The sequence below is a fragment of the Rhipicephalus microplus genome, chromosome 9 (assembly GCF_043290135.1).
Source record: "Rhipicephalus microplus isolate Deutch F79 chromosome 9, USDA_Rmic, whole genome shotgun sequence".
NCBI lineage: Eukaryota > Metazoa > Arthropoda > Arachnida > Ixodida > Ixodidae > Rhipicephalus > Rhipicephalus microplus.
In genome coordinates this window covers 107,573,626-107,717,804 of record NC_134708.1, presented here as the reverse complement: position 1 = coordinate 107,717,804, position 144,179 = coordinate 107,573,626, and the positions used below count along the sequence as shown (strand labels likewise).

The following is a 144,179-nucleotide window of genomic DNA, read 5'->3' as shown; positions in this document are numbered from 1 at the left end:
GTGACTAAAAAGGACGTATACCCGCTGCCCCGTATAGAGGACGCAGTATACTGCTTACATTCGGCCTCTTATTTTCCCTCCGTAGACTTACGATCCGGTTATTGGCAAATTCCGATGCACCCAGAGGACAAGGAAAAGACTGCCCTTGTAACCCCTGATAGGCTCTTTGAATTCAACGTGATACCATTTGGACTGTGCAATGCACCAGCAACGTTCGAGAGGTTTATGAACACTATTCTGCGTGGCTTGAAGTGGAACATCTGCATGTGGTACCTCGACGACGTCGTCAACTTTGGCCGCACGTTCAGTGAACACAACTCTCGTCTGGATACTGTTTTGAACTGCATCCGAAATGCTGGCCTAATTTTAAACTCGAAGAAATGCCACTTCGGAGACCGCCAGACGCTTGTGCTCGGGCATCTCATTAACAAGGATGGCATCCGCTTGACCCCCAGAAAACAGCAGCAGTTGAGGTGTTCAATGCGCCGCGTTCCGTCAAGGAGCTTCGTAGTTTCCGGGTGCTTTGTTCGTACTTCTACCGCTTTATTCCGAAGTTTGCCGACGTTGCGTATCCTCTCACATGCCTCTTACGAAAGGACAATTCCTTTGAGTGGACTCCGGAGTGCGATTCTTCATTCCGTCAATTGAAGTTTTTGCTGACGTCACGACCCGTCCTTCAGCACTTCAGTCCTTCTGCTCCGACAGAGCTTTATACGGATGCTAGCGGTATAGGTATTGGAATCGTCCTAGTACAACGTTACGGCGACCGCGAACACGTCATCGCATACGCAAGTCGCTCCCTAAGCAGGCTGGAACAAAACTACACTGTTACGGAACAAGAATGCCTGGCGGTATTATTTGCAATTCAGTGGTTTAGGTCTTACCTCTACGGACGCCCATGCACAGTCGTAACCGACCACCACTCGTTGTGTTGGCTCGTCATCCTTCGTGACCTTTGTGGCCGCCTTGCGCGTTGGGCACTCCGGCTACAAGAATACAGTTTTACCGTCGCTTACAAGAGTGGTCGTCGACATGCTGACGCGGACTGTCTTTCACGTATGCCACTTAGCACCACTTAGACTGTGAATCCAATGACCTTGACCAGCTTGTAGCGTCTGTGTCGCCTACGTTCCCGGACTATCCCAGTTTCAGAGCAGAACAGCGGAAGGATGCTAAACTAGCACCACTATTCGCCGCTGCATCCGCTTCCGCTAGTGCACGCCGTTTCTGTAAGCGTGATGGACTGTTGTTCAAGAGAAACCTCTCCAGCAGTGGCGCGCGTTTCCTTCTAGTGGTCCCGGAGAGCCTTCGGACAGTTATTATGAGTGTCATGCACGACGACCCTACATCTGGACATTTAGGTTTGGAGCGGATGCTTCACCAGACTAAAGAGCGCTTTTATTGGCCTGGTATGCAGAAGTCTGTTGAAAGTTATGTGGCAAGCTGCATGCAATGTCAGCGTCACAAACGTCCATCAACTGGTCCAGCTAGTGTTCTACAGCCGATGCCTACTCCAAGCGCACCTTTCGAACAAGTGGGCATTGACTTTCTGGGCCCCTTCCCAAAATCGGCTAAGGGCAACCGATAGATAATTGTTTGCGTCGACTACCACACACGCTACTGCGAGATGGCGGCCGTCCCCTCCGCAACTGCCAGTGAAGTCTCGTCGTTTTTGTTACAGTACGTCATCCTCCGATATTGGCCCACCTGGCCTGATTATCAGTGATCGTGGACGACAATTCACAGCGGATGTCGTGGAGGAGCTACTCCGTTTATGTGAATCCCGCCTGCGTCACTCGACACCATACCACCCCCAAACTAATGGGCTGACGGAGCGTACCAACCGCACGATTATCAACATGTTATCTATGTATGTCTCATGCGACCACAAGAACTGGGATGACGTACTCCCGTTCATTACTTACGCGTTCAACACCGCGAAGCATGAGATTACAGGCTATAGCCCTTTCTTTTTGCTTTATGCTCGTTCGCCCCGGCACACAATCGACACAATATTGCCTTTCCGTGACCACGACAACGTCACTGTCGCCGAGACTCTCTGCCTCGCCGAAGAGGCGCGTCGCATAGCTCGACTATGCACATTGGCGTCGCAAGACTAAGCGAAGGCACGCTATGACATTCACCATCGACCAGTGATTTATCGCCGTGGTGATCTCGTGTGGTTGTGGACTCCGATGCGCAAGCGCGGGTTATGCCAAAAGTTTTTGGCCACTTACGATGGACCTTTTGTCATTGTTGACAGACTTACAGAGGTCAACTATGTAATAGTCCGTCTCACGGCGAGTGGTCGACGAGCTGCCAAAACTCAAGTGGTTCATGTTGCCCGCCTGAAACTGTGCACGCCACGACAACTCTACTGACTCGTCCGGTGGCCTTCGTCTGCGCGGAGAGGAATGTTGCACACATGCACGAAGACAAAGAAGCGTACACGGTGAACGCACTTGTCGCCCAGAGCGAGAGAGGAAGAAGAGGATCAGGAGGATCTTTAACCAGTCGGCCGCTTCTGAGCTGCCCCTCATGACCTAATAAACGGCCCCTTTCAACGTCTACCAGTCTCCTTTAAACGTAACTATATGTAGGCACTAGAATTCTGTCAAGCACGTCTTTACTTGGATTTCGCTTGACTTGACGCCTTGCTTGACTCAAGTGGATGCGATGGAAGATAGAGTACCTTCAACCAGCATTAGAGCACAACCCAACATCAGCGTCCCACCACTCTTTGAAAGCAGTGCTTCCTCTTCATTCAATAAATAGGAATAGTAAAGACGAAAAAAAATGGCAGCATATCCACGGAGTGAATAATGGAGAGTGAGGCAAAGCATTCGTTCGTCCATTTGATCTTGCTTCCGTCCGTCCATGCGTCCGTCTGTGTGACCGTCCATGTGACCGTCCATGCGTCCATCTGAGCGTCCGTGCGTGCGTCTGTTCGTGCATCCGTCCCTGCGTTCTTCCAGGCATCCGCCCCTTCGTCCGTTCATGCGTCCATCCATGCATCTGTCTGTGTTTCAGTTCGTCCATCTATTCAACACTCCGAGTACCACCATCTCGAGTCTTTTCATCATGTATTCCCCATATAGAAGCACTGCCATCCAGCGCACATTCCAAGGACTAAACGAGAGGTGGCACACGCACACTTTCTTACGGCTTGCGCTGCGAGTCTACTTCCCACCTTTAACCGCCTCGAGTTCATGGTATATACTAGTTCACTGTATTCATGGCACTGCGGCCCAACGCTCGCTATACCTTTCTAAAACCAAGGAGGTTACACCCAGCGAGTATAACGTAGCAACCTTTTTTTGTCAGAAAGTGCTCAATGTACATGCCAAAGGCTGCTAATGGGAAATGAGAGGCAGGAGAATTTGGCTTTTCCTTTCTTGTGGCTTGCGCTTCGTATCTACTTCCCATCTTTAACCACCTCGAGTTCATGGTATATGCTAGTTCATGGTATTCATGGCACTGCGGCTCAACGCTCGCTAAACCTTTCTAAAACTAATGAGGTTACACCCAGCGAGTATAACGTAGCAACCCTTTCTTGTCAGATAGTGCTCAATGTACGAGCCAATGGCTGCTAAAGGGGATCGCAGCGTGCGCGTTAACTAAAATACAAATACTCCTGTCTCTCATTCCTCCTTAGAAGTCGTTGGCATGTACATTGAGTGTTATATTTTATTGTTCAACAACGCACAGAAGAAATCTCTCACCGGCACCTTCTTGGAGGTCAAAATGTTATACTTGTTACACACTACAACGGGCACGAGGGACGAACGGGTGCCACTATAAGGAGCTTTGCCCCTAAATACTGGTTGAGCCCATGTACAGTAGGATTCGATGATATGCGAACCATGAATGAGGAACGTTGTAGTGTCGCAATACAATCTGCGCAACGTCACGAGAGGCACGTAAATTGGGTCGTACATGACTTTCATGTGACTATTATTGTGCTAATGCCTGGCAGTTGTGCTCGTCGTCCACTCACCTCACGTAATATGAAATTTGGCATATTTGAAGCGAGCAAAATGACCACGAGCACGCTATAAGCATAGCATATAGTCATGTTTACGTGACTAGCATGTCATGATTATTATGTTTGGACATAAAGTTTCGTTGTCTATTCACGTCATGTTATATCAAATTTGGTATATGTGAAGCTAGCAATAGGGCCGTGCGCGCACTATGAGCGTAGAGTTTAGTCATGTTTTACATGACACGCATATCATGATTATCATGCTTCCACCAGTAATATACCTTTGTCATCCATCCACGTCACGTAGACCCAAATTTGGTGTACGTAAAGCTAGCAAAACGACCGTAAGCTCATCATGATGGTGGCATGTAGTCATGTTCTTACATGACACGCATGTCATGATGAACAAGTTTGCACCAGTCACATACCTTCATCATCCATTCACGTCACCTAATAACAAATTGGGTACATATAAAGCTAGCGAAATGACCGCAAGCGCATCGTGATCTTGGCATGTAGTCAAGTTTTAGATGAAACGCACGTCACGATTTCCGTGTGAAGGCCTGTCACCTATGTTCACCATGCAGTCATGTCTTACCATACCAGTTTTGCGCTATGCCATGTGAACGAAACCACGACAGGAGCAGCAAGACCATGACATGCATATCAAGACATTCATAACATTCAAGTCATGATGTTTATGTTATGACTAGTCACTTGTTATCGTCATATATTCATGTTATGCAATGCCGATTTTGGTATAAATCTCACTATCCAAACGGCCAGGAGAGCTAAAAGTCGTAGGCGGCTAAACAGATAGACAGATAGATCTGGTCACACTCGCCGAAGTTCGCTAAGAAATGCTTCGCACTCAATAACAGTGAAACCATTCAAAACAATACCCAATTACACAATATTCGCGTGGTGCCTTGAATACTCTGCGATGCATTTTCTCGAGTTCCTTTTGGGAAGATGCACGTGGCCTTTTTAGGGGCGAGGCCCCTTACGCCATGAGTAGTATGTCCCTTGTCGTCGTAGTCGTCGTAGTCGTAGTAGCCAGACGCAGTGCATTACAAATCAATGAAAATGGTGTCACCACATATTCATGCGGAATGAATGACGATGAGCGGGCTGAAGCGTCCGTTAGTTGGTCAGTGCGTCCATCCGTCCGTGAGTACTTACGTCCATGCGTTCGCACGTGTAACCATCCGCGCGTCCGACCATTGGTGCGTCCGTCTGTCTGTCTGTTCGTGCGTGCATGTGTTCGTCCATGCGTCCGTCTGTTTGTGCGTCCATCAGTTCTTGTATCCGTCTGTCCGTCAGTAGGTCCGTCCGTATGTTCGTCCATCTGTCCATCCGTCCATGTGTCCATTCATGTGCCCATCCATCCGTCTGTCCATGCTTCACCCCAATCGTCGTCATTCACCTCGTGGATATGCTGTGATCTTTTGCTTACACTGTACTTGTGTTGTACACATCTATCTGTTTATCTGAAAATGGCAGATCGCACTTACATTGGGAATCGACGACATACGAAGCACGAATCAGGTAGGTTGATACGCCCCATTAAAATCAGCACTACGCTAAGAGACGGAGGTAAATATACCGTACATGACTTCTATGGCATGGTCGTCATCCTTTCACGTCACGTAATATGAAATTTGATGTTTGTGAAGCTAGCGAAACAGTCGAAGCACGCTATGAACGTACCATGTAGTCATGCTTTACATGAAAGGCCTGTATAGAATATCATGCTTGGACGTGCTATTTACCTTTGTAGTCTATACATGTCACGTAATACCAACATTATTAAATGTGAAGCTAGCAGAACGGCTGCGAGCGCCCTATGAGCATAGCATGTAGTCGTGTTTTAGGTGACGCGCATATAATGAGTATCATGTTCGGACGTGTCGTTTACCTCCGTCGTCAATTCACGTGGCGAAATACCAAATATGGTATATCTGAAGCTAGCGAAACGGCCACAAGCGTCCCATGAACTTGGTGTGTATGTTTTTACATGACACGCACGTCATGATAACTATGGGTGCACCAGTCATACACCTTTGTAATTCATTCACAGAGCAAATTTGGTATATGTTAAGCTAGCCAAACAGCCGCGACAGCAACATGAGCGTAGCGTGTTGCCATGTTTTACATGACACGCAAGTCGTGATTATCTCATTAGGACGTGTCATTTACCCTCGTTGTCAATTCACGTCACGCAAAAGCAAAGTTGGTATATGTGAAGCTAGCGATACGGCCGTAAGTGCACCATGAGCGGGGCATGTAGTCATGTTTTTACATGACACGCATATAATGATTATCGTGTTTGCACCAGGGATATACCTTTATCATCCCTTCGCGTCAGGTAATACCAAATATGGTACATATGAAGCCAGCGCAACGGCCGCAAGCGCTTAATGAGCGCGGCATGTAGTCATGTTTTTTATGACACGCATATTCTGATTACCCTGTTTGTGTCAGTCGTATACCTTCGTCCATTGACGTCACGTAATACGACATTCGATATCTGTGAAGCTAACGAAACGACCAGAAGCGCACCATGAGCGTGGCCTGTAGTCATGACTTTCAAGACATGAATGTCATTATTTCCTCGTGAGGGCCTGTCATTTTTGTTCGCCATTCCGTCATGCCATACAATACCAGTTTTGCAATATGTCATGTGAAAGAAGCCACTGTAAGAGCAGGAGAGCCTTTACATCTAAATCATTACATTCATGGTATACATGTCATGACTTTCATAATATGACTAGCATTTGTGCTCCTCAAGCAGTCATGTTATGCCGTACCAATTTCGATATGGGTCCCATTGCCCAAACGGCCACGAGAGCTCAAATTCGTAGGCGGCTAGATAGATAGACAGGAATACGGTCAAACTTGCCGAAGTTCGCTAAGAAATGCTTCGCATTTAGAAAATGATTGATGATTTAGAGCACAATGTACTATACTATGGGAGAGCGGTAAGCTCTCCTTATAAGAAGAACCAGTTTATAAAAGTTTATTGTCACCAACGTTAATAACATTAATCAGAACATTTTCTTTTTAAACATAAAATAACAATGTTGACAAAACAGCAAAATAACTGCCAGCACATTGAGCTACGTAATTGTGACATTTAGTCTTGGCCATCGTAACCTCAGTGCCATTCCAGTGAAACCACATGTAGGTCGCAGTTTTCGCCAGTAAAAGTTTTAAACAGTTTTCTTGGACACGTACCAAATTGGTTTCGATGAGCGCGATGAAAATGATTTTATACAAGGCAGATGTGTTTTGTTCAAAACTTCTTCAATACCAACTGAAAATATACTTAGCAGCATAACATCGCGAAAAAGTGCCAAGCGAAGCTCGGTATCAGCATGTCACAGCATCCCACTTCATGTCTTTCTTTCTTTCAGGCTTTAAAATTGCGAAATGATTCATGCTGTTCGAAACGTTAATTAGAAGATGAAGTGGCCAGGCTAGTTTCAGGTTCTTGAGAGGGTTTGTACCACTAGAATGGCCCAGTGAAACTTGAACACGCGTGATCTTTAAACGAACTTCAGGAATTCAATTTCTGGATGAGAACCATCTTTTGCTCACAGTGTTGGCGTCCGAGTGCACCCTACTCATGCGCAACTCTCTTCCTTCACACTCTCCTTACCTAGGCTCCCTCCTATCACCTAGTAATGCCAAAACAGGGAACGTCTGTTAACCTATGCACGCCCCCCCCCCTTTTTATGGGCGTTGCTCCCCACAGCGTTTACAGCACCATTGCGCATGCGCCTTCCTTCGGCATCTATCTCCTCGTAACGCTAATGCAGACAGCGTCTGCTCGCGAGTTTGTGTGTTAAGAAAAAAGTCACAGCTTTGCCACAAAGGTGAAGCAATGAACGCGATAGCAGCAAATTGGAAGGTCATGCGCAGAATGGCCAGCAGATCAAAACATGCCTCAAGTTTCTCATGCGCAAATGACGCACAAAACGTACTCTCATGTAGAGGTAAACGTGAATAAGCAACCCAGTCGTTACTTCGCTGTGTCTGACACCTACAGGGCGGAACCTGCTCCGAACCCTGGGGTTTGAATCAAGCGACACGATGCGATATGAAGAAGCATGGTCGCCTATTCTAATAAGGCTCGCGGCACACATGCAACTCAAACCATTGCCGCACAACATGAATCCACAACGCCATCCAGGCCGACGCAAGGAACGCGCTGATTAATACATACGAAGGTACAAAAATTGTGAAGACGTCCTCTATGTCGACGCCGCGGTAGGCCCACTTCAAGGAACGGCCATGGCTGCTGCCATGACAGAAGACAGGCGCATTAGCATTTCCGCGTCCGTTAAAACGGCACACCCCGACGTGGCTGAGGGGGTTGCACTAGCCCTAGCAGTGGTGCATGCGGCCGCAGATTCTACCATTACAGAAATTTGCACTGATTCCCAGAGCGCTTATCGATACTTCCGTCAAGGCATAGCACCAAAGATAGTCTCACGCATACTGAGCAACATTCCTTCACTTCTCCATCCGGTGACTATCACGTGGGTGCCTGGCCATGAGTGTATCCCCGAGAATGAGCACGTTCATGCGCACGTCCGAGGTCTTTCCATCCGGATCCTGGGGGATTGCTCACCCGAACCCGTGAGAAAACCACAAGAGGGAATCGGCACCTACCATGAAATTACCAGGTATTACCGGAACAGCAGACGAGATTTCCCTGCCCCACACTTCTCCCTCACCCCTAATCAGAGTTCAGTTTGGCGCCAGCTGCAGACAAAAGCATTGATTTCTCCCTATTTGGCAGACCTATTTTACCCCACTCTTCACCAACCATATTGTACCACCTGCGGGGCACCCCGGGCTGATCTTTTCCACTGCTTGTGGAACTGCCCAAAGCTCATGGCGGTAGACCCTATCCCTAACCCTTCCCTTTCCTCGTGGGAGGCCGCTCTTCGGGTCACTGGCTCGGACGACCAGTTGTGGCTGGTGCACCGGGCCTGCCATGAGATGTCGACAAGGGGGCTCCCGGACGTCTAGGGGCCCAACTACACTTACATTGATTATTTTTGAAATAATGTTGTATCCTCCTCCTCCTCGCTGTGTCTGAAAAGCGCGCTCTCTTCGCAAACGTAGACTGTGCAACAATTGCACTGACCTTTGTGCATCCGTTAACTAAAACAGAAGCGTTCCGGTAAAAGCCGGATGCCAGCCAAGACGTATGATCCTCCCTACGGCGAGATAAAGTGCGTGAGACGTGTCGACCCCCTGCTCCTTGCGGTGAAAAGTGCGTGCGGGAGATAAGAGCGAAGCAGCCACATCGTGACGATGTTGGTACGCGTGCTCATTGCACCATGTTGCTGGTAATGATCAAAACAGGATAGTTCCCTCTCAAGATGCCCGTCAGCAGCAGTAAGTGGTAGATATAGATAGCTTGCATTTGAACGTTCGAGGACGTGCTCCTCTGTAGCTCAGTCTCAGTGGTGAACGCCTCGCACTCACGGTTCGGAGGAGGCGATGTCAATTCCGCGCGCAGGAGTATTTTTGTGGATTGTTTCTTTCTTGAATTCTCATACTTATTTATTTATTTACACTATTTACCAGGGCCCTCGAGGAACATTGTGTAAGGGGGTGGTACACATAATGCGTTAAAGGTATATATATATATATACATATATATACCTACACACACACACACACATATATATATATATATATATAAATATATATATATATATATATATATATATATATATATATATATATATATATATATATATATATATATATATATATATATATATATATATATATATATATATATATATATATATATATATATATATATATATATATATATACGGTGCTGCAGAATGGGCACGTCCTTTGCTATCGGGGCTTGGCAGACAGAAGAGAACTGGGAGTGGGGTTCCTAATTCACAGAAACATAGCTGGCAACATAGAGGAATACTATAGCATTAATGAAAGGGTGGTAGGTATCGTAATTAAACTGAATATAAGATATAAGATGAAGGTAGTACAGGCTTACGCGCCTACATCCAGCCATGATGACGCTTCAGTTGGAAGCTTCTATGAAGACGTGGAATCGGCAATGAGTAAGGTAAAAACACAGTATACTATAGTGGTGGGCGACTTTAATGCAAAGGTAGGGAAGAAGCAGGCTGGAGACCAGGCAGTCGGAGATTATGGCATTGGTACTAGAAACGCCAGAGGAGAGCTACTAGTAGAATTCGCAGAACGCAATAAATTACGGATTTTGAATACCTTCTACCGAAAACGAGAAAACCGCAAGTGGACATGGAGGAGCCCTAATGGCGAAAATAAGAACGAAATAGACTTTATAATGAGTGCACACCCTGGAATCGTGCAGGATGTGGAAGTGATTGGCAAGGTACGATGCAGTGACCATAGAATGGTACGGTCTCGAATGCGCCTAGAATTGAAGAAGGAACGACAGAAACTGATACGCAAGAAGCCAATCAATCAGCTAGCATTGAGAGGGAAAGTACAGGAATTCAGAGTGTCGCTGCAGAACAGGTACTCGGCTCTTAGTGAGGAAACCAACCTTAGCGTAGATACAATGAATGATAATCTGACGAGTATCATTACGGAGTGTGCAGTGGAAGTTGGAGGCAGGGTAGTTAGACAGGACACTGGCAAGCTTTCCCAGGAATTGAAGAACTTAATTAAGGAGCGTCAAATCATAAAAGTGTCAAGTACAACAGACAAAATAGAACTGGCAGAGCTTTCGTAGTTGAATAATAGACGTAAGGTATGCGATGTAAGAAGGTATAACATGGAGAGAATTGAACACGCTCTGAAAAACGGGGGAAGTGTCAAAGCATTGAAGAGGAAACTTGGGATAGGCAAAAGTAGGATGTATGCACTAAGGGACAGAGAAGGCAAAATAACTACCAATATGGATAGGATAGTTAAAATAGCGGAGGAGCTTTACAGAGATCTGTACAGTAGCCGAGACAACCGCGACCTTAATACTACAAGAACTAGCAGTAACCCAGATTACACCCCACCAGTAATGATAGAAGAAGTCAGAAAAGCTTTGGAGAGCATGCAAAGGGGCAAAGCTGCTGGTGAGGATCAGGTAACATCACATCTGCTGAAAGATAGAGGACAGATTGTGTTAGACAAACTAGCCACCCTGTTTACGAGGTGTCTCCTGACGGGAAGTGTACCAGAGTCTTGGAAGAGCGCTAACATCATCTCAATACATAAGAAAGGAGATGACAAGGACTTGAAGAATTACAGGCCGATCAGCTTGCTCTCTGTAGTATACAAGCTATTTACAAAGGTAATTGCTAACAGAGTAAAGAAAACATTAGAATTCAATCAACCAAAGGAACAAGCAGGATTTCATTTCGAACAGGCTACTCAACAATCGACCACATTCATACTATCAATCAGGTAATAGAGAAATGCTCAGAGTATAAGAAACCACTATACATAGCCTTCATAGATTACGAGAAGGCGTTTGATTCAGTAGAAATATCAGCCATCATGCAAACACTGCGGAATCAGGGCGTAGATGAAGTATATATAAACATTCTGGAAGAAATCTACAGGGGATCAACTGCTACCATAGTGCTTCATAAAGAAAGCAACAGAATACCAATCAAGAAGGGTGTAAGGCAGGGGGATACAATCTCCCCAATGCTATTTTCCGCGTGCTCACAGGAGGTTTTCAGAAGCCTAGAATGGGAACAGTTAGGGATAAGAGTCAATGGAGAATACCTTAGTAACCTGCGCTTCGCCGATGACATTGCATTGCTGAGTAACTCGGGGGACGAATTGCAACTCATGATTACGGAGTTAGACAAGGAGAGCAGAACGGTGGGTCTTAAAATTAATCTGCAGAAAACGAAAGTAATGTACAACAACCTCGGCAAGGAGCAGCGCTTCGAGATAGGTAATAGTGCACTTGAAGTTGTAAAAGACTATGTCTACTTAGGGCAGGTAATAACCGCAGAGCCGAACCACGAGATTGAAGTAACTAGAAGAATAAGAATGGGGTGGAGCACATTCGGCAAGCACTCTCAAATTATGACAGGTAGATTGCCACTATCCCTCAAGAGGAAGGTATATAACAGCTGTATCTTGCCGGTACTTAGCTACGGAGCAGACACCTGGAGACTTACAAAGAGATTTTAGCTTAAATTGAGGACGACGCAGCGAGCCATGGAAAGAAAAATGGTAGGTGTAACCTTAAGAGATAAGAGAGCAGAGTGGATTAGGGAACAAACGGGGGTTAAGGATATCATAGCTGAAGTCAAGAAGAAGAAATGGACATGGGCAGGGCATGTAGCGCGTAGACAGGATAACCGCTGGTCATTAAGGGTAACTGACTGGATTCCCAGAGAAGGGAAGCGGGTTAGGGGGAGACAGAAGGTTAGGTGGGCAGATGAGATTAAGAAGTTTGCGGGTATAAATTGGCAGCAGCAAGCACAGGACCGGGTTAACTGGCGGAACATGGGAGAGGCCTTTGTCCTGCAGTGGACGTACTCAGGCTGATGATATATATATATATATATATATATATATATATATATATATATATATATATATTGTTACGAGACAATGCCCCACTTAAACAGTGAGATAGGCGCTGAGGAAGACGAGGTGACTTGTGGGTGCGCGCGCTCTCTCTTGTTCGCCATCTTGGCTTGCGCGTTGGCGCTGTGTAAATATATTTTAAAACGCCTAGTTTCCCTTGTGCCTTCACGCAACATTTTGGTGGAAGGTGCTGGGTTACAACGCACGACGGAGTTACGCAGCGGACGCCTAGTCTCTGCTCCCAACATGTCCACCGGCAGCGACGCTTCCTCAACTGCTACGCCCACTGCATCAATGGCGCCGACCTCTCCTGTTTATCTCGTGGCCGCTCCACCCCGCGATCCCGGCAACTTTTCGGGAACGGACGGCGAGGACGTGGATGAGTGGCTTAAACTCTACGAACTCTTCAGCACAAATCACAGGTGGGACCCAACCTTAATGCTGGCAAACATCATCTTTTATTTACAAGGAACGGCCAAGGCGTGGTTTAATAACAATGTGGACGGTATCACAAGCTGGGACGTATGCAAGACCAAATTACGCGAGTTGTTTGGTCAATCTGCCGGCTGCAAGCAGGCCGCTAGGAAAGAACTTGGCACACGTGTTCAGACGTCCACGGAGTCCTACCTGGCGTATATTCAAGATGTGCTGACCCTTTGCCGTAAAGTTGACCGAACCATGGCTGAAGCCGACAAGGTAGCGCACGTGCTCAAGGGCATCGCAGACGATGCATTTAACCTCATTGTGTGCAAAGGCTGTTCCACCGTGCAAGATGTTATCTTGGAGTGCCAACAGTTTCAAGAGGCTAAAAGCCGTCGCATTGCTTACCACTTTACGCGCCTTCCCAACACTGCTGCGACGTCAACATGTGCGGATCTCCATGTACCGACCCTGCCCAATTCACACTCCAGTGACATCACGAGAATTGTACGCCGTGAAATCGAAGCCATCTCACCCGCCCCCTTGAGAGCACTGGCACCGAGTGATCCTCAGCCGACCATATCGCTAATACAGACCGTTGTTCGCCAGGAACTAGCCAACGCGGGTGTTCACACAGTCTGTTCTGTGCACCGTCCCGGCGCTGTCAGTTCGTCTACCCCGAGCCACCCACAGCAGTATCGACGCCCTGCTCCACGTAATCGTGACCCAAATGCGTGGAGAACGCCTGATGACAGGCCGATTTGCTTCCGATGTGAACGAGTGGGACACATTTCCCGTCATTGCCGAAGCACGTGGACCTCACCGTATCGGGCAAACCCAAACTTCTCCAACCCCCATTCACCGGCCCACCTCTATGACCAGGAACCACCACGGCGTGAGGGCTCAGCTAATTACGACCCGACCACTACGACCACTGCCCAGTACAGTCGCTCACCTTCACCTCGACGTAGATTTTCCCGATCTCCACCACCACCTCGTTCCCCGTCCCCGTCCTCTGCCCGGCGGTTTTCTTCGGAAAACTAACGGCTGCAGCTCCTGGAGGTGACGCTGCTGATACGACTTGCTCTCCAATTCCTCTGTTGACGCTCCCGACCAATCAGAACTTGATCGACGTTGAAGTGGACGGTTTATCTGTTAAAGCCTTAGTAGACACTGGCGCCCATATTTCTGTGATGAGCCTGCACATTCGAGACCGCTTAAAGAAAGTACTTACTCCAGCCCCTTCACGCAGCGTTCGCGTTGCTGATGGTAGTACGGCTGCTGTTATTGGCGTCTGTACTGCACGCGTTACTATTGCCGGCCGTCAAACTTCAGTTCTCTTCACTGTTCTTTCTCACTGCACCAATGATGTGATCCTCGGTCTTGACTTTTTGTCCACTCATTCCGCTCTCATCGACTGTTCAGCCGGTACTGTGCAACTTGACCTACCGTGTCCGATTGATCCGCCCAGTCGACCGCAAGCCCGTATGTGCTCTGCTGAACATGTCCGTTTGTTACCGCAAACCGTGACCTGCATCACCGTTACGCCCTCGCCACCTGTATCCGATGGTGACTATGTGCTCGCGCCCATCACATCCCTTCTCTTGACCCACAGTGTTACCTTACCACACACTGTTATTCAGTTACGTGCAAACCACGCCTGCATTCCTGTGCTCAACTTTGCTCTGTGTCCGCAAGTGCTTCCGCGCGGAATCGCCCTCGCCATGCTGACTCCTTCTGAAGAATGCGTCATATCAGCTCTGTCTTCGAACGAGGCTCGACACTCCAGCTTCACACATGCTCGATCTTCGCAAGGAAGCCCGTCTCCTGATGTTAAAAAAATGATCGCGTCAGACCTTTTGCCGCATCAAGCTGACGAACTCCTTCGCGTTCTTGAGTCATACTGGGACGTATTTGACTTTTGTGATCGTCCACTAGGTCAAACCAGTGCGGTAAAGCACCGCATTGACACCGGCGATGCCTCCCCTGTCCATCGACGGCCATACCGCGTATCTTCGACCGAGCGTCACATAATTCAAGCAGAAGTCGACAACATGCTCGCCAAAGACATAATTGAACCATCATGTAGTCCATGGGCTTCCCCTGTTGTTCTTGTCAAAAAGAAGGACAACACTTGGCGATTCTGTGTTGACTACCGACATCTGAACAAGATCACTAAAAAAGACGTCTACCCGCTACCGCGCATAGACGACGCCCTAGATTGTCTTCACGGCGCTAAGTATTTTTCTTCTATTGATCTAAGAGCAGGTTACTGGCAAATTGCTGTCGATGACATGGACCGCGAGAAGACCGCTTTTGTCACCCCCGATGGTCTTTACCAATTTAAGGTCATGCCCTTCGGATTATGCAACGCTCCAGCCACCTTCGAGCGGATGATGGACTCTCTTTTGCGTGGGTTCAAATGGTCAATTTGTCTATGCTACCTTGACGACGTTATCGTCTTTTCCCCGACCTTTGAAACCCACCTCGACCGCGTTTCCTCAATACTGGCCGTATTTCGCAATGCCGGTCTCCAACTGAACTCGTCAAAGTGTCACTTCGGACGCCAGCAACTAACAATGTTGGGCCACCTTGTCGACTCCTCTGGTGTACGTCCTGATCCCGATAAAGTGCGAGCCGTGCGTAACTTCCCTGTTCCGACCTGCACTAAAGAAGTACGCAGCTTTCTCGGTCTGTGCTCGTACTTTCGACGTTTTGTGAACAACTTTGCGGAAGTCGCCCGTCCTCTCACAGACTTATTGAGAAAAGATGTCTCATTCACATGGGGCGCTGCGCAGGCTACGGCGTTCTCTACACTTATTGAATCGCTAACAAAACCACCTGTTCTGGCCCATTTCGACGTTTCTGCCCCTACCGAAGTACACACAGATGCCAGCGGTTACGGAATCGGTGCTGTTTTGGTTCAGCATCAAAGCGGCTGCGCCCGCGTTATCGCCTATGCCAGCCGTCTCCTCTCGCAGGCGGAAAGGAACTACTCCATCACCGAAAGGGAATGCCTTGCTCTCGTTTGGGCAGTAGCAAAATTTCGGCCTTATTTACATGGTCGACATTTCACTGTCATAACCGATCACCACGCACTTTGCTGGCTCTCGTCCTTGAAGGACCCCACTGGGCGCCTTGGTCGATGGGCACTACGGCTTCAAGAGTATAACTACTCGGTGTCCTACAAATCTGGCCGTTTACACCATGACGCTGACTGCTTATCTCGGAATCCAGTGGACCCACCTGAAGCGTTCGATGAATCGCCATGTGTGCTGTCTCTCTCCGCTTTAAGCAACATCCGTGAGGAACAGCGCCGAGATCCTGCCTTGCGTAACATCATCGAGAAGCTTCATTCTGCGGCACCCGATCCTTCTACTCGATTGTTCGTGCTTAAGGATGACACATTGTACCGTTGCAACGTCCGCCCTGATGGACACGAACTGCTCCTTGTGGTACCTTCCCACCTACGTGCGAGCGTGATCGGCCAGCTTCATGACGCTCCCACTGCCGGTCACCTCGGACTGTCTCGGACGTATGACCGCGTACAGCGTCGATTTTACTGGCCCAGTCTTTATCGCTCGGTCCGCAGCTACGTCGCCTCATGCGATCAGTGTCAACGCCGCAAAAAACCTTCTATGAGTCCTGCCGGGTTCCTCCAACCACTTGACGTTCCCTTTGATCCCTTCTTCCGACTTGGTCTTGACCTCCTAGGCCCTTTCCCTGCATCCACTTTGGGGAACAAGTGGATAGCTGTCGCGACGGATCATACAACCCGGTACGCTATCACGCGGGCTTTGCCAACCAGCTGCGCCACAGACGTTGCCGATTTTCTCCTGCACGACGTCATACTTCACCATGGCGCCCCACGCCAACTCCTAACAGATCGTGGGCGCTATTTCCTTTCCCGAGTTATCGACGACCTGCTTCGCTCCTGCGAGACGAAACATAAATTTACGACAGCTTACCACCCGCAAACTAACGGACTCACTGAACGATTCAACCGGACTTTAACTGATATGCTCGCTATGTACGTATCGTCCGACCACCAGGACTGGGACGTTGCATTGCCCTTCGTTACGTTTGCCTATAATTCTTCACGCCATGATGCAGCTGGTTTTTCACCTTTCTACCTGGTGTTTGGCCGTCATCCAACTTTACCTTTCGACACCATCTTTCCGACAGCCGTCGACTTTACGACTGAATACACCCGTGATGCTATCACCAGGGCTCGCAAAGCACGAGAAGTTGCTCGTCAGCGCCTTTTAGCATCGCAAGATCACCAGCGGCATCGTTACGACTCACATCACCGCCAAATTTCCTTTACACCAGGTTCTCTTGTGCTATTGTGGACTCCGACTAGACGCGTCGGACTTTCTGAAAAACTGCTTTCCCGGTACTCGGGACCCTACCGCGTATTGCGCCAGGTGACAGATGTGACATACGAGATAGCCCCGCTCGAGTCTTCCTCCGCCTCCGCTTCGCTGTCTACAGACATTGTCCACGTATCCCGCCTTAAGCTTTACCACTCGGCAACACAATAGAAAGCACCGAGACGGTGCTTCAGCACCCGGGGGTTATGTTACGAGACAATGCCCCACTTAAACAGTGAGATAGGCGCTGAGGAAGACGAGGTGACTTGTGGGTGCGCGCGCTCTCTCTTGTTCGCCATCTTGGCTTGCGCGTTGGCGCTGTGTAAATATATTTTAAAACGCCTAGTTTCCCTTGTGCCTTCACGCAACAATATATATAAACATATATATTTATACACATCAGTTTATTACCAGCAAACCTGAAAAACTTTCACTTGCTATGAATACCTGGTGTGAGGATTCGAAAAAAAGGACAACGACGAAGGTGCGGGACAAGGCACGTGCAATTACGAGGCAACTGTGCGCCAATCACCTGATGACTAGCGGCAGCCCATAGAAGTGGCGTGCCACGATTGGGCCACGTGTGATCATTACGTGGCGGTAAGCTTTGTGGCTGGGGACGAGCCGGAGCAGCGGCAGACGGAAGACAGCGGGCCGAAGCGTCGGACGCAGGCGATCCAGGTTCTGGCCAGGGAACGCGGCCGTCCACGCTGCTGCCGTCCAACCCCCAGCTGGGGCGGCATTGCCGGCACGAGTACTGCATCTCGGGGCGCGGCCTGGCCTGCTGTTCTCTTCCTTGCCGAGGGCATCGCGGATCTCGGTGAGGTGTCTCCACGGTCAGCCGTTCGGCACAGCGATGAACGTGGCCTGGCTAATGGTCACAGTTGCGCCGAACATCGCATCTCGACGCAAGCTGTTCGCTGGACGGGCTGGCCATTCCCCGCATGGAGCATCGCGTCTCCGATGCGGGTTGACTGCTCCGTAGCCGCACCCATGCCATCAAGCGCCGGTGTCACCAGAGCGTCGCCCATCGGCAAGGGACGAGTGAGACGTTCTGCCGGGCGAGACGCGGGCGTGTGTTCAGAGGACCACGGAGCCGGGCGAGGTTCAAGGCGGCCGAAGATCCAGGTGCCAGGGGAGTTCTGGCTGAATCGAGGATCGCCGAGCGGTGCCGAGCCGTACCGAGTGACGCGCCAGACTCAGACCTGGGCCGCGAGCTCATGAGCTGCAGTGTGCACCCGAGGGTACTTGGCGGTGCCCTGGCCAAGAAGGAACGTGGGAAAAAGAGCTCGAGGGTTGCGGCCACGAAGGCAGATGAAGCGGTGCGCCGCTCGAGAGGACGAGTTCCTGGCAGCGTTCCTGAGCCGGACGTGGGACCCGTACGTGTCGGCCAGGTCGAACCCCGGTATGTCTGTTCGAGGTCGTGTCCGTCGGCCTGTACAAGGTCCAAGGACGGGGCCTGCTGAACGGCTCCTGTCTGGGTGCAGTGGCCCGGAGCAGGTTCGTGGGTGGTACCTACCGGGTGTGGTCCTCGTGAGCCATGGCCTGATCCTGGACCTCCGGAGTTGCGACCCTGACTGCTCGGTTGGCCGCGACGTCCGACTCAACAGCGCTGCACATGGTAGCGTATCCGTGCGCCGTTAGTCGTTCCACCCGTGCCATCAAATATATTGTTCATGTTAATCCTTTCTCGTCTGCTATAAGCAAACATAGTGACGAACGTCCTTAGCCATCACACCTGGCCACTGCGGGATTTATCCAAATGAGATGGCAGACTCGTTATATATATATATATATATATATATATATATATATATATATATATATATATATATATATATATATATATTTATATGGTAAATGTTGATGAATATAGAAAATGCTATTCCTCTTATCAATATTGATACATAACAGCCGCTAAACACGGCTGCGTGAAAGAGGAAGACGATGTGAGTTTTCGTTTGTTTCTGGGCTAGTGCCATCTTGCTCGAAACAACTGCCCCTTCAATATTTAAATATTTGGTTAAAAGATTACTTGACTCATCTGTCCATAAACAACATTATTGCGACGGATGCATCCGTATTGAACGAAAAGGCTGAAGTAGGCATCTTCTGTACTTCTCTCGACTGGTATTTCTCAGTTCGATTACCAGATTACACGCCTATATTCATCGCTGAATTATTTGCTATAATTCTAGCGCTTCGTAAACTTCCTGCAAGCGAATCAGAAGCGGTCATACTTACCGATTCTCTCTCAGTATGTACTGCACTATCTAGAGCAAAAAAGTTGACATTATTGAGTATGATTTGCAGTTTATTACCAGCAAACCTGAAACAATTTCACTTGCTATGGATACCTGGCCACTGCGAGATTTATCCAAGTGAGATGACAGACTCGTTAACCAAAGCATCTTTAAGCAGACCACTCTTACCTATTTTACCTGATTTCGCCTACGTAACAGCACTCAGATATAGAAATGCTTGTTTGCACAAAGAAATAGAAAAATTATCATTAGATAAAGTCAGAGACTTCGTACATCTAAGATTTTGCTTGAACAAACAGTGGTGTGTATCTCGGCAGTTAAAAATTACAATCACCAGATTACGATACGGAATTCCGCATCTGAATTACTACCTACATAAAGCTGGACTAACAGCATTTTCGTTGTGTCTATTTTGCAAGGAATCGGAATCAATAGATAATTTCTTTTTATCCTGTCAACGATATGCTTATCAAAGGAAAAGATACCGGGTCGAACCAATTGAGAAGCTAGGTTTAAAAATAAACGTGGAACTAATTTTATCCTTCGGAGGAATGACATTAGGTTATAGCCACAGGGAGGTTTTCTCTGCTGTGTGCGAGTACATAATGGCAACAAAAAGATTACCCTGTTAGTCTATTGTTATTATTTAGGGCTACGAGACTACCTGAATGCCTGACTTAGCACACTTGATAATCCTGCCGTCCGGTTCTTGGCCGATCCCCCTTTTTGGGCGAGTGCCAGCAAAGCTGAACGTTCGTCATCATCATCATCACCGTCGAGTTCTGTGCGCTGTAAATAGATTATTAAACAAGTTACTCGTGACATTATTGGTGGAGGTGGATGACCCCCATACCTCGATGGAGACGCGCAGCGGTCGCACCATCGGCGACCTTTCGACTGCTTTGACTGCTGGTGTTTCCTCCACGCCACCCTCATCAGTCCCAGCCACCACCTACGTCATACTCCCGCACCTCCGGGATCCCGGCACTTTCTCCGGTGATGGTACGATCGATCTTGAGACTTGGCTGAACCGGTACGAGCGCGACAGTGCTACTTACCGCTGGGATCCTACGCTCATGCTCGCCAACGTGCTTTTCTACCTGGACGGCACTCCCCGAACATCGTTTGAAGGCCACGAAGCGGACATAACGAGCTGGGATCTCTTCAAAGAAAAGATACGCGATCTGCTTGGCGATTTATCTGGTCGTCAGCTTGCTGCGAAGAAGACACTTGCCACACGGGCCCAGCCTTCTACCGAATCCTACGTCTCCTACATTCTTGACGTCTTGGTCCTTTGTTGCAAGGCCGACCAGTGCATGTCGGAAGACGAAAAGGTTAACCACGTCTTGAAAGGCATTGCTGACGATGCTTTGAACCTCCTGGTTTTTAACAATGTCTCGAGCATCGACACCATCCGTAAAGAATACCGACGTCTCGAACAAGCTAAAGCCTGCCGCGTAGCCCAAAGCACCGTGCGCCTTCCGAACACAGCGGCCACTTCTTCGTGTGACGACGCCTTCCACCAGGACCCTCGATATGACAACCTTACAAGCATCATTCGTCGAGAGGTCGAGGCAGCACAACCGGTAGCCACGCCATTACTGGCGCCTGCGCCTTCCCCGACCACGATCTCTTTTATACAAGCCGTCGTTCGTCAAGAGCTATCGAATGTCGGCCTACATCCTGTTCCTGCCGTGTACTCTGCTGAGCCTTCTTCTCGTCGCCCTTCTGCTCTTCGCATACAACGCAATCCGTCCCAATGGTGTACTCTTGATGACCGGCCCATATGTTTTAACTGTCGACGCGTTGGTCATATCGCCCGTCACGGCCACAGCCGCTGGGCTCCACCGTCCCATAATGCACCTCAGTATCACGCCACTTTTGTTCGCCAGTTGTCTCCATCACTTTATCCATCAACTCCGACCACATTTTCTGCTCTCGCAGCACCTCTGAGCAGACCTCACTACGACCGGTCACCGTCCCACGCTCGTCGTTAGTCCCGGTCGCCCCCACAACGACATGCTGCCTCCCCGAATTATTCGCAGCACCTCCGACCAGAAAACCAGGCCGTGCAGCTTCTGGAGGTGGAGCTGCGTTGACGACCTTCGTAAGAAATCTTCGCTTAACGTTAACGATGAACCGGAACCTTTTGGACGTTACTGTCGACAATGTTCGTGTCAGTGCATTGATAGATACTGGCGCGCATGTGTCCATTATGAGTGCTAACCTTCGCCGCCGACTTAAAAAAGATGTCTTGCCCGCCCTCAACCGAGCTGTACGAGTTGCCGATGGAGGAACTGCCACAATTCTTGGCATGTGCTCTGCGCGAGTGTATATTGGGGAGAGAAGCACTGCCGTTCTTTTCACCATTATCGAACATTGCCCTCATGAACTCATTCTCGGTAAGGATTTTCTAGCCACGCACTCTGCCCTCATAGACTGTTCAGCTGGCTCTCTCCATCTCGATTCACCTCTCTTTTCCGACCCGGCCAGCTCACCGCAAACCAGCCTCTGCTGGATTGATTTCACGCGCCTCCCGCCTAACTCTGTCACACATGTCGACTTATCCTCCACGCCGCCAGTACCTGATGGTGACTACATGGTGACCCCGATTCCTGCCGTGATGCTCACGCATGGAGTTGCTGTGCCACATATGATTCTGACAATTACAGGAAACCTCACCTTCTTTCCACTGGTCAACTTTTCACTCACCACTAAAGGTATACCACAGGGTATCTCCCTGGCCAAAATTACCGCCAAATTACAATGTCGAGCCCTTCAGAGTTGACGATTGCTGCAGCTCAGTCAGTGGTTGCACTCCATCACGTTCTTGGGGCGCCGACATCGAGGGAAAGGTGTCATCGGACCTCACGTCTGAGCAAGCTGCAGCGCTTTGCTACGTTCTTGGGGGCTATCGTAGCATTTTCGACTTCGCCACCAACTCTTTAAGCCAAACGACCATTGTCACCCTTCGCATAAATATATTGGCCATGCAACTCCCATTCACCGACGCCCCTACCGTGTTTCTGCGTCGGAGCGTGCAATATTAGAACATAAAGTCGGAAAAATGCTTGCGAAAACATTATCGAGCCTTCATGCAGCCCCTGGTCTTCTCTAGTCGTTCTTATTAAAAAGAAGGACGGAACATGGCGCTTTTGAGTCGATTACCATCAACTCAACAAAATTACAAAAAAAGACGTTTATCCTCTACCTCGCATCGACGACGCCCTCGACTGCGTGTACGGTGCTACTTATTTTTCAACTATTGACATTCGGTCAGGGTACTGGCAGATAGCCGTCGACGAGATGGACCGCGAAAAGACCGCATTCATCACACCTGATGGCCTTTATCAGTTTAAGGTGATGCTCTTTGGTCTCTTCAATGCACCAGCCTCATTTGGAAGAATGATGGACTCATTGCTCCAAGGGCTAAAATGGTCCACCTGCTTGTGTTACATTGACGATGTTATTGTCTTTTCGCCCACATTCGACTCACATCTCGATCGTTTGTCAGCTATTCTGGACGTTGTTGTCGAGCCGGACTCCAGCTTAACGCCTCCAAGTGCCAAATCTCTCGTCGTCAAATTTCCATGCTTGGTCACCTTGTCGATGCCCAAGGCATGCGTCCTTACCCAAAGAAAATTCGCACAGTCACGAACTTTCTCGTTCCGAGGACCACAAAGGATGTCCGCAGTTTTGTGGGGTTGTGTTCATATTTCAGACGCTTTGTTAAGGACTTTGCGACCATTGCACACCCCCTCGCAGAACTCTTGAAGAAAGACGCCTCGCTTATCTGGGGCCATGACCAAGCGTCATCGTTTTCGCCACTTACGACGCTGCTTACAACGCCACCAATCTTGGCTCACTTTGATTCATTAGCCCCAACCGAGGTTCACACGGACGCCAGTGGATACGGCATAGGAGCTGTGCTTTTGTAGCAACAACGGTGACATGACCGTGTTATAGCCTACGCACTGCTATCTCCAGCCGAGCGGAGATACGACTGCTATCTGCTATCTACGACTGCTATCTACGACTGCTATCTCCAGCCGAGCGCAACTATTCCATCACGGAGCGCGACTGCCTCGCCTTTGTATGAGCAGTCGCCAAGTTTCGTCCATACCTGTACGGGCGCTCATTCCGTGTTGTCACGGATCACGCGCTCGGCTGGCTAGCCTCCCTGAGGGCCCCACGGGACGTCTCACTCGTTGGGCCCTACGCCTTCAAGAATACACGTTCTCTGTAATGTACAATACAGGGCGATTACATCAGCATGCGGATTGTTTATCCCGCTATTCTGTTGACGAAGCAACCAATACTGACGCTATCACGGACGTTTTCTCCATGTCACAGCTGTTGAACATTGGCGAAGAGCAACGTCGGGAAGCTTCTTTACGAGCTATCATTGACAAACTGGAGTCAATGCCTCGCGATCCATCCGTACGAATTTTTTTGGTGAAAGACGGCATCCTATATCGCCGTAACCTTGATTCCTTTGGATCAGACTTACTTCCTGTCATACCAGCGCACCTGCGTTCCACTGTCCTGCATCAACTCCATGACGCTCCCATGACGGGACATTTACACGTTTCTCGCACATACGATCGGGTATGACGTCATTTTTTTTGCCTGGGCTTGCCCGCTCAGTTCAACGCTGTGTCGCCGCTTGTGCGCCTTGTCAGCATCGCAAAACGCCGTCTGCCCTCCCAGCCGGCTACCTTTAGCCGATCAACATTCTCCTCAACCTTTCTTTCGAGTTGGTCTCGACCTGTAGGGCCCTTTTCCACTCTCTATAGCCGAAAATAAATGGATTGCTGTTGCCACAGACTACGCGACGCGGTACGCAATCACACAAGCACTCCCGACCAGTTGCACTACCGACGTTGCAGACTTTCTGCTGTACGACATTATATTAGTGCACGATGCTCCCTGCCAACTTTTCACCGACCGTGGCCGCGCGTTCTTATCAGCTGTTGTTTATGAAATCCTGAGGTCTTGCCATACCAAGCACAAATTTACTACTTCGTACCATTCCCAGTCAAATGGCCTCACGGAGCTCCTTAACAGGACCCTAACCGATATGCTTGCCAAATACGTTGCGCCAGACCACCAGGATTGGGACATTCATTTGCCATAGGTGATGTTCACCTACAATTCATCTCGTCACAACACTGCCGGCTATTGGCCCTTCTATCTCCTATATGGCCGAGACCCGACTCTACCCTTAGACCCTTTACTACCTGCGACCACTAAAATATCCGGGAAGCCATTGCCCGCGCCGACCACGCGCGCCAAGTCGCCCGTAACCATCTACAGGCTTCACAGGCGCACCAACAGCAGCTCTACAATTCTCACCATAGGGACGTGCACTTTTCCCCGGGTTCTCTTGTGCTCCTACGGTCACCTACTCGGCGTGTGGGGCTCTCTGAAAAACTGTTGTCGCCCTGCACTGGACCATTCCTTATCGTTCGCCAAGTGACAGACGTCACGTACGAGATTGTTCCAACCGATACAGCAAAGTCATCGTCAGCTCCGAGCGACACCGTTCACGTGGCTCGGCTAAGGCCCTATTACCCCCCTTCGACATCATCTGCATAGATTTAGCACCGGGACGGAGCTTTTACCGCCGAGGGTTATGATACATAACAGCTGCTAAACACGGCTGCATGAAAGAGGAGGACGAAGTGAGTTTTCGTTTGGCAGGACTGGCGCCATCTTGCTTGTCGAGTTTGGTGCGCTGTAAATAGATTAATAAACGAGTTAGTCGTAACAATATATAAGCACAATACACACTAGCGAAGTACGTTACAATATGTCAAGGTGTGAAGATGAAATACGAAAAATATTTCGACAGTAACTACAATCTAGCTATAGTGCAAAAGAAAGAACACTGACAAAAAGTTCGCTGTAATTAAATGTACAGAGTGCAAAAAAGCTGGAGAAAGGTGAATAAAAACTCCATCAGCAACAGTCCTTTAGGCACAGATTATTATGAAGATGTGATAAACCCATTTTTGGTGCATAAGTGCTTTTTAAAAGTATGACAGAACTTTGTATGGTGTAGCTCTGACGCAAGATGATCTGGCAAATCAGTCCAGAAACGAGTAGCTGGTGAAAGAGCCGACTGGCTGAAAGCGTTAGTATTGCTGTATATGCGTGATAAGGTAAAGCTTTTATGTAGTCTGTTCTAAGTTCGATGTGCTAGATGAAAGTGAACAGATGGCATCATGCTTGTGTGGATGAGCTTGTGGAATAATGATAAAAGTGAAATGTCGTGGCAAATTTTCAGCGGCTCGAGTGCAAGATTACGCAGGACGGGTAGCCGTTATTATGCACCATGAATTGACTAGCTCTTTTCTGTATACATTATAACTTATCTATAAGGTATTGTTGATATGGTGACCGAATGGAGAATGCGAACTCAAGTTGAGGACGGATTATAGCAAGATAAGCCAGTTTACATACATCGGAGGGAACACTGTATAGATTTCGGTGCAGCAAATCTAACGATCTTGATGTGTTTGCACACATTTAAGTGATATGAGTGGACCACGAAAGCGTAGAAGTCAAGTTTATGCCTAAGTATTTGTAATGGTCAGTATGTTCCACAATAACATTATCAACTATTTATTTATTATAAATTGATCATGTTTGCGACTAAAAGTGATTGGTTGGCATTTGGAAAGATTAGGTGCCATCTACCATGTTTTGCGCCCCTCACTAACACGCTCGAGGTCTTTTTGAAGGATCAGCTGATTGCTACTGTTGCGGAACAAATATACGCATACACTTGGATCAGTTGTCAGGTAGTTCATTATATGTAGATGAGGAAAAGTAAATGACCGAGAACACTGCCTTGTGGAACACCAGAGGAAACGTAACAAAGTGATGAAGAGTGATTCTTGGCGATAGGGAATTGTTGGTGGTTAGTTAAGAAGTTTCTGAGCCACGTCAAAGTGTCACAAACGACTCCAATTTTCGGATCGTCCGCGGGCCCCATCTTCCACGGAAGGGCGCTTTTGTGTTGGGAGGACGACATCCGGCCACTAACGACCCAGCGTGGCGCCGGCTCGTCTTCCCTGCACCTGTACCGAAAGGGGCACGGGCGGTCTAAAAAAAGGAAATTACCCCCAGATGGGACGGGAGCACGCGTACGCCCCTGAAAAAAATTTCGACTGCATAGGAATGGGCAGTTGACTTGCAGCCAGCAAGAAGTACGGTTGATTGATTGATTGATTGATTTGTGGGGTTTAACATCCCAAAACCACTATATGGTTATGAGAGACGCCATAGTGGAGGGCTCCGGAAATTTTGACCACCTGGGGTGTTTAACGTGCACCCAAATCTGAGTACACAGGCCTACAACATTTCCGCCTCCATCGGAAATGCAGAGCAAGAAGTACGGTCGTCGATGTTGCGAGTCTCGCGTAGGCGGCGAGCATGGACTGACCCGCGCAACGTATTGAGACGGCTGCAATTCCGGGCACCCACGTCGTCTACCAAGCCGGCGAGAGCTCCAGCAGCACCCGTCAACTCCACTACGTGCACCAAGAGCTGGCCTGGTCCGCATGGAACTTTTTGTTGTGACTTAAAAAAAACTGTTAATTTATTATAACCAACTTTTTTTAATATTTGTCGTTGTCTGCGCTGCGACGCACGTAGAAATTGAAAAGCGCGACCATGATCTTTTTCATGTAATTTTTCTTGTATCTCCTTTGATTCATGTCATTAGTTTGTTAACATTCCGCGTATTTGTCTTTTGTCTGTACCTCTTCTAATGTTCTTTTAGAGCTTTTCTTGTTTTGTAGCTGTTCTTTACCATCACGTATCAGTTTCCTTTCTCTGTTATTTTTGTTAACTCCTGACTTTGCCCTTGTTTTAATTAATGCTTGTTCGTTTTGTGTAAAATGTCTGTGTCTGCTTATGAGTACGTCAATGAGGCTCATACATCACCACATGTGCAACCCCGCACGGGTCAACCGACCTGCAAATAGATTTTAAATGTGCCACTTCGAGGCCTATCAGGCGTCGCAGGCCGAAGCGTAAAGTGGAAGCCTGCGAGTCTACCGCATGTCGATGTTGGATCGGCGGGGCCTCACCCGAAGTGTGTGACAGTGATTTAATCTAGTTTTAGTGATGAAAGTTTTAAAATCAAGCGATAATGAGCAACTCGAACGAATGAATTTGCGGAGCCAAAAAATAAACAATCTCTCTGTAGATTATTGTTCACGTTAGAATGTAGGTCGGTGGGGAAATCAAAGAGTTCAGTCTCACAAGAACGACCCTTTCGGAACCCGGGATGGTTAAATAAAAAGAAATTGTTAGATTCTAGATGTGCATAAATGTTAGAAGTTATGATATGCTCAAGCATCTTGCAACATATGCACGTCAAGGAAATGGGGCGATAATTTCCAGGTGAACATTTACTACCACTTTTATGGAGTGGCACTACATTCGCTGTCTTCCAGTCAGAAGGCAACATTCCTATAGTGAGCTACTGCTGAAAATGTGAAACAGGATAGTGCTAGAGACAAAAACAATGTTCTTTAAAGGGGACCTGCAACACGTTTTGAGCAGGGTCAGAAAACGCCGCAAATCAGTAGTGGAGGCTTGGGACAACACGCGAGCCAAATATTCCTGGATTTCACAACAAATTATCAAAGTCAGCTAAAAATTGCTTTCTATTCTCTCGGTAAATGACGGAATAAGCCTAAAAATCACTCTTAGTAAGCCCATCTATCAGCCATTGGCTGATTTGAACATGGCACGCTCGGATTTTACAGAGATTGCCGCGGGAGGCCGTCACTTGTCCACTGAAAAAAGCCACGAATTCGAATAGTAAAAAGAAAGAAAGTGCTCAAATTCAAGAGGCGTGCGTGAAGTTTTTCTTTGCCCCTCCCCTCCCTCTCTGCTTAGCTTCGAGCGCTTTCATCAGGACGAGAGAAGAGAGAATGCGAATGCAGTGTGTGACAACTCTTAGTAACTCTGCTCGTACTGGACCGATTCTTGAAAGTTTTGTGGCTTTGAATTGGTGAACAATATGTTTTTTCGACATTTATTCTATGGTTTTTCAAAAAATGTTTCAGAGCTCCTTTAATATTTTAGAATTGATATCATCACTACCAGAAAATAATGACATCCTTAGGTTTTCGATCATTTTAGATATATCTTCAAATGTGATATCGATAGGTGACATGAATGAGTAATCACGTTCGACAATTTCTGGAAGATGGTCATGTTCGTCAGTGAACACGGATATAAAGAATGAATTAAAGACATGAGGACAATCAATGTCTGCGAAAAAATGTTATTTTTATTGTGCAATCAAATTAAGTTATCATGGCGATCAGGACGTGTACGTAATATAGGTACGTACACATACGGCGAGTAACGGTGACACCCACGTCGACGCCCGACGTAGATGCTTACGCTGGTGGCAAAATCCAGCCAAGAATATACATATAATTGCTGTCGCAATAGAAGTGATCAACAATTGAGGGCACATTGTGCTCTATTATGGAAGAGCGGACAGCCATCCCATAAAGACTGTGTTCAGAGAAATTGGTGTACAGTACACGGTACTCTATTATGCAAGAGCTGAAAGCCTTTCCTAGGACCTCACACGTGATGAGGCTGCAACGCTAAAAATGCCCCCATCTTTGCGAAGGGAATCGGGAGGAAATTCAAATCCATTGCCTAGCGTTCATAAGGGTGTTTCACACGTGAGAACCCAGCATTGGTTTTCTTTTTTTTCTTACACCGTGCAGCCAATAGCCCCTTTCACTGCACGTGGCGTTTTTTTTGTGGCGAGTAGGGTGGTATGGGTTTCCACCTCGAGTAGTTAGCGTGCCTGGTTAAAAATAGTATGCAGTGTACAAAACAAACAGCGTTTTTGGCTCGGCGTTGGCGTTTCACTGCAATGTCTGGAGCACACACTTCTGGATGTTCTTGAGAGGCTCCCTGCCAGCGAATGGTGGTAGTGGCAGTAGTGGTTAGAAAGGAAAAAAATGCACCTAATTTCTGCAGCCTGGCAGGGAGCACAGCGCAGTGCCTGTGGGGAAACGAAATGGGAGAAAAGTGGAAAGAAAAGAAAAAAGATTAAGTAAGCAGTGACACAGTCGTCTTCAGCACGAAAAGCAGTCCAGCAGCAAGGGCATAGGTGGCAAGGGTCCCTTTCTCGGCGGTAGGCTGTGATCCCCGTCTCGTCCAGGAACTCCACCAGGCTCTGGAGTGCTGCTACATGGGGACGAGGTGAGAAGAGCAGGTGAGCCAGTGTGGTGCCAGGAAGGCCATGTCTCCGGCAGGCTACGGTGACCCTCTAGCGTTCCTGTGCCAAGGCACGGCAGGCACAGAGGAGGTGCTCGAGGGTTTCGGGGTCGCTGCAGTGGCTGTAGACTGAGGAGGCGCAGTGTCCCTTGAGGTAGCGAAGGCCATGGTGCACACGCATCCGGTCCGCAGCTACAGCAGGTCGGCTCGTTCTCTCCTGGTAAGGCCTGCCTCGGAAAGACGCCTGGATCCCCGCCCGTTGGCCACCATCTGGTCTGTGTGGACCGAGCCGAGGAGCTTCTTGATACGAGCCTGCGTGTAGTCCCTGGCAGCCACAGCCTGTGTGATGGGGGTTCTTGGTTGGTGTGCTGCCTTGGCCAGCGTCTCCGCCTCTTCGTTGCCAGCTGCGGCCACATGGGAGGGCAGCCAGTGGAAGGTGACGGACGTCCCGGCCACCGCAAGGGCCCGGTACTTGGATGCCAGGAGACTCCCTGTGAGCCCGGAATGGTGATGGTTGGCCAGCGTCTGCAGGGCTGCCTTGCTGTCGCACAGGACTGCGACCGGCTCAGCTGGAACGTCCTCGGCTAGCAGGTCCGCCACCAGGTGCAGTCCTGCCAGCTCCACAGCTGTCGAGCTTGCCGGGAAGGGCAGTCGGCACAGCGCTGATAGCCCGGGATGGGTTGACGCAGGCATCTGTCGCTGTACCGTCTAGCATGACGGAACCGTCTGTGAAGACTTGGAGCCGCCCTGCCATTTGCTGCTGGAGCTTGGAGACGGCGGCCTATAGCAGTGCTGCAACAGGCGTTCGGAGCTTGGTTGTCCCATTTAGGAATAGGTGGACCTCAGGCGGCGGTTAGTGGCGCAGTGAAGGAGCCACTGGGACTGGCGGATCCGGGACCATCTGGTGGTAGAGTGCACAGAGACCACCCATCAGTGACCTCGGGTGGCTGCGAAGTCACTCCCGGGGGGTGCTGCCATCGGCGGCATGGTGAAGGTGGTCGAAAAGCCCTAGTGAACGCTGGAGCATGCGCAGAGATAGGGGCCACTCTCTAGCCTCGGCCAGGGTCACTGCCACGGGGGAGTACCAGGGGAGCCCTAGGATGGCACTCACTGCTCTCCTGTGATGCCCTCTAGGTCCAGTCTTTTGGCAGGCATCAAGGCCACCAGTGGGAAGGCGTATAGCAGGACTGAGGACGCTGAAGCCCGGTTGAGTCGTAGCGCCAGCTTGATGGAGCACCCCATCCCCGCATCTGCAGCTTGCTGATTGCTCCCTGGACACGTCAGACCAGTTTGCAGGCGCCCTTGGGAGCTGGGATCCAGGTGAGACGGTGATCGATGGTGAACCCCAGGTACTTCGCCGCCAGCTTCCAAGGCAGGTTGTGTTTGCCAACCCTCAGCTGCTTCACGTAGCGTGGTGCTGCCACCAGCGGGTGGATCAGTAGGGCCTCGGTCTTGGTTGCGGAGACTCTTCCGATGCCGCTCAAGTAGGCGGTCACCGCATTCAGGGCCGCCCGCAGTGACCTCCTCACGGCTGGATAGGACCACCTTGGTCCCCGGGCCCAGAGTGCCACGTCGTCGGCGCAGACGGAGCAGCGGGCCGGGAACCTGGTGCCTGTCAGAAGAGAGACGGGGAGCCCTGCCATCGCCAGGTTGAACAGGAAGGGGCTCAGCACGGAACCCTGAGAAACACCTGCGGTGATATACCTGGGTTGGCTGGTCTCCTTTCCGACTCGAACCCGGAAGGTCTTACCGGTCAGGAAGGTATTCAAGAAGCTGCGGAGGCTCCCGTCTACGCTAAGTTGGTCCAGGGCCGCATCGACGACCTCATGTGGGATACCGTCAAAGGCACTCTCCTCGTCTAGCAGGAACAGCAAGGCCACGTAACTAAAGCTCCTCGAGGGTGGCGACGACATCGGAGATAGAGTCGGCTGTGTACCGGTGGCGTCCGAAGCCTGTCAGCTGTTCCGGAAAGAACTCGAGTTGGCCAGCAATCCACTCGAGTTGCTCTAAGACCACCTTCTCCAGCACCTTGCAGGGTACCGAGGTGAGAAAGACTGGCCAACATGAGGAGAGGGCCATGGTTTTCTTCCGAGGCTTCAGGATTGGTGAAGACCGCAGTGCGCCATGACTCCGGTAAGACACCGCTGCTCCAGACGTCATTGAAGTACTCAAGCAAGTGCTGGTGGCCAGCTTCGTCCAGGTTACGGAGCATCTGGAAGGTGACGCCATCGGCCCCGGGGCACTGCAGCCCGGGGCCTGTTTGGCCCCGGGGCACTGTTTGGATCCTGCAGGGGCAGCCTCCAACTCGTGCTCCCTGCTGGGTTCGCAGCACAGTTCTTGCGCATGTGCGGCTGTCCACCCAGGATGGTGGCAAGTGGCAGGGTACTGCAGGGCAGCTATAGGTGGTGCAGCAGGCAGCTGTGCAATGTCCCTCGCAGCAAGCTGGTAGGACAGCTGTTCCGCCAAGCCCACAACCCGGATGGAAAGGCGGACGGCCAGGGAAATCACTTGGTTTAAGGGCCGTGGCACCATCAGCAGGTACTTGAGCAGGTGCCAGGCTTGGTGCCGTCCCGTGATTGGTCGATAAAGGCGCAGACGCCCACCCAGTACTGGTTCCTGCGTTGTCGGGGGTGGCGTTTGCAGACAGCGTCAACCTCCCCGAACACTCTTCAGAGCTCCAGTTGAGCCTTCTTTAGAGCCTGGTGTTCTGCCCACCTCCGCGCTACTCTCGAAGCTAGGTGTTTCAGAAGGACCAGAGAGACCGCACAACTGATTCGTCTTTGGTTTATTGTTGACAGAATGAGATTAAAAATATATAAAGTGCGTGCCCCTGGCTGCTACTTCTTCCTCGCCTCCATCTTCAGTCTGTTTTCTCTATCTTCTCGCTGACCAGAATCAACCGAAGCAACCTTCGAGTTGATGTCGAAAAACCTATAGGGTCATAGAGCCTTGCCATATCTTGCAAAACTTGTCTCTTTGAGAGCTGTTTCATGTCCTTGTCATTTCGCCATGTAGTACAGGGAAACCTCAACACGTCGTGCACGAAATTCCATTTTAGTCTCAAATTGTGGATTTGTCCCTCTTATCCATCGATCCAGATTCTCTCCTTCTTCATCAAATATTTTTCTTAGTTCAGCGTCATTTGATGTCTATTTTGTTAAATTCATTCCCTCATTACGAAAAATGTCTCTTCCTTGTATATCTTTGCCGATGTCGAGTATTCATCGGCTCCTAGGTAAAACGGCATCGACGTAGATTCTTTTCCGGAGTTGCGCCACAACTGCACGATATTTTTTTTCAAATTTATCCAATTGTCGATTAATTGTGCATGCTAGAAGAAAGCTGCTTGGTGTAGTTCCGAAAGTAACCCCCGTCCTCCTTCACGTTTTTATCTTCGCGCTTGGCTTATTTTTGCTGGGTATTCTTTGCCACCGCATAAATCGCAGTGCGTCTCGGTCATTTTTGTGTATTTTGATCTGTAAAAATGCTTTTTCCACGTCCGCTGACATGGCGGTCTTGTAATTTCGAAACTTTATTAGCAAGCTCATGATGTCGGGGTTCATGTTTGGCCTATTTTCCAAGTTGTCATTCGAAGATTTTTCTGAATTCTGGCTTGACGAGGCGTCAAAGACGATCCGTATCTTTGCCCTTGTTCGGTCCTTTCTAGTTACCACTTGATTTGGCATGTAGTATACAAATTTGTTCTGTGTATCTGATCCAGTATCTTCTTCGACGTTTTCTGCTATTTCGTGCTCGAAGTACTCTCGGATAGCTTTGTCGTAGGCTAGGAGCTCATCTTTATCCTTATATGATTTCTTTGTCACCTGGATAAGCCTCTTCTCTGCAATGGTGTTGTCGCCCAATGCTACGTTTTCCTTAATATCTTCCTGCACTTGGTATCTTCATGCTTTGAACTCCATTGTTTGTCGGGCATACTCTAGCACATGGTCATCGCTCATCTTTGTTGCTGATTTCTCTTTGATTCCCTTGTTTTCCAAGTCCCAGAATCACTGCAGTTCGTCGACAATCATGTGCAACTTGGCACTGACCTTTATTACTATAACCGTCGATGATTTTATTGGCACACAATGAAGTCCTACAGGACCTTAGACCGTCCATCCCAACATCGTTTCTATCGCCACAACTTTTGGATGAATCTCGCGAATGCGACCAGTGCATACAGTCCAGTAATATTCTGCTCCAATTATTATCAATGTATCCATAATTTTTTCTTTCTTTGTTCATCTTCTCACTGTCATCAGCCAAACGAATTCCCATCGATCTCGCTTTTTCGCGTATTGTCAGCAGTCGCGATGGTAGCAGGTCACAGGATATAACTTCTATCTCCAGCACCTCAGTCGTGACACGCTCTGATGAGTCCTTCCTCACACCGACCTCGACGACTTCCATATCTAGTTCCATCTCTCCTGCTCCAAATGATCCTATGGTAATCCTTTCGGATCTTTTTACCATGCACGCTAGTTTTCTTGATAGTATTTTGAGGATGAATGTCCTCTGGCTCCCATTGTCCAGCAGAATTCGTGTGTAGCACCCGCTATCTTCTCCCTCCGTCCACGGAATGGCTGTCTGCAGTAGTATGCACTTGTGTTCACCAGACATCTGTGCGTGCATGTTGCAGGACTTGCTGGTATCTAAGACGTCAGGTTGCGCGCTTATACGAACTTTTTCAACGTCGTCACCACTTTGCTGCTGTGCTGATTTTCATGCAGGTGAACGTGGTCGACACATGAATGTCACGTGCATTTCCTTGCATGTTTTGCAGCGTACGTTAGCGCGGCATATCTTCGCCGTGTGGTGAGGTCTGGTGTATCTGAAGCACCTTCGTTCCCGTTGCAAGGCTTCTTTCTACTTTTACATAGTCATGGTTCTTCTGCAATCTTCCGTGTAATGTCCAGTCATCTCACAGAAGATGCATTAGTTCATCGAGGTGCTTTGAAGGGTAGATGTTCTTGTCCGCCTCATACTGTGCGGTGACTGGGTCACGTCGTATTTTTACTCTTGAGTTACTTCTCTCCACAATTTCTTTGAAACTGCTCGTGCAGTTTCTTGACGCTGAGTCCGATTCCGTAGTTACTGGTCTGTTGTCGCCTTTATTCGTATTCATCTCAATTCTCATATCCACCAGTAGCGCAGTTTTAATAACGAGCTATCACCACGGCGTTACTATTCATTTCCACTCCTAACGACTGCAATGCTCGTGTGTTTCCTTGCAACTTTTGGAAGAGTTTCTTCAACCCATCTACATTTTTAGGACTCATCACTGCTTCCACGTTTGCTAGCTCTTTTATGTATGCCTCTCTTAAATGATCTTGTCATCTGAAGGTTTTTTCTGAAGATCAACTGTATGCTCGTAATTCTGAACAGAAATCTGCCAACCTTCTATTAGAGGCGCAGCCTCTCCGCTCAGGGATGACCCGCAGGTCGCGGGATCCAATCCCGGCTGCGGCGGCTGCATTTCCGATGGAGGCGGAAATGTTGTAGGCCCGTGTGCTCAGATTTGGGCGCACGTTAAAGAACCCCAGGTGGTCGAAATTTCGGGAGCTCTCCACTACGGCGTCTCTCATAATCAATAGGCGGTTTTGGGACGTTAAACCCACATATCAATCAATCAATCTCCGCTCAGAGACGACAGAAGGTAATTGAATTTTTTATTCTTCGGCAAGTTCAATCTGTTATGCACCAATGTCTTGAACTGATGTCAAAACCTTGGCCTTGCTGTTTTTCTCCCATCAAACTTGATCATCTCAAGACGTGGCAACTTGACAAACTCTTGCGTCTCCGAGATTTGGTTAGCACCTTGCACTGAGTTCGCCTGTTCTGTGAATGTTCTCGTAGTGAGTTGCGTCGTTTGTTCGTTTGTTCTAACTCGCGTAATAGCTCCTCTATTTTTGTCGCTGCGGCAACGATCTTCATCTCAAACTGCAAAGCTCTTTCAAAAAATGCCTCCACGTCTTCTTCGATGAGCGGTTTAATCTGTTCGTTAAGTTGTCTTAGCCTCTGTGACACGCTCTTTATCTGGTTCAGAAGCGTCATAAATTGCACTCGATCGGCTTCTTCTATCTTCTTATCAACTTCACTCGCAAGCGTGGTCACACTTGCTCGAAGCGTCTTTCGCTTCTTCGATAAGACCTCTTTATTCATGATAAAAACGTGTTGAAACAGCTCTTGCCTCTGTATGTGCGTCGCCAACAGTCATCGGTCGTTGTCCTTCCCTCGACGGTAAGTCCTTGAGCCAGACGCCGCTGTTTCGTTTTTCAACCCGTTGTTGTGTTAGGGGTCGTTGTCTTTGCGTCCGTCCTCAGATATTCTGGTCACGGCACCATGTTTTAGAACGACCAGAAAGACCACAGAACCGATACGTATTGGTTTATTGTTGACAGAACAAGATTAAGAAAATATAAAGAACGTGCCCCTGGCCACTACTTCTTCCTCGTCTTCAAGCACCATCTTCAATCTGTTTCCTATACTACGTGCTAGATATCTGGAACAGGCTACCCTCGCTGCGCCTCGACAATGATGGTTGCAGCCCGGGTACTCACATTCACCAGTTGCATGAGGTCCTTGTCACCCGTGTCCTGCTTGAACAGCTGTCGGTATACTCACCAGTCTACCACATGATACTCTCGATTCCTGGGGGCCTTGCCTCGGGAAGGGGTCAGCAGGATGTGCAGGTGGTCCGAACCCGAAAACGACGACCACGCGTACCGGCAACTCGCCGTGGCCACGCTGAGGCCTAGGGCTGTTCTGGTGCTGTTGGCTCCGCTACGAAGGTAGGTGATGGCCCCTGTGTACAGGATTACCAAACCCAGCTGCAGCAGGATGTCGTGCACCTCTCGCCCTCGTAGGTTGGTCTTGCGGCCACCCCAGGCTGCATGGTGGACGTTGACGTCACCGCACAGCAGGAAGTCCTTCCCCAGTCGGTGCGCAAGTTGCCGAAGACACCTGGGGTCCCAGGGTTCCTTGGGTCTGATGTATACGCTGGCTATCATGGTGTCGACCCCGTCGAGGCAGACGTGGATGGCGCAACACTTGAAGGGCCCTCCGACCAGGTCGGCCATGGATACCTCAGCCTGCAGCAAGTGCCACTTCACGTAAGCAGCAAGCGGGCAAGTCATTGTGTATGGTTGTCATCCAGACAAGGGTCAGCACGGCAATCGGTCAGGGTGCAGGTGGTCCGGCTGCTGTAGCCGACGTAGCCTGGAAGTCGGAGCTGCTCTGCCTGGGCGTAAACCTCCTGAAGTGCGAGGACGTTGTGTTGTGCAGGTGTTGTGCGAAGTCGTCTCTCCGTGGTCCCAGCCAGTGGACAATCCATTGGAGGACGCTCGGACGTCGGGGCTGGCGTGGCCTGGTGGTAGGACTAGCCATGCTGGTTGTTATGTTGCCAACCTTGTGGTGTTTGGCATATCTGAAGTAGAGAATGAAACCGACGCTGATCTTCATACTCGAGTAATCAGCGAAGTATTTGATAAAAAGTTGGACGTGAAATGTACCTCAACTGCAGAATTCAGAGACTTGGGGAAAAAAAGCTCTAAATCGTCCAGAGGGTGATAATCGTCCCGTCATTTTGTACTTGCAAGACTTTAACGGAAAAATGAATATCCTCAAAAACGCAAAACGAATTGAAAGGGAGCAAGATATTCATAGAAAACGACCACTCTCGGCAAACGCTCTGTAAAAGGAAGTTGCTGCGGGAAAGCGCCAAACCCGATAAAAACAGGGGTAAAAACGTGTACCGTCTCCAGAATAAGCTTCACATTGATAATGATGCGTACATCAGAGATGATGAAAAAACGCGCGTGTCAAAATTTATTCCACTGTTCGCCCCGAAGGTAGTACACGACAATCTTCTGCCATCCCCCCGAATAAATTTTGTCTATTGAACATCAGTGCAAAAAGCATTGTAAATAGTAAATAAAGCTAGTGAACTCGAATCTGTCCTGCTAACCCGTGATGCTGACGTGACCGTGATATCGGAGGCTCTGCTTCGTGATGGAATACCCGATTCCATATTGTTCCCCCTTCCGACCACATTCATAGGCGGGACAGGCCTTCGCAGCGGAGGCGTCGGTGTTGTTCTTAAGAGTAACGTAAATGCTGATCTGTTAGATCAGATCGATGGCCATGAAAGTTTATGACTGCGTATAAGCTGTAATGGCAAGTCATTTATTTCAATTGCAGTTTACAGGGCGCCTTGTGCCGATTCCTCCTTCTTGACTAAGCTATATGATCATATGGTTACAATCTCACTTTGACGAAGTCACTTTGGCAGAAGTTACTTTGACGAGGACGCTCCTACCATGCTCCATACCAGTGCCTTCAACGTAGGTTTAGGCACTGTACTCCTCTTGTGGCAAGACTCAGCTGAGCGAGTGATCGCACATGCAAGTAGGACGTTTCCCGCACCGAGTCCCATTATTCCCCAACGGAAAAGGAATGTCTTGCTGTAGTATGGGCAGTTCTGAAGTTTCGCCCATACCTCTACGGCCATGCCTTCCACCTAGTAAGCGACCACCACTCCCTTTGCTGGCTGACCAACTTGAAGGGCCCATCTGGTCGGCTAGCGCGCTGGGGCTTACGCCTTCAAGATTTCGATATGTCGGTCGTCTATAAGTCGGAACGGCAGCACTACGATGCTGATTGATTATCCAGGTCGCCTATAAAGTAAGACGATGTCCCAGAAGAGGATGACATGGCATTTTTAGTAGTGGTCAACACGGTCACCATTTTGTCTAAGCTGAAAGAAGACAGCAAGTTGCTTCCTCATAATATTTTCTTAACGACCAGTCTACGAGGGTTCCCAAGATATTTGCAAGGAGCCTGCCATCCACCTGCTTGCGCAGCGGTGTCGTATATAAGAACTTTTCCTGCAGTGGAAGTACCCACCTAATTTTCGTCCCAACATTCATTCGCGATGAGATCCTGAGCGCTTGCCACGATGAGCCAACCTCCGGCCACCTCGGATACACGCGCACATTGGCAAGAATATATCAGAAGTACTACTGGCCGAAGCTTCCAGGCACTGTAAAGCATTACGCCCGCACGTGCCTCGATTGTCAACGACGAAAATTGCCACCTTCAAAACCAGCTGGATTGTTGCAGCAAGTTCAAGTGCCCACCAAGCCTTTTCCACAAATCGGAAAGGACCTCCTTGGACCATTTCCAACTTCACACACTGGAAACAAGTGGGTAATGGTCACTACCGACTATCTTACTCGCTACGCAGAAACAAATGCATTATTGAGCGGAACCGCAGCAGAAGTGGCACAATTTTTCAATGAAAATATCGTTCTGAGGCACGGTGCTCCTATAGGATTATAATAACGGACAGAGGTACCGCTTTCACGGCCATGCTCCTTAAGTCAGTGCATGAGCTCAGTGGAACAGTGCATCAAAAAACTACCTCCTACCACCCACAAACCAACGGATTAACAGAACACCTCAACAAGACATTTGCCGATATGCTGAGTATGTACATCGACGTGGATCATAAAAATTGGGACGACGTTCTACCATACGTGACGTTTGCCTATAATACGGTGCAGCAGGGAACTACCCGAAGCACGCCATTTAGTCTTCTTTATGGCCGTGAAGTGACGGCAATGACTGATGCCATGTTGCTCCACGACTGCGACGATACAGAAACCGATGCTCAAACCTTTACCCAACGAGCTGAAGAGGCTTGGCAGCTTGCACGCGTGCGAATCGCCCGGCAGCAGAGTTACGTCGCGCAACGTTATAACCTGCGACACCGATTCGTGACTTATCAACCAGGCGAGAAAGTGTGGGTCTGGAGCCCTATCCGCCGAAGCGGGCTTTCTGAAAAGTTACTCCAGAAGTACTTTAATCCCTACATGGTTGTACGGCGCCTGAGTGACGTGAATTATGGGGTCATCTCTGACAGTTTCTCGCGAACTCGCCAGCAAAAATCTGAAATCGTACACGTTGTGCACATGAAGCCATATTACAGTGAGCCAGTTGCATAATACGTCAACTACATACACCGCGTATTTTGCAGCAGAGCATCGGGACGATGCTCTTCGTGGAGGGAGGCAAATGTCGCATTCAATTTGCAGAGAAGAGCTCGCGCAGCAAAAAAGAAAGACGAAGTTCTTCCCCGGTCCTCTTTACGAGTGCCTTGCATTTAATTAAAGTGAGGTCTTCGATATCCGACTTCTGCTCTGTCTGCATCGTGAAAATATAATCACATTCTTTAAAAGTAACATTATTATAGCGAAGATTTCAACCTTCCAAATATCATCTGGCCCTCTTCATCTTCCCCGTCTTCCGATGATCACTTGGTTTTCGACATTACGCTTGCATGCAATCTATACCAAACCGTATATATTCCTACGCGAGTTCAAGGAAATTCTTCTTCAATTCTTGACTTTGTGTTTTACAGTGTCAGTTTGTCTGAAGCTGAAATTGCAGTGGCAGACGGCATATTTGATCATAAAATTGTAATTTTTACGTGTTAAATGGGTGGACAATTAGGACATGATTTCAACAACAAAAACTAAAAGACTTCAGTAGGTCTAATGACGAAAGCGTTCTCAATTATTTAGACTTTGAACTCAACAACTCCGCAGATAACGATGTCAACTTACTATGGGACAAGTTCTAAACAATTTGCCATTTCTGCATCGGTAACTTTATTCCCGTGAAAACGAAGAAGGTGCGCCGCGCAAACCCGTGGATCAATTGCAGCATCCTTCATTTAGTACGCAAGATCAAAAGGCTGAAAAAATTTAAGGTAAACAATTCATTATCTAGACCTGTGCCAAACACTTGTGGATGAAATCCGTGAAAGTAAGAAATTTTTTTATCCGACCACCTTGCCTAATTTCATTAAAAATAATCCTTCAAAACTTTGGCGTCACCTAAATGCGAGTGAGAGTGACGACACTAATAGCATACAAACAGGAAATCAAACTATAACCGATAAACAGCTGATTGCGAATGAATTTATATGTTTCTTTCAATCCGGTTATTCGAATTCAATGTCTTGTAATGACATTGCAGAGGTACCTAATGCAACCGGACTGAACTCTGACTTTATCAGTAATGAAGTAATAGTTGCAATGTTACTTATTCTTAAATTGAAAACCTCTGTAGGCCCTGATAAGATTCCAAACATGTTTCTCTATCGGTATGCCGAATCTATAGCTGAATTTCTAGTTGTTATATTCCGTCTTTCCTTTTCTGAAGGTGTTGTCTCCGCCAAGTGGCGTATTGCACGCACAGTTCCTGTTTTTAAAGCTGACGATGAAGCCATCATTACTAACTATCGCGCTAATTCGCTTCTCAATTCATGCAGCAAACTCATCGAGCATATCATTTACAACTATCTGGTCGACTTTTTAAATTCCCGCAATATGCGAATTCTCGCAATATGCAAATTCCCGCAAAATCCCGCGACTTTTTAAATTCCCGCAACACCCTTCCGGCACGGTTTCCGTAAGGGCCTATCTACTACCACTCAACTCTTTTCTGTTGTACGTACCTTTTCTTCAGTTCTAGACAAGTCCGGCCAAGTTGACGCAGCTTTCTTAGGGTCAAAGCAAAGCATTCAACAGGGTCTCGCATTCAGGTCTTCTTTATAAACTTAATACACTTAATGTTTCGCATTTTCTAATAAAGCGGATTGCCTCATATCTTGAACATAGAAAACAATTTGTCAGAGGTGGGTGGTAACGTCTGAGATCTCGGATCAGTTAACTCCGGAGTGCCTCAGGGAAGTGTCCTGGGCCTTTATTATTTCTGGTATATATCAACGACATAACCTCTTGTGTGTACGAAAGCATTGGTATTCGTTTATTTGCGGACGACAGTCTTCTGTAAGAGCTGTTTAATTCACTAATGGTCAAATTAACCTCAACGACAGCCTGAATTCAATATCTAACTGGTGAAACATTTGGGGAATGAAGCTAAACTAAACTAAAACGGTATACATGCGCATAACTAATAAAAAATGTCCTCCCATGTTCACTCACGCTGTAAAGAGAGTCGAAATTTCTCCGACCAATAGCTTTAAACATCTCAGCGAAACATTTACAAATAATTTAACCTGGTCAATGCATATTGACGAAACCTCTGCATCGACTCGGGGTAAGGTCGTCCTCTTACGAAACGAACTAAAAAAGCCCACCTCTCATGTTAAACTTCTTGCATATAACACGCTGATCAGGCCTCGCCTTGAATACGCGTGTATCGTTTGGGACCCGCACACTAAAAAATACATTAACAAACTTGAACAAATTCAGAGGCTGGCTGTACGGTTCATATATAATTGTTACCGCCAACATGACTTGCCTACCTTTTTAATGCAAACATACAACATCATGATCTTATAGAGCCACTGAAAAATAACAAGACTAAAGTTTCTTTATCAGCTTTGGAACCGTAAACATGCACTCGACCCCGCTCCTTATCTAAACCTCATGTCACCAAGACCCATCAGGAACTTTCACCCTTGTAAATTTAACTCGATTTTTGCACGCACAAACAATTTAAACATTCCTTTTTCCCACGCCCCATAAGTAAATGGAATGCCTTACCATCTGATACCTTCTTATCAAACATTGTTCTTCAGTTGTTCAACCAGCTTGTAGAATAAATTTGTAACGGTGCCGTTATCCTGTGATTGGTTTTTCCATATCTAGTTGTGTAATAATCTGAGCTACGCAACTGTGTATGATCATTGCTGCTTTGCTTCGCTGTGTTTGGTCATTGCCTTCTTATGTGCCATATGTCTGAAATAAGCACTGATTAGTCCTTTCCTGTTCTCTGGTGTGTTCTTCAATCGTTCATTGCTTAATTCTTCTTGCTCTCAATATGTATTTCTTTCCCCATCTTTTTTCATCTTGTTTATAACTGGTTTTCCATCACTGTTATACCAACAAACCACTCCTACTTGGGCTGCCCAAAACCTGCAGTATTGTATAAATGAAAATTAAAAAAATAAAAAGCCCTACCTGCAGGCAGATCTCACGAAGCGGGTGCTCTGGTGGAAGCAAAGCAGCGACTGCCTGCAAGGAGACCAGAAGGGGGCCCAGGAGTTGCTCCACTACAGGCGTCAAGGCAGAGGTTGCAGCAAGCTGGGTCTTGGGTGTGGTGGCTGCAGGCGTGGAGACACGAACAGGAGGCTGAGAAACATGAGTAGCTGGGGCTTCAGGCACGCTGGAGTGTTGGTCATGGCTGAAGGGTTTGGCCGGTGGAGGTTGCGTGGTGCTGGGGTCGGTCTGGCTGGTGCAGCATGGTCTTTCACTTGACTTGCATAGGACCGAACCTCTCTTGTCTCCTCCGTCACAACTGCCTCGACTGCTCGTCTGGAAAGGGCTGTCGTTGAAGAAGCCATGATGGTAGCTACTCGTCTGTGCTCCTGCCAGCGAGAACAGTCTGGCGTGTCAGCATGGCGAAGGCCACCGCAGTTCACACAACGAAGACACTGGCACACCGACCTCTGTGTGAGACCGGCCACAGCGGATGCAGCTGTCTGGCCAGTTGCAGGTCTCATTCACGTGGCTGTACCGACCCCACTGCCTACACTGGAGTGGGCGTGGTCTGGCTGGTCGGCCAGGGAAACGTACTCTGAAGAGCGTCACGTGGTTTCGAACAACTGCGCCCTCGAAGTGCAGCGTGACGGTACGGCCTTCTCTGGATGCCAATAGGACGCGTACAGCCGACTGGAGTTCGGACAGCAAGTTCTGGTCAGCAGTGTTGCCATCCTCCCCATCGAGGAATCTCATACCGGTTCGGCGGTCTGCAAGCTGCCTGGCTGTCACTGGAATTGCCTTCAGCTCTGTGAGGGCCATGAGCTGTTCAAGGCAATCTTGGGAAGTCACGTCCACTGCTACCTCGTTGTGGTGTTGGTTAGACCGGATTACAGCGACTCCCGGGCGCAACGAGAGCGCCTAGGCTATGGTCAGCCTTGGGCAGTTCCGGTACGAGCCTCCCGTGAAAGCAGGCTGGTCGAGCACTGTCCCCACCACCCAAGGGTCTACGGGGAGGGCAGCCGAAGTCCGGTTCTTGGTACAACGAAAGGCAGTCTTGGAGTAGACTGTCTGCAAACCCTCATCGTCGACTGTCTCGCTGGTAGGGGGAGCCACGTGTCTGGGGGCAGCGTGGAGTGCAGGGGGTGGCCCCGTGGTTTTGGTCGGCGTGTACTGGTTCCCAGAGGAGGGTGGGGAAACCACTGTACTCTGCAAAACTGGAAATGCCCTCCTCTTGCGCCGATTCCTCTTCCTCTTCCTCTGAGGGTTTCTTGTGTTACGGGCACCTGTGGCATCCTTCAGGAAAGCCGCGGCGGGGTGATGAAGCATGGTCTCGTGGCCAGGCGCTTCGACCATCCCTTCTTCTGCATTTTCCTCAGGAACATCAACGGCAGGTACAGCTGAAGGGCATGTGGTCCCAGCAGGGGGTGTACTTGGATCACCGAGGCCACCCCAGTCGTAGTGCTGCTTGCAGAACTGTCGGTAGAGTCTTTAATGTATTGAGAATCAAAGTACAGCCAGGAATCCGAGATGTCGGCGCTGGTGTCACTCTCTCCTTGAGGGAGGTGGGGCCTGGAACCAGCTTGTGCCGTGTGTTTGCTTCGACATCGCTGCTATCCTCGAAGCGGGGACGCTTCCGTGACGAGGACGTGTCCATCTCATCTTCCGGCGATGGTTTGGGCAGTGGTGGAAGGGCGTGCTTGTCAGCAGTTGCGCCTTTGGTGGCTATTGGGTTGCTGTCTTGTGGTGTGGCAGAAGTGGGGGCACTGGTAGACATGAGTGCACCGCGAGGGACCTGTGACAAGTGTCATACAGCGTCTTCGGTAGCAGTCTTCCATGCTATCACCATGTTTTCTCTGGACTTCTGTAGAGTACATGATGGCAGGCTTTCTAGCTGGGCGAAAGGAATGCCACCAAAGCTTGTGCCGTGTTTGTGCTTGAGGTTATGCACAGGTCGGGCTGGCAGTGCTCCTGGCGGTGGTATCATAGCTTGCGCGAGTGCCTTCGCGTCCTCGGAAGGTCTGTACCTGTACTGGTCATCCATGGTCATGCAAGGGAGCTGGCTGAGGTCTGTGGGTCGTGCACACACACACACTTTCACAGGGCACACTAGTTGGCTAAGTTCTGGAGAAACACTTCGCGGGAGAGTGAGACGTGGAGTGTGAGAATTGTCTAGAGTGAGGTGCAGGGAGGAGAGAGAGAGAACGGCGAAACAAGGAGCGTCGAAGCACTGCACCTACCCTCTCTAACACTCTCTCACGCTACATGCTTCGGTTGCTGGGGGCGAGGATAAGCACGCGCACTCGTGGTTGTTACTAACAGCTGCCGACGCTGAAGCGTCACATGGTGGGGGCTCCGGTTGCTAGGGGCGCGCGCACCCGCTGATTTCGCTATGCGAGAGGGCAGTGGACGGATCCTGACGGACGTCTGACATAACCCGAATAAGAAATGCATTTGCATTTAAAAATGATGTATAAGAAAGAAGATATTATCACTATACCATCCTTCGTCATTCTTCGGCAAAGCATAGTACCCGATACACGCTTGCAATGAATTTGGTGTGATTTTGTGATGATGTTGCTGACGAAGATGAACAATTATGCCCGAAGCTTCTGTAATGGGTTGGAGCATTCGAGGACCCACTCGTTACGCAATGCGCATTGCATGGCACCTCGCTGTTGCTTTGATGTTGTAAAACGCGTTATCACTCATATGAACGTAATTCTTTAGGTTTTTTCCCGATATCAAGCCTGCCTAAGTCCAGTTTGCAACAGAGTTTCAAGCATAGGCATGGCTCGGTGCCTCCAAGCAATGTTCGGGCATATATTGCAGAGGAAAATAAAGAAGGAATTGCGACTGGATCTATACAGAATTATATTTCTTTCGATAGATAATGAGGATAGCTTGCCGTTTCACTTCATAATGTTAACAGGCCTCCAACGTTTATGGCGGGCTTGTATGGCAAGATTTCACTGTGATCAAGATGCAAGACCCGCAACAATGTACTTGTGACGGTGCATGTCAAAATTGTTTGAATTTAAGAAAGCACAGGAGTCTGTACCTGAGTGATTGTAGAGGGTGGAACCCTTCACAGTTCTTAGGAAATTTGAAGTGTCTTTCTAGTAGGATTGTCACTATTTGTTGTTGTGACGCTCACGTCATTGTTTGTGTACAAAATTTCTCGCAACAGGCAATAAAGAAAGAGAAAACCGGTGGGGCTTAGTGGTAGACCCGGATTTGAACCCCATAATGTACTAGGTGCTTTTGATTTAGTTAGTTCTTTTAGATGCGGAGCATCTTATACTCGCGCCTTGTAGTGCGCCGTCCGCACCGCTTCTCAAACATTCGACAGCTGACGCGCGCGCATGCGCCGTCGCGCCGTCGCCCACTCTTCCACCATCTGTGCATCCCTTCCTCCTCTACACACCGCGCGCGCTTCACTCCTCCACCATCTGTGCACCCTTCCTCCTCTACACACCACGTTCGACATCTACAATTCTCCTGATTCTCCAGTGGACGCGCATGTGGCGTCGCGCTTCGAGAACATTCAACAGCTGACAGTGAATGCGCCGTCGTGCTGTATATATACTCAAGGTCGGCGCTCGCTCGCTCAGTTGCCGCTCGTCGGTTGGTTTGTACGGCGCGTCGACGTCCAAGGTCGCGGTGAAACGAATTCCAACGAATCCACAAACACAATGATCGACGTCCCTTCGACCAGCGCCGCCCTTTCGCATACGTGTGTACGTGTTCACTCATTTAACACCCCCTCCTACAACCACGTTAACCAATTTAGCCATCGACCCAAGTAAGTCGCAATTTAACACCCCATTTCACAACCACGTTAACCAATTTAGCCATCGACCCAAGTAAGTCGCACTTTAACACCCCGTTAACCAATTATATGGTCCGCATCCTCCTCAGTGTTCCCCCGAGGGAAGCTGCGGGCAATTTTTAATCTACTTGATATTTCACGGACACCAGTGGGTGCGGACAACTACGGCGCACGTGACCTTCGTTGGGATCCCATAAAAAGATTTCGTTGTAAACTTCCAGGCACGGAGCCGGCGAACGTGAAAATTAAACACACAGAAAAAAAAACATTTGGTGCCCACAAGCGATTCTTGTTAACAAGTACATTCGATAAATATCTTACACTTTCAGTAAACACTGTCGTGTCTAGGAAGCTAAGCTTACTAGAGGAACGGGACATGGTGCATTTATCGAAAGGGTGAAGTTTTTCGAATAATTATTGAACGGGTTCCCTGTTTTACGTCACTTTCTCCTATAATAAATATCTCATCTACGTAGTGAAAGGGAACAAGGGGCTTTAGCAGAGATTATTCAAAAAGCTCTGGTTGCAATTGATGCATAAAAATGTCGGCGTACGTTGGTACAAAAGGGGTTTCCATAGTGACGTCATAACTTTGTTGGTAATAGGTCGAATGATATCGCAAATATTTAGGCATTAAGACTAATTTTAGCAAATAGAGAGTGACTTCAACAGTATGTGTTTGCTTTCCATGGGTGACTTCTAGACACGTTCAATCTTTTCAATAAGTACATTGTTATACAAGAAGCAGGTGTCAGAATTTAAAAGAATGACCCATTGCGTAAGTGAATTTGTGTCGATGGCTGTGCACAGTGATTACGCTACCATAACTTGCACGCGAATGCGGTGTCAACAAAACGGAGAGCTTTGAACAATTGCAGCGATATCGGAGCGTATCGCTGTCGTCATATCAGCGTGCGTCAAAAAAAAAAAAACGGTACGCCTTCGCTCAAGCTGATACGCTTATCACTCTGAGAGGGCCATCGAAGTCGTTTCCAGTAATTCGCATCCGCTAGCGGCGTTGACGTCCTCGGGAGGACATGACATCATGCGTGAACATCGGAAGTATTGTCACTGGATGAATTCGTAATGATGGAGGCGTGGGCCACGCGTCTGAAAATACACAAGCGAACGGCGCCCGCTCATGGAGCAGTCCGAAGCGCTTAAACGAGTACATAGCTTCGTGACCTTGGCAAACACGTGTGTATCTAATCACAACGTTTAAAGTTCATCGAGAGCATCGCTGCCAGGACACCGACTGCAGTGAACGCCCGAAGACGGCTTAGTTCGCCGTGACGGAGCCGAATAGACTGTCAACATGGGATTCGCACCGTTGACCTGCACTGCTGCGCTTTTGCTGATGTCCGCGTTGCGTGCGATTCTAGCAGCACCAGTATGGCCACACCCAGGTACGTCCAGAGGTGTTTTGTGAAAACGTCTTGTACAATAAAAGGAGGATAAAAATTTGTGGACAAAATTAGAGAAAAAAACCTTCAAGAGACGTAAAGCATGACAATAAATTCATCATAAAGATTGTAACGTAGAAGAGGTATACATATGAAAATTAAGCATCTGTGTTCTTGAAATCTACTGTAATAAATCTATCGTATTTACTCCCAAGTCTTCACAGTGGACAAACCTGGTCAGTCTTGGTGTCTTTTAGGTAATGCTGTAGCTAACTGTTGGATAATGATCACCTGTGTTTGCTAGCCACAGTTAAACGGACGTCATGAGTTATGACATGCTATGAATCCGCCCCAATCTTTGAATTTTTCCCACATAAGTGTAATTCTGCTCTTCAACACTCATCGAATATGTTTGACGTAAATAACTGGTATATTGCCCCTTGTGCTATTGTTAAAGTAGCTTTATGTCGCTGGCCTTGTGGTCTCTTAGGACTACTGGTTTATCGTATGGCATGTAAGGGGATACTGTACCATCGTGGTCGGCATGTTGACATTCGAGTCTCGAAGACCTGTATGATTCGCTATAGTTATCTCATCGTATTACCGTACGCACTGACGTTTTACAAAACTGAAATGATTACGGTTTGGGGTAAGTTTAACGTGGCGTGGCAGTACGGTGGCGGAAACGGTAAGGCATTACGGGCACCGCTAAATCTCCCTGCTAAGTGCAACATTTGCGTTTGCACAAGCAGCTGTTTTCAATCGCCATGTCTTTTGATATGGCTGTGGCACCTAAGTACACAGACACCCTAATTAACTGCATAATTCAACTTTATCACCTCGAATACCGCGTGCACCACCGACACACTAGATTGCATGCACATGATGATACGTTTGATCAAGTCAGCGTATGAAATCCTTACTTATGAACCTCACACGTTGGAGCATGTGAAGACACATAACTTTACTGGCGTATTGTCGAGGCTAAGCTCTTACTACTGTGGCTGAAGTCCGGTGAGCGCTCTCGAACTCTACTACGCGTTAAAAGAACACTTATTCACGGCATCCTCAGCCATCCATCAAACACCAAAATAAGTCTCTTCTAAGAATTATCGTAAGAGAATATCACCATCTATATTGTATGCCTTCTGTATTCGGCTGTATCCGGAAGAACTTAGTTTACAGCAGAAAACAGCGCTCAAAAGACGGCATGAAGAAAGGACACAAACCAACGACGCTGACTGGCAACAAAAGTGCCGTGGTATGTGTGTGTTCTTCATCGTGCCTGTTAGCGCAGTTTTTATAGCAAATTATGAACCAACTAACCCCAAAATGCTTGCACTACTACTGAGTTGTCGCGACGTAAATTTGACGGCGGATGAAGTGCTCCGTTTTGCACTTCATCCTCTGGGAAAAGCGAGCGACCGCAACCTTACCAAACGTGGCTCTCAAATTGGACATTTTATCTTGTTGAGTATGCACAAAGGCATAAAAAGTGGGGGATTCTTAAGCTTCGCGTTTAGGAGTTAAAGGTGATAGCGATATCCTGTCCTTATAGTGCGTACTTTAAACACTTAGTGCAATAAATCACTTCGAACTTGCTGTAAATACAGTACGTGGTCATGAGGGAACACGCGCACTAGTGCGTGTGGATTTTGTAGAAGTGGACCGGCTTTAAACAATGAATTCGTAACGATAATGACACGTTCTGACGCCCGATGGCAATGTACGCTAGTACCACGCAATATTACTGCGATATTTTGTGTTGTATCGTGCGGCATATGTACAGGACGCGTCTGTTTGTAAAGAATGAATTTTACTGTCGCTAGCTGTTTTTCCAAACGGAGGAAGTTATTTTCACAGTTCTTACGAGGAGATGTGTGTCTGTATGGTAGAATACCCGCGTTCAACGCCAGTAGCTTGGGTGCTACCCCATTTGGATGCCGAGTTTTTTTAGATTTCTTTATTTGCGTCTTTCTCGCTTCTTCGGTCACACACAAGAAGATTTTCCGCTCACAACCAACGACGCTGACACCAAAATCGGTACCAAGATTTTCGCCAAACGAGCTCTTTAGTGTGCGATTGCAATAATACGTTTACATATTCTCTGTGTGTTCCTTGACCTTAAGCTTTTACTGTTTCTTGTTTTTTTGTTATTGTTGAAATCATTTTTATTTTACTTGTTTTTTATGCCGTTTCTTTTTCATGTAAGTTACCAACAGGTTGAGGTTATGAATATGCTTCATTGCGGCTTTTTACTCCGCCGTCTTATCCTCAATGCTGAATGGGAAATAAAGTTCTATTCCTTTCTTGTGCGAATGCAGGAAACCAGGCTCTTGAATCGACACTGCTTTTCGAGGGTGACATCGTGATCCCTGGAAACAACTCAGATGACGTGAGTAATTTTCAGTCGTCTGTTGTTTCAGTTGTGTAAACAAGGTTGCCAATAGCTCGAGCACAAAGGGCACAAAAATAACGTCACTAAAAGAAAGTAGCACAAAACTTCACCGTTGCCTGTTATTGTCATTTGCACCACAGCTGCGCCTAGCTCGTGTAAATGTAATGAGTCGATGTGTTCAAAAGTGTAATCTTCAGCCCACAGTTAACACCGGTTTAGTACCGGGGCCTCAGAGTGTTTTGCATACGCTAGAACTTGCATTCTTTGTATTTTACAAGGGAATGACTGCGAACACCAAGCGATGCAAGGGCACGCGTACATACATCACTTGGAGTTCCCAGCACTGAAACACTCTAATTCTGTTTTATTTTCGGGGCTCTAAAACTCCTTCTGTACATAAACCTTTGCGTTGCCTTGTACTCCAAACCAAACGCATAGTAAATACAAAAACAAACATGTAAATACTTGAGCGAGATTCCCTAAGGCCTCGACACTAAAGCTCTCTGACAGAGAGTTTCAGTGTTGGAGACCTCATCGCTTTTGAATGTCCAGATTTTTTTTATTTCTCCCCGTTTTCTTCTGTTCCCTCTTGCTCCCAAGGAGACTGTGAAAGAAGGCTTGGGTATGAATGCCTGTCGGGGTATCAGGCACTAAATCTCTCTGTTGCCATGAACGGAGGGAATAAGTATGACTGAGATGTAATACTAGGTTATTATTAGGCCCAGGACCGGCATCCAAGAAATTCAATCGACCCACGAGTGCAGACACCCACAAATGAAAAATATGTCAGGCAGATCATCATCATCATCATCATCTGCCTAACAATACCCACTGCAGGATGACTGCCTCTCCCATGTTCCACCAGTCAACTCGGTACTGTGTTAGCTGTAGCCACTTTATACCCGCAAACTTCCCAATATCATCTGCCCACGTGACTTTGTTTCCCGCTCAACCACTTGCCTTCTCTGCGAATCCAGTGAGTTACTCTCGATGAGCAGCGGTTATCCTGACTACGCGCTACGTGCCTTGCCTGTGTAGAAAAATTTATTGTTATAGATGTCAATAACATTTACACAAAATTTTTTTAGACATACAATAACGACGATGAGAAAACAGGCTTCATTTACTTGAATATGGATAAAGGATGACGTGAAAAGAGCATGTCCATTCGATGGTTTACACGAACAAAGCCACACAAAAATGTGTCACAATAGAACAGATACACCTATGAATATTGCACGGTAAACAAGAGTCACAAATAAAATATAAATATGTGCATTTCACATTTACATGATGGCATGTCATTTTTGCCGGTGCGTCGACACATAAACCTACCAATACAAGGCCACCCGAAAGACAAGTTTCACTCGTCCATCACAGACCGACACAAAAGGGCAAGACCAGTGCTGAAGAAATCACCTACTTCTTCTTGTTGATTTGAAGTACGATATCCTTCACCCTTGACCTATTCTGCTCTCTTGTCTTTTAAGGTTACACCTATCACTCTCATTTCAATCGCTCGTTGCGTCGTCCTCAATTTCAGCTGTACCCTCTTTGTAAGCCTCCAGGTTTCTGCTTCGCAAGTAACCACCGGCAATATGCAGCTGTTATACTCCTTCCCTTTTGAGAGACAGTGGCAATTTACCAGTCTTCATTTGAGAAGGCTTGCCGAATGTGCTCCACCACATTCTTATCCTTCTAGTTTCTTTAATCTCGTGGTTCAGATCCGCGATTACTACCTTTCCTAAGTATATGTACTCTTTTACAAATTCAAGTGCACTGCTACTTATCTGGAAGCGCTGTTCTCTTCCTAGATTGTTGTGCAGTAGTTTCGTTTTCTGCAGATTAATTTTAAGACCTACCTTTCTGCTCTCTTTGTCTAACGCCGTGATCATGAGTTTCAATTCATCCCCTGAGCTACTCAGCAATGCGATGTCATCGGCGAAGCGTAGGTTACTAAGGTACTCTTAATTAACTTTTATACCAAACTCTTCTAATTCTAAGCCTCTGAAAACCGATTGTAAGGACGCGGTAAATAGCGTTGGGAACATTGTATGCCCTTGTGGTGCACCAGTATTTATTGGTATTTTGTCGCTTTTCTACGAAGAACTATGTTGAGAGTAGACCCTTCATAGATGAAAATATATACAGTCAAAAATACAAATGTTAATGACGCATAACTGAAGTTACAGTGTTCCGTGCAGTGCTTTTCTAAAAACGGCTCTAAATTAAAATATTTTGCGGTGTTTGCTTTGTGGCTTGTTCGTCGCCGATCACTCGGGACGACACGCCTCTGGGTCGCTCGTTTCCTCAGCTTGAATATGCATTCATGAGCTTGATGGCACATACAGTTGCACAACGTACACTTCAAGTTCTGTTTTCTTTGGAGCTTCTGAAGCATTCATGCTTCAGAAGCCTCTTTGTCTAGCGCTGCTACTTGCCAATATTGGAAAGGTTCTGTGCTTCCAGGAATCGGTCACAAGCTGGAACGAGCTGCTGAAGCGACATCCATTCTCGTTCTTCTAGGGCAATAGTCAGCTTCAGATTGCAGCAATGAAGAAACTGTTCGGCGATAATGTGATCCCAGAGGCTCTTAAAGGTTCTCAGGACACTGGCCATATCTATCCAGTGGTCAAAGAACCCTGGTAGTCTAGCAACTATTTGCCTTGCCGCTTCTCCGTCCTCCAGTCACGGTTTGCAAAAACTCTCACGTTAGCCTTGCGTGGTAAAACGGAATCTTTTCAGCACTGCCTTTTACACTTTGTGATAATTCATTGAATCAGTGGCAGTCACGAGGCCTATCACTGTTAATGCTTCACCGGTTACATGCATGTTAATTGTGAGGGCCCATTAATCTTGTGGCCAATCCTTTCCAGTTGCTACGCACTCAAGCCTTTGCAAATATGAATGCAGGTCATCGCGTCGTTCATCAAACAACGGTTTAGGTGGGTTGAGAACCAAAAAGGCATATTTCACTAGATGCATAGGCTCATGGTTTGTTGCTGCGCCTGAAATTACGCTTTTTTGAAGCTTTAGCTGCAGCTTGAAAATTCGCAGAGCTCTTTCTGCTGCCCATGCGACTACTGTGAGAGTGCACTCGAGATATGGTATTTTATTTCAATGCTTTTAGCAGCGGTATCCTGGCAGGCTCGCCAGATTGCAATGCAATAACACATTTTTGTTCGGCCCAGGACTGCCACCCAAGGAATGAAATCAATCAACGAGTACACACGCACACAAATAAAAATATATTTACAATCAAGAATGCAAATGTTAATGTCGCGTATCTAAAGTTAGGCTGTCTGGTGCAGTCCTTTTTTAAATGCGCGCCTGAAATAAGTCTCTCGCCGCATTTGTCTTGTGACGTGTTCCTCACCGACCACTCCGGACGGCACGCCTCTGGCTTGCTGATGCTCTCAGCGTGAGTCGGCCCACGCCTTCTCACGGCTGTCTTCCCCACCCGCAGCAGTAGGGCAGCGGTAGCTCAACAGCCATCACGCTCGTCTCGGCAACCCACCAAGGTCATGCCATCCGCCTGGAAGGGCAGCCGGAACAGCGGCCCACAGCAGACTGGAATTCGCAGGCACTGTGGACGGCGACCGGAATCAGGGCAGCTCTCCTGAACCCTGGGCTAGTCGGCCAGCTGAACTACGGGCCTCGTCCGTCGGTTGCCCAGCTGTCAGGGGCGGCAGCTGGATCAGCAGTGCACCACGTGGTCCTTTGGCCAGTCACCCAGCAAGATTGCAGGGACATAACAGCACGCGGAAGACGTCCACAAGTTCTCTGGATAGGACGTCCAGCTGAGAACTGCCTCGAACTCTGCTCTGCCTCGAACATTGGCACATGCTCTTTCACAGCCAGTGAGTGCGCTCTTCCTCGTCGTCTTCTACGGTGATCGCGCCGTTTCGGTTTCTGACCTTAAATCCTTATGACAAAGCATGCCGGAACTCCTACAAAACAAAGCAAATTGGCTACTGACCCGCAGGGCGCGGGTTCGAATCCCGGCTGCGGCGGCTGCATTTCCGATGGAGGCGGAAATGTTGTAGGCCCGTGTGCTCAGGTTTGGGTGCACGTTAAAGAACCCCAGGTGGTCTAAATTTCCGGAGCCCTCCACTACGGCGTCTCTCATAATCATATAGTGGTTTTGGGACGTTAAACCTCACATATCAATCAATCAACAAAGCAAATTGGCCCACCATAGCCTCGTTACTGCGAAACGCACTGCTGTTGTCATCGCCTTCTTCTCCCCCTATTCTCTGTACACAGAACAGCCAAGCGATTGCAAATTTTCAAAGAAAAATTGGAAAACAAACATTGAAGGCCAATTCGCCGAAGCTCAAAGGCCACATGAGGTACCTTATCATAACCCTCCTGACACCTCTCCCCCTCGCCCCCAAAAAATGTACTAAAATGCCGGATTGAAATCTTTAAAGGATTACGGATATTACTGGTACTTTCTAAGAATGTGACAGCAAATACATAGTTGGATCCATAGCGATGTGCAACGAATCTTTGAGCCCGCGCAGTGACGTTTACGTATTATGCAACAGAGTTCTCTAAATCTGACGAAAGCGTAAGAATCGACAGGCTTTTGAGCTGGAGCAGCCAGGTATACTTACAGGGTTCCTTATGCATTCACTTATGCAGCTTTAACAGTTACAGCCACCAATTCAGCGATGAAATTGGTCGAAAAATGTGCCCTAGATTCCTCCACCCCGAAGGTAAGGTGACTAGAATGGCGGCGTATGATGACCGCGGCGCTTTTTGCACGCCAGAGAGGGTCCTTTGGTGCGCCAATCCCACAAGGTGCGCTGATGACAGTGGCGAAGGTTCGGACTGGTTCTCTGGTACTCTGAACCGACTGGTGCTCGGTTCGGACTGTCACGGTGGATGGACGTCTTTTTTTGAGCGCTCCCGATCAACTGCGCAGATAAGTTGTTTTCCATTTTTTGAGCTTGTCTTTATAAGTATAGGGAAGCACTTATATTCCCTGTAGCAGTTATTTTATTGTAAGGCTTTTTCGGGGGTCAGTAACCAGGTATTTATTAGTTTGTGCGTGTGTGTGTGTTAAATTTTTGTTTTTTGTTTCTTTTTCTTTTGCCACCCCGCGGGGGAGATGCACGTGCATTGAACACGCAAATTTTTGTAGGAGAGCTTAGACTTTCTCTTTTTTGTAGGGCAGGGCTCGAGCTTTGTAATTATCGAGTCAGAAAACTCATAGAGAAATTGGTGTCAAAAAGACGTGGTTGAAAAGACAATAAAGTGTTCAGGATGTGGTATAGTTTTGAAAGTGGACCCAAGTGTAGAAGCGGAAGAAAAAGAGGCTGAAGCGAAGTGTAGGCAATGTGAGGTCGAAGAAAAAATGGAGAAAATGATGGTTGCCCAGAGTTACCTGCTGATGAGAATCACTGAACTCGAGATTGCGTTGGCGACAGAGCAAGAGAAAACGAGGGCTATGGGAGAAAGGCTGAATTCGGACGAGGAAGCACTAGCCAAGGGGAACAGAGGAGCGGCCTACGGAGAGAACAGTAGGGAACCGGCAACCAGAACTGCGGAGAAGCAAGGGCAAGCAAGTTCGAAAAAAACAGGTTCAGCCGGTTCAATTGTCGCAAAGCCCAGCTTTAGCGAAGTAGTGGTGGTGCTGGGAGGGGACAAAGCAGGCGGCGTCACAGGTGCAAGTAACCCCCAGGTGGAGGACGCTCCAGCTGAAAAGTCAGAGCATGTGATAATTGCCGGGGACTTGAATTTAAATCGATGCACAGAAGCCATCAAAGAGACGGTAAGAGGTGACAAGAGGGTTGCAGGAGGGGCGTTCCCAGGACGCAAGCTGGAAGCAGTCATGAGGCATGCGAGCGCAAAACTCAAAACAACAGCTGATAGACGAAACCTCGTGATAATTTCAGGTGGTTTAAACGATGTCTTAAATGAAGATAAAGCAGGACTAGCAGCCACACTGGTGAAAGGCGTCGATGACATGCGCGCCACTTCTCCTCAGGTACAGGTAGTGATATGCACGATACCGGAGGTACCGGTGCATGATAGCAACCTGCAAAGAGCGATTGTCAACGCAAACCAAGAGATATGGCGGATGAGCCGAGAAAAAGGCTTTGAGGTGGTGGAAATAAACAGAAAGGTGCATAGGTTGGGTGGTTTTCAACGAGACAGAACTCACTTCGATGGGCGGATAGGTCATGAGGTGGGCTGGCGACTTGCCGGACGCGCAGTAGCTTTTTTGGGGGGCAAGCGGGCCCTCCGCGGTGCAGGATAGCTCGTAACGAGGAAAACAACAAGGGGACTCTTTGACAGGTGGTATGGACAGATACGATTCCAAAGTGGCGCCAGTGTTTAAAATAGGAAGAGTCCGGGGCAAAAATAGACGTAGCCACGAGCGCCGAGCCAATTCAGACATAGGGTATAATAACTTGCAGGATCGTAGGAACAGGCTCAAGTAGGAAGAGATAGAACAACACCTAAGGGAGGAGAGGCCAATGGTATACGGTGTTGTAGAAACACATCTCAGGGACATGGAACAACCTCCTAACAATGCAGACTACACGTGGAAATATTGTAATAGAAGAGAAGGCAGCAAAAAGGGGGGTGGTATTGGGGCATTCATTCATAAAAGTACAGACTGGCAAAGGGTTAAGCAGGAGTGCAAGGAACATTTATGGCTGAAAGGGAAAGTGGCAGGGCAAATGAAAATCCTTGGTTTCGGGTACTTGTGGACGGGAGCAAAGGCCAGAGAGGAAAACCAGGCAGTGGCAGAGTGTTTATCAAATGACATTCAGGAGTTAGGAGAATTATACTAAAAGATCTGAATGCGCACAAAGAAGATATAGATGGGTATACCGACCCGGACCACAAAATGATCATGGATATGTGTGAAAGGCTTGATTTGATCATTTGCAACAGTACCGAGAAGTGTGAAGGGCAAATAACATGGGAGTAGGAAAGCTGCAGTATACGATAGGTTACGCACTGATGTCACATAGGATGTATGATAAGCTTAGGCGAATGCACATGGATGAAGATGGCTCCAAAAGTCTGTGTTGTGATCACAAGCTTATCAAGCTAAGTTTTGGAAGGGCAGTGAAAGTGGGAAGGAGACAAGATGAGCAAATACAATAAAATTTTTATTCAGAAAGGCAAATTAAAATAGCCACTAAACAAATTGACAAAGTAATAACTGAGGATAATAAAACAGTGGAGACATACACGAATCTAATCAGACTGTTTGAGCTAGAGCTCGCTAAGGCACGTGACAAGTCACCCCGGAAAAGAAGACACAAACCAAAAAGTTGGTGAGATAAGGGAATTAAGAGAGCCATAGCGAAACGTCAGGAAGCCTCTAGAGAACACCGACGAGCTAAGCAGCGGGGTGAACAGGCAGATGATGTTGAAAGAAACTGCTAAATTTTTCTAAGCTGTAGAAGGGATGCATTCCTTCTGATCAATGAAAAGATTAGAAGAAAGGGAGCTCAGTTGCTGGCAGAAGTACATAAAAAAGATAGAAAGGCAGCTGCTAAATTTTGGAACCATCTAAACTCCCTAAGAAATGAGACGAGCCTGTAGCAGAGGTTTATAACTACAGCTCAAGGTGCTAAGATAGAAGGGGACGAAGCTATTGAGTATATAAGAACAAAGGTGACAGAAAAGTTTTAACAAATAGGTGCTTTATGCACCACAATAGACAGGGATGAATCAAGCGGCGCAATGGCTCCATTTTCACAACGATAGTGGGAAAGGGCAGAGAAAAGGGTTCCTAGTAGTTAGTACATCAACAGGCCCAGATGACATTCCAGTTATGCTGATGAAGACATTAGGTCCGAAATCTAAGCAGGCTTTGAGAGAGGTAGTGAACAAAATAATAATCGATGGAGAAGTTCCCGATGGATGGAAACTTAGCAGTATGAGCATGATTTATAAAGGAAAGGGGGACAAAGCTGACATAAACAACTACCATCCTATAACAGGGACATCAGTAATCTAATCGGCTGGCGATGTAGATTATAAAGGAAAGAGTGCAGGCACGGATAGATGATTAGGGTGTGCTGGAGTAACTGCAGAATGGGTTTCGGAAACACAGGAGGTTGGAAGACAATCTGTTCTCACTGACGCAGTGCATCGAAATAGCAGAAAAGGAACACGGGTCTCTGTGGCTAGCATTTTTGCATATCAAGGGAGCGTACGATAGCGTGGTTCAAGATGAATTGTGGGGAATACTAGACACACTAGGTGTGGAAGATGTAGTCACTAATCTTTTAAAGGATATCTATAAAGGTAATAAGGTAGTTATAAATTGGGAAAAACAGGTATCCAAGTCTGCAGAGGTAAAACGGGGCTTCAGCACAGGTGTCCCCGGTCACGCTTATTGTTCATGATGTACCTACAAGGATTAGAGGCGAAATTAGAGAAAAATGAACTGGGCTTCAACCTCTCTTTCGTGAAACAAGGAAAACTCATTGAACAGGCACTACCAGCATTGATGTACGCCGATAATATAGTACTAACGGCTGACAACAAGGAAGATTTGCAGATATTGGTGGACATCTGCGGTAATGAGGGAGATAGGTTAGATTTCAGATTCAGAAAGAAAAAAATCAGCAGTCACGGTTTTTAATGACAATGAAGGTAGTGAGCTTAGAATATAGAAGGTCACGCTAGAGATAAGAGATAAATACAAATATCTGGGCGTATAGATAAGCAACGGGGCCGAGTACCTTAGGGAACACGAAACATACGTGACGACTAAAAATAACAGGAATGCAGCGGTAATGAAAAACAGGGCACTGCGGAATTACAATAGGCATGATGTTGTGAGAGTAATATGGTCCGACGTTCGGCAATGCAGTCTTTTGCATGAGATCGGAAGTTCAAGAGGGATTAGAAATTAAGCAATGTAGAATATGTAGGCTTGCCTTAGGAGCTCACGGGAATACACCAAATCAGGGATTACAAGGTGATATGGAATGGACATCATTTGAGGGCAGGGAAGCTAGCAGCAAGATAAAATTTGAGAAGCGATTGAGAGAAATGGGGGAGGAGCGTTTGGCTAGGAAGGTATTCAGCTACTTGTACATGAATAATGTCGATACAAAATGGCGGAAGCGAACCAGAAAATTGACTGGTAAATACATTGAAAACAGCAGGTGGCCAAACCAAAAAGAATTATCGGTTAAGAAGAAGGTGAAGAAAGCGGAGACCGATATGTGGAGAATTGGCAAGATTAAGAAGTTCGCACTAGAGATGTGTCGAACGTTTAAGCAGGAAATTGCCAAGGAAAGGATCTATAATAATACTCGGGGTAGTTCTCTACTGTTTGAGGCCAGGACGGGACTAATGCGAACCAAGACATATCGGGCCAAATACGAAGGGGTAGATACAGTATGCAGTGCGTGTGGAGAGGAAGAAGAAACTGCCACACACTTGATAATGTTCTGTGAAGGGATTCACCCTATAGTTCAAGATGATGGCGCAGAGTTCTTCAAAGCATTAGGGTTTAGGGACAGGGATTGCAAAATAGACATTAAGCGGGTACAATTAACCAGAAGGAGGTTATCTGATTTGTGGCAAAAGTCAAGGCACGAGTGAAATGAAACCCTTCTGTGCAAAGTACGAATCCTCAACTTCCGTCCGTCTGTCTGTCCATCCATCCATCCATCCATCCATCCATCCATCCATCCATCCATCCATCCATCCATCCATCCATCCATCCATCCATCCATCCATCCATCCATCCATCCATCCATCCATCCATCCATCCATCCATCCATCCATCCATGTAGTGAGTCGCGCACTTCACAGGCTTTTGATTCGGTGCACTGTTATTTTCTTCACAGGCGCTCGCTGCTTTACAAGTACTTCGTCAATCAGTGCTTGCACTGGGTTTTCTGAAATGCCTGAAGATGTTGTTATGCCTGCGAGCCCACATTGAACGTCCATGCCTCTGAAAAAGGCAATCTGCGTCAGGCCAGCACGTGAGCCCGCCTGACGCGAACAACTCAACAGCGTCATCACGCGGCGGCACCTTTCTGTCATGCGATGCACAGCGAGCCACCTCAGCCAACAACCTCGTTGCAGCATTAGGCGCCTTCCTGTCTGGCGAGTGTTACGCAATGCGTGGTGACGTCACTCGTCCTTGGGTGCAGCCACGTGCAGTGGCTCCGGATTCATTGAGAATTACGCGGCCCATCGGCGACCCCATTGGAAGATTCTGACCTCACGGCCAGCGGCGCTTCCGGTTGGACATTTGGTTACTCAAAGAATCCTCCCGGTGCATATTGCCACATGATATGCTTGGTTGAGATCCAGGAATTGCCACATGATATGCTTGGTTGAGATCCAGGAGTGAAAGAAGACAACGACGATCTGTCTGAGCTGATGCTTGGCTAGTCGACTCAACGAACCCATTAAACCAAGTTTGTCTTAAGAAACGTGACAAGACTGGTAGAGGTGCTGGGTACAACGTCTCACGATCCACCCGATGCCCAAGACCCCACCCAGCACCCGGAACACAAGCCCTGCACCCTTGGACACTCCTGTTCACAGAGTAAGCCGCCGCCAACGAGGCCTACTACCTGAGACACCAACCACTGACGCAGCGACTACGACTTCGACACAAGATCCCGTGCGAGCTCCGACACCTTCCAAGCCAAAATTCTGCACCGTCCAGAACCCGCTCATGCCTAGCCCCTTTCATGGAGAGCAGCACGAAGATGTTGACGACTGGCTGATTGAGTTCGAACGTGTCGCAGCGATAAATTACTGCGATGATGCCCCGAAGCACCGGCACGTGTACACTTGCTTAAAAGACGGTGCCAAGACGTGGTTTTTTAACAGGGATGATGTTCTGACATCTTGGCGCGAGTTCCAGCGTTGCCTTCTGGAGACCTACAGGAGTCCCGACCGCCACGAATGGGCAGAGCGTGCACTACAATCACGCATCCAGATGCCAAAGGAGACCGTCTCGATGTACGTTGAGGACATGACACGGCTTTTCAAGCGAGCGGATCCTGCTATGGCACAAGAAAAAAAGTTGCGCCACCTCGTGCGTGGTGTGAAACAACAACTTTTTGCTGGTTTGGTGCGTAGTCCCCCCAAGAGTGTTGCTGAGTTCCTTACTGAAGCGGCAACAATGGAGCAAGTACTACACCAACGGTCTGCCCTGTTTGACCGTCAAGTGAATGCTGCCTCAACTCCCTAAATTTTCGCCACCCCTGGGAGCAAGAGCCCCGAACGGATTCGCGAGATCATCCGATCTGTCGTCCGGGAAGAAATGGAAAAGATGTACGGGACAAGGCAAATCGATGTTGGTTCTATCACCAGTGTCATCCGTGACGAGGTCCAACAGGTGTTGCACGCCCATCGTTTTCCGCCGATGTCGGTTGATCCGGAAACGGCTCCTGTGTCTACTGACAGTCGCCGTCGTAAGTACGCGGAAGCCTTGCGATGTGCCACGCCTCGTTCTGGTCAAGGAGTCCCGACCCAGCCAGTGCCGCACGTCCCGATCCAGACAGTGCCGCACGTTCCGCTTCAGACAGTGCCATACGACCCGATCCAGACAATGATGCCGTTAGTCGCGATTCAGTCGGCGCACGCTGGTTTGGACATTGATGGTCGCCGTGCACCGACGCGCAAGTCTGATCTCTGGCGTACGCCGGACAGACGACCCCTCTGCTATCATTGCGGTGAGGCTGGTCACAGTTACCGCGAATGCTCATACCGTCAACTTGGCCTGCGTGGATTTTCCGTCAATTCACCTCGTCCCCAAATTGGTCAAACGCCGAGGGATATCGAAGAGTATCTCGCGCAACAGCGTGCACCCTTTACACGACGGCAATCGCGGTCACCATCTCCGAGGAGACCCGCAGCCACTGGGTCACGTTTCGAGGTGACGGCACGGGAACGCTCTCCGAGCCCTCGTCGGGAAAACTGAAGGCAGCGGCCTTCGGGGGGCAAGGTCGCTGGGACTCAAAGTGCGGAAGACCTCCCATCAACGCTTGCACGCAACACGGAAGACATTCAATCAGAGAATAATCGCAGTACCGAGGAAACGCCGAAATCCACATCTGAACCCAGTGACCGCGTGTCACTTGACATACCTGTGCTGATTGATGGTTTTCAGGTCAATGCGTTGATAGACACTGGTGCAGACTATTCGATTATCAGGGGGAGGCTAGCAAAAGATCTGAGGAAAGTGATTACGCCGTGGATTGAAACGCGAATTCGAACTGCTGGATGACACGTTGTAACACCACTGGGTCGCTGTATGGCAAGAGTGAAAATTCGTGCGTCAACGTTTGTGCTCAGCTGCCTCGTTCTGCGCGACTGTTCACGTCAGCTGATTATCGGCATGGACTTCCTTCGGGATTACGGTGCCATCGTAAATCTTCGTGAGCGCAATGTGACCTTCTCGACTCAAGGCCCAACAGATCGAGACGCTGATAACTGCCGTAGACCTGCGCTGCGTGTTGCTGACGACAGTGTGACGCTGCCACCTCGAGCGACTGTTCCCATCGAAGTCATTTGTGAAGACCTCCGGGACGGTGACGTGGTGGCTGAAAGCAACCTATCACTTCTGCTACCCAAAGGTGTATGTGCCGCCCGAAGTGTTGTGCGTGTCTGTAACGGACAGTCGCAAATACTAGTTACGAACTTCAACTACGAGCACCGGCATCTTTTCCGCGGAACCACCGTAGCCTATGGAGACCCTGTCGCCGACGTCACGGAGTGCTTCGCGTCCGAAGAAACGCATGAGAATGAAGAATTTCTATACCACATCGACATTAATTCGACGCTGTCAGACAAAAGAAAGATTGCACTTCATGACCTTTTAAGGGAGTTTCGGTCTTGCTTCGCCTCTTCTTCCAAAGTCCGCAAACACACCTCACCAAGCATCGAATTATTACCGACGATGACGTCCGCCCCATCTGGCAGCAGCCTTATTGCGTTTCTTCCAAAGAACGTGCGCCTATTCAGACACAAGTAAAAGATATGCTTGATGACGGGATTATTCAACCATCCAACAGCCCTTGGTCCTCGCCAGTCGTTCTAGTGAAGAAAAAGATGGTACGCTGCGATTTTGTATTGACTACAGGAAGCTTAATAGCGTCACGAAAAAAGACGTTTACCCGCTTCCACGGGTCGAAGACTCTCTCGACAGATTACGACGCGCGAAGTATTTTTCGTCCATCGATCTAAAGAGTGGCTATTGGCAAACTGAAGTGACCGAGAAAAAACCGCGTTTGTGACTCCAGACGGACTTTACGAATTCCGTGTTCTTCCCTTCGGCCTCTGTTCTACCCCAGCTCCTTTTCAGAGGATGATGGACACAGTTCTCGCTGGCTTGAAGTGGGAAAGCTGCCTTGCCTACCTCGATGATGTGGTCATCTTTTCCGAGAGCTTCGAAGAACACCTGAAGCGTCTGAGTAAGGTTCTGGACGCCATTCGCACAGCTAAACTCACGCTGAAACCCCAAAAATGTCATTTCGGCTACGAAGAGCTGAAATTTCTGGGACATGTCATTAGTGCGGATGGAGTGCGACCAGATCCAGACAAAACTGCTGCTGTCACCGCCTTCCCTGTTCCATCAGATAAAAGAGCAGCACGCCGTTTCCTCAGCTTGTGCGCGTATTATCACCGATTTATCGCCAACTTCTCGAAGATAGCTGAACCTCTTACGTGACTCACTCGAGATGACGTGCCTTTTACTTGGAGCGCAGAACAAGATGCAGCGTTCATAGAGCTACGGCAGAGAATGCAAACAGCCCCTGTTCTTGCACATTTTGATGAGGACGCTGCTACAGAAATTCATACAGATGCCAGCAACGTCGGACTTGGCGCTGTCCTTATACAACGACACGGTGGCGTTGAACATGTAATAGCTTACGCCAGTCGTACTCTTTCTCGAGCCGAGACCAACTATTCTACATCGGAAAAAGAATGCCTCGCAGTCGTGTGGGCGACGACCAAGTTTCGGCCCTACCTCTACGGTCGTCCCTTCAAAGTGGTGACTGACCACCCCTCGCTCTGCTGGCTGACAAATCTCAGAGATCCATCCGGCCATCTCGCTCGGTGGAGTTTGCGTTTGCAGGAGTTCGATATTACGATTGTGTACAGGTCAGGGCGCAAACATGAAGATGCCGACGCGCTTTCTCGAGCGCCTGTGGGGCACGCTGTCAGGGGCTCTGAGGATGAAGATGCCTTTCTCGGAGCAGTCAGCAATTCCGAATTTATGTCAAAACAGCGGGCAGACGACGAATTACGCCCAGCTATTAATTCCCTGGAAGGCCGGAACTCTCAGGTCCCTCGACACATTGCTCGCGAACTGTCCTCTTTTTGTGTAAGAAGAGGCATTCTTTACAAGAAAAACGCCCGTGGTAGCGACAAAGCCTTCCTACTCGTTGTTCCTACCGAAATTCGGGACGAGATCCTCCTTGCGTGCCACGACGAGCCCACGTCAGGACATTTGGGCTATTCGCGAACTCTCGCCAGAGTACGCCAACAGTATTACTGGCCGCGACTATCAACTAGTGCACATCGATACCTGAAAGGCTGCCGTGAGTGCCAGCATCGCAAGACTCCACCTGTGAGACCCGCAGGCCTGCTCCAGCCGATCGCACCACCACAGACACCATTTGACCTCGTGGGAATGGACCTCCTTGGACCCTTCGCTTTGTCGTCCTCTGGGAACAAATAGATTATAGTTGCGACAGATTATCTTACTCGTTATGCTGAAACAAAAGCGTTACCCCGTGGCACATCCTCTGAAGTCGCTCAGTTCTTCGTGCACCAAATCGTCCTATGGCATGGTGCCCCGTCATGCGTGATTACGGACAGAGGGACGTCATTTACAGCACGAGTAATGGAGGACATTTTTAAATTGAGCTGCACAAGTCATCGAAAAACGACGGCTTATCACCCGCAATCGAATGGACTGACAGAGAGGCTTAACAAGACCATAGCGGACATGATGTCAATGTACGTTGACATACAACACAAAACCTGGGACGAAATTCTTCCATACATCACGTTTGCATATAATACGGCAACGCAAGAAACAACGCGATTTCCGCCTTTCCGACTCGTTTACGGACGCAACGTGCGAACCATGCTCGATGCTATGCTTCCGTGTGACCAAAGCTATGAAATCGCTCCAGACGCTCAGCAATACACTCAATACGCCGAAGAAGCTCGTCAGCTAGCTCGCATAAACACCAGTCACCAACAAGATGAAGACGCACGACGTTACAACCTCCGCCATCGAAACGTCACCTACCACCCTGGGGACCGAGTGTGGGTGTGGATCCCTGTCCGGCGATCAGGCTTATCCGAAAAACCCCTAAGCCGTTATTTTGGACCGTACAAGGTTCTTAGACGTGTCACAGATCTTACCTACGAGGTATTTCCGGACGGCGCAGCGTCTTCTCGTCGACAGCTTCGGCCCGAGACCGTGCATGTCGTTAGGCTGAAGCCCTACTTCACACAGTAGCCCTTGTGGTTCACGTGTTGCGACAAGCCGTGACATTGTGCTGCTGCTGCTGTTCGTGTTCTCCTGTGTTTTTATGCCTTTTCTTTTTGAGCTTGGCGCAAGCATTGGCGAAATTTCCTCATTTGCGCGGCGAGTACTGGCACTCTCCCTCTTTTAGTTCTCTGTATCTGCGTGTGTAAGCCTTTATTTTTTTTCTTTACGAGCATCGAGTCGATGCTTTCAAAGGGGGGACTATTGCCACATGATATGCTTGGTTGAGCTTCAGGAGTGAAAGAAAACAACGACGATCTGTCTGAGCTGCTGCTTGGCTAGTCGATTCAACGAACCCATTAAACCAAGTTTGTCTTAAGAAACGTGACAATATAAAAGAAGCCCTGCGGCGTGTCGCGAGCAGCAGATCTATGTGTCAGAGAAGAGAGCTCGGCTCTTCTAGTCTCTAAACTGTCGGCCCCAGTGCTGAATTTGTAACGCCTCTGTATATATATGCTGTACATAAACCTTCTTTAACTCACCGTCGTCTCGTCAGCTCCTCCATCAGCTCTGCGCAGAAGCAGTCGCGAGCTGATAAACATACGCTACTAAACGGCTGGTGACCTTCCCGGCGGAGTTCGAAGCAGTAGCGCTTCGAAACCGTGTTGGCGTCGCCGTCTTTCGTAACAATGTAAACGACAGAAAAGAATACCCAGTGTCGGCGCAATGTCTTGGTACAAAATTTGATATCTCAGCTCAGCCGTAGCTCTTCGGTCTAGAATAAACACTGCATGACACGATATATGACGAGAAATATAATGAAAGACTTCCGCCAAATGCACTATAGAGGTGCCTGTCGCTTACAAATCGTGCACAGTTGGGCCACCCTATTATATCGCAAGCTACGTTGTTAGGAATCTCACACTTTGTAATAATCGTGATGAGTGCAAGAACGCCTGATTCGTTTCCAGTGTTGCAGGTAACGCACTGCAAGTAACATCGTTGCTTGAGTAGAACGTTACTTTTCTGGGCAATTTAGTAATTAACGTACTTGTTACTATGTAGAAATATAGTTGTTGCCCGAATTGCGCCAGTTCTCGGGCCAGCAAGTTGTCTCTGCATTGTAGCGCTGTTTATAAGGCCTGATTTGAAAATAAAATTTGCTTTTGCTGCTTACAGGTCACGGAGAAATGGTTAACTACCTGGGAATGCGAGCCTCACCTTGAATGCCTTCGCATAATAACAGTTGCGATTTTCACGGGACCTCTGTATGTTAAAGGGGCAAAAATTATTAACGCTGCAAATATACTTTTCTGGGAGCTAAATTTTTAGGGATTATTTTACTCATACTTCGGTTTGGGTTGTATGTTGCCCGCAAGTATCTGCAAGCTGTCAGGATTACTTTAAGATGGTTGACGGATAAATGATGATGTTTTTTTGGAGAAGTTGGTGCTGAAGCATCTACAACAAATTTACTGTGTGCCACGACGTTATAAACCATAACATTAAACTCTCGGATAAACACTAGGCTACTGTTTTGTACGTCCGGCATCTTGGACAAAGTTTCGTAGTTACATAAGTAATTCCCCTGAAGTAGTTGTTTTGATCCGAAGCTTTATTACCTTTCTTTCAATAGGAGGAGCACGGGAGTAAATGCTAGAGAGATTGACCAATAACGGACACCGTTACAAGTTGGCAAAGCAGAAGTATGACAGAAATTCATACCCGGAGAATACAAAATAAACTCTACAAGTATATCTAGACTTCAACTAATGCAGGAATTGTGAAACAAAGCGCTACGAATAGAGAGCGAATACATATGTATAGTCATGGCAACAATCAATAAGAAAAGTGACCGAAATTTCGGGAGATGTACTATTCGGGAAAATAAATGACCTGGACGAAGCGTATATTGTAACAACTTCGATTAGACGAAGGATCAAAATCGTCCTTGTTTAAGACGTTTAGTAGGAAAAGTAGCCTGCAGGACAATGATTATTCATCATAAACAGTTCAAGGGGTAGGTACACTATCAACATTTTTTTGTGCCAAGTCAGATGAGCACTCCGGCTTACGTCTAGCTTAGCAAGAATAATTATGGTACTAGTACCATGCCTAATGAATCCTTCATAACATGTGAGATATAAATACGAGTTTTACTAAAATGCCATTTTGGCTCCCGCAGCGAGGCAATCTGGCTCAAGCTTCTGATCCTTTCTGATTTTTGAAAGGCGTGAATCAAGCGTAATATAATAGAAAAGGTGAATAGTAATGTTATGATCTTTGTGAACACTTGGAATCCGCGAAAATGAAGTACTTTTGTAAAAAAAAAGTGTTCGCAAGTCTGCTGCTGAGGGCATGATTTTTGTGCTCTATATGCGTGACTCAAATAAGTTAATCAGTAACTGCCCGCCGCTAAAACTGTTACATTCGGAGATCGATAACTGAACGCTAAGGAAATATTCAATTGCGGCCTGCACAATATTATGTGAATAGAACAGCGAAACGGGGTGGAGGTATTGACTTTTCTGCTCGTGTTCCAATGAATTTAATATGTTCGAAATATTATGAAGCCTTACAGTGACTTTGCGTCTCTTAGTGCGCCTGCAGCTCCACCGTGAATAACTGAAATATTATTAAGTTTATGAAAGTTGGCGTCGAGTCTTACTTATAGGCCTTCTATAGAATGATTTTCAGAGATCGGAGTTTTAAAGGGCTTTCGTGCCATGTACTGCCTTATACTAACTCAATCAAAACGATTTTAATGCGTCCGGCTGACCACCACGCAGCATGAATGCGAGTTTTTTCGAGAGCAGCAGCACGCGCTCACTCGTATATCGCCTTTTCAAGTCTACCCGGACGAACGGATGCTATGAGCGTCCCCTTCATAACGGGGCAGTGACATGTATGCCGCCAGGATCGCAAGAAAAAAATTTCTTTTTTTGTTTGCCTCATGCCTTATCTACTTGGAATAAATTGATGTTACTAAAACAAAGAAAAATATAAAATTGTAATCCATTTCTCTGCCTCTTCAGGCAGAATGACCTCACTTTCTCCACTGTTTCTGTCATTTATACCTATTGCTCTGCCACCAATATTTTACCCTCCCTTACTTACTCCTATCGCGCACGTGTCTAGCTTTCCGTGTTTGTCCCTGAAACCCAAAGCCTCATGTAGGCTTGTATACCCACACGTATACCTGAGTGGATATCGCCACATTCAATGGGAACATGTTCCATCATTTCCTTAACGCCCCCTTAGTATGCACATTGTTCTTCTTCTTTACTGAATCACGCTTTATCACAAAAAGTTGTAATGGAACCCAACCTCACTTCGAACAGTGAAACGCTTTTCTATGATTTATCACAAAACTTTTTTCTCCTTATTTCGTTTTGGCCCTTTCGATAGTTACGGAGATATGGCTTCTTTTCCATTACTGTCATCAACCAAATCCTCTCCGCCTCTTTGATTTCTCGTATAATGATCCTTGTTGCCGTATCAGCCACAGTGCCAGCCTATCTTTACTGGTGAGCCTCCTAGTTCTTTTTCTTCACGTTGTATCTACGCTCTTTCTATACAAATACCTTCAAGCCTTCCCCGCACTCTCCTTCATTTTCCTAAGCCTCTTTTAAAATCTCATTTTGCTCTGAGCTTCCCTCACTTCAAAGCCGGTCCATCTCATATCCACAGCCTCATTTGTCGACCCGCGCCGGTGCATGCAATGCCCCAAGCGGTATCGGTGCGCTTTGGCGACCGGTTTCCGCAGCCGCTTTTCACACCTCCTCATTCTAGACACCCTACTGAAGCCAAAACTTTTACAGCGAAAGCTGTTATGCGATAAAAACTCGGGTCACGCGCGCCACTACCCTGACCGGTGTCAGTGTCCACTATAATACAAAATATGAAGAAAAAAACCTAGTACCAAGCATACAGTCGCGCTTGGAACCGGGTCCGCTGCCTGCGAGTCCCGTATTCTACCACTGAGCCACGCCGGTGCTTGAGACTTGTTCGCAAACTTGCCTTAGGTAGGCTTGATGTCGGGAAAGGAATTGCGTTATTACGAGTAATAAAGCGTTTAAAGCGTTTTAGAAGAGCAGAAGAACAACCAGGCATCATGCCATGCGAACAGCGTGACCAGTGGGTCATCCGATTCTCCAACCCACTACAAAAGCCTCTTCTCAACACCTATTAAATGTGAAGCATACCCACTTCGGGCATATTTTTGATCGTCGTCAGCCACTGCATGAACAATTTGCACAAATATTTTTTGCAAGTGTTTAGTTGACACCACGCATCAAAAAGAATAAGGAAAAATGGCGCTGCAAATGCCAGCCTATACTACCCAGAAATTATTATTAATCCCATAGTTGGTACCCAGCAAGTGTGCTTAGAGCAGTTACCCAATGAGGGTTCAGAAAAGTCTCTGAAAGGCCGCTCTTCTAGCTTTTGCTGTGACTGCGCTGTGCCTTCCGCGCAGGCCTGGCAGTTTTTTGTGCGTTATATATACGTTGACGCTTGCTTTAGCTTAATAAATAGAGACACCCTTCCAGCATTCACGGATCACTTGAATAACATGAATTCAGTCATCATGTTTACTGTCGATGAGGGATATCACGGACGACTTCCTTACACAGATACAGTTGTTAGGCACAATAATAACGCGCTATCCTTTTGCGTGTACACAAGAGCCACCCACAGGGTCTGTATAGGGTCCTCTAGTATTTCGCCTCCATGGAAATATTACCGCCGTTGTCGGAATTGAAACCGCGACCATTGGGTCAGCAGCAGGGCATAACCACTGCTCCACCATGGTAGACAACACGAGGCGTTCATTCTGATGCAGCATAGATATTGCCACGTTCCATTTCACAAGTTTTTACTCATTGCTGAAATTCGTGAGCATAACCGTTGCTTTGCCTCCCCGCAGCTCTGCAATTCCTCTTGCGACGCAAATATTTCGGGTGACCAACAGATGCTGACTGCCTTCAACGATGCCTTCCAAGTCAGGTGATTTAGGAGCGCCGACTGAAATAATGACGCTTGAGCGAGGCGGAATGGTGACTTGTTCTTCCAGCACATTCAAGGCATGGTGTCCTGACGGCGTGCGCGGCGGTAGTGCTTCTTCTGTGGATAACGTTATCGACCTTGTTTTTAGGTTGATGACAGCACCATGGAGGCATAAGAAGTCCATGCCAAGGATGACATCTCTCGAGCAACGCTGTAGGACTACGAAGTCTGTAGGATAAATACGGCCGTTAATGGTGACTCTCGCTGTGCAGATTCCTGCAGGCGTTACGAGATGACCTCCGGCTGTGCGGATTTCAGGGCCTTTCCAAGCTGTCCCAACTTTCTTTAACTTCGCGGCGAACGACCCACTGATGACAGAATAGTCGGCTCCAGTATCGACGAGAGCGGTCACACTGTGGCCGTCGATAAGAACGTCGAGGTCGCTAGTTCGCCGTCTCGCATTACAGTTAGGGCGTGGCGTCGGGTCACGGCTGCGTCGGCTTGTTCCGCTGCTTTCATGTTGCGTCGTCCGGCCACCTTCGGTAAGTGAGCTGTTGCCTTCGGGGCTTTTCCTGGTTGGGGTTGTGTTCAAAAAGCTCCGTCGCGTCGGCGTCGTCGTCGGAGGATCTTCGGTAGTTCGTCGCACAGCAACCGCACCTCCATCGGTTGCTGCCCTTAGTTTCCCGGATACGGGCTAGGAGACCGGCCCCGCGTTGGGCCAGAGTACTGCCGGGGGTGTGGTGACATGCGGCGGCTGGGCGACGGCGAACGGGAAGGACTTCGTGGTGTCCATTGAGTTCCTGCCAGGTAGTCGGCGATGTCACGTGGCCGATCTCCTGGCTGCGGACGCGGTGCATTGACGGCGAAGCCACGCAGTCCCATCTGTCGGTACTGGCAACGGCGGTATGTGTGCCCGGCCTCGCCGCAGTGGTAGCAGAGCGGGCGGTTGTCAGGTGCCCGCCAAACGTCCGTTTTTCTCGGTGCACTGCGCTGGCCCGCTGGGGAACGGTAGGACGTCGGTTGGGGTGATGGCGGCGGTGGCGTCTGGCGACGGAAGTGTGACGGGGCGGCGTTTTGGCGTGGACGGGGAGGAGCGCTGTGGCGCACTGCAGCGGCGTAGCTCATAGTTTCTGGCTCGGGCGGCGGTGTTTCGGGAATTCGAAGCGATTGCCGGACTTCTTCTCGCACAATGTCGGCGATTGAATCCACTTGAGGCTGCGCCGAAGGCAACAGTTTGCGCAGCTCTTCCCGCACGATCGCTCGGATCGTTTCACGCAGGTCGTCGGAGTCACTGGCTTGAGCAGCAGTGCATTCTGGAGTCAGGCGACGATTATACTGTCTGGTGCGCATGTCCAGCGTTTTTTCGATGGTGGTCGCCTCGGATACAAATTCTTGGACGGTGTTCGGTGGGTTCCTCATTAGTCCCGCGAAGAGCTCCTGTTTGACCCCTCGCATGAGGAAACGAACTTTCTTTTCCTCAGGCATGTCTGGGTCAGCGTGACGGAATAGGCGGGTCATCTCCTCTGTGAAAATTCCAACCTTTTCGTTTGGTAGCTGAACCCGGGTCTCGAGTAGAGCAGCGGCCCTCTCTTTGCGAGCGACGCTTGCGAACGTTTGAAGAAATGCGCCGCAGAAGACATCCCACGTTCGGAGCGTGGACTCCCGATTCTCTATCCAGGTCCTTGCGGTGTCTTCCAGGTAGAAGTACACACGACGGAGCTTTTCTTCGTTGTCCCAGTGGTTGAGGGCGGCCACACGGTCGTATGTTTCTAGCCAGGTTTCCGGGTCTTCGTACGATGAGCCATGGAACGTTGGTGGTTCCCTGGGTTGATGAATGACGATCGCGGGCTGGGACGCTCCGGTTGTCATTGTCGCTGCAGTCGAGGTCATGGTCTTGGTCTTCCGCGCCTTGTCTTGTAGCAGGCCGTACTCCGGTGGGAGACCTTGCTGTCGGCGGCTCGTTCGCTGCTCTTGGTTGGCGTCGGTGTCTTCTCCGCGAGGGGGACTGGGTTCACGGCTTGACGGGGGCGTCCGGTACATGAACGAAGCAGCACCTCCACCAGATGTCACGGGGTCGTGACGAGGCCAAAGACACAAAACTTCGTGTTGGGATTTAACTGTCTATTTGGGCGAACCTGTGCCCGGTAAAAGGAAAGTCCAATTACAGCAGCAGTCTCGCACAGATAGCAGTCTCGGACTGATAGCGGCGAACGCAGCGTCGGCCTTCGATCAACAACTGACAAGCAGCGAAGCGCGTCGGCATTTATACCCTTGCCGTCGAATGTTCTAGCGTTATCGCTGGCGGTGGCGTAGGTTCCAGAACAATCTCTACCGTTCGCACAGTGGGCGTGATCTTATCGAAATGATCTACTACAGTCCGGAACCCTCTAGAAACCTGCAGGCGCGGCTTGCGCCGAGAATTGTGCGGTGCTTCGGAACGATAACAAAAACTTGTGAAATGGAACGTGCAGATTTGCGTATGAGGAGCTCTTGTTTCTGGGGCACGTTATCAGCAAGTCTGGAGTTCGTCCCGATCCACGGAAAACAGCCGCCATCGCCGATTTCCCGCCGCCCACTGACAAGAAGGCCGTTCGCCGATTTCTGGGCCTGTGCGCCTATTATAGGCGGTTCGTAAAAAACTTCGCCCGCATCGCCAATCCTCTCACTAACCTTACCAAGGCCGACTCGGAGTTTAAGTGGGAAACGCCACAGGAACACGCTTTCCAGGAGCTTAAACATCGCCTCCAGACGCCTCCGTTACTTGCCCATTTCGACGAATTCGCCGAGACAGAAATACATACTGACGCAAGCAGCGTAGGTCTTGGCGCCGTTCTTGTGCAGAAGGCTGACGGACTTGAAAGGGTTATTAGTTACGCCAGCTGATCGCTATCCAAAGCAGAAGCAAATTATTCCACAACAGAAAAGGAGTGCCTCGCCATCATCTGGGCTACGTCAAAATTTCGCCCCTACCTCTACGGCAGGCCCTTCAAAGTTGTGAGCGACCACCACGCCTTGTGTTGGCTAGCCACCTTGAAGGACCCTTCAGGTCGCCTCGCACGATGGACCCTGAGACTTCAAGAATATGACATTACTGTCATTTACAAGTCCGGCAAAAAACACTCCGACGCTGACTGTCTCTCTCGTGCGCCTGTCGACCAACCGCTGCCCGACGACTCGGATGACGACTACTTCTTGGGAACGATAACTACCGACGACTTCGCTGAACGACAGCGGGCCGACCCGGAACTTAAAGCCCTAATAGAATACCTCGAAGGCAGGACCGCCGAATTCCCGAAGGTATTCAAGCGCGCACTTGCGTCGTTCTTTCTACGAAACGGTCTTCTACAAAAGAAAAACTTTTCACCGCTTCGAGCTAAGTACCTCCTTGTGGTGCCTTCAGCTCTGCGACCAGAACTCCTGCAGGCCCTGCACGACGATCCGACGGCAGGGCACCTCGGTGTTTCCCGCACGCTCGCGAGGATACAAGAAAGGTACTACTGGCCACGTCTTACCACCGACGTCACTCGTTATGCGAGGACATGCCGGGACTGTCAGCGACGCAAGACACCGCCGACAAGGCCAGCGGGACTTCTGCAGCCAATTGATCCACCTTGCCGACCTTTCCAGCAGATTGGTATGGACCTACTGGGGCCGTTCCCGACGTCGGCTTTCGGAAACAAGTGGATCGTGGTAGCTACTGACTACCTCACCCGCTACGCCGAGACAAAAGCCCTGCCAAAAGGCAGTGCATCCGAGGTAGCTAAGTTTTTCGTCGAAAATATCGTCCTACGTCACGGCGCCCCGGAGGTCCTTATCACCGACAGAGGAACGGCATTCACTGCCGACTTAACTCAAGCGATCTTGGCATACAGCCAAACAAACCACCGCCGGACGACAGCGTACCACCCACAGACCAACGGCCTCACCGAGCGGCTTAACAAGACGATCGCCGACATGCTGTCAATGTACGTCGATGTCGAACACAAGACGTGGGACACCATTCTTCCGTATGTGACCTTCGCATACAACACGGCGGTGCAGGAGACGACGCAGATATCTCCATACAAATTGGTCTACGGAAGGAGCCCGGCAACGACGCTCGATGCCATGTTACCCAACGTCACCGACGAAGAAAACCTCGATGTGAGCGAGTACCTTCAACGCGCCGAAGAAGCTCGACAACTTGCACGTCTTCGTATCAAGAATCAACAGACGACCGACAGCCACCGTTACAACCTTCGACGACGCTTCGTGGAATACCAGCCCGGTGAACGTGTTTGGGTGTGGACGCCGATACGCCGACGTGGACTAAGTGAAAAGCTTCTGCGACGGTACTTCGGACCGTACAAGGTGGTTCGACGTCTCGGCCCACTTGATTACGAGGTTGTCCCCGACGGCATCACGAACTCTCAACGACGCCGATCGCGACCTGAAGTCGTGCATGTCGCGCGCCTCAAGCCGTTTCATGGACGTTAACAAACTGAAACAGTGTTTTTTTTTGTATTATTGTTGTATTGTAATTTATTCATTGTACTTTCTTGCATTATTATTGTACCTTCATCGTTAGTTAAAGCATCGGGACGATGCCTTTTTTCAGAGGGGGGCAATGCCACGTTCCATTTCACAAGTTTTTGTTATCGTTCCGAAGCACCGCACGATTCTCGGCGCAAGCCGCGCCTGCAGGTTTCTAGAGGGTTCCGGACTGTAGTAGATCATTTCGATAAGATCACGCCCACTGTGCGAACGGTAGAGATTGTTCTGAAACCTACGCCACCGCCAGCGATAACGCTAGAACATTCGACGGCAAGGGTATAAATGCCGACGCGCTTCGCTGCTTGTCAGTTGTTGATCGAAGGCCGACGCTGCGTTCGCCGCTATCAGTCCGAGACTGCTATCTGTGCGAGACTGCTGCTGTAATTGGACTTTCCTTTTACCGGGCACAGGTTCGCCCAAATAAACAGTTAAATCCCAACACGAAGTTTTGTGTCTTTGGCCTCGTCACGACCCCGTGACAATATCACAACTGTGTTACTCAGTAAAGCGAATGGCGCGCGCTCACGCAGCTTACTTATCTCTGACTTATGCAGCGCACTGCAGTAACGGAGGATCGGCTTCTGTGGCCTGGAGGCAAAATACCTTTCGTCGTCGAGTCAAGCCTCGGTAAGTCAGGTTTTTTTTAAAATGTGAAGCATTTCTTAGCGAACTTCGGCGACTATGAGCGTATCTATCTATCTATCTATCTATCTATCTATCTATCTATCTATCTATCTATCTATCTATCTATCTATCTATCTATCTATCTATCTATCTATCTATCTATCTATCTATCTATCTATCTATCTATCTATCTATTTGGCCACCTACGACATTTAGCTATTTATTTGGCCGCCTACGACATTTAGCTTCACTGGCCGTTTCGTTAATGGTATCAATACCAAATTTGGTATGGCATAACATGACTGTACTATGAGCATATTGTCATGATTCACATTTCGTGGCCTTGTTGCTCTTGCGGTGGTTTTGTTGACATGATATCTTGCAAAACTTGTATTGTATGGCATGACTGCATAGTGAGCACAAGTGACAGACCCTAACGTAGCAATCATGCATGTCATGTATGTCATGAGTCGTCACTACACGCCACGCTCATGATGCACTCGCAGCCGTCTCGCTAGCTTGACGTGCACCAAATTTGGTAATACGAAACGTGAACGGACGACGAAGGGATGTGACAGGTGCAAACATGATAACCACGTGATGCTTGTCATGTAACAATATGACTACATGCTGCCCTACCGTGGTGGTCTAGTGGCTAAGGTACTCGACTGCTCAGCTGCAGGTCGCGGGATCAATCCCGGCTGTAGGCTCGTGCTGTAGGCTGGTGTGCTCAGATTTGGGTGCACGTTAAAGAACTACAGTTGGTGAAAATTTCCGAAGCCCTACAGTATGGCGTCTGTTATAATCATATAGTGGTTTTGGGACATCAAACACACATATCAACATGACTACATGCTACCCTCATATTGCGCTTGCGGCCGTTTAGCTAGCTCCACATGTAAGAAATTCAGTATTACGTAACGCGAACGGAAGACATATGTAAATGACATGTACAAGCATGATAATACTAGATTCGTGTCACGTAACAACATGAATACATGCGTTACTGATGATGCGCTCGGAGCCGTTTTTGCTGGATTCACATATGCCTAATTCGGTATTATGTCACGTGAATGGATGACGAAGGGCTTTGACTGGTGCAAACATAATAATTATGAGATGCGTGTAATGTAAGAGCATGAATACATGCCACACTCAAGGCACCAATATGCTACGACGTGACCCGGCATACCTGTGCTGCAGCATTCGTTTCGTGCGTCACGTCATGCCGGCGATGCCACGCCAGGAGCCGATCTGCCTGGCATATACTCGCAGCATGGACGAAGGAAAAGAGAGGAGGGGCATTACGTCACACGAGTGAAGCCCACCTTGTCAGCCCAACAAGTGATCAAAACGTCAGAGCTTGCTGTACGTTTCAGTACTCTCAATGCTGGTCCGCCGTTGAACCCCCTGCGTGAGCCGGCCGGTCATGCGGCCGGTCTACGCCGAACCAGCGCGCTTCGATTAAAAGCTACCGGGGGCTGTACTCCGAAGTACCGGCGAGTCTGGTTGCTGGCGTGATTTTGCGCGAAAGGTGATGTGTTGGGCCGACTTCTTTGGCTTCAAAACGGGTTGGCTTGCCAGGGCTGGGTGCGTGACGTCATGCTCCCTCTTATGTTTTTCCTTCCTCCTTACTCAAAGACATGCGCTGCACTGCGTTGTTCTGACGCATGTGCGTTTGAGCACGCCCGACGTCCCTCCATCCCAAAGCTAGACCAACGTGGTGCATTCTGGGTAACGTTGCCGGTGCGAAATGAAGCATGTCACATTTTGCGCCGGTTGCCGCCGGGCCGAGCCGACAGACGCTGGTCGCGTCTGGCGTCAGACTATAGAGTGTTCGCGTTTTGCTAGCGTATACCGCCGCTGCGCCCAGCGTGCGCGCGTCAACGCTACGTCACAATATATTGAACCCTTCATGACGCTCTCGCTGCTGTTTCGCTGGCTTCACATATACCAAGTTTGGTATTACTGGACATGAATGGACGACGAAGGTGTAGTGTACTAGTACACTCTAACGAAGGTATGTGACTGGTGCAAACATGATCATCATGAGGTGCGTGTCATGTAACAGCATCACTGCATGCCACGCTCATGGTGCGCTCGCGGCTATTTTTCCAGCCTCACGTATACCAAATTAGGTAATGATTGGCGCCAATAGACGACGAAGTTATATGGCACGCCCGAACATGACAATTATGATATGCGTGTCATGTAAAACATGATTACTTGCTACGCTAAAATCACGCTCGCGGTCGTTTCGCTAGCTCTACATATACCAAATTTGGTATCAGGTGGCGTGAATAGATGATGAAGGTAAATGACACGTCCCAACATAATAGACCCTTTTTGAAAAAGGGCGTCCCTAGCGCTGCGGACTCGAACTACAGTCTACCACCATTGTGAGGGCACCGCAGCACAGGACAGAGGCAGTGTGTCCCAGCAACGCTGAAGCGCGTTTCTTGCAGTGTACACAGAAACGTCTTGCGTTTCTGCAGGACGCGGACCGCGTCGGGAGGGCACGCCAATGAGAGCCTCTTGCAGGCCGGATGAGAGTCTCTTGCATTGCCAGTCATAACAAGCCAAACTGCACGTCCAACCCGTTCAAGGGTGCGAAATATTGCTCTTTGTGCAGCGGAAGCAGCTTAAAAAGCTTATCGGAGGGTACTAGAGCTCGTTCAAGCCAGAAAGCGGTGCGAATGCTGCGGATGACACGGGGAATCAGCCACCAACACAAACATCACAGCACTGACACATTTGATGGCTCGCTTTCCATGCCCTCATGGTGGCGGTAGCTATCCCACGCTCCTCTGCGAAGCGAAACTGACGAAAAGCTCACAGTCAGGTGGCGTATTTATGAAAAGGGTCTATTATGACATGGAAGTCATGTACAGCGTACTTTACCTCCGCCTCATAACATTGTGCTGATTTTAAACTGACATATAAACCTTACTTATTCGTGCTTCGCATATCATCGATTTTCACTGTACGTGGGGTCTGCCAATTTTAGTATATGTAAACGAATTGTAGTTCACAAATCAAGGCGTTAATTTTCCTGAAAGAAGTACTGACAAAAATTATCACGATGAGATAACTTGTGAGAAAGATTTTTTATCGTATACAGAGGACATCTACATGAACATAACATCTACATAACATCTACATCTACAATACAACAATAACATCTACATCCATACATCTACACATATCAACTACATTTACAGTAGATCTACACATAATTTCTACATCTACATGTACACATAACATGTACAATACATCAGTGACTAATGCAGTCTGGATAATAATGAAAATCAATTTTGAAGCTTGTGCCATGCAACTGCGAGCGAAATGTAGCCCGTCTCGACATCAACATCAACTTGGTTCAAGGGTAAGCAAAAGGTATAGTGAACTAGAACTGCAGCAGTGGGCAAGCAACCGAGAACCACCTACGTCCGAGATTCGACGTTGGCTGCCGCACTCCTTGCGTGTACTCTCCCCGTAGCTATAGAGAGTTTAAGTTTGGCTCGCGCAACGGCCTAGCGCACGCATCACCTTGAAGGGAGCACGGCTGCGGATGCGCTGTAGGTAAGAGAGATGTGTGCAATCGCGCACGCGAGGGATGCGTACACCAGATCTCGGCTCTTACGTTGCGCACACTACAGCCGCTGGATGCTTTAGCAGGGTGCTCTTGTGAGATCTCCCTGGCGAGAGCACAAAATCTAAGATCGCCGCGGCCAACAGCAGCCATAGAGTTAATATACAGACTCTTGAGGAAATCTAGACCGGTAAAGCTTAGGAGAGGCCCTTCGCAATGGGCGCGGCCGAGCGTAAAGTGTGGCGGAAGTCGTCACGTGCTTTTGCACGTGGTTGTGGGACAATGTGGGCACGCCGGCGTCTCGTGCGCCAGCAATAGAGAGACGCCGGCACAGTGTACTAGAAGGGGGCAGTGGAGTGAACGAGGCGGCCACGCCGCATCTCGGCTGACTCTCCGGCGGGTGACAGTAGCGGTGGCGCTGCTGTCTCATGGTACTGAAGATCTCAGGAGCGTCTGCATTGGGAGCGTGTGCGCCGTAGCCTGCGAAAGCGTCTAATTGCTCATTTTCAGTGCGTTTAATGAGTTTCGGAGCCTTTATCAGGGGACGCACCTGCTACGCGCCATAGTGCACGAGTGAATATGCAGACAGGCTGGAATTGCGTCGATACATTCACTGTTTAAAGAGCCTGCCGACCCACAAAAAAGAAAAAGAAAATGTCAATCAGAATTTGCACGGATCCGCCTAGCTTCTAACTCAAGCAGCAAGCACTTTGAGCTGCGTTACATCATAAGTGGCTACTGGTGAACTACAAAGAGAGGAGAAGTATCAATACTGCTATTAAATGATACGCTCGTTTTGTCGGCAGTGTATACGATATGCAGAGCACAGTGTTCCTTATATGAGCCTACATGCACTCGATCGTTTCACGAGAAACCCGAGTATAAGTAACGCTGTTACGACATTTATATCGGTGACGACTCAATTTTATCATGCCAGCTTTGCGGAAGATGATAATTATTGATTTCTGAAAGGCTAAAAGGCTAAATACATATTGAACTTAATAAAACACACAAGCGTATTATATATATATACACCTGTGTGTGTGTGTGTGTGTGTGTGTGTGTGTGTGTGTGTGTGTGTGTGTGTGTGTTTATGTGTTTATCCATAAGTTCACGCTTTTAGGTCACGCGCCACCACCCCATTCACAATATCCATGGTGCAATGCCCCTTAGCACAGCTGCTATTTTTAGGTGGTGCATTTCTCGTCTGGCTACGTTAGACTTGAACTAGTTTTAGGACATCATACTGTGGAAAAGGTAAAATTTACAGTGGGCATTCGTACAGACACACGCTATATTCAGCTTCGCCAAGTGTAAACCTTCGGCGCAGAGCAAGCACACAGAATTTTTTTGAGAGGGGGGGGGTGCAGCAGAACCACTAAACTTTGCCATTAGTGGTCGCTGTGAATGCGTGTAAATGTTTTAGTACACCCTAAAAAGTTAAATTACGAAAAAAATTTCATGGTGTAGGGGGCTCAGGTTCCCTCCCTCTCCCCTCTCTACTAACTGCCTCCTGGTTCTGCGTGCGTTTGAAACGGTATTTTTTTTAATTTCACACCTTTCTGAGCGCAGCTAACTTCGAATACATCGACTCAGTTATTCTGCATAGTTTAAACGCGTAACCAACGAAGAAAGAGTTAAGAGAGAAGAAATCAGTATGAGACACAGCCTTTCTGAATTACTTTCGATCTCTCACAAGTGCTTTTATGGAGCTCAAGTTCAGCAAATTCGTCTGTCATACTTCAAGGACTACGGCATATGTGCTAGACATGAATGATGGGCAGGTACAAAGAAATCAGAATCAAGAAAGCGTGACTGAGGAGCTGAAACGCATAACAGTTCCTGCACGCGGCGCGCGGCTCTTTCAGTACTATTCAACTGCAGCGCCGCTGCTACGAGCAACGCGGAAGGGATCAGGCGGTGAGGCGCGGTCTCGCCACTCAACACTTCTAGTACACTCTAAGCTGGGCAGCGAGTTTACAAAGGCGAGCCGCCGGGCACGCCGGTGCCTCCTTCTTGCTGGCACCCGTCGCGCATGCACGAGCTGCCGTAAAGTGCAAGGAGGAGTGTTCCTACTCTTCCTTGCAATTTCCAGCTTCACAAAATGGAACGTAACGGTCTTTCTTCAGTTCATTATTTCCTCCATTAGCTATAACCACAAAATCACCGACATCTTAGAACGTTGTCATTGTTACCATCAAAGTACTTTAAAGAGGCGCCAAACATAAACGTGTGAAACACTCAAATTTTCAGAATACAAATTGCAAACAAACATGTTCTTGTACTACATATAAACAAAAATAGTATAAAATTTATATAAACTACTTTCAAGAAAGCTACAATAGCCATTTATCCAATGTACTAAGCACAGAAAGGAGCCTTTGCAGGTTTTTCAGTGGATGGCACCACCTTTTTTGTAGAGTTGAGAGCATAGTGATGGGGCGAGCAGCCGATTGCGCCGACTAGCTTGCACGCCGGAGAGTCGGCGTCCGTGTTTTTTGTTGCCATGAGCCAAAAACTCGACTTCATGTGACAGTCTTTTGCTGCGATGTAACAGAGATCCATGAAAGAGAGCGAAAGCCTTGTGTAATTGCAGCATGCAATGGCGACTGCGCATGAAAGTCACCCGAAAGCCGAGCATCGTTTTATTATGGCGGCACCCGCGTGGTTATGGCTTTGAATGCATGAGCCCTATGGGGAGCTTTTCCTCTAGAGATTGCATATACACTCTATGACAGCAGCACAAGCAGCAGTGTGGTCATGGCTGCTAGTAAATCCCGCGTGCATTTTACGATTGCCCTCGATTTGGAGCTCCTTGCTTACTTGATGAGCGTAAATTCGTTCGCGGACTCCCTGCAATGAACAGATATCCCCACAGAGAAAGGATATGTAGGAGAGGCCCGGACGTCACTCGTTGTGAAGCCGCGATGAAGCCGGAAGTCGGCCATATTGAATGGGCAAATTCTCCTTTTTTTGTGTACATCCCAATCTAAAGCAGAAGGCACGACTCTCTTTCCGGCTCGGAAGGCACGTGAGCGGCGCCGTGCGCGTGTCGTGGTGATCCGAAACTAATGGAAAGGGGCTCAACACTATGGGCCAGCGCGACACCTTCGGCGAAATCATTTCGTCCGAGTATTAACAGCGAGTAACAGCTCACCGACAACGAAGCAAGTACAAGAGAACGTGCACTAGATGCACTCACAATGGTGAGTGTTTTCACGTCATTAAATCAGCAACTGTACAGACAACAAGATTGGTCGTGGGCCTTCTACGGTTGCATTCCGCCGCGCGGCCGATGCAGCGTCCAGCTATTGTGTCCGTGTTCAGCGTGAAACTCACCTGCGTCAACATTCTGCGACCATGGTGACTTTGAGCACGGTGCTAGTGACACTTGAACGCAGTTGCTGTTGCGTTAAGATTACATGCGATGCTGGGGGAGAGATACGAAGCAGCAAAGAAAAGGTGTTTTAATACGCACGTGAAAGTTGTTACTGTACACACACAACACGAAACTACGTATGGTCCTGGTTGTGTCTTGCTGGACTCAGCAGCGTCGTCCGTTGTCACAAGCAGGAGCACTGCCCAACCATCAATGACCTGCAAAGCGTTCGTCGTCGTTCCGCTTCGTCATGGTGCGCAATGCAATTTAGCTGAACACTAATTGCTTCATCCGCGTCATCCGCTGCACGACACATGGATATGCACTCGTTCTACGCACTGTTGAAACCCCGTGATTGACAAAAGGATTTGTAAACGTTGCTAAGAGTACAGTAACTGCCAGGAGAACATTGCGTAACCAATAAAGCGGCGCAGAGCATAGATATTGTCCACCACGGCTCAGCGCGAAACCTTGGGAGGCACACAATTCGTCGCCAGCCGCGGCCGCTCACTGCTAGACCAGCTCCACTGCGCAATACGTAACCACAGCAACGCCATCGTTCTGCCCAGTGAATATGGCCGCCATGATGTCATTTCCTCTACACTTTTGACAAAGCGCGCCGGCTGGGCATGCTTTTTCCTATCTTTCCTTCTTCCGTGGTTATCTCTGTGAAAATAAGGAGCTGACGGGGATACACTTCAACGCCCGAAATGTCCGCGGTCGGACGGAGCTGCTTGTGAAATCTTGGCGTGTCTCTCGTCTTAAGTCGTGTCAACTATAATTGGCTATTGTAGTTTATTGCTTAGCCACTAGGTGGTACTAAGTAGCACTCGAAGATGAAAGAGTTGACGTTTAAACGCAGACCATGTGCGTGTTGTCGCTTACGCTAAACTAATACTGATAGAAACAGCCTCAGCTGTAACGCACATAGCGCGCTAGCCGTTGCGCACGTACCGCCTTGCGTGCGCTAAACTAAAACTCTCTGTTAACGCGGTGCGCGCTTGGACGCGATGCCGAACGTAGTGTCCGTGGCGAGTACGTCCTTGTGTTTTACGTACACGTGGGCAGCTGCGTTTACACAAAAACCCCTCTGCGTCCCGTTTGTCTGGGTGCTCTCTGAAACTTAAACTGCGAATACGCGCTATAGAAACGTTTCTGAATAATGACCCTCAAAAGCTAAAGCAAGCCATTTTTTCAGCCGAGATTAGCGAGTCGTAAGTTACTTCCTGCGAAAAAAATTGCGTAAAACTTTGTGCTGGTACCTCCGTAAAGGGGCTATGGCACCAAATTTCCGGTTATCATCTGTGTTGTGTGGGTTAATTCTTATACTTTCACAAACAAGATGGTGAAATTATCGCGGGTTCACTCGAGTCCGCAGTTTTTATTTGAATGCAGTTATAATCTTGTGAGCAATCCCAGAGTCGGAGAACCCTGGCGCACTCGCGATCTGGTTGCTGTGCGTGCGTCTCCATACAGCCAAAGACTTTTGTTGTGCGGTCGGCTGCACCTAAAGACGAGCTATTTCATTTTTACTCACCTTAGCATTCAAAGCAAATCTTTCGAAGAGAGAGAAACCTGTGTAGAAGACCATTGCGTGCTGTGCATGACGTCACAGTCATGGCGTCAAGATGGCGATCCACAGTGGTAGGCGGGGTGCATAGCCGGTAGCTCCTAGAGCTCCCTTTACTCTGAAATAGTATTTTGCAGCGCATGTTGTATATATGTGTAGGCACAATAGCTCCGCCATATTTTCTCATTGAAAGCCGAAAATTGTTGGGTGGTCGTGTCATGGTGAGTTGAACTGCGAAGCACAACTCCAGCTACCTATTATTCCACGCTCCGCCGCGGTTGTCTAATGGCTAAGGTACTCGGCTGCTGACTCGCAGGTTGCGGGATCTAATCCCGTCTGCTGGGGCTGCATTTTAAATGGAGGCGGAAATGCTGTAGGCCCGTGAGCTCAGGTAAAGAACTCCAGGTAATCGAAATTTCCGGAGCCCTTCACCACAGCGTCTCTCATAATCATATGGTGGTTTTCGGTCGTTAAACCCCACTTATCAATCAATCAATCAATCAATCTATTACTGCACGCTGATTTTGCGGAAAAGCTAACGCTGCAGGCTTAGAGTGCTAGGAAAGATCGATCTAGCGCAATTCATTTTGAATAAGGTACTTTACTTTTTTCCCCTTCCTTGATGTGCTGTGCCACAGGTCGACACACTGAGATGATTCAGGAGGCGATGGAAGAAATCGAAAGCAAGACTTGCGTACGTTTCATACCACGCTCCATGGAAAGGGACTACATCACCATTTTTCGTGGATCAGGGTGAGCCATCTTTCGGCTTCGATGTTTATTTACGTAAATGCAAAAGGAACCCCATGAGTTTTTGTCATATCTTGCATGTTTTCACCCGCATAAGGTTAGTATACTTTTTTTGTAGCATAGGGAATTGGCCGATTTCGTCATTTGATGAGTAATGAAACCACATACTGTCAGATGGTGATTGTTTTGCTGGTTCGGAAAAGAAACCTACGAGTGCAAAACGCCTTGCCAGGGAAACTCGCCCACCTTATACTTGGGATGTAAAAACAGCGGAAAAATAAAGACAAGGACTGAAAAAGAGACGACACAGTCGAGTTATAGTTTTGAGCTCAGCGCCTGTGTCGTCTTTTGTTCAGTCCTGGCCTCTATTTTTTGCGCTGTGTACATCTCAAGCATGATCCACCGAATAGCCCAACTTTTTTTCGAGTCCAGCTATGTTACCCACTGACAAACACTGGCTTTTCAGCGCATAGTAAAAACAATGTCCACATACTGCTGGTGGGAAAATGTTTTAACAGGGTCATTTTCAACGCAACCCACTGCAATAATGCCAATGACTCAACTTAACTTAAACACTACAGCTCTCAATATTATAGACTAGGACAGGCAGTAATATATAAAAAGTAAAGCTTAATAAGCAAAGGGAGCCTGCGTACCATAGTGGACTGCAAATTGTTCTGTTTTTGAAGTCCTAGTTATACTGCTTCTGCGCATAGCTATATTCTGCCACAAACGATATGGAACGTTCTAATTTTTTTTTGAAAGAGCCAAGTCCACCTTACTAGAGACCGAGAAAACCGCAGTTTTCGCTTTTTTGTTATTGACAATATAGTTGGAGCCTGGTGCAATATTTCTTTTCTATATTGTGCTCACATCCCTGAAAAACTTCAACAACTTAGTTCGACTAAAATCTATATAGCTCGCTGTGGCCGGTGTTGAGTGAAACGTAGATTGATGTCGAGTGAAGAAGTGAAATTTCGGTTTGCCTCTTACAGATTGGGATCTATGTTTTCGATTTGAATCACCCCGTAAAGGAATTGTGAATTGCCGTGAATGTAATGTGAGAATCTTCTGCGATGAAAAAGAACAGCACCCTCGTGCTTTTGTCTGTGCAATATTTGTTGCACGACAGCAATAGGGATGACTAGACTTGTAGAGTGAGTAGTTCTTCCAGCAAGAGGCGCATAATTCCAGATTGTCACCAGTGTCTTCCTGTTCTTGGCATTTATTGAAGACCTCCAAGAAATGCTCCAGGTTTTTATTGCGATAGTAATTTTATGGACATTTCCGGCGGCGTGGGCGTGGGCGTAGATGTCAAGCAGCGTATATATATATATATATATATATATATATATATATATATATATATATATATATATATATATATATATATATATATATATGCGCGCGCGTGTGTGTGTGTGTGTGTGTGTGTGTGCGTGCTGTTGGCGGGCTTCTGGGGGGAGAGCTATCGTGCTTTCAGTATTATCAGCAAGATGGCGAAATGAGCGTGTGGCGACTTTAATCTCTCACGCGTACTAGAGGAGGGGAGTGAACGATCTCTTGCGCACCCTTATCTCCCGGTGAGGAGGATCATACGTCTTGGCTGGCGTGGGGCTTGCACTAGAATGATTTTGTTGTAGTTACGGGGTCGCAGAAAGTCACTGCAATCGTTGCACAGCCTCTGTTTGTGAAAATGCGCACTTTTCAAACACAGCGAAGGAACAACTAAGACGCTTATCCGCGTTCATCTTACCTGTGAGTACGTTTCATGCGTCATTAATGTGTGAGAAACGCAGGGCACGTTTCAATCTGCTTGCCATTATGCGCGTGACCTTCTAATTTGCCGCTATAGCGTTCATCGCTTCGCCTTTGCGGCCAAGCTGTGACTTTTTTTTTTTTCTCAGCTCACTTTATGCCACGCCGTTGTTGTTGTTGTTGCCCCTTCGCACTGGCACATACCCACTATGGGGGATTGGCCATGAAATCTAGAAGTATCCTAAAAACTAATGAAAAAACTAATGATGTAATAGAAAATAATAATTAACTAAAAAGGAATATTAAACTAAACAAATAATTGAAGATTGAATCAAGAAGAGAAAAGGTGAGGTAATACTACAGTGGAAGACAGAAATTTTGAGTAGACCAGACAATCGAGCTTATCTCACCCGGTCACAATCAAATGAATATGCAAATTTCATTCAAAATTAGACAAGTGTCGTCAGAAATATATTTAAGCAGGCATTATTATGACATGCGCTTTGATTCTCGAATGAAATTGCATACAGCATCGAATACGCTCCTGTGGCAATGTCCCAAGCTAAAGGCACCGAAACTTAGAACATTATCTGCAGTTAAATTTAAACCTACTGCTTGAAACGGAACAATTAAAAGTCTTTTCCTAATTAATGAATAGTTTTTACATGTTATAAAGTAATGCTCTATTGTTTCCGTTTCTTCACAGAATGGACACAGGGGGGATATCGCCAGACCAGCTCTGTGCAAGTAAAAGTTTAATGGAGGGACACGACATCGAAATTTGGTTAAAATAACTTCTAACTTTTTAGATTGACTCCACTGAGGTTTCCAGGGGTATGTTAGGTGCTGATAGTCCGTATATTTAGTAATATTTTCCATAATATCCGTATAAATAGCCCATTTTCTATATCTGATCGACACTATGTGTTCCGATTCTGGTAGTACCGAGATCACAGGGCCATCAAGTGTGGCTCGAGATAGTGAATCGGCTATTTCATTCAACCGTATGCCACAGTGTCCCGGGACCCAGACTAACTTAAGGAACTTCACATGAGGTGGAACTAATGTTTGTAATGTCGCTAGAGCTCTTGATTGTTCTGAAGCTGTGAGAGTAGTACACAGCGAAAGAGAATCAGTAATTATCATTGCACTCTCTTCGTTTGAAGGAAGTTTTCGTAGCGCTAAAATAATAGCCAGGAGCTCAGCTTCGAAAACCGGAGTGAAGTCTGGTAGTCTTACCGAGAATGACCAACCGAGGTAATCTGAGACGATTCCTACTGCTGCCTTTTCTTTATTCACAGAAGCGTCTGTGGCTATTATGTTCTTTATTTCCGCATGAGCTATGTAGTCTTCTAACCTGTCATTTAAGTAACTCGAAGATTGAAACTTAGATAGTGGGGGAAAAATTTCATCACATTCTATCGTAATATTGTGATTTAATGCTTTGGTTCCAATTACCGATCTGATATCCACCTTTATGCTTTCAAGTTTCTTTTGTACAAAAATAATCTGGGGAGTACGAAAGCGTGGCCAGTGAGCGAGGAAGAAGGCGTCGGGGTCACTAATAAAGGCATATGCAGACCGTCTCGCTGATAAGCCATAAAATTTCAAGTATGTTTGTACTGTTAAGATACGGAATCGGCAAAGAATAGTTGGTATGCGAGCTTCCTGATATAGTACATTAATAGCGACATACCTGGGGAGTCGCAAACACAACCGTAACGCTTCTCGCTCTAATAGAACTAACGGTTTAATTTTGTACGTAGGGCCACCCGAAAATAATATACACCCAAATTCGAGTATTGGGCGCATGTACATTTTATATATCATTAATAAGGTGTGTCTACGTAACCCATATTTTCTGTTGCTCAACCTTCGCAATAAGCCTGAAGCTCGTTGTGCCTTTGCCACGATATAGTCTATGTGAGGGCTCCAGTTAAGTTTCTCGTTATAAATAATGCCCAAATATTTGATAGACTCTACTTGTGGAATCGGTTCCTGATTATAAAGTACTGAAATTTGAATAGAATCTGCTATAGGGAACACCAGGAGCGCACTTTTACTGATGTTTAGAGACAATGAAATTGAATGCAGCCAAATTTCAAGAGAATACATGTACTTTTGCAATTTTTGATGCAAAGAATAAATGTCACTGTCTGCAACGAAAAATGCAATGTCGTCTGCATAAATGTAGACAGTGATATCTCGTTCAATGGGAATTGAGCTCATCAACACATTGAATAACAGCGGAGATAGGACCGCCCCTTGAGGTACTCCACGTTGCTGTTTGAATTTAGATGAGTGACATCCATCCTTTGCACAATAAAATTCTCTCGATTTTAGAAACTCTGCTACCCAATCAACAATATATCGCGGAAAGTCACATTCGTGTAAAGAATTCAATAAAATTGAGTGCTCAACGCTATCATAAGCTTTAGCTATGTCTAGTGTTACTAGTACCGCGTATTGTCGTCTTTTTCGGGCAAGCTGTATTCGGCTCTCTAAGTCTGCTTGAGCACACCAAATTGAGCATTCGCTACGAAAACCTATTTGAAATGGTTTCAATATTAGCTTGTCAGCCATCCAAACTTTTATTCTATTATTGAGAACTCTCTCTATAATTTTGATCAGTTGAGATGTTAGAGAGATTGGTCTGATGTTGTCAATGTTAAAACCTGACCCTTGTTTTTTTAATATGGGAATCACTCTAGCTATTTTCCAGTCATGTGGTATCCAGGCATTGCTTAATGAATAGTTTATAAGGTTGAGGACGTCGCCGGGTGATATCTGGAATAAAATTTTAATCATAGGAACTGTTATACCGTCAGGACCAGGAGCCGAAGAGGGTAAGTTTCTAATTACGCTTGACATTTCGGACAATGTCACTTTTTCGTAGTCAGTCTTTATAGAGGACTTTTGCCAGTTGATTGTCAAAGTCGACGAAAATCTGTTAGCTAAACCTCTTCCGATTGCCTCTAACGAATTAGTCATTTCTTCCGTCGATAACCTGTCATAATCAGAGTTAGCTAGAGACGGCAGAATTTTGCGCGATCTCATATATCGGAATAACGCTTTCTTATTTCTAGGTTTGGAAAGAAAGTCGAAATGTTTTTTGTCATAGTCTTCTTTAGCTTTAGCCACGGTGCGCTTAAATGTAGCAGCAATAAACTTGTAATCTGCCCAATTTTTGGGGGACTGATTATGAATTAGCTGCTTCCAAGCCGCTTGTCGTCGTCTATGATCACGAGAGCACTCAGAATTCCACCACTGACTACAAGGCTTTCTCGTATCAGACTCAATAGAAAATTCTGCTTTTTTGAACGTTCTTTTAATTACCGCACTTAATTTCATGGCTTTATTTTCATCGTTGTCTTCAGTGGGGGTAGTCAAAGCAACTTCTAGGTCATTTTTAAATTTGGAATAATTGATAAAGGTTCGAGCTTGGGAGTAAGATGGAATAATGGGGCAAGAAATTTCAAACAGTACTGGTAAGTGGTCACTGTTGGTGGCGCAGTCTAGAGTAGTCCAAGATACGCTAGAAATACCCGAGCTTATAAAACTCAAATCTAAGGCAGAGCGGGATCGGTCTCGGATAAATGTGGGAGTTCTAGCGTTGAGGCATGATAAATTATGGTCTATAGACCAGTCCCACAAGCGTTGTCCACATTGATCAGTCCTAAAACCCCAACTAGTGTGGTGAGAATTAAAATCTCCAACCATAATTTTTTCTGTGCACCACGAATTAACAGCCATGTCTAAACATCGCGTGTCTTGTACACCCAGAGGAAAGTAAAGATTTACCAGAGAGAAGGGAGAGCATCCAGGCAAGGTGATGTCTAAAGCGAAAATTTCACATTCGGGGGATATACTTTTGTACGAAGTTTTGATCTTTGAACTAATTTTATTATTGACAAAGAACGCTAAACCTCCACCTTTGGATGGGCGATCCAGGCGAAAAGACCGGAAATTAGGTAGGTAAAACGAATTATGTGCTGACAGCCACGTTTCTTGCAGTGCAATAATGTCTGGATTGAATTTACAAGATAAATACAATAAATCTGTACTAGCTGAATGAATAGATCGGCAGTTCCAATGAAGAATTTTGATAGAACCTATCATTTTGACAGAATTGTTTCGGCAACTACCTTATCTAAAATGCTGTCTTTAAGAAAATCTCTCTTCGATAGGTTCTCCTTCTGGTATTTTTTGTTTTTTGAATGTTTTGAAGAGCCAGTATTTTTGGAGACAGGGGATCGAGTGCGCTTTAGGGATTTGATGTCCATGTCCATATCATCATAATCCTGACCATCCTCTAGTATGTCTTCACCTATCCTCTGGTTGTCTGTACAAGAGGGCCCTGCAGCCTGTACCCCTGAAGGAGATGACTCTGCGTCTGCTTCACTTGGTGGGAGAGTTACGTTGTCTTGGGAAGTATCCTTCATATCTCTTGGTGTCCCATATATTTGCGGCAACTGAGTGGCTACAATATGAGATAAGGAGTCACAAAGGGAGGTGGCCAGGCGATCTATAGCTTTCTCCATCGCTTTTTCAATCATGTCTGCAATGGACACTGAAAGAGAAGCTTCTAAAGTTGCATTATGTCGGGCTGCAACACCAGCATATCCCTGGGTTCTTGCCTGAATTTCAGCGATGGCGTCTTTTCGTGAACAGCGTCTGCGATCAACAATTTCCATAATTTGAGTCTCCCGCGCTTTGGCTGAGCAATTAGCGTTATCTGCGCAGTGCTGCTCATGACAAAGACAACACTTTTCTTCAGTACAATTGCATTCATTTGCAGTATGTGCCTCACCACATTTTCGGCATCTGGGAGCTGACCTACATCCTTTTAAAGTGTGTCCATAGCGCCAACATTTCTGACACTGGAGGGGACGAGGTGACAGTTGTTCGACTCTGAATATTAAAGGCCACGCCTTGATTTCAGTGGGGCGAATCGACCCGGCAAATGTGACAATTACAGACTCAGTAGGGATCTTTGTCTGTTCTACAACTCGTGAGCATCTATAAACTGCAATAGCACCTGCCTCAGAGAACATCTCTAGGACCTCAGCTGCCACGCTGAGGTCCTAGAGCCACGCCGTTTCATATGATCTCTTCTTTTTCTTTAAGGAAGAGATCTGTGCTCAATATCTCTATTTATGCTGCCTTTTACTTCAATCATACTATCTTGCAGCAAAACCAGGACGTCCCACTCACACGCTAAACTCGAAAATAAATACTGACACACCATAAAGAGTAGGAACGTCAGCATCGCATTCAATGCAATAGACTTCAACTATACAACGTCATGTTTTTCAGTACATTTTAAATTGCCAAGAAAACTTACCGCCTTAATAAATGCCAAGAAAAAAGCCTGACTTGCACCGATACACAAAAGAAGAGATAATAGAGAATTTCGTAACTACAGCCGTATATCTACAATAACTACAGCCGTATATCTACATTAACTAAGCATTGCGCTGACTGCATTCTCTCTTGCGTGCGCAGGTTGGTTGAATTTCCATTACTGGAAACAATTTCACTTTTCTTTTTTGCCGCACCCTCTGCTGCCAAACCAAAATGCCCTCTTGTGCTGAGCTATCTAGAGACTTGGAATCATTACGCAAAGAAGTTGAAGAGTTGCGTAACAGTGTCGCCATGTTTAATGACATCTTTGAAACAATGAAGTCTAAGCAGGAAAGCCTGGTTAAAGAAAATAAAGAGCAGTCTCGAACAAACGAGCCGCTAGCAAAACAGGTTGCTGAATTGCAGCAATATTCGCGCATGAACAATGTTGAAATTAAAGGTGTTCCGGAGACAAAAGGCGAAAGCTGTGAAGCAATTCTGCAACAGATCGCAGATAAGATTGGTTGTCCTGTGAGCCCTGCTGAGATAGATGTGGTGCATAGGGTCTCCGCTAAAAGTGGCTCGAATATTATTGCGCGTTTTTGTTCACGACGAAAAAAGATTAAATTTGCTTCAAAGGCCAGAAAAGCGCGTCTGACAACCCGGTATATCGCCATGATGAATCAGGATAAGCCCATATTTGTCAACGATCACCTAGCACCAGAGAACAAGCGAGTCTTTGCTCAGGCATTGGCACTTAAGAAAGAAAAGCAGTGGCAGTTTCTATGGGTTGACAACTGCCGCATCAAAGCAAGAAAGTCCACGGACAGCCGAGTGTACCGCATCTCTGGTGTTAGTGATTTGGCCGTTTTTTCCAAATAGCATTTAAGCATTTAGGCATGATGATTGTGAACCATCATGGCGACACACACTGTCCTCGAACTGAAGCAACTTCTTAGTTCGTTTGTTTCTCATATCTCAATCATGCACTTTAACACCCGAAGCTTACCGAAAAACTTTGATGGTATGGTTAATTTCCTTTTTTTAACCGATCATCACTTTTCGTTCATATGTCTATCAGAAACTTGGCTATCTGCAGCTGATGGTAACATGTTTTCCATTCCGGGCTATCGTGCTGAATTTTTTCATCGCCTCGGTGACATCATGGTGGATCAGCCATGTTCTTTTCTAACGCATTGTCATATAAACGACGTACTGATATCGCGTTTTCTGTGTCGAAATGTGAATCAGTCTGGCTCAAATTTGACCGTGATTTCCTTCCGTCTAACAAAAAAACTATCATTGGTTCAATTTATCAGTCCCCATCATCATCTTACGGTGACTTTTGTGTTGAGCTTGATAATATACTAAGCTCGTTTATTTCCGGAAAATATAACGTGATCATTTTAGGCGACATTAACATTGACATTACAGATATTAACGATGGTTCTTGTGCTCAATACTCTAACTGCTTTATGGGTCATGGGTTGACATCTCTGCTGGATTCTCCGACACTATGTGCTCCTTCTGGTCGGAACACGCTTATTGACCAAATACTCAGTAACGTTATGTCAGTTCAGGAGGCCGGTGTGGTCAATTTTGATCTAACAGATCATTATCCATTTTTTCTGTTAATAAAAACACAAACCGATTGTAAAAATAAAATGGTCAACGGGTGTCGTTTCGATTCTGCGAAATTCGTTGATTTGGTATCCCGCTTTGACTGGGGGAAACTATCGCAAGAACCTTGTGTTAATAAAGCGTTTAGTACCTCGAGTGAGAAACTAACAGATATCATAAACTCGTGTACATCTGTATCCATCATAACGCGTTGGTACTCAGCCCCTAGAAACCCGTGGATTACAAGAGGACTGCTGCGTAGCATAAATAAAAAAGATAACCTTTACAAAAAAGTAAAACTTCAGCCGTTCAACCTGTCCCTCAGGAACCGCTTTAAACTCTATTCACAAACTCTTACTGTCCTACTCAAAAAAGCCAAACAAACCTACTATCAAAATAAAGTGCTCGAAAACGGGAAAGACAGTAGGAAAAATTGGAACGTAATTAAGGAATTTCTTACATCTTGATCAGCCAGATGCACTTGAGACCGAATTTTCGTATGGCACCAGCGTTCTAACTTGCCCTGTCACTATCGCCAATTCTTTTAATGAATCATTTTTCAGCAACTCAGTATCGACTGTCACTAACTTTCCTTCGTTGTGTCGCTTGCCTCACTCTTTTTTCTTAAAACCCACGTCACCTGCTGAGGTTCTTTGCACTATAACAAGTTTGAAGACGACAGGATGTGGCCTCGATTCAATTTATCCAGCTAAAATCAAACTTGTTGCTCGTGAGTTATCTTCTGTGCTCTCAAAGCTTATTAACACCGCATTTCGTTCAGGCATTTTTCTTACAATCCTCAAACAAGGAAAAGTAATACCTGCATTCAAAAAGGGAGACCGAAAAGTTTTTTTCTAATTATCGCCCTATAATAATCCTTCTATTCTTTAGTAAGGTAATTGAGAAGCTCATTGTGAATTGCGTAATGGACTACCTAACAACATTTAACTTTCTACTAAGTTTTCTACCAAATTAGCATTGATTAAACTAACAGATAGCATAAAACAGTCCATCGATAAGGGGCTCTTAGCAGGGGCGTTATTTATAGATTTAACTAAAGCCTTCGACACTGTAAACCTCTCTATTTTGTATGCTAAACTTAATTCCTTGGGAATTTGTGGGCCTACTTTAGCCTTTTTACAAAGCTACCTCGCTAACAGAACCCAGGTTGTCAATTATGGTGGTGTTTTATCCTCACCAATAATAACTAACCAGGGAGTCCCACAAGGCTCCATTCTGGGACCTCTCATGTTTTTTACCTACATTAACGACTTACCATCATCACTTAACTCATCTGACTGCATCCTTTATGCTGACGATACCACGATATTTTCTAGTGACAAAGATCTTAAGAATCTACTAGCAAAATTAAACACTGATGTCGCGAAACTTGTTTCATGGTGCAAAAATAACTTATTGAAAATCAACCCTGTTAAAACAACTTTTATGTTATTTCAATCGTCCCAAAAAAGCGTTACGATTTCACCCGAAATATACATTGATAACTGCGCCATCACACCATCAAAGTTCACTACTTTTCTAGGTGTCACATTAGACCCTCAACTTAAATATAACATTCACGTGAATTCTGTCGTCAAGAAGACTGCTTTTTGCATCCGCATACTCATTCGCACAAGGCATTGTTTTCAGCAACACATTTTAAAATCACTTTACTATGCTTTCATTAACAGTCACCTCACCTGCATTTCATCCTGGGCCAATACCTACGCCACACACCTAGCATCTCTCATGCATCTTCAGAAAAGACCAGTCCGAATTATCACACATAGTTCCTAACAGCATCAGTAGCACCCCTCTTTATCATTCTCGAAATTCTACCGTTCATTTCCACCTTTCAACTCAAACTTGGAATTTTATTATTCAGAAGTAGAGTCGGTGACATTCCCACTGACATACTTCTCCTCACACATATCCACAATACTAATAACACACGGTTTTCAGAAAATAGTAACCTTCTGCTTCCAAAAGTAAGTACTAACTAAGGCAAAATGACAGCCTTGTTTTCTGTAATTTCTTTCTGGAACTCACTACCATCAATTATTAAATCAAGCTCCTCATTACATTGTTTCCGGCGGCATCTAAAACAGTTCTAACTAACATGCGATACCTCAATATATATATATATATATATATATATATATATATATATATATATATATATATATATATATATATATATATATATATATATATATATATATATATATATATATATATGTGTGTGTGTGTGTGTGTGTGTGTGTGTGTGTGTGTGTGTTTGTGTGTGTGTGTGTGTGTGTGTGTGTGTTGTTTAAATACGGTTGTATGCATTCATGTGTATGTGTATAGGTTCTGAAGTGACACTGTATTAGTTAGTGATATGTATGTGTTAAGTTATAGTCATTTATTCCAATTAGTTATCTCCTGTTTTATCACTTACATGTAAATATTTTGAACAACCATAAGTTTCAATAATAATTTTCAATACGTTTATTTTGTTTTATTATCTTGCTGTTTTATCCTTAGTTGCCAATCTTTGTTCTATATTTTTGTACATGAATTCACAGGAGATCCCCCTGACAGTTTTTTCTTTGGGACCTCCTTCTGTATTATATCAACTTTTTACTTGCACTGCATTGTACTGAATAAAGAGCTTATCTAGTTAACTGTGTTTTAAGATATTCGAACACATAATATATGACAGATTAGTTAGTTTTTAACGAACACAAGGTCATTGCAAACAGTGAGTGTGGTTGCCCTAAAAAAATAAATCAACTAAGCATGTACTTTTATATATCATGGTTAAAATAATTACATATATTGAAGGAAGAGATAATACGCTTGGTTCATTTTGAGATCTAAAAAGTCTTTGGATTCTACCAATCACAAAATTTTATTGTGTAAGCTAGAGAAGTACGAAACGCGGTGTGTTCCAAATCGGTTACTTGCAAGCTATTTGAATAACCGTAAACGGTTCGCATGTATGCAGAATGTTTCACCTAGTTATCCAACGCTTGAACAAGGCATCGCTCAGGGTTTCAAGCAAGGTCCATTCTTATTTTTTTATTTTTGTAAACGATGTAGTTATTATACCTGATTCACCAGAACTGATAATGTACGCCAATGACACCAGTCTTTTTTTTTTAAATCACGGGACCTAAGTATTTGGAACACAGTATGAACCTTTTATAACTAGATTGTCGGATGAACCAAAATATAGAGCTAGTAAACGCTAAAAAAACAAGATATACTATATATAGGTCGCGAAATACACCCATCGATAAGTAAATAACTATTAATTATGCAGGAATGAAACTTCAGCAAGTACCGAATCAGAAGTTTCTTGGAGTGAGGTTTAATGAAGAATTAAGCTGGAACTTACATATTAGCCAACTTTTTATATACTTACCAAAAGGTATTGGTATTGTGCACAAAATTATTAAACTGACTGCTCTATAATTGAAACAAAAGCTATACGATTGCCCTTTTAATAGCTTTGCTATGAAATGGAGTTAACGTGTTGGAAACATCTACTAAGACTAACTACAAGAAATTTTTACTTCTACAGAAAAGAGTTATCTACCTCTACTGCAACCACCAAGGAAATCATGCAAACTTGAGGACAGCACTTCTATTTCAAGGACATAGTATGCTTCGTGCTGATCAAGACTTTTACATAAAAATGTCACAAATCATATACAGCAAAAATGGTATGAGGACAACGAAGGAGCTATGCAACACACTTATTCTACCCGCCAAAGCTTATGCCGTTCACAACAAACACGAATACAGTACGGTAAAATAATGTCTACCTATGAAACAACCTGCGTAGCAAACAAAGTGGAAGGTATGTTTAGCTATAATTTCACGGCAAAAACATTCTCGGAACAAGTTGTATTATTTAATGCATGGAAGTATACAGTTTGATGGATCATAAAAAAATACTGATGTAATAAACAAGGAGAATAGTCCAGCGCTGCGAATTTCTACTGAATGCGTTGTATTATTACAAAATTGTTATGTATAACATGTCTCTGATGTTCTAATTCTCTTCCTGAGTGATCATTATTTATGTTAGGTACTATTTTTGTATTGTAAAAGCCAGATTCAAAGTAACATGAACATTTCAGGTGATATATTTTATCTTTTGCTTACTGCGTTCATAATGATCTTGATGCCAAAAAAGCTGTTTTATTAAATGCGAAGCATTTCTTATCGAACTTCGGTCACCTTGAACCCACCCACCCACCCACCCACCCATCCATCCATCCATCCATCCATCCATCCATCCATCCATCCATCCATCCATCCATCCATCCATCCATCCATCCATCCATCCACCCGTCCATCCATCCATCCGTCCATCCGTCCATCCATCCATCCATCCATCCATCCATCCATCCATCCATCCATCCATCCATCCATCCATCCATCCATCCATCCATCCATCCATCCATCCATCCATCCGCCTACGACTTTTAGCTCTCCTGGCCGTTTCGATAAAGGTATCGATACCAAACTTGGTATGGCATAATATGACTGTATAAACAACATATTTGACAAGCCATAACATGAAAATCATGATATGTATGTCATGAATGTCATGATTTACATTTCATTGTCTTGCAGCTCTTGCGGTGGTCTCGTTCAGATGGCATGTTGCAAAACTGGTATGGTATGGCATGATTGCATGGCGAACACAAGCGACAAACCCTAACATAAAAATTATGACATGCGTGTCATGTAACAACATGCCTACATGCCTCGCTCATGATGCTCTCGCGGGCCGTTTCGCTAGCGTCACACATACAAAATTTGGAATTACGGGACGCGAATGAATGACGAATGTATGATACTGGTGCAAGCATGATAAAAGTGAGACGCGTGTAATGTAACAACATGACTACATGCTACGTGCATGATGGGCTTGTGGCCGTTTGGCTAGCTCCACATGTACCAAACTCGGTATTACGCGACGCAAACGATCGACATAGGTGAAAGACACATACAAACGTGATAATCACGACTTGTGTGTCATGTACTAACATGACTGCATGCCGCACTGATGATGCGCTCGCGGGCGTTTCTCTAGCTTCACATATATTCAATCTTGTATCACGTCACGTGAATAGATGATGAAGGTAAAGGAGACATGTAAACATGATAATCATGACATGGAAGTCATGTACAGCATCATTTACCTCCACCTCGTAACTTTGTGCTAATAATAAATTAACGTATCAAAATTTGCCATTCGAGCTTCGGATATCATCGATTGCCACTGTACGTGGCATCTGCCAATTTTTTGTGTGTTTTTCTTTTTAAATGAATGTTGATTACTGTACAATAATTTGTGCTGTACGAACTGTGTACAGTGGAGCTGGGTGCACCATCAGGCTGTGTGCCTTTATCTCCAACACCCTTTTGTTTTTCGAGTGTTTAGCTCCAACACTCATTTGTTCTTTCTATCAAGGCAGTCAACGCAGCGCTGGTTTAAAGGACGTAGCCCAATATCATTCAAACTGGTGGAGGATTAATTTTAATCACACTTGTTTAAAAGCTGCTTTTCTGGGATTACTTTATTATCCCGGATTGCCCCAGTAGGGTTTTAACTGTTTCAAAAGTTAGAGGTACAGATGCGTGCTTTTTGCTCCAGTAGAGTTTAGCACAATTTTTGTTTCTTTGTCTGGCATTTTCAAAAGAAAGAAAAAAAGAGGGAAGAGGAGAGGACTTTGTACTAGCTGTGAAATAGCTTAAGGAACAAACAAGCTAGTTGACCTTGGTCGCATAACGTGGCTCACTTGGCAGATGCTAGATCTTTCCTTGGCATACCAAGGTAGAGTTGAAGCAAAGACTATCACAGACCATGCAATCTTGTCCCCACTCCAGCGCCAGAACTAACGTGGATAGCTGGCTGGAGCCATACGGACATGAGCGCGGGAGTTTTGACGCTCGTGATTGGCTCACACTACGCCGGAAAACTCGGCACGATGGTTGCTCGGGCTGTCTCCGTCGGCAAGTTCGCAGCTGATAAGCAACCGCTTGCAGGGTTTTTCGTGGCTGATCTCGAGTTTCAAGAGCCTCACTTTTACAGAAACAGAAACGAAACACCACACATATTCGGGTTCAGGACAACATCAGTGATTCCGGTTTTGTTCAGCTTTCCGTCGTCTCTCCCACTACGCCGCTTCTTCTGCGGAGCCCAGTTGTTGTCTTGGCCGAGCCGTAATGGTTTAACGAACGTCTGGGTGCCGTTAAGTAAGCGTGGCACTCACCGTCGCGTGACTAGGCTGAGCTCATGCATGCCTAGCAGGCATACCGCAGTAACCTCACGACTATACTCTGTTTCAGAAATTCCCTTCGAGGGTGCTACGCAGGATCAGCCGAGTTTCGCCCGAGTTTACGAAACTCTGGATTTTTCCGAGCTCTGGCGACACCCCCGTATGAACGAGCCAACAGTACGAAAAAAACTCCCAAGCATTTCCCCGAGAGTGAACATGGTTAAGTGCGAATACACGGGGTGATGCTATGAGGGGTATTTATTAATTCGCACTATTATATTTATTAATTACACTATGGTGCCTTTATGGTGTAATGGTTCCTCGGAATCGCAATTTGATCACACGGGGGAGTTTACGTTAACTCACTGGCGAATGCCAACGGATTTTAACTTTACTCCCCCTCACGACCCGCTCTCGACGGGAGACTGAGAGAGAAGGCGGGCGCGTGAGAGAGAGGGGTGCGCGCGCAGATGCAGCGAGCGAGGAGAGCGGAGGAGCGAGCGAAGGGGAAGGGGGTATAAGGCGCGTTACTGACACCGATATCAGCGTCGCGTCCGTGGCTTATTCGGTAGAGCGTCGCGCTGCGGCCCGCCAAGTCCTCTTTCTTTTAAAGATATAGAGAAGACTGTGGATGCCGCCGACGGCGGTGGATGGTTTGGGGTCGCTTATAAAGTGTAGTCACACTTAAAAGTCAAATACACCCCTCGGCGCTCTTTTTTTTTTCATTGGCCATGATGGAACCAGGCGTCGCGTCGAGGACAGTCGACTAAGTTGGACGGTGTTTTCCAACCAGAGGCATCTTTTTTCATTTGTTTGTCGTTCGAGTGAGTGCAAAAGTGCACCCTGTTATCACTGGGGAATGGCAATGCAAGACAGGCCCGTCAGCTGAGCTCTCTCAAGCGATGTTTGGCTACGAGAACGCTGTCAGCGTCCCACAAGAGCGCGGCAACACTCCCAGTGCACTGCAAGGAACGCGTACCGGCGTACCAGTGATAGGCATCGCACACGAACGCTGTGACACGCAGTCGGCATTTCAGGAGAAGCGCGTGCACGAACAGAGGGGAAAAAATGAAAATGGCAGCATATTCACTGGGGGAATGATGGAGAGAGGGCGAAGCATCCGTCTGTTCATTCGCTCTTGCTTCCGTCTGTTCATGCGTCCGCCTGTGTGACCGTCCGTGCGTCCATCCGCCCGTCCACGCGTGTGTCTGCTCGTGCGTCCGTACGTCCATTCGTGCGTCCATCCCTGCGTTCGTCCAAGCATCCGCTCCTGCATCCGTCCACGCGTCCATCCATCCGTGCAGCCAACCGTGCGTCCATCCATGCATATGTCTGTATGTCCGTTCCTCAATCTAGGCAACACTCCAAGTGCCGCCATCTCGCATCTTTTCATCATATATTCCGCATATAGAAGCACCGCCATCCAGCGGACAATGCAAGGTCTAAACGAGAGGTGGAACACACACACTTTCTTACGGCTTACGCTTCGTGTCTACTTCCCAAATTTAACCACCTCGAGTTCATGGTATATACTAGTTCACTGTATTCATGGCACTGCGGCACAACGCTCACTAAACCTTTCTAAAACCAAGTAGGTTACGCCCAGCGAGTATAACGTATATATATAAGTGGTTATAACAGAAGAAAAGAAAAGAAAGGTGCCGACCCGTAACTGTCTCTCCTTACGAGGACACCTCAACAGGTCAGCAGAGGAATGGGATATGGGGAATAAAAGATATAGGGAAAAAGAAGGAGGGATAAAAAGAATAGAAGGAAAATAGATGGAGAAGAAGCCAGCCAACGAGAGAGAAAAAGAAGGAGATAGGAAAGTGGGGATCCGGTCGAAGCAGTCCAAGGGCGGGGTGCCACAATGCGAGAGCTGCACGGCTTCAGGAGACCGCGGAGGGCGAACCAGTCGGCGGGAGCTACGCTGAAGTCGGAGATCGCGAGGGCACAACCGTCCAGCTTGAAATCCTGCGAGCGAATGCCGAGTATAACGTAGCAGCCTTTTCTTGTCAGATAAGGCTCAGTGTACATGCCAATGGCTGCTAATGGGGAGTGAGAGACAGGAGAATTCAGCTTTTAGTTAACACACAGGCTGCGAATTTTTTATTGTTCAACAAGGCACAGGATAAATCTCCCACCAGGACCTCCTTGCTGGTCAAAGCGTAAGCGTCACTCATAATCATATGGTGGCTTTTGGGGCGTTAAACACCACATATCAATCAATCAATCAAAGCGTAAGACATGTGTACGCGACTGCCTCAAATCTTCTAAGTTTTGTTTTATTTCTTTCTTTTTGCGTGTGTTGTGCCGTGCGAGTGTCCGTTGGTCACTCGAGGGGGCCGTCCTCCTTGTTTACGGGCAGCAGCGATCGGCGAACCTCCCAGACCTGCGGGTGCCGGGTCAGCACAAAGGCGGCGGCCCCTTTATTGCACCTTGCGAGTTCGGGTGCAAGAAGAGGGAAACATTCCGCTTTGTGCATCCGTGGCCTGTGGGACGTTCGACACTGTTTCCCCGAATGGCTAAGCGACGGGCTTCTCCCACTGACTTCGTGGAACAATTTGTGCACGTGCGTGTGTGTGTGTGTGTTTGGTGCGTGCGCGTTTGTGTCAGCGTGCGCGTATGTGTACTCGGCTCTGTGGTCGAGAGAGAAAAGCGAGAAAGCGCGGGAAGAGCCAGAGACGCAGCGAGAACGGCGAGCGAACAGGAGTCTGCGAATTGCGAGCGACTTGAGCGGTTGTGCGTTGTGCGATGTGCGGAATTGAACGGTTGCGCGAGTAATATTGTAACCTAGTTTTCTTAATTAAATACAGCCTTCTTTTGATTCCATTTTCTTAACAGCGCGTGAGTCGTGTGTTGTGTCTTCTATCAATTTTCACCTTTTTACGGCGATACCGGCGACACCCTAACTTTTACCAAAAGCGGGATAGAGGACGCTAACACATGTTACGTACTACGACAAAGGACGAACGGGTGCCGCTTTAAGTAGCTTAGCTCCTAAAATGGCAGTATGAGTCGTATGGATGATGATGGGTTGATGAGTTATGTGTGACTGACACAAAGCGCCTTCGGCGCCGCGTTTCCTTCCTATCTGACAACGGCATGTTCACAGGGCGAATGATGGTGAGTGCGGCGAAGCATCCGTCCATCCATGCGTGCGTCTGTTCGTGCGTCCGCACATCCATCCGTGCGTCCGTCCCTGCGTTCGTCCGTGCATTCACCCCTGCGCCCGTCCATGCGTCCATCCGTCAGTGTGGCCATCCGTGAGTCCGTCCATGCATCTGTCTGTGTGTCCGTTCGTACATCTATTCAACGCTCCAGGTACCACCATCTCATATCTTTTCATCATATATTCCCGATATAGAAGGACCGCCATCCAGCGGACATTCCAAGGACTAAACGAGAGGTAGCATACGCACGATTACGGCTTGCACTTCTTGTCTACTTCCCACCTTAACCACCTCGAGTTCATGGTATATAATAGTTCTCTGTATTCATGGAACTGCGGCCCAACGCTCGCTAAACCTTTCTAAAACCAAGAAGGTTACGGCCAGCGAGTATAACCTAGCAAACCTTTCTTGTCAGATAGTGCTTAATGTACATGCCAATGGCTGCTAATTGGGAATGAGAGACAGGAGAATTTGGCATTTGGTAATCACGCACGCTGCGAATTTTTTATTGCTCAACAATGCACAGGAGAGATCTCCCACCGGCACCACCTTACAGGTCAAAGCGTAAGATTGGTTACACACTGCGACTACGAGGAGGGACGAACGGGTGCCGCTTTAAGGAGCTTCGCCCCTAAAAACTCTTGTCACATCGCACTACCACATTCAGGAGTTGAACTCTGGCCTTCTCGGAATCATCGACTTTGTACCCGAGTTCACGCATCCATCAGTATGATTGACAGACGCCCTCGGCGAATATCGAGTCCCCCTACCACCTTTGCTCTTGCCGAGGATGAGTGCTCCCACCGCATCGCCAGCGAGCGCACACTTCATCTACGAGCTTTATCCCGCACACTATGCACACACGCACGCAGAAGTAAAGGTTATATCACCATGCAGCTGCTAAAAGGGAAGTTTAGAATAGCGCACTGCGAGTCATTGCGATGCGGTCACTGTCAGTGCGCATACGTCGTAACGCGAGATGTCGTTCACGTTCGCGGCCCGCCAACAGAAAATCCAAAATAGCGTGCGGCGATCGCGGCCCGAGTGGCCCGCGAAGTGTGTAGCTTCCGTGCATTTGGGCTGGCGGTAAATGTGAAAGGCCCAAGACTTTTAAGTGCGAATGAACTTTTTAGGCGACCCTGAATCCACCGTCCGTGGTGCGCCTCCTCCTCTTCCCTAGCAACGACGTGAGGAGCAGAAAGGAGCGTCTGTAGCAACAGCGCAGCGACGTCACACACCACGTGATTGCGCGCGCTCCGCCCTCCGCTCCGTGGCTGCACATGCCCGCGCAGCCACGACTTGCTCGAGATAGGCAAGTCGTCATAGGTATGGATCCATCGCACCCATCAACCTCGACTGTGATACATCCAACAACGAGTACAACGCAATCGAATGCGAGCATTGCACGCGTCATTGAAGATGTCACGCCTGTTGAAGACAAGGCAGCGCGGCGAAGGGCCCGTGATGCCGAGCGCAAGCGGACGAAGCGGGTCGCGGACATAAACATTGTTATAGTGCAAATTTACTCTCACGTATACGCGTAAACTCACCAAGATTTTCAGAGAGGGTTTTATGGTTCCTGGGAATTAATTGCAATGTGATCACACGGGGGAGTTTACGTTAACTCACTGGCGAATGCCAACAGATTTTAACTTTACTCCCTCTCATAGTATCACCCCGTGCATTCGCACTTAACCATGTTCACTCTCGGGGAAATGTGGGAGCAAACGCTACTCTAAAGCAACGCCCACAACATTTGCGAATGTTATTCTAAACCTCCCTCTATCTCTATTCCATTTCACCGCACTCACGACATATTCAATCACCGTCGCAATGCCGACAAGATGGGAGCGCCGCTAGTGTGCATTTGTCCTTACATTTATCAGCATAACTTGATAGAAGCGAGACGAGCAGCACGAGAGTGCTGCATGTGTTTTCTTGCTGCATTCGAGAGTGGAAGTTTCCATGCCGCAGGTAGAACGAAAAATATGAGCAGATCCCACGTGCAGTGGGAATCGATGATATGCGAAGCACGAATGAGAAATGTTGATATGTCACTTTAAAATCAGCACAACGTTACGAGGTAAATGATGTCGTACAAGACTTGCGTGTCATGATTATCTTGTTTCGATGTGTTGTTTATCTTCGTCATCTATTAACGTCACGTGATACCAAATTTAGTATATGAAGAGCTAGCGAGACGGCCACGAGCATGTCATGAGTGTGTAAAGTCGTCATGTTCTTACACGATATGCGTGTCAGGATTATCATGTTTGCGCGAGTAATATGTTTCGTCATCCATTGACGTCACGAAACACCAAAATTGGTATATGTGGAGCTAGGAAAACGGCCGCGAGCGGATCATGAAGGGTCCAATATACTCCGATGTAGCGTTGACGCGCGCAAACGCTGGGCACAGCGACGCAACGATAGCGAAACGCGAGCACTCTTTAGTCTGATGCCAGGCGCGACCAGTGTCCGTCGGCACTGCCCGACAGCAACTGACGCGAAATGCGACATGCTGCATTTCGCGCCGATGCGCTCCCTCTTTTTGTGGTGGAGGGTCGCGGTAGGTGGTAAAAAACATTTATTTCAGAAAAAGTCTACTAGAGAGTGCCGACGTGGCCCATCGGCGCGCTAGAGTGGCAAGACCCTATTCCGGGACGCCAGGGGAGTTGGAAGCTGCCCGTGCGTGCTCCACCAAGGAGCGTTGTGCAGCCAAGGTAGAGCAGCCGAGCAGGTGCTCCTCCCAAGCCTCTCTAGTTGGGATAGGAAAAGGGTGAGAAAGGGACGGGATTAACTGGGCACGATGCTACGACGGGATATGTGTCGGCGAGGACGTGACAGGTCGAGCAGGTGCCATTGATTTCCGGCAAAAAATGCCTGGCGACCGCCGGACTGATAAAGGTGTTTGTCTGCAGGCGGCGTAGCAGTCTTTCGTCCACTTTCTCCAAACCGCGTGCGGGGTCCGGGTAGAGGCGGCGCGAAGCCCGGTAATAAGCCAAAATTTCGCGAAAGCGCGTCAGGTTGGTATTGCCAGATTCCGTCTCGGGACATGGAGGGGCAACGGCCCGGACAGGAGAAGCGCGGGCAGCGGCATTTGCCGCCTCGTTGCCGGGCAGGCCCGAGTGGCCTGGGGTCCTGACTATACGAATGGGATGAAGGTTAAAGCGCCAAGAGGCTGCCTGTAGCAGGCTAGCCACCAGCGGGGCAATGGAACCCTGAAGGTACTGAGAACAGGCCGAGCGCGAGTCCATCAGGATGGTGCGTGAGGCAGGGTGAGAGGCGGCCAAAGCTATGGCAACCTCTTCAGCGTGCGTTACTGTGTCTGCTCAAAAGGAGAGGCCATCTACGTGTTGGCCCTCTGTAATCACGGCAGCCGTGAAGTGACCCGAGGGGGAGGGACCCGAGACGTCCACGTAGAAAACGCCAGGACGATCGGAGTGTCGCGTATGACGGGCCGCGGTGCGTGCTAGTCTACGGCCAGTATGGAGGTCGGGCTTCATATTACGGGGTAGAGGTTCCACCCATAGCTTTGGACGCCAGAGTTCTGGTACCGGCTGCAGAGGTTCTTGGTTCAGATATCGGGTTAAGGCCAAGTCTGTGTAGAGGACGGCGCCCTGAAGGCGTCTGGGACAGCCGATTGATTTGGTTAACGCGATGAGCTTCGTGCATCTCTGCAAAGGTGTTGTGTACCCCCAGAGCCGCGAATCGGCTGTTGGAAGTTGCAATAGGTAGGTCCAGAGCGCGTTTGTATACTGAACGAAGAAGGACGTCCAGCTGGTGCTCGTGTCGACGACGCAGGCGAAGGTAAGGCAAGGCGTAGAGGATGCGACTGGTCACAAACGCGTGGGCCAATCGGAGGGACTGAGACCCGCGGAGGCCGCCGCGCTTGGTAGAAACTCGCCGTATCATGCGGCTCACCTGTTCGCTGGTGCCTCTGAGGCCTGCTATTGTGCCCTTTGGATCCAAGAACGATGATAGGTGAAGGCCAAGAACCCGAATATTTTGCACTGACGGGACGGGTCCGGACGGAAGAAAAATTTGAGGCGGCGGTAGCGGAGAGACTGAAAGAAGAGCCGATTTAGCTGGAGGGCACTCCAGGCCGCATGAACCTGCGTAGGTGTCCACCAGAAGGGCTGCCTTTTGCAGGCGTTCTTCGATTTGCGCTAAGGAGCCGGTGTTGGTCCAGATTGTGATATCGTCCGCATATAGTGCGTGTTGTATTCCCCCGACCTCACTTAGAAGAGAGGGGAGGTTCATCATCGCCAGGTTAAAAATCAGAGGAAACAGGACTGCCCCTTGAGGTGTACCCCGCGTGTCTAATAAGTACGGGCCGTGTTCGGTAGAATTAAGGCGAATGAAGGCGGTGCGATGTGATAGAAAGGCGCGACTGTAGTTGAAAGTCTTCTGCCCGCAGTTTGTGGTAGACAGGTTAGTGAGTATAGTGCTGTGTTTGACGTTGTCGAACGCCCCACGGAGATCGAGAGCGAGCACTGCTTTATCGTTATGGCGCATAGTAGTCGGCTCTATGATATCGTGTTGAAGCTGGAGCAGGACGTCCTGCGCCTACAGATGCGGGCGAAAGCCAAACAAAAGGTCCTCCTGGCCTCCAAGTAGGCGGAAAGGCGTTCGCGAACCATGGTTTCCATGAGTTTGCCTGCGCAAGACGTAAGTGATATGGGTCTCAGTGCCTCAATACTAACGGACTTTGCCGATTTGGGAATGAATGTCACGACCAATGTGGTCCATTCCGTTGCAAGCGGAGAGCCGTCCCATATCGAATTTATAAGGTGGAGTAGCGAGAGGTGTGCTTGGTCGGGAAGATTTGCCAGGAGCGATACTGTGATTCCGTCGCATCCAGGGGCCGTGCCCCGTCGCATTTTCGGGAGTGCAAATCGTAAATCAGAAAGCGTGTATGGGGCGTCGAGGTCGGTGTTAGGGGCGCCGGAATACGTATATGCTGGGCCTGCGGGATCAATTGTGCGGCAGATGTAGCGGTCATAAAGTTCTCGCACGAGTTCATCCGTAGTGCCCTGAAAAACATGCAGAACATGGTGGAGCTGGCGTTGTGTTTCTCCTCTGGTGGTGGAGGGATCGAGAAGGCTTCTAAAGAGTCGCCACGCACTCTTAGAGCTCATCTGGTTTGCAGCTTTCGAACAGATGTCAGCCCAGTTAGCATCGGAAAGTTGTGCGGAGTATGCGGCCGCCTCTGCAGTGAGCGCCTCAATGCGAGCGCGAAGTTTCCGATTAAGTTTGTTGCGTTTGCAGCGCCTTATGAGCCCGCGGCGAGCGTGCCAAAGATGTAGGAGGTGTGGATCGATTGCAGGAGTCAAATTAGAGTTTGCAAGGGTGCGAGTGTTCGCTTGTTTCATATGGAGAGCGTATGGTGCCCACGCTGCATATTCGGTCGAGGAGAGGCCGGCGGGGAATGGTTGCATTCTGAACTGAGTCCAATCAGTGAGACGGGCTTGGCCCCAGTGTTGGCGCATTTTCTGCCGCGGTGTAAATGAAATGCGGAGTAAAAAGTGATTGCTGCCTAGGGTTTCGCCTAAATTTTCCCATGTAGCATCGCGGATGTGATGGGTGAGGGAGAGGTCGGGGCATGTGTCTCGCGTGACCGAGTTGCCGGAACGTGTGGGTTGTGCCGGATCGGTAAGCCGCGTCAAGCTCAGCGAGGAAATGAGCTCCTTGAGCTCTCTGCCCCAGGCCTTCTCGTAGTGGTAACCCCAGTGAGGGCTGGGGGCATTAAAGTCCCCGACAATCACCAGTGGTTGTCGGGCCGCTGTACGCAGCGCCCGATGGAAGAGATGGGCAAACGAAGCCTTCGCATGGCGAGGGGGACAGTACACGTTTAATATATGTATTGATGGTTGGCCCCTCCACTGAGACAGCACTGATATCATGCAGTAGTCGTAAGGAAGATCCAGATCGAGGTCAATCTGTATCGCCGTGTAAGCTTTATGCACGAGGAGGCATGTGGTGGTGCCGCCTACATAGGAGCAGTATCCAGAAAGGGATGGAGCAGGGCCAGATTCTTGGAGAGCCAAGACGGCCGGCTGAGAGCCAAGTGAGCTGAAGAAAAGGGAAAGATGTGAATGCTTTCGCCTGTTCCCGAAGCCTCCAGGGTTCCACTGTATGATCTCGAATTTAGACGCAATGTTTGAATGGGACGTACGATTGGTAGCCATCGTGACTGTCTTAGGTTTTATGTTTGGTCCTCCATGTCTCGCTCGGAATCCTCAGAGGCAGGGAGGGGCTCGGAGGCCGGATTGTCTGACGGCGGGGTGGTGGTAGCCACCTTATGACGACGCCGTGGAGCTTTACCCTCACTGCTCACCGAGCAGGAGCGGGAATGCGATGCCTTGGGTGAAAATGGGTGATTGCCCAGGCTTGAATAGCCTGGGTAACCTCTACTACTATGCGTTGGACCGAGAAGCTGTTGAGGAGGTGATTAATCGAAGCTTCGACGCTCGTGAGGCGTTCCTCTACGCGCGGGGTGCGCTCTTCGCTAGGGAGAGTTTGGTTAGCGGGCAAGAGAACCTGAGGTGCCCCAGGAGCCTCAAGAGCTTCTGGAGTTGATGTGGCACCGGTTCCGAGTGCTGGAGTACACATGGTTGCTTGAACCGGCGGTTTAATGGGAGTGCACTTAGCGCGAGGACTAAGCTTGGACGTAGCTGGCGTAGTCGCCTGGACAGAAAAGGCAATACCGGAAGGCCTTGCAGTACACTGTTGTTGTGGTTGAAGTCGCCTATTTAAAAGTTCGAGTTGTTTAGTTAAAAGAGAATTTTGCTTTAGAAGTGCCGCAACTTGCTGGCGAAGGGCCGCAAGTTCGGGAGAAGGAGGATCGACAGAAGGGGGTGAGAGAGGCTTAGAAGCAGCTTTCCCTGCCCAACTGCTCACCTGAGGTACCGCCGCTGGTGCTTCGAGTGGTGGGAATGCTTGAGTGTCGGCGTGGAGTGGTGTAGCCGAATGATGCAGGTTGGTGCTGCTGTCTGGCTGTGACGAACATGAGGTGGTCCCTCAGGGAGATGTTGAGGGCTGCTTGCGTTTCCGATATTTTTGATATTTTGCCGTGCAGCCACTGGTCCCAGTCTCATGGGCGCCATGGCAGAGGAGGCACTTGGGGTGGCAGTCGTGGGCATTGAGACCTGCAGGTGTGGGGGTTCCACATTTGGCACACTGAGTTGGAGCGGGGTGAGGACACTGAGGTGGTCGATGACCGATGGTACCGCACTTGGTGCAAACAGGGACAGTTTTCTTGTAGGCGCGGATATACGTCGCCACGCAGTGGTAGAAGAGGAAGCGGGGTAACTTCGTGCCCTCGAAAGTCACCACCGCCGCCGCGGAATCTCCGAGTTTGCGGACCGCGAGGATAGTACCTCGTGGCCAATGAACTTCTGACTTTATCTTCTCCGGGCTTTCAGCAGAGTTTATGTTGATGACGCCCTTGCATGTATCCCCTGGTGCCTTGGCGTGACCCCGAACAGGCAGCTGCTGATCCCCCACTTGCAGCTGGAAGTCCCCAAGGAGTCGCTGTGCCATAGGCAAAATGGCGGTGCTACAGACCAAGATGTTGTGTTCCCAGATCGGCCACACTTGAATTTACGTGGTAGTCTGGTCGCCGAGGTAGCTGCGGATGGCGTCGCCTGCGTGATCGGCGGGGACGAATGTGCGTAGCTCACAGGGAACGCGAGGTTTCACTACTACGATGTAGTCGTCGCGAGAGAGGCGAGGAGTTTGACACGGACGCCACTTGCGTTGCTTTGCTGGCTGCGAGGACGGAGCAGAGGTAGGCACACCACCGGAGGGATGGCGCGCCGGCGTTCCTTGCAAGGCTGGGGAATGGTGGCCCGCTGTGGCGTCTCGTTGTTGTTGAGACGCAGACTTCGATTTCGCTTGCTTGCGTTGCCACAGTGTCACCATGTCGCCGAGGTATTCATCTTCTGATGGCATAGTGTTTACAGAGGATGAAATCTCCATGGACAGCATTTGGCTTGAGGTAGGATCATAGCCCGTAACCACGTTAGCGGCCGCCATCGCCGGGCTGAGAGCCCTTAGCGAGGCGGCATTGTAGCCGGGAGTGAAGGACGTCCCTCAAGTTGTCAAAACTGGACCCACCTGGACGAAGGTGTTGTCTAGGCGAAGCGGAGAACTTGGCGGTGACGATAAATCCAAGTTTCAGGGGTACCAAGGTGGATGTCCGCAGAAATAGCAGGAAATCTAGGGAGGCGATGTGGAGTGCGTCCGTCACCATCGAGTGCTCGCAGCGCCTCCCCCCCCCCCCCCCCGGAAGGTCGCCGGACGTGCTGAAACGCGCATGCGTCAAAACAACGCAGCGCGGTGCGCGCCTGCAAGTATAAGGCAGGACCGGCGCCTCTCGTGGCAACGCTGCTGTGACACGACGAAATGAACGCCGGTGAGCACGCGCACCGCGTCATTTGGAAATGTATTGGCGTTTTCACTGTGGAATGTAGTCATATTCTCACATGACAAGCATCTCATGATTATCATGTTTGCAGCAGTTACACCTTCGTTATCAATTGGCGTCACGTAATACTAAATTTGGCATATGTGAAGCTGGTGAAACGGCCGCGAGCGCATTATCAGTGGGGAATGTAGTCATGTTGTTACATGACACGCATGTCGTGATTATAATGTTTGGATGTGTCATATTTTACCTATGTCGTCCGTTCGGGCCGCGTAATACCGAGTTTGGTACATATTGTAACATGACACGCATCTCATGTTTATCATGTTTGTACCAGTATCATACCTTCGTCATCCATTCACGTTCCGTAATACCAAATTTGGTATAGGTGAAGCTAGCAAAACGGCTGCCAGCGCATCATGAGTGTGGCATGTAGTCATGTTGTAACATGACACGAATCTCGTGATTATCATGTCAGCACCAGTCACATACGTTCGTCATCCATTCACGTACTGTGACACCAAATTTGGTATATGTGACGGTATCAAAACGGCCGCGAGTGCATCATGAGCATGGCATATAGATGCATGTTGTTACAAGACACGCATTTCATGAATTTCATATTAGGGTTTGTCGCTTGTGTTCGCCATGCAGTCGTGCCATACCATATTCTTTTTGCAACACGTCATGTGAACAAAACCACCGCAAGAGCTGCAGGACCATGAAATGCAAATGATGACATTCATGATATACATGTCATGATTCACATGCTATGACTAGTCAGATATGTTTTTCATACAGTCATGTTATGCCATACCAAGTTTGGTAGCGATACCATTATCGAAACTGCCAGGAGAGCTAAAGTCGTGGGTGGCTAGATAGATAGATAAGTAGATAGATATGCTCAAAGTCGCCGAAGTTCGCTAAGAAATGCTTCGCATTTGAAACCTGTGCGAAAGAGGACATACGCCCACGAACACGCCTGTGGGTGGCGCGTGTTGGGTTGGCAAGAATACAGCATGGCAATCACGCAAACGTCGCTGCGCTGCCAAAATGTTGAGTGAGGGGCGGCGCTGACGGGCTCGCACCCGATGTTTCTTTGATAACCGCCGCAAATGATGCGTTTCCAACGCCACGCGCGTTCGTGTAACCATTTTAGGGGCGAAACTCCTTATAGCGGCACCGGTTCGTCTCCTGTAGTATGTAACAAGTATAACATTTTGACCTCCAAGGTGGTGCGGTGAGAGACTTCTTCTGTGCGTTGTTGAACAATAAAAAAATAGTGCTCAATGTACATGTCAATGGCTGCTAATGGGGAATGAGAGACAGTCGCATTCGGCTTTTAGTTAACGCGCAGGCTGCGATCACTATTAGCAGCCATTGGCGTGTACATTGAGCACTATCTGAAAAGAAAGAGTTGCTACGTTATACTCGCTGGGTGTAACCTCCTTAGCTTTAGAAAAGTTTATCGAAAGTTGAGCCGCAGTGCCATGAATACAATGAACTTGTATATACCATGAATGAACTCGAGGTGGTTAAAAATGGGAAGTAGATAGGAAGCGCAAGCCGTAAGAAAGTAAAAGCCGAATTCTCCGCCTCTCATTTCCCATTAGCAGCCATTGACATGTACATTGAGCACAATCTGACTGAAAAAGTTTGCTACGTCATACTCGCTGGGCGTAACCTCCTTGGTTTTCGAAAGGTTTAGCGAGCGTTCGGCCGCAGTGCCATGAATACAGCGAACTAGTATATACCATGAACTCGAGGTGGTTAAAGGTGGGAAGTGGACCCGAAGCGCAAGCCATAAGAAAGTGTGCGTGTGCCACATCTCGTTTAGTCCTTGGAATGTCCGCTGGATGGCGGTGCTTCTATATGGGGAATATATGATGAAAAGATGCGAGAAGGTGGTACTTGGAGTGTTGAATAGATGGACGAACGGACACATAGACAGATGCATGGATAGACGCATGAACGGACGCAGGGGCGGCTTCATGGACGAACGCAGGGACGGACGCACGAACAGACGCACGCACGGACGGGCCGATGGACGCATGGACGGTCACACTGACGGACGCTTGCACGGACGGAAGCAAGAACGAATGGACGGACAAATTTTAGATGCGGAAGCATCTTATACTCGCGCCTTGTAGTGCGCCGTCCGCGCCGTCCGCACCGCTTCGAGAACATTCAACAGCTGACAGTGCATGCGCCGTCGTGCTGTATATATACTCAAGGTCGGCGCTCGCTCGCTCAGTTGCCGCTCGTCGGTTGGTTCGTACGGCGCGTCGACGTCCAAGGTCGCGGTGAAATGAATTCCAACGAATCCACAAACACAATGATCGACGTCCCTTCGACCAGCGCCGCCCTTTCGCATACGTGTGTACGTGTTCACTCATTTAACACCCCCTCCTACAACCACGTTAACCAATTTAGCCATCGACCCAAGTAAGTCGCAATTTAACACCCCATTTCACAACCACGTTAACCAATTTAGCCCTCGACCCAAGTAAGTCGCACTTTACCACCCCGTTAACCAATTATATGGTCCGCATCCTCCTCAGTGTTCCCCCGAGGGAAGCTGCGGGCAATTTTTTTCGCCCCACTCTCCATCATTCACTCCGTGGATATGCTGCCATTTTTTTTATCAACGCTGCTATCACGCGCTCCGCACCGTCTTCATGCCACGGCCAACGCAAGCGAGCTCGGAGCAAACTCGGCTGCTCAAGAAGCTTGAGCCATCCTGCATTGCACCCCAGCACTGTAGGGGCTACAGGCCCCTCAGCCAATAGGAAGGGCGCTTAGCCTTTCCACATGTATTCTTTGGCGTCGTGTCATCTGCTCACCGTATTTAAGCCGTCTGCTCAAAAAATGGTGAGTAATATGGCTAGTTTGTTAACATGGCAGTAAAGCTATTAAACAAGGAACTACACCTGGAACTTGAAGAAGCGTGATTGTATTTCTCGGCTGAAGGTCGGAAGATTCTCATGCTGGCGGATGACTTCACTTTGTGGCTGTTTCTCTGCGACGCTGCTCGTGGCTCTCGTATGTTTGCTCCTCTGTTGGCGCGTTCCTTCGCGTCGCCCGCTGCAACGCTCCTTTTGTCTCTTTTTTGTTTTCACGTGTGGTTTTCACCGAAGAAGGATGCGAGGCGCACAGAACGGAGAGCTGTGCAAAGTTGCATGTCCGATATTTGGAGATGCAGCGTTGTTGGTATGACGACGCAGTCCGAAACTTCCTCGGCGCGTTATAGGCTTAGCAGGTGCGTCTAAGCAAGTAGCATATCTCGCTAATATCGAAAAACTGTGCTTGATGCTCTAGTCACAGAGTGCGATGAAAAAATCCTATGACTGATTTTATCTATTAATTAGTGCTGTCAGAGCAGTGGGCATGTAGCAGAGCAAGTTCGGATCGAAGCGGGCGACCGCTTTTGCATGGATGCTGCCATGTTCATTCGCAAACACAGTTACCTGGGGTAAGAGATAAAAATAGTTTCCTGCGTACAAAATAAATGCAGACAATAAACGTATCACATAATGATGTGGCATATGACACACCAAACAAACTATAATTTTAGTCAACCTAGTCTATTTCAAGGCACCTGTATGTGGGACTACGTTTCACTGCCCAAGTGTGGGGCTTTCTTACGCCCTGTAGCTTTGGTTAAAGTAGGTTGAACCAAAGCAGTGCTGAGCCAAAGTGGTGGAGCAGAGTAAGACGCTTCATCCCTGACTGTGCATTCTCCTTGATGTTCACGTCACGCGTTTCACGGGTGACGTCATGGCTGGGGTCATCCTGCGCAGCTGGACTGTCTTGCCTCGAAGTTCTGTGTGGTTGATCACGCAAGTACCTCCAGCTTGGCTGCTGCATGGTATTGTGCTATAGGATGAATGGTTGAGTTCAAAAGTCTTTGCGTCGACGCAATTTAGAAATCGGTGGGCGCTTGCGCCTGGTATCTGAAACTTCTTGACAGGTGCTACTCAGCCATCGGCCGTATGCGGCGTGCTCAACCGGTATCCCTCGGCTACGGCTGCCTCTACAAGGGCACCATGGTGCACGAGCTTCTGCACGCCGTAGGCTTCTACCACGAGCACTCGCGCTCCGACAGGGACATCTACATCGACGTCTTCACGGAAAATGCGAAACAAGGTACGTGCGCAGGTTTTACCGTATAAGCCCTGCGACACTTCTTCAACTTCGTCAGAAAGCGCCATCGACTGTTTGACTGGGTGCCGTGGAAACTTGAGAGAAACATTATAGCACTGCACGCGGTAAGCAGTTCAGAATGAAGCCAGATAGAGAGCTATACAGGGCGTCTCACTTATCACGCAGTACGATTTAAAAAAGTAGGAACGGCGTTACTCCCACAAAGATAGAAATACGTGTAGGGTTTAACGTCTCAAAACTACCATTTGATTCTGAGAGACGCCGTAGTGGAGGGCTCCGGAAATTTTTACCACCTGGGGTTCTTTAACGTGCACCCAAATCTGATTGATTGATTGATATGTGGGGTTTAACGTCCCAAAACCACCTTATGATTATGAGAGACGCCGTAGTGGAGGGCTCCGAAAAGTTTGACCATTTGGGGTGATTTAACGTGCACCCTAATCTGAGCACATGGGCCTACAACATTTCCGCCTCCATCGGAAATACAGCCAGCGCAGCCGGTATTCGGTCGCGCGACCTGCGCGTCAGCAGCCGAGTACATTAGCCACTAGATCACCGCGGCGGGGCCGCCCAAATATGAGCACACGGACCTACAACATTACGTCGACAAAAGCTAGTGCATATTGTTCCCAGTATAGTGTAACCACTACAAATTTTTTCGTCGATGACAATTAGTTAGCCATCACCACTTTTGCAACTAAATGTACAGGCCCTAATTATCATAATGTCAATGAGGCAGATGTCCACATGTTGAAACGACGTCTGTCTGTGCTACGTCCAAGAACGCACAAAATGCTTGCTCATTTTTTTGCATGCGGGTAAAGGAAACTCACGAAATATGAGATATAACACGTGACTCGACTGCTGTGCGAATATATAGGCAGTGCCCCCAAGCAAGCTCATTTTGAGGTGCCAAGTATCAATGTAATAAATGCCGCAAGAAAAAGTAGGGTATACGCGTTATCTGCGACTTCTCGTCTGATGAAACGCACCACTGTGCACTTAGACAGTCGGGCTGTAATCAGAACAGCGTTCCAGCCGCTTTATCAATGAAGACAGCTGACCATGAAATATGGGAGATTATAGTGGCACACAGTCAAGCGAAAGGAACTCCTGTAAGAATCCGGCACATGTTGGCGCTTGACCTGTACGCTTGCAAAGTGTGGAAATCTGTCTCTGGCAACGGAAAAGAGGCCACGCGGTTTCCTGCAGTAAGCCTATGTGAGGGCGCAGCTTTCTTCTGTGGGTGTGGTCACGTGTCTTTTCTCATGTTTCGGGGGCTTTCCTTATAAACAAGGAAAAAGAAGCACGCAATTAGTACGTTGTAGCACATAAGTAGCACAGACAGAAGTCTTTTCCACATGCGCACATCTGCATCATTGACATTCAGATAAATAGGCGAGCAATGTTCGATTTGCCAATATAGTTATGACATATTAATTTGTGGTCATTAACGAAAAGGTAGTAGTTCTTACTACACTCCACTGGAAACAATATTCACTACGTTCGGTTCGCGTAGCACGATACCTAGTTTTTTTTAATTGTGCTGCGTGATAATTGAGATGCCCTATGTTAAACTACACAAACTGGTGTTAAACTACACAAATTGTAGTTAAACACCAAGTAAGGCTAGCAGGTAACTCCACGAGATGACAAGTTCAGCCAGTTGGATTACGTTAATAACTGGAAGTTTTGTTGGAGCGCTGCAAAAACAGGCGGACAGAAGAGGCGGACAAGGACGGTCCTTTTCAGCTTCTTCTGTCCTTGTGTTGCTTGGTCTGCTTCAACAAGACTTTAAACTATGATTGTAGGTAACTCCCTTATAATTCATTTCGCGCAACTGCATACCACGAACCTTTGTACCTCGAATGAATAATTAACTGAAACGGAAGCTGATACCCTACAAAACGCTGGTGTAAGGAAATGCGGCACCTTTAGGGAGAGCCATGGTTTTCATGCCATCTCTTCGCGTTGAGAGTACGCACGTAGGAAGAAACACGATACCAGTGTCGATGCCTGCTTAGATAGCGCGAAGGCAGCGATTGCGACCTAGCTCGTATGATCCAAGTTCGCAGCTGTTACATCGACGTCCCTTCAAGCTCCTTCGAGATAGACATAGCCTTTCCTCTATGCTTGAATAAGCAATCGGCGGTAGGCATCGCACGCGAATTGGTGGTATCTCTGTTTCAGCAGCGTTCACCGCTCCCACTTGCGCACTTTTACTAGCGGGTAGAACATGTGGTGCGTGGAAAGGCATTAGTATTGTAGGCTTTCTATGGGACATCACAATTATAGCGAAAACCTGTGAAGAGTATCATCATAATTTCTATCACGATAAGTATAATTGAAAGGCCGGATTGAAACTTCGGTTTCTGTAGCGAAGACGCATGCTGTATGCATTAGGCCAGAACCACCTGACTCCCCAAGGGGATTATAAAACGTCTTTTGAGTTTCACAGTGTCCAAACAAGCATGCGCACACACTTGGAGTGTTTTGACTGAGCTGATGGAGGGTCATCAAGGTTTCGCCATGCCATTAGAATTGACAATTGACAGATGCCACTTAATCTGTGCTGCTAGTATAATTACGACGCTTACGCTTCGGTTTCGGCCTTGTCCCGTATGCAGATGCTGTGACCCAGTTCGAGAAGTTGAAGTCCTGGCAGAACCGACTGCTGACGCCATTCGACATGGAGTCCGTCATGCTGTACGGCTCGCACGCGTTCGCCAGGGCGCCAGGACTCCTCACCATGCTGGCCAAGGACGGCAGTCACTTGACAGAGGTCTACGACAAGCCCGGATTGAGCGCCGCCGACGTCATTCGCGTGAACAAGCTCTACAACTGCTCGAAATAAAAGAAGTTTTGCAGTGTATGTCTTCTGCAATGATATTTTGTGGTTTAGGAGAACAGTAAGTATGACTCGGCATATATAAAAAGAAACAAGTGGACACACACACACACACACACAAACAAAGGCCTGCACTAAAGAAGCAGCACAGTCACAGCGACAGCTACAATAGCGGCCTTTTAGAGCCTTTTCTGAACACGCATTAGGTAACTGCTTCAAGTACACTCGCTTGTTACCCACTGCGGTATAAATAATAAAAATGTTTGTGTATTATGCCGGCATTCGCTATGCTAATTTTGGCGGCATTTTGGCGGCATTCGCATAGCTAATTCTGAGAAGCGTGGTATCTACTACACACTTGCAAATAATTTAGTGTCAATTGTTCATGCAGTGGCGGACAACAATGAGGAATTATGCCTGAAGTGGGTATGTGCTGCAGTTAACAGGTGAGCAAGAACAAGCTTTTGCAAAGGGTTGGATCATCGGACAACCCACTCGTTACGCTATTCACATTGTGCGACGACTGCTTGTATTTTCGCTGTTTCAAAACGCTTTATAAGTCGTAATTAAACTATTGCTTTCCCTACCTCAAGCCTGCTTAAGCCAAGTTCAGCAACAAAGCCTAAGCACCGACGTTGCTCATTGGAAGAATACTGGGCTGGTACCCAGCGGACCCGGGTTGGAGCCCCCCTGTGTCATTGGTGCTAAGTTTTTTTATTTCGTGCGATGTGGTTACGGACACCGGTGGCGGCGCTGGATAGCTAGGGCACTACGCGAGGCCCGAGTTGTGATTTCATAACAGCTTTCGCGGTAAAACTACATCGGATGGTCAATATATACGGAGTCAACTCTGCTACAGCATGCATCCTAATCACTTTAAATGTAAAGCACTTCTTAGCAGACTTAAGCGACTTTGGGCGTATCTATCTATCTATCTATCTATCTATCTATCTATCTATCTATCTATCTATCTATCTATCTATCTATCTATCTATCTATCTATCTATCTGTCTGTCTGTCTGTCTGTCTGTCTGTCTGTCTGTCTGTCTGTCTGTCTATCTATCTATCTATCTATCTATCTATCTATCTATCTATCTATCTATCTATCTATCTATCTATCTATCTATCTATCTATCTATCTATCTATCTATCTATCTATCTATCTATCTATCTATCTATCTATCTATCTATCCGCTCACGTTTCGGTATTCTCGTGGTTACCCCCTTAACGTGGCGTGAACCAGTTAGCATGGTAGAGTAAGATTGCTTGACGAATATTACGTGTTGGTCAAGACATGAAGAATGTCAGAATGTCTGTCACGTACATCGTCAAACACTTCCGGCCCCACAGTGGCGCGTGAGCACAGGCGGGTATGTGCCGCTAGTATGCGGGCATGTGTCACAGGCTATTGACACATTGTATTGCCACTTAGACATATGAACCGGCAAGCCCTAGCCAGCCGAAAAGGGCAAAGAGAACGAAGAAGAAGTGTGTGATAGCGCTTCGCTTTGAATGTACACGCTCGTGGGTATGAGCCAAGATCTCCTAGGCGACAAGACAAGACAAGACACGCTCGTGTCTTTCTGCCAGGCTGTTCCTGACTTATCTCTACGGCTCTTGGTGCGTGACAAACTGGTGGACGTGCTGGGTGATCCATGCACCGTACCCTTCCACATAGCAAGAACTCAAGCATCATACCGGTGGTCACTCCTGGGCACCGCGCCAGCAGAAGAATCCGAGGGCAATCCCCTGAGTTTGGACTGCTCGCAAACAACATGGCAGCTCCGGCTGGCCCTACCGACACCAACCCAACCCGTACGAACGGCACAACGCCGCCTCATTGCACCTTACTCACACCGTGAACGCCGAATCCTTTTTATGGCACTGCACTTGAGAATGTAGAAGATTGGCTTGTTCATTACGAGTTCGTTGCCGTGCACAACAAGCGGGACAACGCAGACAAACTGAGGCACGTCTATTTCAGTCTTTTGGACGGCGCACGTGTGTGGTTTGAGAACCACGCAGGTATTATTCATCATTGGAAGACTTCAAACGCCGACATTTTGGGGGACATATGCCCGCCCTGACCGTCGGGAGAGAGCTGAGCGTGACCTGCAGTCTCGCATACAAATGCCAAACGAAGGGGTTGCGATGTATGTCGAGGACATGACACGTCTTTTCAACGGAGCTCACCCCGGCATGCCAGAAGAAAAGAAGGTATGGTACGTCATGCGCGGGGTGAAAGAGGAGCTTTTTGATGGACTTGTGTGCAGTGCAACCAAGACTCTGTCAGAGTTTCCCACAAAAGCCGCCACCATGGAAAGCACTCTTAGGCACCGGGCCCCGTCATACGAATGGCACGTCAACGCTTCAACTACGGCCTACTTGGAAGCTTTCGGTGGCCAAGTGAATTTCTTCCGAGAGCTCATACGTTCAGTCATCTGCGAAGGACTCTAGAAACCATCAGTGCCCTCGCATCCTACTATCTCTTCGTTGTCCAGCATTGTCCGAGATGAAGTCCAGCATGCCCTAAGAGGACCGCCTTTGATGCGGGATTATCGACAACCCTAGGACTTCCCCCGATGTCGTATGCTCAAGCTATGCGGCGACCTATTACACTTGCAATCCCGCATCCCACCGTGGCCCCAGCCATGCTGCAGATGGTCCAAGCAGCGCCATATTACAGCGCACCTCGCCTGATCTCGCAGAAATCAGACGTCTGGCGTGCGCCAGATCGACGTCCTCTCTGCTTCCACTGCGGCGAAGCTGGGCATCTGTACCGACAGTGTTCTTACCGTCAACATGGACTACGCTGATTTTCGACGAACTCACCCCCACCCAGGTTTGGTAAGCGGCCCCCTGAAATTGAAGAGTATGTGGCTCAGCAGCGCGGAACTTCGTCATACTTGCACCAGTCACGCTCCCCGCCACCGCGGTGATATTCTCCTAATCGCCGTACCTATTCGAGCGTGGCGCAGGTTTGGTCACCCAGTCCACGCCGGGAAAACCAACCACAGCGACCTTCGGGGGCGAGGCTGCTAATACTGGACAGACTCAAGGCTTCCTACCGACGCTTCCGCAAAATGACGATTTGCCGACGACGACGACACCAGCTGGTTCCGCAAAGATTTTATTAGACATTCCAGTGCTGCTCGACGGTTGCAAAATCAGTGCTTTAGTTGACACGGGTGCGGATTTTTCTATAATAAGTGAAAAACAGGCTGCTCTTCTGAAGAAACTGATACCTTGGAACCTCAGGCCGATTCGTACTGCTGACGGGCACATCGTCACGCCACTCGGCGTTTGCACAGCCCGAATACAGATTCGTGGTTCTACCTTTGTTGTCAGCTGAAGCGTTCTCCGTCAGTGTTCTCGAGACCTGATCATTTGCATGAATTTTCTGAGGGGGCACGGTGCTATCATCAACCTTCGACAACGCCTCCTCACGTTTTCAACAAAAAGCCCCACCCCAGAGCATAATCCTAGCCACGATCGAGTATGTCCACGTGTAATTGACGATGCTGCGACGATACCACTGCGCTCAAGTGTTATGGTTCAAGTGGCGTGTAACAAATGAGCACACGTTGAAATGGTGGCGGAAAGCAATCGATCCCTACTCTTTTCCCAAGGTGTCTGCGTAGCACGAAGCCTAGTAGACCTCCAGGTGGGCCAGTGCGAGGTTCCTGTTACAAACTTTACCTGCGAGTGCCAACACCTTTTCCCTGGTATTGTCATCGCCTATGCCTACCTAGTAACCAGTGTGACTGAGTGTTTTGCTTCCGAGGCAATCGATAATGCCGAAGCACCTCTCCAGGGCGTGGACATAAACCCAATGCTTTCTCACGAAAACAAACAAAGGCTTAACGACCTGTTGATATAATTCCACGCTTGTTTTGCACGTTCATCGAGAATCCGTCATACAACGATTACCAAACACCGTATTATCACCTAAGGCGACGCGCACCCTATATGAAAACAGCCTTACCGCGTTTCACCAACCGAACGGCACGCTATTCAATATCAAGTGAAGGAAATGCTTCAAGACGGTGTAATACAGCCATAAAGCAGCCAATGGTCATCGCCAGGGGTCCTTGTAAAGAAGAAGGATGGCACACTTCGCGTTTGTGTCGATTATAGGAAGCTGAATAACGTCACAAAGAAAGACGTGTGCCCGTTGCCTCGAGTGGACGATTTTCTCGACAGGTGGAGGCGAGCAAAGTACTTTTCCTCAATCGACCTCAAAAGGGGTTACTGGCAAATTGAAGTCAATGAACGCGACCGTGAAAAAACGGCTTTTGTAACTCCTGACGGTCTGTATGAATTCCGAGTGCTCCCATTCGGCCTCTGTTCCACTCCGGTCACATTCCAACGAATGATGGATACTGTTCTCGCTGACCTCAAGTGGAAAAGTTGCCTAGTCTACCTAGATGATGTCGTTGTCTTTTCGAAAACGTTTGATGAGCACCTTCGTCGTCCTCAGAGTGTTATTGAATCTATACTACCCGCTGACCTTACCCTCAAGCCTGAGAAGTGCCATTTTGGCTGCAAAGAACTGAAGTTCCTGGGTCACGTTATGAGTGCTGCAGGCGCCCTGCCCGATCTCGAGAAGACTACTGCTGTGACCGCTTTTCCAGGTCCGACAGACAAGGAAAGTCTTCCACGTTTTCTGGGGCTCTGCGCATACTATCGCTGCTTTATTGAAAACTTCTCTAAAATTGCGGAGCCTCTCATCAGATTTACGCGTGACGACACCCCATTTCTGTGGACTGACGAACAAGCCCCTGCCTTTGCGGAAATCAACATCAATCGTCTTCCCCTCCTGTACTTGGTCATTTCGATGAGGACGCTGACACAGAGGTGTGCACTGACGCAAGCAACATTGGTCTCGGAGCTATCTTGGTGCAAACACAAGATCGAACCGAACGTGTCATTGCCTACGTGAGCCGCACTCTGTCACGTGCCTAGACCAACTATTCAACGTCAGAAAAGGAATGTCTCGCGGTAATAAGGGCGATTGCAAAGTCCAGGCCTTATCTCTATGGGCGCCCATTTAAAGTTGTGACTGATCACCACACTTTATGTTGGTTGGCTAACCTCCGAGACCCCTCTGGGTGATTAGCACGATGGAGCAGTTCTATGTCACCATTGTATACAAGTCGGGTAAAAAGCATGAAGACACCGACACGCTATCACGAGCACCTGTGGAATCCGACCATACAGCTGTAGAAGACGGCAGTGCCTTCTTGGGGAGTCTCAGTGGGGCAGACCGCTTCAGTAAGCAGTGAGCGGACCCCGAATTTAGGCCCATCGTCGATCCTTCAGAAGGCAGCACCGCGTCTGTTCCTCCCTCGCCCACTTTCCTGTACGTTGCCGTCATTTTGCTTACGACAAGGCATATCATACAAGAAAAACACCGGTGTCGGCAGTAGATCTGATCTAATAGTCGTTCCTCGATACCTTCGTGATCACATCCTATTAGCCTGCCACGATGAGCCAACATCCGGCCATCTGAGATACTCACGGACGCTCGACCGGGTACGACAGCTATAATTCTGGCCAAAACTCGCACCTTGTGTCAAACGCTACGTGAAAGGATGCCGCGAATGTCAGCGTCGCAAGTCACCACCTGTAAAGCCTGCAGACCTCCTACAACCCATCGACTCACCACGTGCGCCATTTGAACAGGTTGGGATGGACCTCCTTGGACCGTTTCCTTTGTCTCACTCCGGAAACAAGTGGATGATCATCGCAACTGATTACTTGAAGCGTTACGCTGAGACAAAGCCACTGACACGCGGTGCAGCATTTGAAGTTGCCCAGTTCTTTATGCACCACATTGTGGTTCGTCACGGCGCCCTGTCATTCATCATCAATGACCGAAGGACAGCGTTTACGGCAAAATTATTATACGACATCTTCAAGCTCAGTTACGCGAACCTCCGCAAGACACCCGCATACCACCCCCAGAGTAACGGCTCCACAGAAAGGCTAAACAAAACGCTGGCGGACATGATTTCTATGTACGTGGATGTGCAGCATAAAATGTGGGACGAGATCCTGCCGTACGTAACGTTTGCGTACAACACCGCAACCCAGGAAACGACAAGGTTCGGACTCTTCCGTCTCGTTTACGGTCGAGACGTACGAACCATGCTAGATGCCTTGATTCTTTGTGACATCGACCAGCACGAGCTGCTAACTCCTGATGTCGAGGATTACATTCAGCAAAGCACGTCAACTAGTTCGCGTGCACATAAGATCGCAGCAACACGAAGACGAACACAGGTACATTATCAACCATCGACAAGTCACCTATCAACCTGGTGACCGAGTGTGGGTCTCGACTCCTGTTAGACGGCGAGGTATCAGCGAGAAGCTCCTGAGCAAGTACTTCGGACCCTACAATGTATTACGGTTGCTGAACGAGGTCAACTATGAAGTTATACCAGGCGTAGGCTCGGCAATGACCCAGTGCTACTCACTAAGAGCCAAGATTGTGCATCGCGTCTGCCTAAAACCTTATTTTACGCGGTGATACTTGCCTTATTGTACTCGATGATACTTGCCTTACTCGGCCGGGCAGCCAACATTTTTTTTACGTTGTCCGCTGGGTCTCGAACGAACTGTAAAGCGTGTTAATGTTTTTTTTTTCTTCTTATGACCAACCACAGATATTTTTTTTGCATCTGCATATGCCCTGTGCACTATAAGTGTCGTTTCTCCCTTTTTTTTCTTATGGGCCCCGCTGTCCCCTTGTGTATGAGCATCGAGTCGATGCTCCAAAGGGAGGGGGAATAATGCCACCTAGAGTTATGAACCAGCAAGCCCTAGCCAGCCTAAAAGGGCAAAGAGAACAAAGAAGACGTGTGTGTTAGCGCTTCGCTTCGAACATACACACTCGTGTCTTTCTGCCCAACTGTTCCTGTCTTGTCTCTACGGCTCTTGGTGCTTGGCAGTATCTACCTAGAAATGAGGAGAAAACAGAAGGGCGACTTCAATGCGTGAGCGTTCAGCAATACCTGACATCAGTAGCGTCGACCGAGACAAGTTATAGAAAAAATTTCAGGGTTCCAGCTGGAATCGAACCAAAGAATCTCCGTGGCATAGAAGCATTCTGCCACAGAGTTACGTCAGGTTTCGGAACTACTTTTCAAATAGAGGCTAGTGTTTGTGAAACGTCAATAGTGGTTACAGTGCTGCCAACCCAATTTTAAAAATATCACGTATGTACTCCTTTGATATTTAACGTCAATATTGGTTAGTTGCCATGCGCTGAGATTGATTTATGTATCAGTGTCCAGGGCCAGGATCTTCGCGAGCATCAGTTCTTCATATTAGCTTCTGGTGCTGGTATTACGAATGTTCCAGCTGGCATCGTTGCGCAAGTGAACAGCTGGTTATATACATATCTGCAACTCACCATACGTCTGTTTGTGCAACATTTGTACATTTATTTAACGTCATTTCCTGACATGTCGCTTAATAAAAAAATTGCAACACGGTCCCCATCCCCCCGCATGCTTCGCATAACGTCGATTGCCAGGTACGTGGGATCTGCGAAATTTTTTGGCTTCGACAAAATTCTTCTTCTTCTTCTTCTTCTTCTTCTTCTTCTTCTAATAATAATAATAATAATAATAATAATAATAATAATAATAATAATAATAATAATAATAATAATAATAATAATAATAATATAGTACTTATTATATTAATAATAATAATTTTATTATTATTATTATTATTATTATTATTATTATTATTATTATTATTATTATTATTATTATTATTATTATTATTATTATTATTATTATTATTATTATTATAGTGAATAAGAAAGACGTTGATACTGTAGTGGAGCATACGCACCAACGCGTATGCGCCTTCGGAAGAAAACGAAAAGCCCGTGCTCTGCTTGCGCGAGAGTTTGTGCCGCCTCTGACAGACTTGCCGTACGCCCACTTTCCGTTGCGACCTCGCTACGACTTCTCGGCTCGAATAAACGTCATCACATTTGGTGGAGGCTGCTGAGATCCCCAAGAAGACCTGAAGCTCCGCTCTCGCAAGTTGCCTGAAAGACTACCGCGAAACATGACTGACGCAGTCGCCAACCAGCCCGTCCCAGCCCAGCCAGCACCATCGGCTGCCCCGTCTACCTGCCCCGGCGCTACTCACCAGCGGGACCCACCAATCTTCAGCGGAAGTGGTGAACAAGACGTCGAAGACTGGCTTCCCTTGTACGAACGCGTAAGCGCCAGCAACAAGTGGGACGACGACTCTAAACTCGCCTACGTTATCTTTTACTTGGCAGACGTAGCTAAGCTTTGGTTTACCAACCGCGAAACCGCCATCGCCAACTGGTCCTCCTTTAAGACCCTCGTAACAGAAGCGTTCGGCCGACCAGAGGTCCGCAAGCTCCGCGCTGACCAGCGTCTGCGCCAGAGCCCAGCAGCCTGGCGAAACGTTTACGAGTTACATTGAGGATGTGCTCGACCTCTGCAGGCGTGTTAACCCATCTATGCCCGAAGAAGAGAAAATTCGGCAGAGTCTCAAGGGCATTGAGGATGGCGCATTCCAGATGTTGCTAGCGAAAAGCCCGACCATGGTGGCAATCCTCATAAGCCTGTGCCAGAGCTTCGATGAATTACGCCGTCAGCGTTCCATCGCCCGACAGAGTGTCTCACCACCAGATTCGATCTCGGCTGTCACACTCGCAAATGCCAACGTTCACCATGAAAGTCTGTCCAACCAGATCAAAGACTTCATCAGGGAAGAAGTCGCCCGACAGCTCTCCCTGTTGCCGCATAGCGACGCTCTTACCGCAAGTCTGCCTTCGACACTGCAGCAGGCCATACACACTGAAATTTGCGATGTCCTACCTACAGTGCAGGCCCCTTACGCATGCAATTCAGCAGCATCTAATCTCTCAGCTGTCAGCTACGCACCACCTGCACCATCTCCACCTCTCAGCTACGCAGCTGTGGTTGCGCGGCCCCCACCGCATCCAGTATCCTTATCGGCTCCACCTCCTCCGGCAGCGCCTCCGGTTTACAGGCCCTCACCTCGCTTTTTCCGTCCATCTAATGAGTGGCGCACCCATGACAACCGTCCTATCTGCCTCGCGTGTGGCATCGCTGGCCACATTGCACGCTACTGCCGCCGCCGTCCCACACCTGCGTACGCCTCCTTTGGAACTCCTACCTATGCGTCGCAGCAGGCCACCACGTCCGCATACGAACAGAGGCACTCTGACTCGGATCGTCGCCCATCAACTTCTCGTTTCCCATCTCCTCGTCGCCGATCGCCATCTCCTATGCGTCGTAAACTACCTCCTGAGGAGGGAAACTAATCAGTGCAGTTCCAGAGGCAAGAACTGCAACTTCTGCGCAATTATCAAGGCCTCCATTTTCGCCGCAAAATGTTGTTGATGTCAATGTTGAGGGAGTCGCCACACAAGCGTTTATTGATACTGGGGCCGCCGTTTCTGTGATGAACGCAAAAATTTGTCGCAAACTGAAGAAAGTGACCACATCTCTCTGTGGCATCGTGCTGTCCACGGCTAGCGCGCAACGGATTCAGCCCTCGTCTGTGTGTACGGCGCGCGTCGTCATCCAAGACGTTTTGTACATCGTCCAATTTTTTGTACTACCATCTTGCTCTCATGACCTCATCCTGGGTTGGGATTTCTTATCAGGTCATGAAGCTATCATCGATTGTTGCCGTGCGGAAGTGTCCCTAGTGCCAAGTTGTGAATTTCCACCTCCCGACTATTCACCACTGCTCTGTAAACTCATCGCTGACGACGACATCCCCTTGCCTCCGGAAGCTTCAGTCCCTATTAGCCTTTCATGTGTGGCGCAACCTGACGCCACGGTGGTGTTTACGCCATCTCCTGTTTTTACTGAATGCAAGGGCATCGTGCTTCCATTTGCCGTTCTTACGATTGCGTCTGGTTTAACCGTAATGCTGGTTACCAACCACTGCAACTACCCCATTGGCTTGCTTCGTGGTGAAACGTTAGGATATGTGCAACCTGTCGACCATATCAATGATATTATTCTTCCCGACGAAACGCCATGTCACATTGCCGCAATCACTCAGGCGTCTGAGCCATCAAGCTCACCAGCCTTCGACAATGCTATTGACGCAGACCTTCCCTCCTCGCATCGCAGCCAACTTGTTGCTCTCCCTAACAAGTTTCGCTTTTCTTTCGACTTTCAGAAACCTGCTTTGGGCCGCACCACGACTGTCACTCATACTATTGACACCGGCTCACATTCGCCTCTGCGACAGCGTCCTTACCGCGTTTCTTCCGAAGAGCGCCGCGTCATTACGGAGCAAGTAGATGACATGCTTAAACGTGGAGTCATACAGCCTTCTCAAAGCGCTTGGTCGTCACCCGTGGTTCTGGTAAAGAAAAAGATGGCACCGTTCGATTTTGCGTGGACTATCGCCGCTTGAACAAGATTACAAAGAAAGACGTCTACCCGCTATCACGAATAGACGATGCTCTTGACTGTTTACAAGGCGCCGAGTACTTCACATCCTTGGATCTGCGTTCTGGGTATTGGCAGGTGCCAATGGCTGAATGTGATCGCCCTAAAACAGCCTTTGTAACGCCGGATGGCCTGTATGAGTTCAAAGTCATGCCATTTGGGCTCTGCAACGCGCCTTCGACGTTTGAACGCATGATAGATACCATATTGCGGGCCCACAAGTGGAAAACTTGCTTGTGTTACCTAGATGACATCGTAGTCTTTTCAGCTGATTTTCCGACACATCTTCATCGTCTCCACGAGATTCTGACGTGTCTAGCTTCTGCAGGCCTACAACTTAACACCAAGAAGTGCCACTTCGCAGCCCGAAAACTAACCATCTTGGGACACGTCATCACAAGAGACGGTGTTCTTCTGGACCCTGATAAGCTTCGAGCTGTCGCTGACTTCCCAATGCCCACATCACTGAAAGCCCTAAGAAGTTTCGTTGGTCTTTGCTCTTACTTTCGTCGCTTCGTGCGCAACTTCGCGTCCATCATTGCACCTCTGACTAGTCTGCTTTCCAACAGCAAAGGTATATCTGCATGGTCACCTGCATGTGACGACGCATTTCACCAGCTGCGCCGCCTGCTGACCTCGCCACCTATTCTTCGCCACTACGACCCCACTGCTGCCACAGAAGTTCACACTGATGCAAGCGGCGTTGGTCTTGGCGCAGTTTTGGCACAACGGAAAGGCACCCAAACCGAATACGTAGTCGCTTATGCAAGTCGCGCTCTTAAGAAGGCTGAATTGAATTACTCCGTGACAGAGAAGGAGTGTTTGGCCATAATCTGGGCGCTTACGAAGTTTCGCTCGTACCTTTACGGCCGTCCTTTCGACGTGGTCACAGACCACCACGCTCTATGGTGGCTGTCCACCTTGAAAGACCCGTCCGGACGTCTGGGGCGTTGGGCACTTCGATTGCAGGAATACGACATCCGTGTCGTATATCGTTCCGGTCGCAAGCATGCGGACGCCGATGCACTTTCCCGATCGCCATTAACACCAGATGTGGCTTCTCTGTCACCCCCTTTTACCACCTTGTCACCACTCGACAGCACTGACATGCTTTCGGAGCAGCGTAAAGACCCATATCTTGCCTTGTTAGTCGACTACCTTACCGATCTGTCTTCTGTCCCTTCCACGAGAGCGCTGCGCCGGCAAGCAGCCCACTTTTCCTTACGTGACAACATTCTGTACCGCCGCAACTACATGCCTGGTGGTCGGAAGTGGCTCCTTGCTGTCCCAACTCATATGCGCTCTGACATCTGCATGAATTTCCATGCAGATCCCCAAAGTGCTCACACAGGTGTCCTGAAAACCTACGAAAGGCTGCGCCAACGCTATTACTGGCGAGGAATGTATCGTTTTGTGCAGAAATACGTTCAGTCTTGCACCACTTGCCAACAGAACAAAACACCTCCGCGGCACCTTACTGGCATGTTACAGCCGCTCCCGTGCCCGGCTCGCCCATTCGACCGCGTGGGTATAGACCTCTATGGCCCACTCCCATATAGTAGCTCTGGAAACCGGTGGATTATTGTCGGAGTCAATCATCTGACACGCTACGCTGAGACTGCAGCTCTACCGGCAGCGACCGCCCACGAAGTTGCACTCTTCATTCTCCGCAGCTTCATTCTACGCCATGGTGCTCCGCGGGAATTACTCAGTGATAGGGGTCGAGTGTTCCTGTCGGAGGTCATCCAAGCTATCCTCGCTGAATGCAACATTATCCACCGGAAATCTACCGCATACCATCCACAGACAAATGGTCTTACTGAGCGGTTTAACCGCACACTTGGCGACATGCTGAGGATGTACACCTCCTCCGACCACACTAACTGGGACGCTGTATTGCCCTTTGTTACCTTCGCCTATAACACCGCAACGCAAGCGACTACCGGTTTTTCCCCGTTCTTTCTATTGTACGGCCGCAAACCTTCCCACCCACTCGACACTGTACTACCGTACCGCGCTGACGCATCTGAGTGCTCCCCGCTTTCGGAAGTCGCCAGATACGCTGAAGACTGCCGTCAGTTGGCTCGGTCTCTGACAAGTGAGGCTCAAGGTCTACAAAAGATTCGACACGACGACGCTCACCGCATAGCTCCTACATTTCGTGCTGGCTCCCTTGTGTGGCTTTGGGTGCCCCCGCACATTCCTGGCCTGTCTTCTAAACTTCTGGCCCGGTACCATGGTCCATACCGTGTCATCGACGCGACCTCCCCGGTGAATTACATCATCGAGCCGTTAACACAATCACCAGATTTGCGCCGTCGAGGACGCGAGACCGTACACGTCGACCGTCTCAAGCCCTACTACGACCCCCTCATTGTGCCTACTCCCTGAGTCGCCAGGATGGCTACCCTTCACCCCGGGGGTATTGTAGTGGAGCATACGCACCAACGCGTATGCGCCTTCGGAAGACAACGAAAAGCCCGTGCTCTGCTTGCGCGAGAGTTTGTGCCGCCTCTGCCAGACTTGCCGTACGCCCACTTTCCGTTGCGACCTCGCTACGACTTCTCGGCTCGAATAAACGTCATCACAATACCATCAGGTCAGGTATCATCAACACAAGAAAAAGGCACGAGATCGGTGATCAAGCACCGTCATCTGGGTCCACCTGTGTTCCTTTAGAGCAACCACCGGCTTGCTCAGTCCTTCAATAAACCCCCTTTACATTTGGTGGAGGTGCTGGGTAACTAAATCACCTACACCCTGGAACTCCGATCCCGCACACTGCCGTCGACCATGCAAGTGGACGCTCCCCAACAGATAGCACCTCTCGCGGCCGCTACTTGCTCCGGCCCGGTTCACCAGCGAGACCCCCCGATCTTTTCGGGCGCCGAAGACCAGTACGTCGAGGACTGGCGGTCATCCTACGAAAAAGTCAGTGGACCAAACAGGTGGGCTGACGCTGCTAGGTTGAGCACCGTCAACTTTTACTTGGCTAGTGTCGCCAAAACTGTGGTACACAAACCACGAATCCAAGTTCGAAAACTGGGCCGCTTTCAAGCAGGCAATATCCTCGGTTTTCGGTCACCCTGCCGTGCGGAAGTTGCACGCCGAACAACGCCTGCGCTCACGGGCACAAGAACCTGGTGAAACGTTTACCGCTTATATCGAAGGTATACTCGATCTCTGCAAGCGCGTCGATGCCGCAATGAACGAAAGTGCCAAGATCCAGCACATTATGAAAGGTGTTGACGTATTTCAAATGCTCCTTGCGAAGTCTCCTGGCACGGTGTCTGAAGTGGTAACTCTGTGCCAGAACTACGACGAATTGCGACGCCAACGAGCTCTCACCCGTCGTCCACTTCAGCCTAACCAACCACTCACTGCACTGGACGTCGTACCTGACCACTCCCGTCTTCTAGCACAAATGAAAGACTTTGTGCGTGAGGAGGTCGCACGTCAGCTTTCCCTCCTGGCGTTTTGTCAGCGCCAACAGCTCCCGCAGCAGCAGCAAGAGCAACCACCGACACCGTTAGCTCCCATGCTCCGACATGCACTTCAGGACCAGATTGCCGAGGCTGTGCCAGTGCCCTTTCAGCAGCAAGTTGTCGCCGCGCCTCTTACTTATGCTGACGCAGTAAAGAGGCAGCAGCCACACCAGCCCTTGCCGTTCAATGGACTGCCGCATGTCACCGCTCCTACTCAGTCTTCCGTCGCATGGGCTCCTCCCCTCGCTACCACAGCCTCGACTCAGCCGTATGCCACGTGGGCGCCCCTCGCTGCAAATGCCTGGCGAACGCGCGATAACCGACCGATCTGTTTTGCGTGCGGCGGCCCTGGCCATATCTCCCGATACTGCCGTCGTCGCGTGCCCGCCTACACAGACGTCCGACCACGAAGCAACTACTTGGACCGACCCCCTTTTGGTTATGAAAGTTCGGATCGTCAGTCAAACATGTCTTCCCGTGACTATCCGGCAACTTCGTCTCGTCGCTCACCTTCACCCAATCGACGCTCCTTGTCACCCATGCGTCCACGACCAGCCCCTCAAAATGAGGGAAACTAGCCGTCGCAGTTCAAGGGGCAAGAACTGCGCTATCAAAATGTTGAAGTCCTCGCACCTTGCCGTCAAATATCGTCGAAGTTTTTGTAGACGACGCCCATGCACACGTTCTTGTGAATACCGGTGCCGCTGTGTCTGTTATAGACGCCAAAATTTGCCGCAAGCTCCGAAAGGTGACCATGCCGCTTGATATGATGGCCTTACGTGCAGCGAATGGAGAACCTGTTCGACCTATAGCCGCCTGCACTGCCCGACTCACAATTGCAGAGGACCATTACATTGTTGAGTTTATCGTCCTTTCCTCGTGTTCTCATGACATCATACTTGGCTGGGATTTCCTATCGCGTAATCGTGTCGTTATAGATTGTGCCTGTTTCGAACTTGAACTGCTTCCGTTGTTCGATCAGCCCTACGACCACACTAATCAAGCCGCACACAAGCTAGTTGTCAAAGAGGACACTGACATTCTACCGACAACAGCTGTTTTGCTCCCTGTGGTCTCCGACGGCATCTGTGATGAAGTAGCATGTTTTGAGCCATCAAGCCTCTTTCTAAGTCGGAAACCACTTCTGCTCCCTTATTCAGCCCTCTCAATTTCTAATGGAGCCAGTGCTCTCTGCCTTACCAATCTCTTTCCGCATACCATCAAACTGTTTAGAGGCGAGTCTCTTGGATGCGTACAGCCCATTGATAACGGACAAATTTTTACCGTGCCGCAAGAATCATCCCAAAGTGACCTCGCCGTCGTCAGTGCTCTTATCCACTCTGATCTACAGGCTTCGGAAGTGTTCGATTTGGTGATCGCAGACGGACTGTCACCATCTGAACGATCTTAACTCCTCCAACTGCTGTACCAGTACCGCGAATCTTTCGATGTTGTTCAACCTTCACTTGGCTGCACTTCTACTACTCTACATTACATCGATACCGCCTCCCATGCACCACTATGACAGCGACCATATCGTGTTTCTACGGCGGAACGCCAAGTTATTACCGAACAAGTGAACGATATGCTGCAACGCGGCATCATTCAACCTTCACAAAGTCCATGGGCCTCACCTGTAGTGCTAGTTAAAATAAAGGATGGTTCCGTTCGCTTCTGCATAGATTACCGGCGCCTAAATAAGATCACTCGAAAAGACGTGTACCCTTTACCCAGGATTGACGACACCCTTGATACTTTACACGGTACCGAGTTTTTTTCATCACTAGATTTGCGCTCAGGGTACTGGCAGGTCCCCCTTGCAGATGCCGATCGAATAAAAAAAAATGGCAGCATATCCACGGAGTGAATGATGGAGAGTGGGGTCAAGAATTCGTCTGTCCATTCATTCTTGCTTTCGTCCGTCCATGCGTCCGTCAATGTGACCATCCATGCGTCCATCAGCCCGTCCGTGCGTGCGTCTGTTCGTGCGTCCGTTTCTGCGTTCGTCCATGCTGCCGCCCCTGCGTCCGTTCATGCGTCCATCCATGCATCTGTCTATGTGTCCGTTCGTCCATCTATTCAACGCTCCAAGAACCACCATCTCGCATCTTTTCACACCGCCATCCAGCGGACATTCCAAGGACTAAACGAGAGGTGGCACACGCACACTTTCTCACGGCTTGCGCTTCGGGTCCACTTCCCACCTTTAACCATTGCGAGTTCATGGTATATACTAGTTCACAGTATTCATGGCACTGCGGCCGAACGCTCGCTAAACCTTTCGAAAACCAAGGAGGTTACGCCCAGCGATTATGACGTAGCAAACTTTTTCAGTCAGATAGTGCTCAGTGTACATGGCAATGGCTGCTAATGGGAAATGAGAGGCGGAGAATTCAGCTTTTACTTTCTTACGGCTTGCGCTTCGTATCTATTTCCCATTTTTAGCCACCTCGAGTTCATTCATGGTATATACAAGTTTATTGTATTCATGGCAGTGCGGCTCAACGCTCGCTAAACCTTTCTAAAGCTAAGGAGGTTACACTCAGCGAGTATAACATAGCAACCCTTTCTTGTCAGATTGTGCTCAATGTACATGCCAATGGCTGCTAATGGTGATCGCAGCCTGCGCGTTAACTAAAAGCCGAATGCTCCTGTCTCTCATCCCCCATTAGCATCCATTGACATGTACATTGAGCACTATTTTTTATTGTTCAACAACGCACAGAAGAAGTCTCTCACCGGCACCACCTTGGAGGTCAAAATGTTATACTTGTTACATACTACGGGGGACGAACGGGTGCCGCTATAAGGAGTTTTGCCCCTAAAACAGTCTTCGTAACACAGGACGGTCTGTATGAGTTTAATGTCATGCCCTCCGGCCTCTGCAGTGCGCCTGCCACCTTCGAGCGCATGATGGACTCGGTTCTTTGGGGTTTGAAATGACAAATCTGTCTCTGCTATCTTGACGATATTGTCGTCTTTGCGGCAGACTTTGAAGCACATCTCGAGCGCCTCAAGCACGTCCTCACGTGCCTGAACAATGCTCAGCTCCAACTCAACCTCAAGAAGTGTCACTTCGCTGGTCGGCAACTTACCATTCTCGGGCATACCGTATCAAAGGACGGTATACTGCCAGACCCGGCTAAGTTACGTGCTGTCGCCGACTTCCCCAAACCAACGACTATGAAGCAGTTACGGAGCTTCGTGAGGTTCTGCTCCTACTTTCGTCGGTTCGTGCGCAACTTCGCCTGTATCATTGCGCCTTTGACTGAACTTATAGGCAGCACCACTGATATTTCGTCGACAATCAAATTTAAGTTGTCACATATGACTACATCTACGGCATCAGAGCTTGCTGCTATAAGGGCTGCTTTACAATATCTCGTTCAAGAACGTCCAGGAAAATGGGTCATATTCTGTGATTCGAAGGCAGCGCTTCAGAGTTTGCAGTCTGCCATGCGTAGGAGGAGCCATGACCAACTGGCACAAGAAATAAGACATTGCCATCATGAAGCTCTAGCACGAGGGCATGATATTATATATCAATGGCTGCCTGGACATATCGGTATTACCGGAAATCGATTAGCCGATGATGCAGCCCGCTCAGCCCATGAAGAAACCCGTGTAGTCCCGATTCCTCTATCAAGGAATGATGCAGCAAGACAACTTTACCTGCTGGCTCGAGATCTCACACGCACGTTCTGGTCGTCTACCAGCTTCCAAAGGTGTCAATTTTATGAACTGGATCCTTCGCTAAAGCTAAAGCTACCATCACAACTTTCCCGCTCCGATGCGACACTGTTATGCCGCCTTTGGTTGGGTGTTGCATTCACAAAGGTGTACTCCTTTCGCATTGGTATGGCAGACACTCCTACATGCGACTACTGCGGAGATGAAGAAACCATCGAACACGTCCTCTGCAGCTGCGCTTGCTACGACACACAGCGATGCCAGCTACGGATGGTTTTGAATCGACTTGACCCCGGACCATTTTGTGTGCGGAAGATACTAGGACCTTGGGCATCTGCCTCAGTTGCGCAGAAAGCAACTAAAGCACTGCTTCTTTACCTTAAGTCAACAAACCTGAGCGACCGCCTGTGAACTGTGTGTGCTCACCGAGTGTGCTCGTGATTGTGTGTACCTTCTCATCTTTGTGCAACCTCTTTTTTCCCCTTTATCCCTTCCCCAGTGCAGGGTAGCAAACCGGATGTGCGTCTGGTTAACCTCCCTGCCTTTCCTTGTATCTTTATCTCTCTCTCTCTCTCTCTCTCTCTCTCTGAGTGTGACCAAGCCTTCTGTACCCTTCGTCGTCTCCTCACTTCGCCACCAATACTGCGTCACTACGATCCTATGGCAGCAACTGAGGACCACACCGACGCCAGTGGTGTCGGCCTCGGTGCGGTTCTCGCGCAACGCAAGCCTGGATTTGCCGAGTATGTCGGCGCCTGCGCCAGCAGAACTCTCACCAAGGCTGAATCAAACTACAGCGTCACCGAGAAGGAATGCTTGGCGATCGTTTGGGCGCCTTTCAAGTTCCGCCCATACCTTTACGGTCGTGCTTTTGATGTAGTAACGTGCCACCACGCATTATGCTGGTTATCTTCGCTTAAGGACCCATCGTGTCGTCTTGCCCGTTGGGCTCTTCGGCTTCAAGAATATGACATTCGCGTTGTATATCGTTCCGGCCACAAGCATACCGATGCTGATGCACTGTCACGATCTCCCCTATCCCCCGACATTGCATCTATTTCCTCGGACAACATGCTGTCAGCTCTTGACGAGGGCACCATCTCTACTGCACAAAGCAATGACCCATGGATTGCTTCGCTGCTTGACGCGTTATCCGAGGCATCGACACTTTCAACCACTCGAACCCTGCGCCGCCAGGCTCCGCACTTCAGTATTCGGGATGGCCTTTTGTACCGGCGCAACTATTCAGCAGATGGTAGGAAATGGCTACTAGTCATTCCGCGAACGCTGCGCTCTACCATCTGCGCATCGTTTCATTCCGACCCGCAATGTGCTCACGCCGGTGTTTTCAAGACCTACGAGCGCCTACGAAAAAGGCATTACTGGCGCGGAATGTTCACCTTCGTCCGCCAGTTCATTCGCGGCTGCCACGAATGTCAGCAGCGGAAAAGCCCACCACATCCTGCAACAGGTTCATTGCAGCCACTTCCATGCCCAGACCGCCCATTCGACCATGTAAGAATTGACCTATACGGACCATTACCATTAACAACGGCAGGCAACCGATGGGGTATCGTGGCAGTGGATCATCTAAGACGGTACGCTGAGACTGCTGCTCTCCCCACAGCTGCAGCACAAGAGGTCGGAACTTTCATACTCAATCGTTTTGTGCTTCGTCATGGTCCTTCTCGAGAACTCCTCAGTGACCGAGGGCGTGTTTTCCTCTTCGATGTAATCCAAGCACTTCTTCAACAGTGTCATATTGTACACCGGAAGAGTACAGCCTACCACCCACAGACGAACGGCTTGACTGAGCAGTTTAATCGTACTCTGGGGGACATGCTCGCTACGCATGTCACTTCTGATCAAACAAGCTGGGACCTCGTTCTCCCATTTGTGACATACGCGTAAAACACCGCTACGCAAGTTACTACCGGGTTTTCCCCATTTTTTCTCTTGTACGGTCGCCAACCATCGCACACCATCGACACTTTACTGCCATACTCGATAGATCCCTCCGAATGCAAGCCTGTCTCGGAAGCCGCTCGTTACGTAGAAGAGTGCCGCAAGCTAGCCAAGCGGCTTACTACATCCGACTAACAGCGCCAGAAGGAGACCCGTGACGACGACCATCGTTCTGCACCAACGTTCGTTCCTGGAGCATTGTATGGCTTCATGTACCGCCCTGCGCCCCTGGTGTATCACCCAAGCTACTCTCCAATTATCATGGTCCCTACCGCGTGGTCGAGCGTACTTCACCCGTGAACTACGCCATCGAACCCCTCACGCCACCAAGCAACCGTCGTCGGCGTGGACGTGATATCGTTCACGTAAACCGTCTGAAGCCCTACTTTGACCCGCTTGTCCCCACGTGTTAGATCGCCAGGATGGCTTCAACTTTTTCGCCGGGGGTAATTGTAGTGAATAAGAAAGACGTTGATACCATCAGGTCAGCTATCATCAACACAAGAAAAAGGCACGAGATCGGCGATCAAGCACCGTCCTCTGAGTCCTTCCTTTAGAGCTACCACCCGCTTGCTCGGTCCTTCAATAAACCCCCTTCACATTATTATTATTATTATTATTATTATTATTGTTGTTGTTGTTGTTGTTGTTGTTGTTACTTATACACTTGATAGTAAAGTTATGCTGGCACATCACAGTTTTGGTGATCTTTCAAAGTGAGAATTAGCTGAACACCATGGCACCTTTGGAAATATTTGCATTTGTTCCTGAAAAATATTAAAACAAATCAATCTTCCTGAATGAACTGCTTCTGTTCTTCGTATAGGTTAGACAGTGTCAATCGGGTGGTTTAACGATAATTAGTCCTTGTTCTTAGTTGCACATCTAATTTCATTTCATTTCATTTTATTTCCTTAAAGACCCCTTGCGGGGCATTACATAAGGGGTGGGTACATAAAAATTGAGCAGAAAACAATCGTTTGTCCTAAAATGAAAGATGATTAGTGATACTGGTTGTGAAGGTAGAAGTACAAGTAATGGCAGGAATGTCGCCTGAAAGGCCATTCCAGGCAACTGCCGTGCGAGGAAAAAATGATGTTGAAAAAGTAATGGTGCGTGCACGTGGGCGTCCGACTTGAAGTGGATGATTAGTTCGTTGAGAGATGTACGCTGGGGGAACAAAATAAGGTGGCATGCGCATCGAGCTGTGAAAAAACTTATGAAATAACGAAAGACTGGCGATACGGCGGCGGAGGGAAAGGAGGGGCAGTTGAAGTTCTGCCTTAAGTGAAGATACGCTGACGTCACTGGAGTAAGAATTATTGATAAACCTAGCGGCACGGTTTTGAATACACTCAAGGGCGTCTTCAAGATAGGCCTGATGCGGGCTCCAGATTGGGGAAGCATATTCAAGTTTAGTTCTAACAAGGCTTTTGTAAGCTAATAATTTTACATTTCTAGGTGCGTTACGTAGATGACGTCGCAAGAATCCCAATGTTTTGTTTTGTTTGCCGATGATATGACTTTCGTGATTGCTAGTGAACGCACTTCAAAATGGCTACAACTCTAAGCAAGGTACTTTCGCGAACATGTGTGAACTCCCCGTCTTACAGAGTGTAAGCGATTCGAGTTTGAGTCTTACGAAGGCCGCTTTATGTGTACAGTGTCAATTTTTATGAAAGTGAACACGACGACTCGTGGCCTGCACGCTCCGGGAGCGCGTTCAAACAGGAGCGAGAGCAACCACTGTCTTTAAAGACGATAGTCTTTCTTGGGGACCTTAGACGCAAAAATTTTGGTCGGTCTGTGTGTCTGTACAATTGTCTGTTTGTCTACTATTAACGGCACCTGTTACTTGAAAAAGCCGACCCTGTCCGCAGCGCCCATCAATGTTGCTCAAGGTTTAGCATTCATACTTGTGCAATTTTCAAGTAATAAGCAAATAATGCGCAAGTTTGGGGCACCATAACAACACGTATATATTCTACACGTGCGTCTTTTACTAGAAAATGCATACATAAGTAATTTCAAAAACCGTAGCGCTTATCACGCTTGCACGAAAAGGTGAGTGTTTCCAACGCTTTGCTGACACGACACGGTGGTGGAACCTTCCCGCCGCCTTGCTTTCCTCACCTTATCACCTCTGAGACGGGCGCGCACACCCGTCTCAGAGCCACGCGCTTTGTTTTGCAAGAAGACTGCCACGTGGCGCTCATGTCTCACGTGTGCTGTCACTTAATGCGCTCGTTCGCCTCCGCTGCACGCTCGAGGCACTCTAACACAGCGCCTCCGAAATACCATTCACCGATTTTTTTTTTTTTCGTTTCATATCACGGCGAGCAAAACAAACACTCGTTGCTGATATAGAAGGGCAAGCTTCCGACCCCTCCCCCTTCAAGGGGATTACCAGCTCTCGCGTAATCGCCTTCAAGGGGAAGGGGATTGCAATCTTGCCGCTGGTTTCATATCAGCAACGAATGGCTGTTTTGGTAGCCGTGAGATGACGCTACAAGCGAGTGTGGTTGCTCTTGCTCCCGCTTGAGTGCGCTGCCAGCAGCCACCGGCAAACACGGCAAACTACGGGAGTATTGCAAACGAAGACATATCGGGCCAATTACGAAGGGGTAGACATGGTATGCAGTGCGTGTGGAGAGGAGGTGGAAACTGCTGAACACTTGATAATGTTCTGTAAAACGTTTCACCTTATAGTTCAGGATGATGGGGCAGAGTTTTTCAAGGCACTGGAGTTTAGGGACAGGGAGGGCAAAATAGACTTTAGTGGGTAGAATTAACTAGAACGACGTTATCTGATTGGTGGCTTAAGTCAAAGCACATGTGAAAATTAAACCCTTCACTACAAAGTAGCAGTCCTCTACCTCACTACTTAAAGAGAAAAAATCTAGTTTATAGTTCACTAAGTATTATTATGGCTTGGTGGCGTTAGCCACCGCCCGATATAAAGGGTACAGCCATATTAATCCATACATCCATCAGGAGCGCGCAGGCTACGTGCTCCCATGTTCCCTTTCATAAAAATTGACACTGTACGAAATTATTTAGAATGCAACGTCGCGTGAACAAACGTTAAGAGAAATGAACTAGCTGTCGTCTGCCTTCACGAAGACATGAGGTAATCAACAATAACTGTTTTCGGCCTATGCTCACAATTCTAGACGTACCAGGTGCTACTCGAAATCTTTGCGGTCGCGGCAAATATCAAAGGTTGGTAGAACATGGCATGATCTAATCTGTTTAGAAAAATGTTTTGTCACAGACTTCAATAACATTTCAATAGAACGTTTTTTTTCTTAGACAAACAATAACGATGATGACAAACAGACTTCATTTACTTGAACATGGATATGATATTACGTAGATAGAACATGTTCATTTGATGGTTCACACAAACACACCCACACACTTTGTGTTTAGAAAAAAAAATGATTAATGATTTCGAGTACTTCATACTTAACTATGGGAGAGCACTGAGCCTTCTCGATCAGAGTCTTTATACCCGCCACTTTCCTGTTTGAAAAAATTATTGGTAGAAACGTCAATAACAGTTAACAGAACATTTTCTTCATAGCCATACAATAACAATGATGACAAAACAGACGTCATTTACATGAACATGAAAATGATATGACGTTGAAAGAACAAGTACATTTGATGGTTCACACAAACACAGCCACAAAAATATTTCGAGGTAAACAGAGACACAAATAAAAAATAATGGCAGATCCCACGTACAGTGGGAATCGATGATATGCGAAGCGCGAATCAGAAACCTTGATATGTCACTTTAAAATCAGCAAAAAGTTACGAGGTGGAAGTAAATGACTCCGTACATGACTTTTCTGTCATGATTATCATGTTTGGGTGTGTTGTTTACCTTCGTCATCTACTCACGTCACGTGATACCAAATGTTGTATATGTGGAGCTAGCGAAATCGCAGCGAACACGCTATTAGCGTGATAAGTTGTCATGTTCTTACATAACACGCGTATCAGGATTATCGTGTTTGCACCAGTCATATATTTCGTGATCCGTTGACGTCTCGTAACACCAAATTGGGTATAAGTGGAGCTAGCGAAATGGCTACGAGCGCACCACGAAGGGCGCAATATACTCCAATGTAGCGTTGACGCGTGCGCAGGCTGGGTGCAGCGACGCTACGATAGCAAAACGTGAGCACTTTAGAGTCTGACGCCAGGCGTCACCGACGCGACCACCGTCCTTCGGCACGGCCCGACTGCAACCGGCGCGAATTTCGCGCCGATGCGTTACCCAGACAACACTGCGTCTTCCTATTTTCGTGACAGAGGGACGCCGGACGCGCTGAAACACGCATGCGTCAAAGCAACGCAGCGCGCCTGTAAGTATATAGCAGGACCGGTGGTTCCTGGCGTCGCAACGCCGGTGTGACTACACAAAATGAACGCCGGTGAGCACGTGCACCACGTCACGTCGAAATATATTGGTGCCTTGACTGTGGCGTGTAGTCATGTTGTTACATGACACGCATATCATAATTTTTATGTTAGGGTCTGTTGCTTGTGTTCGCCATGTAACAATGTCATGCCATACCAGTTTTGCCACATGACATGTGAACGAAACCACCGCAAGAGCTTCAGGAAGATGAAATGTGAATCATGACATTAATGACATTCATGTCATAATTTTCATGTCATAACTAGTCAGATATGTTCATACAGCCATGTAATGACATACCAAATTTGGTATCGATACCATTATTGAAACGGCCAGGAGAGCTACAAGTCGTAGGTGGATATATATATATATATATATATATATATATATATATATATATATATATATATATATATATATATATATATATATATATATATATATATATATATATATATATATATATATATATATATATATATATATATATATATATATGTATATATATATATATTGTTACGGGGAAGATTTATTCACCGAGAGCTGGTCTTGCTAACGGCTTAGAGAGCGCCCAGTCAAGCAAGCCAACGGGAGAAGCTTCAGAGTCCAACCCACTACAACCACGTTGTCGTCTTCTTCATTTCGGTGCCAATTCAGCTGTGTCTAGGTGACAGTTTCATACACGTATCATCACCCCGGCCCGTAAGGCACCGTCTCGGTGCCTGTTAAATGAGCGAGTCGGCGTTGTAGGGCTTGAGACGAGAAACGTGGACCACTTCCGTTTTGGGAGCAGCAGCTGATGAGTTCGTGGTAGCGGAAATCTCGTAGGTCACAGGTGTGACCTGACGAATGACTCGGTAGGGCCTAGCGTATCGCGATAGTAGTTTCTCGCAGAGGCCAACACGTCGAGATGGGAGCCACAGGAGAACAAGAGATCCCGCAGAAAAAACGGCATCTCTATGTCGACGGTCATAAAGAGACTTCTGTGCTGTCTGCGACGACGATAACCGAGCACGCGCTACCGCACGTGCCGTGAG

At 48.1% G+C, this 144,179-nt stretch overlaps 1 protein-coding gene across 1 annotated transcript; it reads left to right on the top strand.

Moving 5' to 3' along the window:
- The first annotated feature begins 47,740 nt into the window (after window positions 1-47,740).
- Window positions 47,741-119,097, top strand: LOC119163097 (astacin-like metalloprotease toxin 5). Its single transcript, XM_037415030.2, has 6 exons — window positions 47,741-48,145; window positions 50,467-50,537; window positions 76,095-76,167; window positions 85,344-85,458; window positions 116,032-116,207; window positions 118,853-119,097. Exons 1-6 carry the CDS (start codon window positions 48,055-48,057, stop codon window positions 119,077-119,079), a joined length of 753 nt encoding a protein of 250 aa, XP_037270927.1. The 5' UTR covers window positions 47,741-48,054; the 3' UTR covers window positions 119,080-119,097.
- Window positions 119,098-144,179: the final 25,082 nt, after the last annotated feature.

Bases quoted from the DNA above. Each gene is read 5' to 3' on its own strand.
- LOC119163097 (XM_037415030.2), top strand. From the start codon at position 48,055: ATGGGATTCGCACCGTTGACCTGCACTGCTGCGCTTTTGCTGATGTCC. The intron at 48,146-50,466 runs GTACGTCCAGAG...GTGCGAATGCAG, and splicing joins ACCAGTATGGCCACACCCAG to GAAACCAGGCTCTTGAATCG. The intron at 85,459-116,031 runs GTGAGCCATCTT...ACTTCTTGACAG, and splicing joins ACCATTTTTCGTGGATCAGG to GTGCTACTCAGCCATCGGCC.